Genomic DNA, 144,179 nt, shown 5'->3' with positions numbered 1-144,179 from the left:
CTCCTCCGTCCATGGGATTTTCCAGGCAAGAGTACTGGAGTGGGGTGCCATCGCCTTCTCTGCCCTTTCACCCTGCTTTTCCCTTAATAACAGAAAATGACTCCTTTTTTCAACCATCTTATCTTTTCTATTGCCTTTCCTTCTGTCAACTTCTCTGTATTGTCTCTCTCATCTCATCCTGCTTCATCCCTTTCCCTTTACTTATCTCTGCTTTCTTTCTTTAATCAATTATTGCAGTGAATTTTATTACCAAAAAAGGAAAATTTATTATGTTATCGATAAGCACAAGCTTTCAATATACTAAATTATACTTTTCCCTGGCATGGATCAGAAACTTACAGCATTGAAGAGCTTCTCCCCATGACCATAAGTAAACTTTATCCTCCTATGATCAGCTGTTATGAAGAAGTTTCCAGATTTCACTGTTTTATCTCATTGAGACTGCTAACCTTGGGTGAAAAATGTTAAAATTTCTGAAAGATGTTATAAGTTAAATAATGATACCTCCCGTTATGATCAGTGTACCACAAGCAAAATTGTGAAATTGTTAATCAGAGCACAGTAAAATTTTTTTAAACTCCACTAATTTTCAAGAAGATTCTCTAAGAAAAATAATCAAACATAAGAAGGAAAAATGTTTTGGGTATGCATAAGTTAACCAAATTGTTATTTATAATGGTAATAAAAATACATAAAAAATTCAAAATTAGAAAAGTGGAAGGATTTACCTAATTTTGTTAGATTTGGCATTCAGCATAATTCATGGTACAGAGTAAATGCTAAGTTTAAAAAATAAATTTAACTGAATGGAATGTAATTAAATTATGAAAATAAATGAGCAGAAAATTTTTTATGTATGACATATTGGGACGACCCAGAGGGATGGTATGGGGAGGGAGGAGGGAGGAGGGTTCAGGATGGGGAACACATGTATACCTGTGGCGGATTCATTTTGATATTTGGCAAAACTAATACAATTATGTAAAGTTTAAAAATAAAATAAAATTAAAAAAAATAATAATAAATAAATAAATCAACTGCCAAAAAAAATGCACTTTTATTAATTTGAACACAAACGTATTCCTAAACTATAATTACAACTGAAAATGTCATATGCTGTGCTGTGCTGTGCTTAGTCGTTCAGTTGTGTCTGACTCTTTGTGACCCTATGGACTGTAGCCCACCAGGATCCTCTGTCCATGGGGATTCTCCAGGCAAGAATACTGGAGTGGGTTGCCATTCCCTTCTCCAGGGGATCTTCCTGACCTAGGGATAGAACCAGAGTCTCCTGCATTGCAGGCAAGTTCTTTACTACCTGAGCTATCTGAAAACATCATATGCATGCAGGTAAAAAATTTTAATTTTTAGGATGGGATGATTGCAGGGAAATTTTTAAATTTTTATTATGTGTTAAAATATCATATCTAATTTGCTAATAAATAATGTGTATTAAGAAAATGTGTAGTTTACATAAGTCATATTTAAAAAACCTCTGATTTGTGAGTTTAATTGTTTGAAAATAAGATTTTATAGTTTCAATAAATTCTTATAAAGTTGAAACTGTTTCATATGACTTGTTTTGTCACCTATAAACTAAAAGTGAGTGAATACACTTGACAAGCATTTGCTACATATACATATGGGCACATTCTCCAAGACTGCATTTCTTGCTTAAATATCTCTGTAATAAGATGCTTGCTGACAGTGATGGATCTCACGTCACTTTTTTCAATAAAACCTAAGCTCATTGGATGTTGGTTTTGCCAAATTGACTTCAGTTTCTCATTGGTGAGAAGATTATTATGAAATGGGAGTTTCTAGTGCATGAGCTGTTCCCTGTGAAATTCTATACTCTGAACAGTCTCCACGTTCTTTTTCTGAACTCCTTACCTTCTCTTAGTTGTTGAAATTAATGACTAATTTATTCAGGCTTGCATGCATTCCTGTAGCCTGTAATAGTGTTAATTAGCACCTAAACTTGGTAGTGTATAATAAAAATTATGCACACCATTTTCTATTTTAAAAAAAATGGCACACATGGACTTAGTGCAAAACATTTACTCACTCCCTAAAATTTACACTAAAATATTGGTTAAAAAATGATATATTTAAGTTAACAAGGATTAGAAGTCATTTTGAAGGCAGCTTAATGCCTCATCTCAGTTTTTTTTTTTTTTTTTAACAGTTAATTAGTTTACACATTTTACAGGCATCAGAAAGGCCCCATACATAGCCATAAAATCTGTAGTGATCTATAGTGACTCAAATAAGTCAAAGTCTAGTCTGCTTGGCAGAATATTTGCCAGTTTTTATTAACCTTACAATGGCCTGCTCAACCAAAAACGTCAGGACAGCTAGTAACTATGGCAGCAGCCTTACACGCCAAAGATGCACCTTATCTTTCTACTCCGGAGTCAATTTTGTGAGCAATCATCTTCCTCCTTACAAGACCCAGAAAACCTATAATGTAGAAGCAGCACTAGGAAAAAGAGAAAGAGAAACAGCTTGAGAAGGGCAAGAAATCAGGGAGAAGTAGAATTTAAATTGGACAGTGATTGAGATAATGACTTGAATTTGAATAAAGAATCAAAGTGTACTGGATTCAACTTAATTTTTTCTCTATTTGAAAGATGGGGGCTCTAGAGCTAGCATGATCTTGGTTGTACAAAGCATTATTATTATTTTTAAATTCCTGGATTTTCAGCCTGTAGTGACAGTGAAATGTCATACTCCCTAGGCAGATATTCACATATACTTTTTGGAGTTGGCAGAAATTAACCTTGTTCTCCATCTGAAATGAAGAATTCGGCCTCAGACGGGTTCAGTTTGGTTCTTAAACCAGAGTGTTCATCTTATTCCTTCATGAGGCCATCCCAAAATTCATCAAGGATGCTGTGATTAATCATCATTTACAGAGAATGCCTATCTAAACTTCTCTAAGCCTCTCAGTAATGAATTGCTATTCTGTTGCACTTGCAATAAACTTTATAAATCAAATTCTGGCTGTGTGGTATCCAACCCAGATACCCAGAGCAGTGAACCCCTTAGAATAACAGCAAGACATGGAGTGGCAGCACCACCTCTGAGACCCCATGATTTTCCAAAGGAGGAAGCAGAAAGGAGTCATGGGCAGAAGGAGGGTATCAAATTGCACGGTTAGGGTCCTGGCAAGTGAGCAAGGAGTTGTGCAAAAGCATAGATCACCATAAGCTTTAGTTGACTCAACTTTTTAATGCCTTTGCTTCAGTGTGTATTTTGGCAATATCTCAAGTTCTGGCTCATTAAAATTCTGGAAAATAGTAAGAGAGACAAAAATGTTTCAAATAGATTAAATTGAAACATTTAAAAAGATCTTCACCTCCAATTAAAATAAATAAATTTATATTAAAAAAGGCAAAAAAAAAACTTCCAAAACATATTCATTCCAAAAAATTATATTTGCATTAGTATACACTTTCTTGGGTTTATACTGCAAGGACAAAACAAAAACATTAAACACCATCACTTTTCCATCATACTTTGCACTTAAAAATATTTATTTACTTTTCACTATATGTAGTATACGCTGTGGAGAAGTTTGCATATGGCAAAAAATTAAAATAACATTGGTTTTGTTCTCAAGGATTTATATCATGCTGAAATGATAGATAATAGCAAGTAAGTCAAATTAAATATCAGTGGAAATAAAAACAGCAAGAGTGTTTAATTGTAGATGGCATAAAGCAGGACTACTTTATTGAATTAATATTTAGGAGGTCTGGTCTTTGCCCTACTGGGGGACACTTGTTACTAGATCCTATAAGCATTTTTTGTTTATCATCTGATCTGAAGATAATGAAAACATCAATTTGAAATTTAAAAACACTAATATATGCATCCCTATGTTCATTGTGGCATTATTTACAGTAGCCAAGATATGGAAGCAACTGAAGTGCCCATTGATAGATGAATGGGTAAAGAAAATATGTACACACACACACATGCACACACTCACACATCTCCTTCTTCTTGGATAAGCCACTAGCATATTTGAGAAATTCAGATAGCTCAGTTACTTCTCACTATAGGGCATGGTATGGAAGCAAGGTCCGATGCTGTAAAGAGCAATATTGCATAGGAACCTAAAATGTTAGTTTGCATGAATCAAAACAAGTTGGAAGTGGTCAAACAGGAGATGGCAAGAGTGAACGTCAACATTCTAGGAATCAGTGAACTAAAATGGACTGGGACAGTTGAATTTAACTCAGATGACCATTATATCTACTATTGTGGGCAGGAATCCCTTAGAAGAAATGGAGTAGCCATCATAGTCAACAAAAGAGTCCGAAATGCAATACTTGGATGCAATCTCAAAACAAACAGAATGATCTCTGTTCATTTCCAAATCAATCCATTCAATATCACTGTAATTCAAGTCTATGCCCGACCAGTAATGCTGAAGAAGCTGACATTGAATGGTTCTATGAAGACCTACAAGACCTTTTAGAACTAACACCCCCCAAAAGATATCTTTTTCATTATAGGGGACTGGAATGCAAAAGTAGGAAGTCAAGAGATACCTGGAATAACAGGCAAATTTGGCCTTGGAATATGGAATGAAGCAGGGCAAAGGCTCATAGAGTTTTGCCATGAGAACGCACTGGTCATAGAAAACACCCTCTTCCAACAACACAAGAGGGGACTCTACACATGGACATCACTAGATGTCCAACACCAAAATCAGATTGATTATATTCTTTGCAGCCAAAGATAGAGAAGCTCTATACAGTCAGCAAAAACAAGACCAGGAGCTGACTGTGGCTCAGATCATGAACTCCTTATTGCCAAATTCAGACTTAAATTGAAGAATGTAGGGAAAACCACTAGACCATTCAGGTATGACCTAAATCAAATCCCTTACGATTATACAGTGGAAGTGGGAAATAGATTTATGGGACTAGATCTGATAAAAAGAGTGCCTGATGAACTATGGACGGAGGTTCATGACACTGTACAGGAGACAGGGAGCAAGACCATCCCCAAGAAAAACAAATGCAAAAAATCAAAATGGCTGTCTGATGAGGCCTTACAAATAGCTGTGAAGAGAAGCTAAAAACAAAGGGGAAAAGGAAAGATATAACCATTTGAATGCAGAGTTCCAAAGAACAGCAAGGAGAGATAAGAAAACCTTTCTCAGTGATCAGTGCAAAGAAATAGAGGAAAGCAATAAAATAGGAAAGACTAGAGATCTCTTCAAGGAAATTAGAGATACCAAGGGAACATTTCATGCAAAGATGGGCAAATAAAGGACAGAAATGGTATGGACCTAACAGAAGTAGAAGATATTAAGAAGATATGGCAAGAATACACAGAAGAATTATAAAAAAAAAAACAAACCAAAACTTAATGACTGAGATAACCACAATGGTGTGATCACCCACCTAGAGCCAGACATCCTGGAATGTGAAGTCAAGTGGGCCTTAGAAAGTATCACTACGAACAAAGCTAGTGGAGGTGATGGCATTCCAGTTGGGCGATTTCAAATCCTGAAAGATGATGCCGTGAAAGTGTTGCACTCAATATGCCAGAAAATTTGGAAAACTCAGCAGTGGCCACAGGACTGGAAAAAGTCACTTTTCATTCCAATCCCAAAGAAAGGCTATGCCAAAGAATGCTCAAACTATCACACAATTGCACTCATCTCACACGCTAGTAAAGTAATGCTCAAAATTCTCCAAGCCAGGCTTCAACAATGTGTGAACCATGAACTTCCAGATGTTCAAGCTGGTTTTAGAACAAGCATAGAAACCAGAGATCAAATTGTCAACATCTGCCGGATCACCGAAAAAGCAAGAGAGTTCCAGGAAAATATCTATTTCTTCTTTATTGACTTTGCCAAAGCCTTTGACTGTGTGGTTCACAATAAACTGTGGAAAATTCTTCAAGAGATTGGAATATCAGACCACCTCACCTGCCTCTTGAGAAATCTGTATGTAAGTCAGGAAGCAACAGTTGGAACTAGACATGGAACAACAGACTGGGTCCAAATAGGAAAAGGAATGCATCAAGGCTGTATATTGTCACCCTGCTTGTTTAACTTATATGCAGAGTACATCATGAGAAATGCCAGGCTGGATGAAGCACAAGCTGAATCAATATTGCTGGGAGAAATATCAATAACCTCAGATATGCATATGAAACCACCTTTATGGCAGAAAGTGAAGAAGAACTGAAGAGCATCTTGATGAAACTGAAAGAGGAGAGTGAAAAAGTTGGCTTAAAGCTCAACATTCAGAAAACTAAGATCATGGCATCTGGTCCCATCACTTCATGGGAAATAGATGGGGAAACAGTGGAAACAGTGGCTGACTTTATTTTGGGGGGCTCCAAAATAACTGCAGATGGTGACTGTAGTCATGAAATTAAAAGATGCTTACCCCTTGGAAGGAAAGTTATGACCAACCTAGACAGCATATTAAAAAGCAGAGCCATTACTTCACCAACAAAGGCCCATCTAGTCAAGGCTATGAGTTTTCCTGTGGTCATGTATGGATGTGAGAGTTGGACTATAAGGCAACCTGAGTGCAAAATAATTGATGCTTTTGAACTGTGGTGTTGGAGAAGACTCTTGAGAGTCCCTTAGACTGCAAGGAGGTCCAACCAATTCATCCTAAAGGAAATCAGTGCTGAATTTTCATTGGAGGGACTGATGTTGAAGCTGAAACTCCAATAGTTTGGCCACTTGATGCGAAGAGCTGACTCATTTGCAAAGACCCTGATTCTGGGAAAGATTGAGGCGGGAGGAGAAGGGGATGACAGAGGATATGATTGTTGGATAGCATCACAGACTCAATGGACATGAGTTTAGGTAAACTCCAGGACTTGATTGATGATGGACAGGGAGGCCTTGAGTGCTGCAGTCCATGGGGTCGCAAAGAGTAGGACACGACTGAGTGACTGAACTGAACTGAACTGATAGGTCATGGTTATGCTCCAGATTTTTTTCTATGATAAAATCAATATTTAATTGGCTTGTTAAATAGTGACCATTAGTAAGTGGTGGTAACTAATATTCAGTCTATGTTGCACCTAAATGCAATTTGTTAATTTCTCCACAAGACAACAATTATCACTCACCTCTAATGCACTCTTATTCAAAACAATGAGACCTGAGTGTTTACTGATGAAAATAACTTCTGTTCTAGTCCTCAATCTATTCTTTCTATGATACACCCAATAATATCACTCCCCCTCAGTAAACTTCAGTGTAGTTAGGGTTATATATGCTAGATAAACTGCTCTTTGCTAAGTCGCTTCAGTCCTGTCTGACTCTTTGAGACCCTGTGGACTGTAGCCCACCAGGTTCCTCTGTCCATTGGATTCTCCATGCAAGAATGCTGGAGTGGGTTGCCATGCTCTCCTCCAGGGAATCTTCTTGACCCAGGGATCGAACCCGTCTGTTACGCCTCCTGCACTGGCAGGCAGGTTCTTTACCATTAGCACCAGCTGGGAAAATCTCCTTTAGCTTTCCAATAGAAGCCACCAGCTGCTGCTGGCCCAGGGCGGCCTCAGGGCTTGAGGCCTAGGAGTCGCTCTCTGGCTGTGGGGTGTGATTTCAGGAGCGGTCTGGCCACTGGCAGCAGGATCCTTGCTGCAGGAGCACTCCCCCTCGCCCCGGTGCTGTTCTCACAGCACCCACTTCTCCTTCCCAGCGTCCTGGCAGCTCTCTTGTTCGTCTTACCCTCACAGTGCCCCAGCACTCCTCCTAGCTGTTTCAGCAATGCATCCTGCAGCACCAACTGTCTGGCCCCCCTCACCAAGGTCGTCCATGAATGATTTGGGATTCTGGAAGGGCTGATGGTGAGCTGAAAGGTCATTTCATGGTCACTGGTGGCTTTGCTAGCGTGAACACTCCAAGACAGTAGTGAGCTGGGGACTCCTTTTTCACTTCGTAGCTGAGCCCTCTTGGAGGGCCCTGTCCCCAGAACCTGGACAGAGTGAGGCTCCATCAAACACTGAGCACCCAAGAGACTGAGGTCCTGAAGGTCCTTCTGCAACCCATGCTTATCTTTGAAATTCTGATGCCCAGGTCGTGTCCACGACTTCCTTAGTGATATCCACTTGTCTATCTTCAATACTAAGGTCGGCATCGCGCTCAAGGACAACTTCGTGAAGTTCCTTTCAGCTGCGCCCCATGTCTCTGCGCCGGTCACAGAGGGGTCCAGTGGAGATCCAGACCCATGCCGCACGCGCTCGCTTGGTCCCAGCACCCGACCCGAGAGCCGCTCCGAGAGGCCGGGACTGCACGGGATCCGGATCCGGCTCGGTCTCCTTGCTGGCCACTCCCAGCAGATACCTGAAGATAAGCTAGCACATGTGAAAGTTTTCTGCTAGCTATGAAAACTCTTTAGCATAAATATCTAGCAGACGAATAGGGCTCTGTTTCCACTCTGTAGATGAAGGCCAAAACTCCACCCATAGAAAGTACAGTCTTGATCTTGTTTTCATATGCAGGTATTATTTATGATTAGACTTCTATTTGTATTACTAGAGATATGACTCTTTCAAGGAGAAAATCACCGGCAAATACTTAGTAGTTAACTAGAAACATTAAGTCATCATTAAGCATTTTTGTTGGTTTGTAAAGCAACTCTGTTGCCTTCTTTAGAGTTTTATTCATAAAACACTTCAGATTTGTTTTTTCCTCTTCTTTTTTCCCTTAACTTTCCTGATATATTCATTAAGGTAAGTCTTAGGGCTCTTTTCCAGTCCTGTGGACCAAGCACATTTTATTCTTCCTTCCATTGTTTGTCCCAGGATAAGCCTGAGGACTATGATATTATGTTCCGTGATGCCAGCATCTAGCCCTTCAAGATAACTTCCAAATGCTAGGGAGAGTTGGCTAGGAGGGGAAGGACATTGTACCACAGGGAGTGATCCCAGACTTGTTCAGGTAGATGGAGCTCACACATGGCCAAGTAAATGAAGCCTACCTTGCTTTTGATAAATCTAGGTAAATATGAGTGTGGGTGTGCTTTTCCTCCGGAGAAGGCACTGGCACCCCACTCCAGTACTCTTGCCTGGAGAATCCCATGGATGGAGGAGCCTGGTGGGCTGCAGTCCATGGGGTCGAGAAGAGTCGGACACGACCGAGCGACTTCACTTTCACTTTTCACTTTCCTGCATTGGAGAGGAAATGGCAACCCACTCCAGTGTTCTTGCCTGGAGAATCCTAGGGACGGGGGAGCCTGGTGGGCTGCCGTCTATGGGGTCACACAGAGTCGGACACGACTGAAGTGACTTAGCAGCAGCAGCAGCAGTGCTTTTCCTCTGAAGAAGGTGCAGGTAGCTCGGGTAGTCTCTCTGATCTTTGGCAAATCACTCAACCCTCTCCTCCCAGTTTCCCCAAGAGCAACACCAGATAATGTTTCCATAAGGATTTCATGAAGTTTGCATGCAAAACAGGGAAACATAGGAGGGACTCAACATAGCATAGCTTGAATATTATTATAGGAAACAACAATTTTTTTTTAAGAGTCAAAAACCTTGGTCTGACACTTTTAACCTGTGAAATATTCTGCAAGTTGGCATCAGACTCCCAAACACCCTAGAGGCACCTCCACCAGCCATAGTAAGCACATGGTCCAGGGAGGCTCACCTGCTTTGCTTCTCATTTTCCTGTTTTTCTCAGTGTCCATCTTTGACTTTTCTCTGCCTGCCTTCACTCCACTCTCACCGACACGTACACTGCAGTCACATTGCCCTCACTCAGCCTGGCTCGAGTCTAGAAGTAATATATCTCTTTGGGACTGCCAACACTTAATGCCTGTATGCCGTTTTGTGCAGTTCTATCTGGTCCCCCATTTCAATGATCTGTATTTGTTTATGTCCCCTCTATTAGTCTCTTATGACCTTTGTTTATCTGGGTTTGATTGACAGTAGACACTTATCAATGCTGGACTTTTTGCTGGACCACTTTGTGACCACATACAGGCAAGCTGAAAGCCAGGGAGCATGTTTTCCTGCCTCAGAAAGTGAGTGACAAGGATCAAGATTTTAAACAATGGCTACAGGCATTTGGTGGATGGCAGAGGGGCCTGGGGGAACAGAACACACACACTGGATTCTGACAGTGTTTTATGGCCACGGAAGGTTATATAATCTGATGAGATGAGAAGTGGCAGAGACACAGGGGCCATCACCCTCTCCTGGATGCATGCTCAGCTGCTCAAAGAAGGAGCAGGCTCCCAGCTCTGGTGCCCGGTGGGGAGCCCGGCTGCAAGAACAAAGGCTGGCCCAGTGCCTGGGTTTCCAGTCGAGTGGGAGGATTGTACATGGCCACTCTGGCCTGGCGAGGGGCGACTGACAGAGATCCGTGCATACAGCAACTGGACCTAATCAATTTGCTATTCTCTCCTACCTGAGCTACCTGTACCTTCTTCAGAGGAAAAACACACCCACACCCAGATTTACGAAGTGACTAATATATGCCATGCAAAGGCACATTACATTACTGTGCTTCATCTGACTCTAAAAAGTGTATATACATTGCAACAGACCAAAAAATACTATGATTTCTTATAGATGGGAAATTAAGGCACTGATTTATTAATTTGCAAAGTGATTAAATCTGTGCTTAAGAGTCCCACAGGAAATTGCAGGAATCAAAATTTGAAAACATGTTTAAAATTTATTTTTTATTGAATTGTAATTGATTTACAATGTTGTGGTAAGGTTCAGGGATACATCTAGGTGATTCAGTTATATATGCATATATATTCTTTTTCAAATTCTTTTACATTATAGGTTATAAGATATTGAAAATGTTTAGTTCCCTTGCCATAAGTAGGTACTTGTTGGTTATCTGTTTTATATGTATCAATATGTACATGATATGTTAATCTCAAACTTAATTTATTCCTTTCCTTCACCGGCTTCCCTTTTTGTAACAATAAATTTGTTTTCTATATCTGTGACTTTAGTTCCCGTTTTGTAAATAAGTTCATATGTATCATTTTTTTTAGATTCCACATATAAGTGATATATAATATTTGTCTTTCTTCTTTCTGACTTACTTTGCTTAGTATGATAATTTCTAGGTCCATCCATGTTGCTGCAAATGGCATTATTTCATTCTTTTTTTATTGTTGAATCATACTCTTTTTAGAGAAGGAAATGGCAACCCACTCCAGTATTCTTGCCTGGAGAATCCTGTGGACAGAGGAGCCTGATGGGCTGCTGTCCATAGGGTCTCACAGAGTCAGACACGACTGAAGTGACTTAGCATGCATGCATTGGAGAAGGAAATGGCAACCCATTCCAGTGTTCTTGCCTGGAGAATCCCTGGGATGGAGGAGCCTGGTGGGCTGCTGTCTATGGGGTTGCACAGAGTCGGACATGACTGAAGCAACTTAACAGCAGCAGCAGCATACTTTTTTCTAGTTGCCAAAATATAGTAGTCTTCCCTGATATTTCTTGTAAAGTTGGTTTCAGTTCAGTTCAGTTCAGTTGCTCAGTTGTGTCCGACTCTTTGCAACCCCATGAATCGCAGCACGCCAGGCCTCCCTGTCCATCACCAACTCCCAGAGTTCACCCAGACTCACGTCCATCGAGTCGGTGATGCCATCCAGCCATCTCATCCTCTGTCGTCCCCTTCTCCTCCTGCCCCCAATCCCTCTCAGCATCAGAGTCTTTTCCAATGAGTCAACTCTTCGCATGAGGTGGCCAAAGTACAGGAGTTTCAGCTTTAGAATCATTCCTTCCAAAGAAATCCCAGGGCTGATCTCCTTCAGAATGGACTTCTGAAATTGGCTTCAAGGGCATGTTAAATTACAGCTACTCACCCACTTGAAAACTGAAATGGTTTTATAAGCTCTGACGAATAGACCAAACTCCTTGATTTGATAAATAAGACTTTTGTACAATCAGGGCCCAGTTTTTCAGATAGCCCAGACCTCTGGACACCTAAACCACCCCTTTTCTAGTTTCCTGTGTTCTGTTTATTCTTCTGCAAACAGTATTTCCTATCCGTGTTTTGCAAGTGGCTTGGACCACACTTCTGCTCCAGAACTTATGGGAAAATTTAACTCTATCATATATAGTTGAAAAACGTGTAGAAACACTTCTATGCTTTATGAACACCTTCCTTCAGGCACACTTCTCATTGTATTTTGTGGTGGTTAATCATTGCATATATGTGCTCCTAGCTAAAATGAGGAAAGATTAATGACAAGAAAGTAGTTTTCTCTGTGTTAAATTTTACACTCCCTAGCACTCAGTAGTTGAGAAGAAAATGGCTACCCGCTCCACTATTCTTGCCTGGAGAATCCCCTGGACAGAGGAGCCTGGTGGGCTACAGTCAATGGGGCCAAAAGAAGTCAGACATGATTGAAGCGACTTAGCACGCACCATACAGTAGTCCATATATCTGTTGAATTAATTAATCCAGCTTATTTTTCATTATTCTCGTTCAACATAAATCAATATTAATTAAATGTAGCATTTTAATCCATCTTCAAAAAGATGATTGTTATTCAAAGGTAAACTTCCTTCTTTAAAATCTATACACAGGAACTCTTGCTGCTAAGTCGCTTCAGTCATGTCCAACTCTGAGCGACCCCATAGATGGCAGCGCACTAGGCTCCTCTGTCCCTGGGATTCTCCAGGCAAGAACACTGGAGTGGGTTGCCATTTCCTTCTCCAATGCATGAAAGTGAAAAGTGAAAGTGAAGTCACTCAGTCATGCCCAACTCTTAGCCTGCTGCTGCTGCTGCTAAGTCGCTTCAGTCATGTCCGACTCTGTGCGACACCATAGATGGCAGCCCACCAGGCTCCGCCGTCCCTGGGATTCTCCAGGCAAGAACACTGGAGTGGGTTGCCATTTCCTTCTCCAATGCATGAAGTGAAAAGTGAAAGTGAAGCCACTCAGTCGTGTCCGACTCTTCGCGACCCCATGGACTGCAGCCTACCAAGCTCCTCCGTCCGTGGGATTTTCCAGGCAAGAGTACCGGAGTGGGGTGCCATCACCTTGTCTGGACTCTTAGCCTAGTTAGAGCCAAAGTAGAAGCACCAGAAGTACAGGTATCAAATACATACACACTAAAGGCATGTAGCTAAGAGCTACAGGAACTCTTGGGAAGAGATATAAAGTTGTATTGAAGAGCAAACTCTGTAGGCTCATCTCTGCCATGGAATGAAAGTCTTGGAAATCACAGAGTCAAACGAGCCAGAGACAGTCACCCGGGAGCCAGGCTGGCCTCTAAGTCTGGCCTTAGGAATTCACTGGAAAGTATTGGTAATTCTCTCATTCTCCAGTTTATTTACACACACCTTCCACTGAGGATTCCTGCCTGAGGAAGAATCAAAGAACAGCTCTCATCCTATAAAAGTACAAAGGCAGAAGGACAAAAATTTAATTTGTTCCCTTGGGGTTTTGAAGAAGCATTTTTCTTCTGTTTCATATTTCAGGTGTATGAAAGGGCAAAAAATAGTTCAAGGTTGTTAAGGAAGAGAAACAATAAAATCCAGCTGGTTATAATGCCCCCAAACAGTATATCTTGTATGAAGGTCTTCTTCCAATGCATGCACGCATGCTAAGTCACTTCAGTCATGTCCAACTCTTTGTAACCCTATGCTTCTCTGTCCGTGGGATTCTCCAGGCAAGAACACTGGAGTCGGTTATTCACTTTTATTGTACTGATTTTCAGTTTTTCCAGTTTCTTTCTGCATGCTTACATGTATGACTCAACTTTCTTACCTTATCAATAAAGAAAATGATTCATTAGACACCTCTGATGAATTCTGGTGAGTTCTTTTTTGCAACTCCTGCTTGCTTGCTCACTTAGTAGCTCAGTTGTGTCTAACTCTCTGTGACCCTGTGGACTGTAGCCCACGAGTCTCCTCTGTCCATGGGATTTCCCAGGCAAGAATACTGGAGTGGGTTGTCATGGCCTCTTTCAGAGGATCCTCCCGACCTGTGTCTCCTGCATTGCATGCGGATTATTTACCTGCTGAGCCACAGGGAAGCTTCTGTAAATCCTGCACCCGTATCATTTAGAAGCTTCATGATGGTGTTGCTTTTTATCCACAGAATCATACACTTTTAGAGCCACAGGAAAATTTTCAACTCACAGAAAATCTGGGTCAAACACCTAATTTCACAGGTGAGGAAGCCCACAACTGGTTGGCAGATGCTCAAGGTCACAAAATTCATTAAGAAAAGCCTGAGGATGAAACCATGAATCTCCTAACTCCCAGAGTTGCTGTCAGACTATGGGGCTTTTCATGTCAGGTCACATCTTTCATTTGACTGAACCATTCTTATAACCAAAGCTCTAGAAGTTTCCCCTTGGGCTAGACCCGATGAGCTCCAGGGTATAAGGACAAGGACTCAGCATCAGAAACAGTTGGATCTGAAGCTTGACTCTGCCATGTGGGGACAGGCCTGGCCAAGTTAACTCACCTTCTCATTTGGAATCTCATTATCTGTAAAAGAGATTTGTGACACTTTCGCCACAGGCTGTCATGAGGCAAACATTAAAGAATAAATATACAATTTTAGTTCAGTTCCCAAGAAAAGGAAATAGACTTTCTCTCAGCATCTTCCCTTTGAGCTAAGGATATTTCATTTCATGCGTTTAAATGTCTATTAAGATGAGTCTAAATGATAATTTGCTTTGTCCTTAGAAATCTAGGCCATTTTTAGTAAACTAGAATAAAGCCATAATTTTCTTTACTCTAGTTTACTAAGAAATGCATTTTTTTTTTCCCAAAGTATTCTACCTGCAGAGAAATGGTAACAATTTTGTTAATTCTCTCATAAACCAGCATATCCTCCTTGGGAAGATAACATTACAGTTTATATTTATATTAAACAGTTTATATTTTATATTAAAATCTGAGAACATATATTTCTATATTGCTATCTGTTATCTATTCCTCTGTGTGTGTGTTTATGTGTGTCTATATCTAGATATTTCTCCATAAAGGAGACAGGCTATGTAATATTTTGAACCTTGCCATATTTCATTTAATAATAAATCACTGGCATTTTATCAGGCTGTGTTCCCTGAAAAACAGAATCTTAGGCAAGGGTCTTATATGTGATATTTGATTTAGAAATGTGATCCCAGGGATTAGGGCTGAAGGATGAAGAAATACAGCAGACTGTGAGGAAGACTGTGGAAATAAGCTGTAGCAAGGTGACTGCCGTGTAAGTTATCATATCCCAGAAGGTGCAGCAGGCATCGTGGGACAGATTGTCCAGGGCAGAGGAGAAAAGACCCGTGTGCTTCCTCCCACCTCCAAATGATCTCATGTCATGTTAGACATCCATAGTGTTGGCTTTTGCAGGCCTGGACCCAGGGGGAATTGCTGTGGCTTTGCATGTCATGCTATAAATAGAGAAACTCTAGAACACATATGGGCAGGACACACACATCACAGACTGAGGCTGGAGTGCAGCTGCTGATGTTCACACAGAACAAGAGGCAACAGAGTTGAGGGAACCTCAGCGCTCCTCAGTAGGACTATGTCTGTTCCAGTCAACCCCTTCACCATTCAGGTTTCCTGTGGCACCCATTGCATTCTCATCCCACAGTGATCAACCTGGACTCAGCATAGGTGGGGAGATGCTCTTCCTCTTCTCATGAGAAAGGGGGGATACAGGACCAGCCCACTGCAGAGTCCACGAAAACGTTACCACAGTTGCAGACCCTGAAGGCAAACAGCCAAAGGGATGTGGTCCTTAATGCCGCATATGGTGGTGAGTCTCTGAGGATGTTTATTACACTTTCCTCTAACACCTACTCTATTCTTCACTCACCTTCACCGGTAATTTGTCTATTTGGGGTTGCTAGTCCTCAGAGGTAGCCTTAACTTTATCCTGGGAGGAACTGAACCTGTGGTTGCTGTCCCTCTTTGAGGCTTTCTGCTCTACAAACCATTCACTGTTATTACTCAGAAGGAAATACCAAAGGGCACCCCCAGGGGATGATGCTTCAGCCTCTTGGCATCCTTCTGGATTCTGTTGTGTAATAGTAACCAAAGCTCCTTGTAATGATCAGGATGCCTTGCCCTCGCAATTCCACTGGCACGAAGAACCCAAAGTGTAACTGCAACAACCTCTCCTATATTCCTTGTTGACAGGGTACACTTCCTGGGCATCAGGACTCCTTACCTCTCTGGTCCAAGGTCTGGAGAACTGGAAACACAAATCCCTAAGGTGGGGCCCTGGAAGGGATGTGAAAGGGACGATCTTGCTTCCACTCCTTTCCCCATTCTGTTCTCTCCACTCCATTCTCCCGGCCCATGTCTTCCAGCTCCTGGGGACACCATGCCAAGTGTTGTCAATGTTTCCAGACCTGCTGGACTTTTCTTTACAGCTGCACTAAATGTGGGAATCATCCCTTTCTGTGTTAACTAAAATATCACACCAACTCACCTGTGGACCTGATCCTCATCCTTTCCTCCTTTGTCAGTTGCCACTAGGGTTAAATAGAAATTAGGGTGATACAAGCATCTGGGCACCCCATTCCTAAGTTTTCTGTGGACCCGAGGGTCCAGTTACAAATATATCATTTCATCATATGATTTGGATTGCTGGTGCTTAAACATGAACAGGTAAATTGTACAGCTTGTGTTTCAGCATATTTAAATATATGATTGGGTGAATCTGAAATAAACCAGCAGTCCTAGCGACGTAAACACAGTAGCCCAAGGTCAGGTGTTAAGTCTTGATTAGGATCCAGCAGGGGAGCAGGAATGGTTTTATAATACAGAGAGCTACTTATTCTTGCTGTTTGAGGCATGGTTTCTTCAGAAATCTAGGCATCTGCACTGATGTTCTCTCTGTTGCACAAGATGCAACTTTTCTTTGATAGAGGGGTATTCTGGCACGCCGCAGACCACTGCAGCCGCAAGCCTTCACCAGTGTGTGAGGTCAATGAATCCTTTGCTGTTTTCCCCATACTATAAGATGTTAATGGTATCAATTTTTACAAACCATATCCAATCAGTATGATGATGTTATTAGTGGAGTGCAGTCACATGGAGCTTTACAGTTGCCAAGAAAGAAAACATAGAAGGTCAAACTACTTTCTTGTTTAAATTTTTTATTTTGTGTTGGTGTATAGCCATTTAACAAAGCTGTGGTAGTTGCAAGTGAACAGCAAAGGGACTCAGCCATACATACACCTGTATCCTTTCTCCCTGAAACTCCTCTCCCATCCAGGCTGCTACATTACATTGTGCATAGCTCCATATGCTATACAGTAGATTCTTGTTGATTATCCATTTTAAATATAGCAGAGTGTACATGTCCATCCCAAACTCTCTACCTCTTCCCTTCAAACTGCTTTTGATCAACCCTCCCTGAGGTGCATCAAGAGCTGCGCTTTCCCAGATGAGTGCCGGAAGCTATATTGATCTGCTTCAGTAAAGTACCCCATCGGCACAGCAGCTGTGATTAGAAAAGGCAGTGACAGCTGGTTACATTTACAATAATCCTGCCTTGTCTGTGACAATGCCACAATTCTAGAAAGAGCCAGAAATTGGATAGGATATCATGCCAACCACCAATTTCATATCCCTTGAGTTGGGAGTTGGCAAATGTTTTGTGTAGAGGACCAGATAATAAAGATTTTAAGCTTTGCAGGTCAAAAGGTCTCTGCCACAATTACTGAACTCTGCAGCCATAAATTATCTATGGCTAAAGAGTGTGGCTGTATTTCAAAAAACCTTATTTCTAAAAATAGGCTGTAGATCAAGTTTGTCCAGTGGAACAGTTTGCACAGAGGGATCAGTGCTGGGATACGTCACTGCAACTCATCCTCTCTCTTTTTTAAACACTCTTTTCTTTTTTTTTTAACTAGGTACATTTGGTTTATTTATTTATTGGCTGCACAGCATGTGAGATCTTAGTTCCTCTACCAGGGATTGTATCTGTACTTCTGGAAATGCAAGTGAGGAGTTTTAGCCACTGGACCCACCAGGAAAGTCCCTGATTTTCTTTTTTTGCTGGAAGAAGCGGAGGGCTGAATAACATCTCCCCAAAATTCATGTCCACCAGGAAACTCAGAATATGTCTTTATTTAGAAATAGGGTCTTTGCGGGTGTAAGTAGTAAGGTTGAGATGAAGTCCTATAGATTAGGATGGGCCTTAATCCAAACCTGGTTGCTTATAAGAAGAGAAAACAGAGACAGAGCTGCATAAAGAGGAGATATTCAGGTGAGGGTGGAGGCAGAGAGATGTGGCCACAAGCCAAGGACACTGAGGGCTGCCAGCGGCACCAGAGAAACATGGAACAGCTTCTGCCCAGAGACTCCAGAAGAAACCAGCCCTGCCGTGCCTGGATCGCAAAACTTCTAGCCTCTGGAACTCTGAGAGAGCTCATCTCTGTTGTCAGTCATTCTTAATTGTAATCTGATAGGACAGCCCTGGTAAATTAATACATCTCCCTGTCTTGATAGATCTTGCTTGAGAACTCTGGGACAAAATTTGATGGTTCTTCTTGTTGTTAAGTATTTTTGTCTTAATTACATACTCAAATGCAAGATGTTTAACAGTATGGTGGACTCACAGGAATTATAAGTTGGTCACCTGGCCTTCGTGGTACCCAACCCAAGCCATGAGATTCTGATGGTTCCCTTGTATTCGAGTGAGCTCAGGTTCATACTGTCCAGCTCTGAAAAAAAAAAATCCATTCAGATTTGCTTTGTCCAGAAGTCATTGGCTTGGAAAAGAGCCACACCCCTTTGTAAAAGAACTGGGAGAATATGTACTTCAAATACTTGCAATAATTTTTTAGGATCTTTTGTCAGAGAAACATGGGCATCCTTTAATTGGATGGCCTTGGGCTCTGACTTAGATCTGAAAACTGTCATAGAGGTTATGATTTTCTATTGCAAAACATAACATAAGCTTTCTGATCACAATATTATGACTTTTTAATGCACATTTAGAGCATAGTCATTTTTCATCTAAATCACCCCTTCATTTTCCATGATCCATTAGCTATGGCTATATATCTTTGCATACTAATCATCATGGATTCTGCCTATTACAGTAATCAGGGCTGCCTTTTTGTCCAACATTGTTTTTTTTTTCCTTTTGTTGCTGAATATTAGTTCATAGAATTAATAAACCACTACTATTAATAATTAAAATTTATCCTGCTGATAACTATTTGGTTGTTTCCAATTTTTAATCATTAAAAACTAAGCTCCTATGCATTTTGGAGATAGCATATTAATCATTTGGGTATGTTACTCTGGCCAGTTCACCAGGTAACCCAAATAGCTGGTGGTTTTTAGGGGGGCCCAGAACAAGACAAGGTCATGCAGTGGGTCCAGGCTGCCAACAGTACCTGGAATGCCACAGATGATAGGGGTAGTGTTACACTGTTTTCTTATTTTAAACATAAAACATTTTCTGGATCATTTAGAGATGAAAATGAGACATCAGGTGTCCTGGCTATAAAATATCAGTGGTTAGGCATTGTTACAAGAACACTATAAATGCTCTAGATAAAATGATTTAAAATAAAAAGGTGAAGAGGAATAACTATAAGGTGTACCTAATGCAACCATTCATAATTCAGTAGACAGCAGAATATTGTAGAAAATGTGAAAGTGAGGTTTCAATATTTAGATAATTGATGGAAAAAAAAGTGCAATACAAGTTAAAGATTGGAAATAATATATAAATATTATATATATATATAATAACTCTCTGTATCTATATTACATATATATATAAAGATACATATACACCCACATACACACATATAATTCCTATTTCTAAATACAGATCATCATAGGAAGAAATTTGCAAAGATGTACATCAACATGTTAGTAATGACCATTATCAGTAAATTTGAAAACAGCAGATGATTGTTTTTCCTTTTTAAAATGGTTTATTTTTTCTTTCTAAAATGTCCTCACATGATCTATTAAACAGAAATACTCTGGAGGACATAGACAAACACTTTACTTTTTAAAACTGGGCAAATAAGAGTATGACACTGACCAACAGGAAGCCCTGTCCTGCCATATGCCTCCACCCTGATTGTTACTGTGTTTTGAATCTGTGAAGGGGGTCAAAATGCACTCCTCAGACAGCAGGTGCCTTAGGGGATGGAATGATTGGGTGGAGACTCCTGCTGCAGTCCTGGAGTTGATTAGGTCCCAAGAATTGACGGATCTACTAGAATCTGAGTTTCAGGGTCTGGTTACTCCTGGTCCTTCCCCTCCAATACAGTTGGATCCCTCAGGTCTTCCTATTTTGTCTTCTTCATTTCCTTTTCTGAATAGCACAGAATTTGTCTTATTCATCCTGCTTTTACTCCCTCTACTCTAACCCAGTTCAGTCATGATTAGTAAAGGTGTGTGGGACAGTGGGGATGGAGATCTTGGGCCCCCTACATTTCCCCTGGTGCAGCTTGGCCACTAGGACGTAACTCCCCTCCCTGGGCTTCTGTGTCACCCTGGAAGGGAAGGACATGGGTGGCTTCCATATTCCTTTCCTGAGAACATGCATCCTGTTCTCTCTGTTCCATCACCCAGCACCACAACCATCCTGTGCTCGCCTCCCAAGGCTGAAACGCTCTGTCCCTAATAGGACCCCTACATGCTTCTCCCCTGCAAAACCTTCTTAAACTACCCCAACACAAAATATCCATATTTATGATTTTCCTGAGTATTTATAATAAATGTTCCAAACTATCTTATTTGGGGAAGGAACTGAATAACAGAGACCATTGGAAAAAGAACCAACAAGCCTCACTGGGTGGTGCGTATGTGTGAGCAGGCCAGCGTTTGCCCAGCTTTGACAGCTAGTGTAGCAGGCAATGTACTGAGATATCAGTATTGCTTTTCCTAAATCTCCTTCTCTTTACCCTCAATCCAAGCAGGTTGACTCTTTCTTTAAGGAAAACATATTAGTATATTAAAAAAAAAAAAAAACATGGAAAAGACTTTTCTAGATGCAGAGTAACTTGAAACATTCAAAACGTAGCAATAGTACAGGCTAAGACCAACTCCCTGCCGAATCAGGTGTGGTCCCCAATTTGAGATTGCTAAGAAAAATGGTCCTGTGTCCTGCCCCCCCCCAGTCCTGTCCCGAGGGGAAAATGACCCACCATCAGCTAGAGCTGGGTCTTCCTACCCAATAAGAAGACAGGAATTGAAAAAATATCCAGAATATAAATGGCCACTATAGAGATGTTTTTAGGCAAATGGGCCCAATACCCTTCCTAATTTTCTGTAGCCCAGGAGCAGTGTGATAATGCTTTCTACTCGGATGGGAGGATACAGGTAATGATCAGAAACTGGCTACAATGAGGTCTTTGGGAGTAGGAATAATGCAGAGCAGGAGCTTGTGTGAACAGCTGAAAAGCAAGTGGAATTCTACAAATCTCCACACCACTGGTGTAGATAAACGATCCAGAGGGATATTTCCCCCCATGTGCTGGCACCCTGGTAGCCACCTTGAACTCAGATACATTGTAGATGGCCATTTGGTGGCAGAGCATTGAATTTTTATCACCCAAGCTGCATGGGAGTTTGAAATGAAAGTTAAGTTGATCTCTAGACAAACTGAAAGTTAAACCTAAGTAAGCCTATGGACAGACTCCTACTACACAATGTACATTGCTTGTTTAGCTTGGTACAAAAGGAGAAGGCTCCTCAGAGCTTGGTGAAAATTCATCTGTAAAGGGTCAAGTAAATACCAGATGGAAATTAGGAAATGTTCAAACATGGCCAGGCTATAAGGAGAGATACATAATAAGTTCACTTTGAATACGTATTCGGTTGGCCAAAATATAAGAGGAAAGCAAGATTCACTGACCTGAGTTTTGACTCTGCCATTAGTAACTATTTTGGTCTCACATTGTTATATTAGCTGCAGTGTTATTTTAGCTGCAAAATTAAAGATTTCAATAATAACTAAAAATTTATTAATATCTTGGAATCTAGACCAATGATTTAAAAAGTGTGATATCTGGACCAAGAGCACCATCACCAACTAGAAACTTGCTAAAATGGAACTTCAGAACAATCAAATCGAAAATTCAAAATGAGTCCCCCAAACTGTATCATTTAACAGACCCTCCAGGTAATTCAGGTAAGCATTAAATTTTACAACAATCAGTCTAGATAGTGAGAACTTAAATTCTAGCAGGTACTCTGAAGGGAGGGCTTCCCAGGTGGCGCTAGAGGTAAAGAACCCGCTTTCCAGTGCAGAAGACATGAGACTCAAATTCGATCCCTGGGTCAGGAACATCCCCTGGAGGAGGGCATGGCAACCCACCCCAGTATTCTTGCCTGGAGAATCCCATGGACAGAGAAGCCTGGCGGGTTATAGTCCATGAGGTCGCAAAGAGTTGGACACGAATGAAGTGAGTTATCATGCAAGCAGGCACCCTGAATGGAGCAGTATGATGGAGGGATATTATTTCTGCAGCCAAAGGAGATTGATTAAAAATGACTATGACATTATAAAATGTGGACATGGTTACTTGAAAATGTTCAATACCTAAATTGCTTCCAGAAAAAAAAAATGTAACTGTTAAAAAATTCCATTGTTCTCACAGATTGTGATCCTTCACTAAAGAATCTTTTGAACTGAATAGCTTTATTTGCATTAGTTTTTACTTGGTTTGCATCCACATTTGTTTTCTGTCTTTGAATGAACGTTGTGATGATGAACTCATGTGATTGATGATGAAAACTTCAACCAAGAATATACCTTATTATTTTTCTCCTTTGAATTATGTACATTTCAAATGCTGTGAAACTTCAGAGTAACCCCTGATCCTATAATAGTACTTCATCATTGACATAATATGCCATGGGCCCCAGCATTGATGAAAAATGCTACTTTAGAAAAGTTCTTCAAAAATGGACACTGAAAATTTAACAGGTTATTGCTCTGAGGACAGAATGTGCATACCAAAATTTCTGATTTTCCTGTGCATGTGAAGGTGGGATGTTGGTTTGTGGAGAGACTGAAAGATGGTTAATTTGCTCCCATAAATGCTGTTCTTAAACTGCAAATTAAACTGCAGAGGCACATGACCTGTGGTGGATTCATTTCGATATTTGGCAAAACTAATACAATATTTTAAAGTTTAAAAATAAAATAAAATAAAAAAAACCCAATAAAGTCAGTAAAGCTGATGGATACAAAATCAATAAAAAAAAGAAAGATATACTTGAATTTATTTTTTAAAATGTTTTCAGATTTTACATTTTTATTTAAAAGTTATAAATCCTTTGTCCTTGAAATAATTTCTCTTTCAGTATAAGGAACTAGACCCATCAATATCTCTTTCTTTCTTTTCTTTTTTTAATTTGAAGTATGATGATTTGCAACATTATGTTAATTTCTGCTCTTGCTGTTTAGTCACTGAGTCTGATTCTTTTGGAACCCTATGGACTGTAGCCTGCCAGTCTCCTTTATCCATTGGTAAGAGTTGGACACGATAAGAATACTGGAGCGGGTTGCCATTTCCTTCCCAATCTAGGGATGGAACCCATGTCTCCTGCATTGAAAGGCAGATTCTTAACCACTGGACCACCAGAGAAGCCCCTATTCCCATTTTAAAGGTGAGAAAACTGTGCCACCAGGACTTTGAGGCCTGTGTCCATAGTAATATAACAAATGGCAGTTCTGGGAACCAGAACCTGTGCTCTAAACCGCTGGATCAACCCCACTTCTAGGAAAATGAGAATGCCATATTGACCATTTAAAATCTACAAAAGGAAATACAAAAAAAGAGTGGTGAATTATTGTGAAATTTCAGACAAAAAGAAGTGAAAAGTCTAAATGCTTGATTGAAAGAGGATTTCACAAAAAATTAATAGGAATCAGACTAATGACAAACTTCCAAACAGCAGCACCAGATGGCAAAAGGCAATGCAGTGATATTTTTTAAAGTATTGAAGGAAAAAAAAAATGAGGCTATAATTTTAAATCTGGAGAACATATCTTTCAAACACGATGACATAATCACAATATTCTTATTCAATGAAGAAGAAAAAATAAACCCAGAATATGCTCAAAGTATGATTAATAAAATTTCATACAATTTATGGTTGTCTAAAAAATCATTAAACTTAAAACTGAAATAAAAAATATAACTAGAAATTCTATCCCTAAGTATCCAGAACCAACCTCATATGATACTTATATCATTAGGATGCTGGTTTGGGGAGAATGGCAGACATGAGGCATTTGCTCTGTTAAGGGAAGATATGGAGGGTATTGAATTTAAGAAATCAATCAGTAAATAAACACAGACATGAGTCTTGGGCAGCCACGAAAAAACCAAAAACAGAATGGACATATTGGTTAACCAATAGAAGAAAGCTGTGCTAGATTTTCACAAGCTAGCCTGGAAATAAATTTTCCTACTTGGGAAAGAGTAGTCTGTTAGATTTGATGGACAAGATAGAGGCAGCTGATGTAGCTTAACAAGTAAGTGCATTCTTCTCTTACATTGCAGTGCGCAGGTAGGCAGCCTGGTAGAGTGACTCTACTGCAGGTAACTAAGATCCCAGACTCCTTGTATCCGACTACTTTGCTCTGCACAGCCTTCATTCAAAGGATCAAATTGTGCTTCACCTAAAATAAATGCTCCAGAAGTTGCTTGTATATTTTTGAGATTAATTTCTTGTCAGTTGCTTCATTTGCTATTATTTTCTCCCATTCTGAAGACTGTCTTTTCACCTTGCTTATAGTTTCCTTTGTTGTGCAGAAGCTTTTAATTTTAATTAGGTCCCATTTGTTTACTGAGACACAGATGTATAGAACAGTCTTTTGGACTCTGTGGGAGAGGGCGAGGGTGGGATGATGTGGGAGAATGGCACTGAAACATGTATAATGTGTCATATGTGAAATGAATCGCCAGTCCAGGTTCGATGCATGATACTGGATGCTCAGGGCAGGTGCACTGGGATGACCCAGAGGGATGGTACAAGGAGGGAGGTGGGAGGGGGGTTCAGGATGGGGAACACGTGTACACCTGTGGCAGATTCATGTTGGTGTATGGCAAAACCAATACAATATTGTAAAGTAATTAGCCTCCAATTAAAATAAATAAATTTATATTAAAAATAATAAATAAATAAAATAAATGCTCCAGCTCTAGTCATCAAATTCTGCTAATCAGAAGGAAAAAACAAACAAACAAACAAACTGAAAAGATCTTTATCAGAAATCTTCTAAGGAACATTTCTAGGAACTATCATACACTAATTCCTCTGAATTTCCTGGGACAGATTTAACCCCATGGTCACACCTAGTTTTGAGGGAAATATATTCTGGTGGCCTCATCCCTATCAATGGAGAAGGCAGTGGCACCCCACTCTAGTACTTTTGCCTGGAAAATCCCATGGACGGAGGAGCCTGGTAAGCTGCAGTCCATGAGGTCGCTAAGAGTTGGACACAACTGAGAGACTTCACTTTCACTTTTCACTTTCATGCATTGGAGAGGGAAATGGCAACCCACTCCAGTGTTCTTGCCTGGAGAATCCCAGGGACCGGGGAGCCTGGTGGGCTGCCATCTATGAGGTCGCACAGGGTCGGACACGACTGACTCGACTTAGCAGCAGCAGCAGCAGCAGCATCCCTATCAAAAATCAGAGCTTCTATTATCATGGGAAAGTTTGTCTTGGAGGATAACTTGTAATTTCTGCTACAAATGTTGTGAAATATAATTATTACTCTCCCTTTATGGGAAAAAGGACCCGAACACAGTTTATAAGTAGTACACTTATAATTAAATCAGTATATGTGATGGTTAGATAGCATAACCAACTCAATGGACATGAGTTTGAGTAAACCGTGGGAGACAGTGAAGGACAAGGGAGCTTGGTGTACTGCATTCCATGGGGTCAAAGAGTTGGACATGACTTAGCAACTGAACAACAAATGTCTTATTGCTACAGTGTTCATACTCTTTCCAAAAAGCTATATAAAAGTATAGAATTTTGCCTCACATGTCATCTAGCCTCATGTGGAGCGTAAAGACTGAAGTAATATTACCTAAGAATCCAAGGCACTTTTATTTAATTTCAAAATTTTTTTAAAAGTTTTACAATGTTGTGTTGTTCATGCAGGCCACTTTAACAGCTGTGAGACCATTATTAGAAGGTCCTGTACCCTCGTGGGCCTCAGGCTCCTCTATCATAAAATGGGCTTATAAAATATTCCACTGGACCTGAGAATCAAGTGAGATGACATACATAACGGTCTTAGGCACAGAGAAAATTACATTAATATTGACTATAATTATTGTTTTCCACTTTACTTGTCAGATAATTCCAGTCCACAAAGGAGAAGGAAGATGCTTATAATCACCCAATAAGGTAACTTAGGAAGTGGGATTTGATTCTACTTGCAGTAGAAAAAGTAAGAAACAATGCATCTCTAAGCATCTCTAAACTCCCGTGTGAGAGAATTAGAGGATTCTTAAGATATTTAGAAAATATGTTTAGACAACAGACTTGAAGACTGGTGGGATGAGGAGGAGAGAGAAGTGAATCAGACAGCATCCAGGTTTGCAGCCTGGGTCAGCATGGAACACTGGATCCCATGGACAGGATGAATTGCAAGTTGCTGAGACAAAGAGTGAGTTCAGTCTGACACTTGCTGGGCTTGAGATGCCAGTCACACATCTCAAGAATTTGTGTCATGATTGCCTGCCCATGAGCCTGAGGCACAGGGTCTGTGGTGGGTTCCTAAATCTGAGAAACAACTCTGAAAAACTGGTAACTGCAGCCATGCCTGCAGAGAAGAGAGGATGCAGAGAGATGCAGGGAGCTAGACTGGAGACGGGGTAAGAACCATATCAAGAAGCGTGCTCAAGATACAAGAAGGGCATGGACATGATGGAGAAGAAGTTGCTTGTGTTAGAACACTACTTCCACCCCCAGTGTATGTCACCTGGGATGCTCTCCTGCCTCACTTTCCCAGTTGGAACAAGCAGATTGCAATTTCCTCCAAGATGCACTCAGGATTGACCAAGAGTTATATGAGTAAGGCAATCAGGGCGGGGTGAAATTTAGGAGAGACCAGCCTCCAGGAATGCAGGAAGGAGAAAAGATAAGAAGGACCAAAGATCAAGAGTCATTATACTGCAGACATGTCAACTAAGATTTATTAAATGAACTTGGTAAGAACTTTTCTGTGAATTAATAGTGTTATGAGGTGAATGGGTAATAACCCTGACACCAGAAAATGTGTTTATTTTGTTTATCATTTATGTATTTTCCCTTTACACATTTTCTAAGAAGAAAAACCCAGCTGCAGGGTGAGACTGAAGCTGATGACAAGAATGTTGATACCATGGTTAATGAGGAAGCAGATGAGTTTCTCATTGGGAGATTGATACAGATGGATTTTTACATGGTATCAGATACATTTATATGCTAGAGATATGGATATAAATATTTATCTAAATATAACATTAGATAGAATAAATTTGCAGACAGAAGGATGAATGACAAGTACTTCAGAAGTATAATTAAACCAGAAGTGTAAGAAGATTAAAGTGGCTTTGAAAAATAATGGGACAACTGCAAAGTATACTTGTTACAGTAATTAGGGATTAAAATGTAAATCTCAAATTGCCTCTGGTTTTTGAGATTTTTACCCTTAAATTCTTAATTTTACCCTTAAATTTCTTAATTTACCCTTACATTTCTTAATTCCAGAAAGCATGAGGGTTTAGAAAAAAATGGTAACTAAGTGGTTAAATTGTAAAATAACCAAACTGCAATATACAAAGAAATGTATATTGCTGTTCTGAACACAGGATGAGTTGAGTTCAAAGATTTACTTATTGTATTTCTTTGGGTAAAAACTGTACATGTTTAGGGTGCACAACATGATTTAATATACATATAAGTAGTAAAATGATTACTAATTAATTAGTAAGACTAATTAATATACTATATCTTCATATTTTTGAGGTGATAAGAGCAAGTGAAATCTACCCTTTTAGTAAATTTCCAGGATTAATAATATAGTCATCATACTGTACGTTAAGGTCTCTAGAATTATTTATCCTAAATAACTGCAACTTTTCAGCTTTTTACCACATTTCCCCACTTCTTCTTTACTGGTAACCACTGTTCTACTTTCTGCTGCTGTGTACTATGCTATTTTAGTATTACACATATAAATGAGATCATGCATATACAATTTTATTTCCTGCCTGGCTTCTTTTACTTAGTATAATGTCCTCCAGGTTCATTCAAGTTGTACAAATGGCAGGATTTCCTTTTTAAAGACATAACAATATTCCATTTTTTTATATATTGCAGTTTCTTTATCCATCCATCAATCATCCACCCATGATTTCCAGATCTTGTATATTATGATTAACAATGCACTGAACATGAAGTGCAGCTGTTTCTCCAAGGTTAAGATTTCATTTCCTTTGGGTAAATACCCACAAGACATGTTTCAAGGTCATGTGATAATCCTATTTTTAGCTTTTTTTTTTTTTTTTAAGAAAACTCCATACTGTTTTCCATAATGGATGAACCATGATGAATGAATACATGAAAAAAAGACTAAATATAAATAATAACTGTAACGGTAAATTTGGGAAAATTGAAGTAGCTCAATATTATTAGGGTGAAAATATAAGGTTTAGGGCTGTGGCAATTAAAACCTATTTCTGTAAGTACGTATACTGGCTCTTATAGGAATGAATCCTGACTCAGGAAAAGGGAATCTCAAGACTTTCTGAAAGTGTACTTATCACTTTTAATAGCTGGTGGTAGTTTACACCAATTATGGCCATATCACACACCTGTCCTTCTATCAGCCCAGGTGGGTTTCTGAGGTTTAGCAATAGTTTGATAGAAAATAAGAAGGGAAAGTGCACTGCAAAAGTTCCTGTGCATGCGTGCTAAGTCCCTCAGTCATGTCCAAGTCTTGTGAGTCTATGGACTTTAGCCCACCCTACTCCTCTGTTCATGGGATTCTGTAGGCAAAAGTACTGGAGTGGGTTGCCATACCCTCCTCCAGAGGATCTTCCTGACCCAGGGATTGAACCTGCATCTTCTGTGTTTCCTGCATTGGCAGGTGGGTTCTTTACCACTAGCGCCACCTGGAAAGACTGCAGTAGTACCTAGGAGGGAGTAAACCATAGATTGAGACAGTGATAACAATGAACACACCTAAGTCCCATTCACTCACTCAGCTATGACTATTTGTGACCCCATGGACTGCAGCACACCAGGCTTCCCTTTCCATCACCAACTCCTGGAGCTTGCTTAAACTCATGTCCTTCGAGTCAAATGCCATACAACCATCTCATCCTCTGTTGCCCCCTTCTCCTCCTGCCTTCAGTCTTTCCCAGCATCAGGGTCTTTTCCAGTGAGTCAGTTCTTTGCAACAGGTGGCCAAAATATTGGAGCTTCAGCCTCAGCATCAGACCTTCCAATGAATACTCAGGGTTGATTTTCTTTAGGATTGACTGGTTTGATCTCATTGCAGTCCAAAGAAATCTCAGGAGTCTTCTCCAACACCACAGATCAAAAGCATCAATTATTTGGGACTCAAGAGGAATTACCCCACGTCCGAGGTGAGGGGCAGCGGCCAAGAATGCCAGGCTGCAACGGTGCAGGAATGGCAGAGAAGAGCTACCCAAGTCCGAGGCCAGGGGCTGCGGCCGGGAGGATCAACCCCACGCCCAAGGCCAGGGGCGGCGGCCGGGAGGACCAACCCCACATCCAAGGAGCAGTGGCTGCCCGGGTGCAGGAGGGCCTAAAGGCGCTATCCCATGTTGAAGGTCAGGAAGGGCGGTGGTGAGGAGATACCCCTCGTCCAAGGTAAGGAGCAGCGGCTGCGCTTTGCTGGAGCAGCCGTGAAGAGCTACCCCACGCCCAAGGTAAGAGAAACCCAAGTAAGACGGTAGGTGTTGCAAGAGGGCATCAGAGGGCAGACACACAGAAAACTAGTCAATCTAATCACACTAGGACCACAACCTTGTCTAACTCAATGAAACTAAGCCATGCCCATGGGGCAAGCCAAGATGGGCGGGTCATGGTGGAGAGATCTGACAGAATGTGGTCCACTGGAGAAGGGAATGGCAAACCACTTCAGTATCCTTGCCTTGAGAACCCCATGAACAGTACGAAGAGGCAAAATGATAGGATAATGAAAAAGGAACTCCCCAGGTCAGTAGGTGCCCAATATGCTACTGGAGATCAGTGGACAAATAACTCCAGAAAGAATGAAGGGATGGATCCAAAGCAAAAACAATACCCAGCTGTGGATGTGACTGGTGATAGAAACAAGGTCTGATGCTGTAAAGAGCAATATTGCATAGGGACCTGGAATGTCAGGTCCATGAATCAAGGCAAATTGGAAGTGGTCAAACAAGAGATGGCAAGAGTGAATGTCGAGATTCTAGAAATCAGCAAACTGAAATCGACTGGAATGGGTGAATTTAACTCAGATGACCATTATATTTACTACTGCGGGCAGCAATCCCTCAGAAGAAATGGAGTAGCCATTATGGTCAACAAAAGAATCTGAAATGCAGTACTTGGATGCAATCTCAAAAACGACAGAATGATCTCTGTTCGTTTCCAAGGCAAACCATTCAATATCACAGTAATCCAAGTCTATGCCCCAACCAGTAATGCTGAAGAAGATGAAGTTGAATGGTTCTATGAAGACCTCCAAGACCTTTTAGAACTAACACCCCAAAAAGATGTCCTTTTCATTATAGGGGACTGGAATGCAAAAGTAAGAAGTCAAGAAACACCTGGAGTAACAGGCAAATTTGGCCTTCGAATACGGAATGAAGCAGGGCAAAGACTAATAGAGTTTTGCCAAGAGAATGCACTGGTCATAGCAAACACCCTCTTCCAACAACACAAGAGGAGACTCTACATATGGACATCACCAGATGGTCAACACTGAAATCAGATTGATTATGTTCTTTGCAGCCAAAGATGGAGAAGCTCTATACAGTCAACAAAAACAAGACCGGGAGCTGACTGTGGCTCAGATCATGAACTCCTTATTACCAAATTCAGACTTAAGTAGAAGAAAGTAGGGAAAACCACTAGACCATTCAGGTATGACCTAAATCAAATCCCTTATGATTATACAGTGGAAGTCAGAAATAGATTTAAGGGCCTAGATCTGATAGACAGAGTGCCTGATGAACTATTGAATGAGGTTCATGACATTGTACAGGGATCAAGACCATCCCCATGGAAAAGAAATGCAGAAAAGCAAAATGGCTATCTGGAGAGGCCTTACAAATAGCTGTGAAAAGAAGAGAAGCGAAAAGCAAAGGAGAAAAGGAAAAATATAAGCATCTGAATGCAGAGTTCCATAGAATAGCAAGAAGAGATAAGAAAGCCTTCCTCAGGGATCAATGCAAAGAAATAGAGGAAAACAACAGAATGGGAAAGACTGGAGATCTCTTCAAGAAAATTAGAGATACCAAGGGAACATTTCATGCAAAGATGGGCACAATAAAGGACAGAAATGGTATGGACCTAACAGAAGCAGAAGATATTAAGAAGAGGTGGCAAGAATACACAGAAGAACTGTACAAAAAAGATCTTCACGACCAAGATAATCACAATGGTGTGATGACTCACCTAGAGCCAGATATCCTGGAATGTGAAGTCAAGAGGGCCTTAGAAAGCATCACTACAAACAAAGCTGGTGGAGGTCATGGAATTCCAGTTGAGCTATTTTAAATCCTGAAAGATGATGCTATGAAAGTGCTGCACTCAATATGCCAGCACATTTGGAAAACTCAGCAGTGGCCACAGCACTGGAAAAGGTCAGTTTTCATTCCAATCCCAAAGAAAGGCAATGCCAAAGAATGCTCACACTACTGCACAATTGCACTCATCTCACACGCTAGCAAAGTAATGCTCAAAATTCTCCAAGCCAGGCTTCAGCAATAGGTGAACTGTGAACTTCCTGATGTTCAAGCTGGTTTTAGAAAAGGCAGAGGAACCAGAGATCAAATTGCCAACATCCGCTGGATCATGGAAAAAGCAAGAGAGTTCCAGAAAAACATCTATTTCTGCTTTATTGACTATGCCAAAGCCTTTGCCTGTGTGGATCACAATAAACTGTGGAAAATTCTGAAAGAGATGGGAATACCAGACCACCTGACCTGCCTCTTGAGAAACCTAAATGCAGGTCAGGAAGCAACAGATAGAACTGGATATGGAACAACAGACTGGTTCCAAATAGGAAAAGGAGTACGTCAAGGCTGTATATTGTCACCCTGCTTATTTAACATATATGCAGAGTACATCATGAGAAACGCTGGACTGGAAGAAGCACAAGCTGGAATCAAGATTGTCGGGAGAAATGTCAATAACCTCAGATATGCAGATGACACCACCCTTATGGCAGAAAGTGAAGAGGAACTAAAAAGCCTCTTGATGAAAGTGAAAGTGGAGAGTGAAAAAGTTGGCTTAAAGCTCAACATTCAGAAAACAAAGATCATGGCATCCGGTCCCATCACTTCATGGGAACTAGATGGAGAAACAGTGGAAACAGTGTCAGACTGTATTTTTCTGGGCTCCAAAATCACTGCAGATTGTGACTGCAGCCATGAAATTAAAAGACACTTACTCCTTTGAAGGAAAGTTATGACCAACCTAGATAGCATAGTCAAAAGCAGAGACATTACTTTGCCAACAAAGGTTCGTCTAGTCAAGGCTATAGTTTTACCTGTGGTCATGTATGGATGTGAGAGTTGGACTGTGAAGAAGGCTGAGCGCCGAAGAACTGATGCTTTTGAACTGTGGTGTTGGAGAAGACTCTTGAGAGTCCCTTGGACTGCCAGGAGATCCAACCAGTTCATTCTGAAGGAGATCAGCCCTGGGATTTCTTTGGAAGGAATGATGCTAAAGCTGAAATTCCAGTACTTTGGCCACCTTATGCAAAGAGTTGCCTCATTGGAAAAGACTCTGATGCTGGGAGGGATTGGGGGCAGGAGGAGAAGGGGACGACAGAGGATGAGATGCTGGTTGGCATCACTGACTCAATGGACGTGAGTCTGGGTGAACTCCGGGAATTGGTGATGGACAGGGAGGCCTGGCGTGCTGAGATTCATGGGGTCACAAAGAGTTGGACATGACTGAGCGACTGAACTGAACTGAACTCTCTCATCCATACATGATGATTGGAAGAACCATAGTTTTAACTAGATGGACCTTTGTCGGTAATGTCTCTGCTTTTTAATACACTGTCTAGGTTTGTCATAGATTTTATTCCAAGGAGAAATCATCTTTTAATTTCATGGCTGCAGTCACCATCTGCAGTGATTTTGGAGCCCAAGAAAATAAAGACTGTCATGGTTTCCATTGTTTCCCCATCTACTTGCCATGAAGAGATGGGATTGGATGCCATGTTCTTCATTTTTTGAATGTTTAGTTTTAAGCCAGCTTTTTCACTCTCCTCTTTCAATTTCATCAAGAGGTTCTTTAGTTCCTCTTTGCTTTCTGCCATAATAGTGGTATCATCTGCATATCTGAGGTTATTGATATTTCCCCCAGCAATCTTGATTCCAGTTTGTGCTTCATCCAGTCTGGCATTTCACATGATGTTCTCTGCATATAAGTTAAATAAGCAAGGTGACAATATACAGCCCTGATGTACTTCTTTCCCATTTGAAACCAGTCCATTGTTCTATGTCCAATTCTAACTGTTGCTTCTTGATCCTCATACAGATTTCTCAGGAGGCAGGTAACGTGGTCTGGTATTCCCATCTCTTTAAGAATTTTCCACAGTTTGTTTGATCCACACAATCAAAGGCTTTGGCATAGTCAATAAAGCAGAAATAGATGCTTTTCTGGAACTCTCTTGCTTTTTTTGATGATCCAACAAATGTTGGCAATTTGATCTCTGGTTTCTCTGCTTTTTCTAAATCCAGCTTGAACATCTGGAAGCTCTTGGTTCACATACTATTAAGCCTAGCTTGGAGACTTTTCAGTATTACTTTGCCAGGGTGTGAAATGAGTACAATCATGCAGTAGTTTGAGTGTTCTTTGGCATTGCCTTTCTTTGGGGTTGGAATGAAAGCTGACCTTTTCCAGTCCTGTGGCCACTGTTGAGTTTTCCAAATGCTGGCATATTGAGTGCAGCCCTTTAACAGCACTCAATTTGCTGGCATATTGAGTTCACACACCTAAATCTAGAATAATCCTCTTATCTCAGTTTCTCAACTCAGTCACACCAACCAAATCCCTTTGTTATATAAGATAACATGCACAGGTTTTGTGAATTAGGACCTGCACATTGTAGGAGAGAGAGGGGCCTGGTGGGCTACAGTCCAGAGGTCACAAAGACTCAGAAATGACTTAGCCACTGAGCGCACAGGCATTGTAGGAGAAGATATTTATTTTGTGTACTATAGATAATGTACTTACATTACCTCATAATCTAGACAGTTAGTCAGAATGACTATAATGAATGATCAGAAAGATCAAATCATATTTTCTCTGTATGAAATGTATGATTTGCAGAGAAGCCATATGAATCCTCTTCCATCCCCAACCCCATATCTTTTCATTAAACTATGGTACATCTGGTCATAGTCTCTAGGAGTCTATAATACTGGCATCTAATACCTGAATTGGTCAAACCAGAAATAAAAAGCCAACCAATTAGTCAACACAAAGAAGTAACAAGTGTTTTTCTGAAAATAAAATGACACAGAAGACAAGCCCAGAAAGCATGTAGGTGATTTTCATGAAAAAATGTACAGTTGTTAAGATAAAAATTTTAGTTCAAACAGGTGCATCTGTATTTCTTTTTTATATAAATTTATTTATTTTAATTGGAGGCTAATTACTTTACAATATTGTATTGGTAAGTGCATATGACACTAGCCTGAAACCATGAAGTTTCCCAATACCACTTTTCACTTTATAAAGGCATCTATCTGGGTTTACTTTATTTTAAGAGAGAGTTTTTGCAGCTTCACACTTAGTGAAATTCCTAAACACAAAAAATGCATGTGTTTAAACTGATTTTCCTCTGTTAGGTTGGACTGAATCTCATTATGGAGACACTGCCTCAGCGAGAATGGTTTCCATAGTCATGGGTAACCTGGAGCACCTCAGAGATGCCCGGACCAAATTGGCTGAAAATGAGTGCAGAAAACATTCTCACACTGTGTCTCTTCATTGGAAAATCTGCCAAAAGGTTTCCATTTGGATCCTACTCAATCAAAAGCAAATGCTACCCAGCAAAATCAATTCTAGGCTAATATAAGTGAGACAAGAATCTTTTGGAAAGAATACAGATTTCAAATATTTTGTGAATTTTATAAAATTTAATCATGTTCTTTTATCCACATAAGTGTCTTTTTACTTAAACCTTTAAGATATGTGTACCTTTCTTTTATCTCCCCTAAATATCCCCAAACTGCCTCCTCAGGACCCTGTTTGATAATAGTCATGTCTCAGCCAATCAAGAATGTGATGAGACACTGATTAATTGTAAGTGGTTAAGAAATATAATTCTGCCTTTGATAGCTTTCTAAGTGTTCTATATTCCTGACAGAAAACAGACAAAATGTACAACTCCATTTATAATAAGTTCTAGATAAAATGTAGCAGAAATGATAAAGTCAGGGACCAGGACATAACAGGGGGAAAATGACTACAAGAGGTTAGGAAGAAACTTTTGTGGGGTGAGGAAATTATTCTGTATCCTGAATATGGGGTGTTCACATCAATCTGTGTCTTTTTATTTATTTTTTTCTTTTTTTTTTCTTTTTTTAATCTGTGTCTTTTTAAAAACATATTCTATCTTAAATTTATAATTTTTATCTCGTGTAGCTGGCAAAACAGCAGAAGGATGACATAAACACCAGAGCAATCTGTGAATTTTAGAAAATTTTCATCCTCTGTCTAGAGCAGTCGGCCTAGCCTGGCAGAAAGAGTCAGAAGGGCCCACGTCTTGGGCTAGACCATCACTACAAGAGAGATTTTTTAATGCCAAAATGGCATTGAGTAGCTCCAAAGTGGGTGAGGAAACAAAATACAGTGATTTGTAAATACCATGGGCTTCCTAGCCACATGTGAGGTATCACAAATACCATACCTCCCCTGCCACCCTCCCACATCTAATCCCAAGTCAAACTAGATGCTGAGATGAAGTCTTCTGGTGTATCCTCCACCCAGAACCAAAATTAACCCAGGTCTGGGCTGTGCCCAGGTCTACAAGTGAACTGCAGACAGCCAGCAATGAAGAATTGCCCAGAAAGTTCACAACTGCCATGTATGAGTCCCCGGCTAGATGCGATCCACGTTACTCTCAAATTTTCATTACCTGGGACCTATCTTGAGCAACAGGAAAGATGTTGGATGGAGAGGAATCTGGGAAGGTGTCATCCTACACGTGTGTGATGGCTCAAGCGGTAAAGAATCCATCTGCAGGGGGTTCTTTGCAGATGGGACACAGGAAATATGAGTTTGATCCCTGGGTTGGGAAGATCCCCTGGAGGAGGGCAGGGCAACCCACTCCAGTATCCTTGCCTAGAGAATTCCATGGAAAAAGGAGCCTGGTGGGCTAAGGTCCACAGGGTTGTGAAGAGTTGGACACGACATAAGTGAGTGAGCACCACCGCCACATCCTCTGCACTGTGCGTGCTCCGTCCACCCCAGCATTCAGAGCAAGGTCTCGTGAAAGTGACAGGCTTCCTTCATATGCTAGTGATGTTGAAAACGATGTTCTTTGGAGGGGTCTCATTCAAGTCATAAATAATGGAGGATGGTGAACGAGTAGTGATTTTCATGAGTGAGGGAGGGAGTATTCAGCGAGGGCATTGGAGGGTATTGGAGAGTCTTTTTTGAGAAAACAACTGTGATCTTTATTACTGAATTATGAAGAATCCATAAGAAGAAGGTCCAGTAGGAGAACATTTTCAGCCTAAGAGAGAAGTGCACAGGTATTAAATGAGTAACAAACATTAAATATTTAATAGACACCTGTATGGCAAACATTGTCAGACTTAGTGAACCAAAGTCAGGCAGGCAGATCATAAAACTGATGGTGATCAGAGTTTATTGTAAAAAAAAAATGGGATTTTATCACATTTTGATGGGAACTCATTGAAATATTTTAAGATAGTGAGTGAATTGTTTTTTTTACATTTTAAAAATAACTTTGATTATTTGATTTGAGAAGGAAGCAATAGGTGGACTAGTAGAGAAGCAAAGGAATTGATTTGAAGGCTATGGAAGGAGTCAGATGAGAGATGATTTGGTGGGGATGAGGGTGTTAGCAGTGGACCCAGGGAAGACCCTGAGCTTTGGGGCACATAGATGTGGGACCCACTGGGACTGCTTGGATGATTGCTGTTGCTCAGTTGCTAAGTCATGTTCGATTCTTTGCAACCCCATGGACTGCAGTATGCCAACCTATCCTTCACCACCTCCTGGAGATGATGACAGGCTTCAGACACAGAGCAGGGCTTGCTCTTTCACACAATGGTTTTCCTGTTTCCAGGACCCAATGCTCTGCTTATTCTTTCAAAAATCATATTAGATCCATTTCTTCAGAACAACGTTTTTTTTTCCTTGAGAAAACCCTTGAGTCCTCTGTCTGCGCTCTCACATTGCTCTGCTTGCTACTTTAATGAAGTCTTTAAGCTTCATCTTTTAGTTATAGTCAAAGCTGTGGTTTTTCCAGTGCACATGTACTGATGTGAGGCTTGGTTCATAAAGAAGGCTAAGCATTGCAGAATTGATACTTTCTGACTATGGTGTTGGAGAAGACTCTTGAGAGTCCCTTGGATTACAAGGAGATTAAACCAGTCCATCCTAAAGGAAATCAACCCTGAATATTCATTGGAAGGACATGCTGAAGCTGAAACTCGAATATTTTGGCCACCTGATGTGAAGAGCCAACTCACTGGAAAAGACCCTGATGTTGGGAAAGATTGAGGGCAGGAGGAGAAGGGGAGCAACAGAGGATATTATTGGATGGCATCACTGACTTAATAGACATGAGTTTGAGCAAGCTCTGGGAGATAGTGAAAGACAGGGAAGCCTAGTGTACTGCAGTTCATAGGGTCACAAAGAGTGAGACACAACTGAGCAACTGAACCACAACACATGTCTACACAAACCAGTAACAAAAACGGTGTCTATGCACTACTGAAAAGCTTTCCTTTTCTCGTATTTAGGTCTGTTGTCATTGTATTTGTGTAGTGCAATATTTTGAGCCATGTAATCACACAGGCAAATACCAAATCGTGTTACAATGTAAGCTTTCAATAACATAAGCTTTCAATAATTTGCCCCAAACAATTACTCAAGATATAGTCATTGCACCACCAGGATTTCCCTGGTGGCTCAGATTCTAGAGAGTCTGGTTTCTTACAACTCTTAAGAACCCAGGTCGCTCAAGTCTCCTGTATTGGCAGGAGGCTTCTTTAAACTATAACATCACCTGGCAAGCCTTGTACCAGGTCTTACATGTGACTAATTATCTGACAGCTTTAATGCAAAGAATACAGGCTGCAACGGAAAGAATAAAATACTTAGGAATATATCTACCTAAAGAAACTAAAGACCTATATATAGAAAACTATGAAACACTGGTGAAAGAAATCAAAGAGGACACTAACAGATGGAGAAATATACCATGTTCATGGATTGGAAGAATCAATATAGTGAAAATGAGTACACTACCCAAAGCAATCTATAGATTCAATGCAATCCCTATCAAGCTACCAACAGCATTCTTCACAGAGCTAGAACAAATAATTTCACAATTTGTATGGAAAAACAAAAAACCTCGAATAGCCAAAGCGATCTTGAGAAAGAAGAATGGAACTGGAGGAATCAACCTACCTGACTTCAGGCTCTACTACAAAGCCACAGTTATCAAGACAGTATGGTACTGGCACAAAGACAGAAATATAGATCAATGGAACAAAATAGAAAGCCCAGATATAAATCCACGCACATATGGACACCTTATCTTTGACAAAGGAGGCAAGAATATACAATGGATTAAAGACAATCTCTTTAACAAGTGGTGCTGGGAAATCTGGTCAACCACTTGTAAAAGAATGAAACTAGAACACTTTCTAACACCATACACAAAAATAAACTCAAAATGGATTAAATGTCTCAGGAAACTCAAATAGGGGCTCTATATCAACCTAGAAGGGCAGGATGGGGAGGGTGCTGGGAGGGAGGTTCAAAAGGGAGGGGATATATGTACACCTACGTCTAATTCATGTTGAGGTTTGAAGGAAAACAACAAAATTCTGTAAAGCAATTATCCTTCAATTAAAAAATAAATAAAAAATAAAGAAAAAAAAATAAAGATCTCAATGTAAGACCAGAAATTATAAAACTCCTAGAGGAGAACATAGGCAAAACACTCTCTGACATACATCACAGCAGGATCCTCTATGACCCACCTCCCAAAATATTGGAAATAAAAGCAAAAATAAACAAATGGGACCTAATTAACCTTAAAAGCTTCTGCACATCAAAGGAAACTATTAGCAAGGTGAAAAGACAGCCTTCAGAATGGGAGAAGATAATAGCAAATGAAGCAACTGACAAACAACTAATCTTGAGAATATACAAGCAACTCCTACAGCTCAACTCCAGAAAAATAAATGACCCAATCAAAAAATGGGCCAAAGAACTAAATAGACATTTCTCCAAAGAAGACATCCAGATGGCTAACAAACACATGAAAAGATGCTCAACATCACTCATTATCAGAGAAATGCAAATCAAAACCACTATGAGGTACCATTTCACACCAGTCAGAATGGCTGCGATCCAAAAGTCTACAAGTAATAAATGCTGGAGAGGGTGTGGAGAAAAGGGAACCCTCTTACACTGTTGGGGGGAATGCAAACTAGTACAGCCACTATGGAGAACAGTGTGGAGATTCCTTAAAAAACTGGAAATAGACCTGCCTTATGATCCAGCAATCCCACTGCTGGACATACACACTGAGGAAACCAGAAAGGAAAGAGACACGTGTACCCCAATGTTCATCGCAGCACTGTTTATAATAGCCAGGACATGGAAGCAACCTAGATGTCCATCAGCAGATGAATGGATAAGAAAGCAGTGGTACATATACACAATGGAGTATTATTCAGCCATTAAAAAGAATACATTTGAATCAGTTCTAATGAGGTGGATGAAACTGGAGCCTATTATACAGAGTGAAGTAAGCCAGAAAGAAAAACACCAATACAGTATACTAACGCATATATATGGAATTTAGAAAGATGGTAACAATAACCCTGTGTACGAGACAGCAAAAGAGACACTGATATATAGAACAGTCTTATGGACTCTGTGAGAGAGGGAGAGGGTGGGAAGATTTGGGAGAATGGCATTGAGACATGTAAAATATCATGTATGAAACGAGTTGCCAGTCCAGGTTCGATGCACGATACTGGATGCTTGGGGCTGGTGCACTGGGACGACCCAGAGGGATGGAATGGGGAGGGAGGAGGGAGGGGGGTTCGGGATGGGGAACACATGTATACGTGTGGTGGATTCATTTTGATATTTGGCAAATCTAATACAGTTATGTAAAGTTTAAAAATAAAATAAAATAAAAAAAAAACAACAATGGAAACTATTCATCACACACACACACACACACAAAAGAATACAGGCTAAAAATCTTAAAGTTTTCACGGTTGATCTTCCCATATGTAAACTGATGTTCCTACTACCTCGCCAGAAGATTGTGATAAATACTAAGTAAGTTAATGTAAATAAAATTCTCACTGAACCCTAAAGTTACATCAATATTAAGGATTATTCCAGAAACCAATCAAAGTCTAATTGTGCCCTCATCCCTCCCATGCTTTTGTATATTCATTCACTTATTTAACAGATGTGCTTGAGTACATACCTTAGGCCAGAATCTATGTCTGGCACTATTCTTATCTCAGCTTTGATGTTGACTTTCCTGGTGGCTTTGGGAAAACTCGTCTTTCTGTGTACCTTTCCCCTGTCATCTCTAAATTGGGTATTTATTAGTACCTATTTCATTAGATTGTTGTGAGGATTAAGTTAATGATTATAAATGATCAGAACAATGCCTGGCACAAGTCTACACATTGTGTGTTCGTGATAATTACCCATATTATCATAATTAGATAGTATACTGTGGGCATAAACAGCTTACTTGAAGGACTCAGGAAATGAGAAAATGAATTTGAAACACATACCATTCTTCTTCTTGAGTTCACAACTTTCGAAAAAGTCCATTCTGAATATGTAAAAAGTCATAATTGGCTTCAAGGTGATTTCAAGGCAAAATCTAGGACTTTTCAACTTAAAACATGAAGTTACCTGAAAAGTGAGTTGCATCCATTGCTTTTTTTTTTTTTTTTAACTCTCTGGAAATGTGACATATTGTGCTAAGAAAACTTGCTGTATAGTCCAAAATGACACTGGGTCAGGTTGTATTTGAATCCCTTGTCTTAAAAATTTTGCCTTCTCAGATCAAAAATTCAAGTTATTCAATTGTTGCTATGTTGTTCATACCAAGAAGTAAGCTTTCTGCAATTGCAAATCAGCTCTCTTGGAATCTGCTTGTAATTAGGAGTTCTTAATGAAGGCGAGGGTGTTCCCTTTGGGGCTTACATTCTGGCACCACCAGATGTGTTACTTATACTGTTTATTGAATGAGTGAAATAACAGTTTATCAAAATGAGATTGAATCTTAAAAACCTGAAATATTTCACTGGTGACAAAATAATTGCAATGATTCCCACATACAGATGGGCAATTGACCTTATAAATCTCCTGAATTTCAAGAGTGCAAATTGTAGATAGACAGGTCTTCTTCAGAAAGTATCTTAACATGAGTCACATTCACATTTCTTTGTTATTAGCCAACCAGTTTGCATCATGGCATAATCTTCTTTCACTGATTAATGCAAGATAATGATTTTTTTTTTATTAGGAAAGGAAAGAATAATAGACAAAATTCCTTGTGCCTTGCTAATTAGAAACAGGCAGATAATGAGAGTCTTTTCTGTAATACTCTTCAACTACATAAAAGTGATCTGTGGAGGAACCCTGCTAGACTCAAGGGAGCCTTAGCATTCAGACTCTGTTGTTCTGGATGCTTCTTCCTCTAAATCGGAAGTTGGAGCACAGACGCCCCGTGGGGCTGGGCATCATCATCGCAGCCCGCGAAGTCCATGGAACTGAGGTTCAGGAAATTCTGAGCCAAAGTATTGTGGGCCATCAGTTCTGCATTCAACAGTTCTAGATGAAAATTCCAGCTTTTTTCCTGACTTTATTTGTAACTCCGAGAAATGCTTTCATCTTTTTGAGTTTCTATTCTTTCCACTTGCAAAGTGGGGCCTAACTTCACAGAAGGATGGTGGTAGTCATCCTGGAGGAAGTGCTGACTCAGTGGCAGTGCTGCGCTACTGAGCAGAAACGTCCCTGGAAGCGCTTGTCTCCCTGTAAAGTGTTACACTGTTTAAGGTCCACAACAACTGCTCGCAGCAAGTACTGTGTATCTCTCTAGCAAGTTCTTCTCCCTCTTTCCTTCCCCAAACAATCTGATTTGCTCCAGTCCTTCTTTGCCTGTCTCAGGGAAGTGATTCCATCTTAGTTGCAAGTGTGAAAGCTAAATCAGTTTAGACAGCCCTGTTGTCTTGCTCATGTTAGATGTTGGAAAGGGCATCTGATCCAAATCTGACCTATAGGAAGTCACGTTTCCCTGGAAGGGGACAGCTGCTGTGGTCTTCTGAGGAAGAATTCCTTGTTCTTCATGAGATGCAGGATAATGTAGTTGATTTCAATCCTCTGGGCTCTAAGGAGGCCTAGGGGTGATGCTGGGTCTCAGGATGCAGACAGCACAGAGGAAGGCAGAGATAAGAAAAGGTAAAACCCTGATCATGGTGACTAGAGGATGACTACCTCCAGGCTGTGTGTATGTAAGAGAAAGCATTTTATTGTTGACTAAGCACTGGAAAAGGTCAGTTTTCATTCCAATCCCAAAGAAAGGCAATGACAAAGAATGCTCAAACTACCACACAATTGCACTCATCTCACACACTAGTAAAGTAATGCTCAAAATTCTCCAAGCCAGGCTTCAGCAATATGTGAACCATGAACTTCCTGATGTTCAAGCTGGTTTTAGAAAAGGCAGAGGAACCAGAGATAAAACTGTCAACATCCACTGGATCATGGAAAAAGCAAGAGAGTTCCAGAAAAACATCTATTTCTGCTTTATTGAGTGTGCCAAAGCCTTTGACTGTGTGGATCACAATCAACTGTGGAAAATTCTGAAAGAGATGGGATTACTAGACCACCTGACCTGCCTCTTGAGAAATCTGTATGCAGTTCAGGAAGCAATAGTTAGAACTGGACATGGAACAACAGACTGGTTCCAAATAGGAAAAGGTATACGTCAAGGCTGTATATTGTCACCCTGCTTATTTAACTTCTATGCAGAGTACATCATGAGAAACACTGGACTGGAAGAAGCACAAGCTGGAATCAAGATTGCCAGCAGAAATATCAATAACCTCAGGTATGCAGATGACACCACCCTTATGGCAGAAAGTGAAGAGGAACTCAAAAGCCTCTTGATGAATGTAAAAGTGGAGAGTGAAAATGTTTGTTTAAAGCTCAACATTCAGAAAATGAAGATCATGGCATCTGGTCCCATCACTTCATGGGAAATAGATGGGGAAACAGTGGAAACAGTGTCAGACTTCATTTTTCTGGGCTCCAAAATCACTGCAGATGGTGACTGCAGCCATGAAATTAAAAGATGCTTACCCCTTGGAAGGAAAGTTATGACCAGCCTAGATAGCATATTCAAAAGCAGAGACATTACTTTGCCAACAAAGGTTCGTCTAGTCAAGGCTATGGTTTTTCCAGTAGTCATGTATGGATGTGAGAGTTGGACTGTGAAGAAGGCTGAGTGCCGAAGAATTGATGCTTTTGAACTGTGGTGTTGGAGAAGACTCTTGAAAGTCCCTTGGACTGCAAGGAGATCCAACCAGTCCATTCTGAAGGAGATCAGCCCTGGGTGTTCTTTGGAAGGAATGATGCTAAAGCTGAAACTCCCATACTTTGGCCACCTCAGCCACCTCATGCGAAGAGTTGCCTCATTGGAAAAGACTCTGATGCTGGGAGGGATTGAGGGCAGGAGGAGAAGGGGACGACAGAGGATGAGATATCTAGATGGCATCACTGACTCGATGGACGTGAGTCTGGGTGAACTCCAGGAGTTGGTGATGGACAGGGAGGCCTGACATGCTGGGATTCATGGGGTCGCAAAGAGTCGGACATGACTGAGTGACTGAACTGAACTGAACTAAAGCCAATCTGGGACTTCTCAGGTAGCTCAGATGTAAAGAATCCACCTGCAATGCAGGAGACCTGAGTTCCATCCCTGGGTCAGGAAGGGCATGGCAACCCACTCCACTATTCTTGCCTGGAGAATTCCATGCACAGAGGAGCCTGGAAGGCTACAGTCCATGGAATCACAAGGAGTCAGACACAACTGAGTGACTAACACTTTCACTTTGCAAGCCAATTTGGGAAATCAAAACATTCCCACTGAAAATCCTTTTTTTCCTACACAAGAAGACTGAAGTATAGATAAGTTAAATACTTAAGTCCCCACAGGTAGAAAGTTCCAGAGCCTATGTGAAAGAGACTACTTCCAAGCCCATAGTTCTTAACCCATGGGTTCCACTGCCTTCCATGTATGAGTTCAGCTATCTTCTCTGCTGTCATCAACATCTTCATCAAACGTGTTCTGCTCTGACAGGAGCATCCTCTACTCCAGTCTTCAGCTCAGCATCCCCTCTGACTCCTTGTCCCTGTAATTCATTCCTTGGTCTTATAATTAACTCCTGTCTCAGGCATTGCTAGAATTTCCTGCTTTGTTCCTATCTTCTTTTCTTTTAATCAGTTTGTAAAAGACTTACATGTCCTCCTCTGAAATCTATCCCTGGAAAATTCTCAGAAATCTAGTTGAAGTGTTGTATAATGTAGAATGTGGAGCATTTACATGTTTAAGAACATCTTTTAAAAGATCTATAATGGCCAGGAAAACAGGTCATGATCCCCACTCTATTTACCTATCTAGAGGCACTATGGCCAGCTTTTACACTCCAATCGTTATAATCACTTCACCAACCACAGTTCATGCTTTCCTTCCCAGTGTGTTGCATGCTCAGATTTGCTGTGACCAAAGATCTTGGTTAATACTCTTGCTTCTGAATTCACTGAGTAACCACTGTCAAGTCGTCAAGATTTGAGGCATGGGCTCAGTGGTAAAGAATCCGCCTGTAATGCAGGAGACACAGTTTCAATCCCTGGGTTAGGAAGATCCCCTTGGGAAGGGAATGGCAACCCACTCCAGTATTCTTGCCTGAGAAATCCCATGGACAGACGAGACTGACAGGCTACAGTCTATAGGCTCCACGGGTGGCTCAGACAGCAAAGAATCTGCCTGCAATGCAGGAAACCTGGGTTTGATCTCTGAGTAGGAAAGATTCCCTGGAGAAGGGAATGGCTTACCCACTCCAGTATTCTTGCCTGGAGAATCCAATGCACAGAGGAGACTGGTGGGCTATAGTCCATGGGGTCACAGAAAATCAGACTGAGCAACTAACAACACTTTCACACTTGTCTGGATAGCACAGGGAACTCAGTACTCTGTGGTGATCAAATAAGATGGCAATAAAAAAATGAGGGGAGATTTTATATGTGTGTGTGTGTGTGTGTGTGTGCATGTGTGTGTGTTTGTATAATCGACTTCTGTTGCTATACAGGAGAAACTAGCACAGCATTGTAAAGCAACTATATTGCAATAAAAATTAATTTAAAAGAATATATATGCATAAATATGCATAAATGTACAGTAGACATTAACACAACATTGTAAATCAACTATCCTTCAATAAAACAAATTAAAAATAAACATTGAAAATGCTAAATTCTTGTTTTGTAGACTTAAATTTCAGGAACTGAGCACTATATGTAAGCCGGCTTTGTAAATCAGCTATATGTTCTTCAAGCACTTTTCTCTCAGTGAAATGAGGAGATATCTTTATATAACCACTCAATCCTCTTTCAGATATGAAGTTCTATGATGGACACGGCAGGCTTAAACCTTCATCTATTCATTAAATTTTCATATAGCATTTACTGTGAGCCAGGTGTCAGTTTTGGTTTTGAGGTCTGAGTGTAGAAGAATGAGCAAGTGAACAAGGATTCTTGTGTCAGATCTTTCACAGTCTGTTAGAGGAGGCAGACATGCATCAGATAGTCACACCAGCTACCCTGAAGGAAACTCGGAAAGTGTTTATGGCATCTATGATGATGCCAAGGCCACTACAAAATTAATCATACACAGGAATAAGCCAGGTGAGAGGTGAGTGTAGAAGAAGCCTTTTAGAGAGAGATGATACGGTCTTATTTGAGCCAAGATTATGGAGCCATGTGACTTCAACGTTCTTGTAGAACAAAACATGCAAACGTCAGGACTTCTCTGGCCATCCAAGGATTAGGACTTCATTTTCTGATGCAACGGAGGTAAGTTTGACCCCTGGTTGGGGAACTAAGAGCCCACATGCTTTGAGGCCAAAAGCCCAAAACATAAAACAGAAGCGATATTGTAACAAACTCAAATCTTAAAACAGATCCGTGTTAAAAAATGCTTAAAAAACATGCAAATGACAATTATGCTATCTGGTTGATCTAATAGTGACACTTGAAATAAAAAGAGTGTGCCCAGAGCACAGGATAAGATAAGAAATTGGATTTTCTATTTGGACCACACAATCAGAGTCAGTGGGTCCACAAAATACCAAAATTTTTTTAACTATTTGAGAAGATATCTACTCTAGAACCATTCTAAAAGTAAAGCTATATGATCAGATATCTAACAACATAAACAAGGGCCCTCCCTGAGGAGAAAGAATTCCTAGGTGTGTGGACCTCTGTTTTCTCAATGGAGGAGAGCATGCACAAAGTGTCCAAATGAGGACAAACGCGCAGCTTTACTTGTCTTCTCTCTTGGGAAAAATTAGTTATTCAAAATTATTTAAATAATTACTTCCTGCAAAACATAGTCCATTCCTGTGCAATTTCTTTGTTAAGTTCCAGAAGGAAAGATGTGCTTGCCATCATTTATGACTTGAATGGACCGCAGAGATCTGAGGTTTCCCAGGTGGCACAGTTCAGTTCAGTTCAGTTGCTCAGTCGCCTCTGACTCTTTGCGACCTCATGAATCGCAGCACGCCGGGCCTCCCTGTCCATCACCAACTCCCGGAGTTCACCCAGACTCACGTCCATTGAGTCAGTGATGACATCCAGCCATCTCACCCTCTGTCGTCCCCTTCTCCTCCTGCCCCCAATCCCTCCCAGCATCAGAGTCTTTTCCAATGAATCAACTCTTTGCATGAGGTGGCCAAAGTACTGGAGTTTCAACTTTAGCATCATTCCTTCCAAAGAAATCCCAGGGCTGATCTCATTCAGAGGGACTGGTTGGATCTCCTTGCAGTCCAAGGGACTCTCAAGAGTCTTCTCCAACACCACAGTTCAAAACCATCAATTCTTTGGCGCTCGGCCTTCTTCACAGTCCAACTCTCGCATCCATACATGACCACTGGAAAAACCACAGCCTTGACTAGATGGGCCTTTGTTGGCAAAGTAATGTCTCTGCTTTTCAATATGCTATCTAGGTTGGTCATAACTTTCCTTCCAAGCAGTAAGCGTCTTTTAATTTCATGGCTGCAGTCACCATCTGCAGTGATTTTGGAGCCCAGAAAAATAAAGACTAACACTGTTTCCACTGTTTCCCCATCTATTTCCCATGAGGTGATGGGACCAGATGCCATGATCTTCCTTTTCTGAATGTTGAGTTTTAAGCCAACTTTTTCACTCTCCACTTTCACTTTCATCAAGAGGCTTTTGAGTTCCTCTTCACTTTCTGCCATAAGGGTGGTGTCATCTGCATACCTGAGGTTATTGATATTTCTCCCAGCAATCTTGATTCTAGCTTGTGCTTCTTCCAGTCCAGCGTTTCTCATGATGTACTCTGCATATAAGTTAAATAAACAGGGTGACAATATATAGCCTTGACGTACTCCTTTTCCTATTTGGAACCAGTCTGTTGTTCCATGTCCAGTTCTAACTATTGCTTCCTGACCTGCATACAAATTTCTCAAGAGACAGATCAGGTGGTCTGGTATTCCCATCTCTTTCAGAATTTTCCACAGTTTATTGTGATCCACATAGTCAAAGGCTTTGGCATAGTCAATAAAGCAGAAATAGATGTTTTTCTGGAACTCTCTTGCTTTTTCCATGATACAGCAGATGTTGGCAATTTGATCTCTGGTTCCTCTGCCTTTTCTAAAACCAGCTTGAACATCAGGAAGTTCATGGTTCACATATTGCTGAAGCCTGGCTTGGAGAATTTTGAGCATTACTTTACTAGTGTGTGAGATGAGTGCAATTGTGCGGTAGTTTGAGCATTCTTTGGCATTGCCTTTCTTTGGGATTGGAATGAAAACTGACCTTTTCCAGTCCTGTGGCCACTGCTGAGTTTTCCAAATTTGCTGGCATATTGAGTGCAGCACTTTCACAGCATCCTCTTTCAGGGTTTGAAATACCTCAACTGGAATTCCATCACTTCCACTAGCTTTGTTCGTAGTGATGTTTTCTAAGGCCCACTTGACTTCACATTCCAGGATGTCTGGCTCTAGATCAGTGATCACATCATTGTGATTATCTGGGTCATGAAGATATTTTTTGTACATTTCTTCTGTGCATTCTTGCCATCTCTTCTTAATATCTTCTGTTTCTGTTAGGCCCATTCCTTTTCTGTCCTTTATCGAGCCCATCTTTGCATGAAATGTTCCCTTGATATCTCTAATTTTCTTGTAGAGATCTCTAGTCCTTCCCAGGTGGCACAGTGGTAAAGAATTCACCTGTAATTCAGGAGACACAAGAGATGTGGGTTTGATCCCTGGGTCAGAAAGATCCCCTGGAGAAGGAAATGGCAACCCATTCCAGTAGTCTTGCCTGCAGAATTCCATGGACAGAGGAGCCTGGTGGGCTACAGTCCATGGGGTCGCAGAGAGTTGGACAGGACTGAATAGAGCACAGCAGAGATTTGATGTAAGAGAATGGAAGAGGACTGGAGCTGACAGGCCTGTGGGCTAACCTAATCCAAGTGTGTGATCCAAATCTATAGCTGCTTAAATATCTCAATGGTATGATCAGTTTTAAGTGGATATTTAATTAACATCAAAATATGTCCTAGCCCTTTCTTGGGTTCCACCTAATGCCTCAGTGTCTGGTGGAGGCGGGCGATCTCTCTGTCAGAACACAGGGACTTCTTCACCCAGGGTCAGAAACTCCTGATTCCTGGACCCTTCCAGGCCTTTTGCTCTATGCACCTCTTCATCTGAGTGTGCATCCGTATCCTTTATAATATCTTTTGTAAGAAACCAGTGAGCATATGTAAAGTGTTTGTCTGAGCAGTTCCAGAAAATTAGCAGTCCTGAGGCAGGGGAGTTTGTTGCCAAATCAGATAGAAGTGTGAGTGCTCTGAGGACCATTGTCGGTGATTGTCATATGAAGTGGGAGAAGTTTTTAGAGCTGAGCCCTTAAGTGGCAGAGTCCGACGATAACTGGTAATTCTGGGCAGTTGGTGTAGAACACAGCACCCAGCTGGTGTCCAGAATTGGAAAACTAGCTGGTGTGGGCAAACCCCTCATATACTTGACACTAGAAGTGTTGTGAGTGGAGAAACAGTTATCTTTTACTTACTTTTCTTTTCTCGACACCATGCTACTGTCTCTGTTAATAGAAAATAAAAAAATAACTGATTTAAAATCCTGGAAACTAAGAGTCTTTCTAAAATGAGAGCCCATTCAAAATACATGGTAAACTGGGTCCTAGGCATATTTCACCATCTGAGCTTATCAAGCTTATCAGAGTAACAGAAACTTGAAGACATAATCCTGAGTTAAAGAGAGAGAGAATTCTTCAGAACAGAAAAAAGTTTATCAGATACGGAGAAGACACTGCTGGACACTCTAATTGCCAGTAGATTTGTGGGCTATTAGGTCACTTCATAAGAAAAGCTCCTTTCCAAGACTGATTTCCTTCTCAAAGGGCATCTTTCAGAAACTATTTTACACACCTGCCACATTGGTCAGGCAGTTATCTTGGTCAACCAGAAGGAATTCTTTCCTATTCCTAAGTTAACGATAACTTTTATGATGAATATGTTTTAGCTTTTTTGTATTAGCTTTCTGCATCTACATGATTGACCACATGCTTTGTATGCATTGACCTGTTAATAAAAATTTACATTCATTTATATTCTGATACTGAGAATAAATATGCACAAATGTTTATTTGTATATATTGCTGATTAGAATTTTAAAATTATTTTATTAATAATTTTTACACATATTAATCAATGAGATTGATACTGGCTTTACTTTTTTATACTCTTCTGTTTGGTATTGGAATCAGGAATCTATTAGCTTTGTGAAATTAATTCAGCCCTCCCTCTTTTATTTGCCTTGTATGAAATGGGCTTCCCTGGTGGCTCAGGTGGTAACGAATCTGCCTGCAATGCAGGAGATTCAAGTTCAATCCCTGGGTCAGGAAGATCCTCTGAAGGAGGGAATGGCTGCCCACTGGAGTATTCTTGCCTGGAGAATCCCATGGACAGAGGAGACTGACAAATTACAGTCCATCGGGTCCCAAAGAGTTGGACATGAATGAGTGACTAGCACTTTCACCCTTCTCTTTCACTTGTATAAAACAGAAAATTTCTGGTCTCATGCAAGTTTTCTAAGGGGATTTTCTTCATGGTGTTGGAATATTCACACATCAGAAAGGGAAGGATTTATTTTGGACAATCAGTTCATTATTCTCCAGGACATGGTGTGCACACCCAGTTACTTCTGTGAGCACTTGGCTCTGAATCCAAGATGCGCTGAACAAGAGCATGGACTCCACAAAGATCTTACCTGGGGAGCAGACCTGCCTTTGCTGTTGTGTCTCATCTTACGTCCAATCACCAGAAGTCTGAGGTTGAGTGTTCTATTTCTTAGCTATTGTTACACCTGAACTTCTTTAAAGCAGTAGGACTCTAGAAAAACTCTTTAAAAAAATAACAGATATCACACAATAAATGTATACAAATAAACCTCTTCTGACTTCACTCTCTTTTCTTGCTTTTCTTCTCAAGTCGTCTACATATTTTTCTGAGGTTTATCACTTAGGATTCAAATACATAGTTTTTCTTCACTTTAAAAGATACTTACATCCAACAATGTAATTGCACTTAATATCACTGAATTGTGGGCTTAAAAATGGTCAAGATGATCAATATGTTATCCATATTTTTACATAATAATAATGCAGGACAGAAATGCACAAACATACTACAGTATTAATTTCATATACTTTGTCAACAAAGGTCCATCTAGTCAAGGCTGTGGTTTTCCAGTGGTCATGTATGGATGTGAGAGTTGGACTGTGAAGAGAGCTTAGTGCCAAAGAATTGATGCTTTTGAACTGTGGTGTTGGAGAAGGCTCTTGAGAGTCCCTTGGACTGCAAGGAGATCCAACCAGTCCATTCTAAAGGAGATCAGTCCTGGGTGTTCTTTGGAAGGAATGATGCTAAAGCTGAAACTCCAGTACTTTGGCCACCTCATGCGAAGAGTTGACTCATTGGAAAAGACTCTGATGCTGGGAGGGATTGAGGGCAGGAGGAGAAGGGGACGACAGAGGATGAGATGGCTGGATGGCATCACTGACTCGGTGGACGTGAGTCTGGGTGAACTCCTGGAGTTGGTGATGGACAGGGAGGCCTGGCTTGCTGCGATTCATGGGGTCGCAAAGAGTAAGACACGACTGAGTGACTGAACGGAACTGAATTTTCTTCATAACACTCTACTTTCTAATTATTCTATAATAAGAATGCATTATTTGTAGAATAAGAAATTAAACAGTAAACACTGTAATAATTTTATATCAGCAATGCTTTTTTAATTAAAGTTTATGTATGTGCAATTTTATATTTGTTTCATGTGTAGAATTGACACTCACAGTGATTGAATATTTATATAGATTGTGTCTCATTTAAAGGCATTATAAACTAATGGCTATATGTCCTATTTCCTGTGCTGTACCTATTCCTGTTTATCTACTTTATGCCTTGTAGTTTGTACCTGTTAACCCTCTACTCCTAACTTTCCTTCCTCCTTTCCCCTCTCCACTGGTACTCACTAATGCTTTGAGTTTTTTATTGAGTAAATTGTTTATTTCCGTTTCATTATTTTTATTGTTCTTTTTCTATTACTTTTTCCATTGAGTTCAGTTCCTCTCTTTGACTTTACTTGACTGTGGGTTTAGGTGGAACAGCTACTTATTGTGGTCTTAGAGGGGTGTCCTTATGTGAGAGCTTCACTGTACAGTGCAGCTGTGGCCCATGTCTTTGGTGGGAGAGCTGGATTTGGTGTGAGTACAAGTTACATCCTTCCTCATGATGTGCTGGCAGCTAACACCTTGGTAGGTATAGCTGGATATGGAGGCTTAGGGCTGTAGCTATGAGCTGGGGTTTCCTCTCTGCCCAGTGGCTGTCACTTTCTCTCCCGGAAGGGGTAAGATCTCAAGTTGCTGGAGCAGAAGCCCTGAGAGTCTGGTCTGAGCGGACTCTTTTCCTTTAAGTGTGTATGTTCCTGTCTCTCCACACTGGTCCCTTGCCTCAGTGCTGGGCAAAAGGGGTGCATTCGGGTTCTTGATGGGCATGGGCTCCATGGGCTGTACATAGACAAAGATGTTGAGCTGCCTCCAATGCACCGTCTCTGCAAGCATCATCAATAACAGCCCCAGCTGCATTTCCATCTCCTTTTTCCCTCTCATCTGGACCATTCACTCCAAACTTCACCACCTGACTCTGTTGGGAAGCTGTGCTTACAGTAAGGCAGGTGGGCCCATGTAGGCCGTCAGTGTGTAATGGGGTTATGGGCTGGTGGTTGGGCTGCTCTTGGAGATTGGGACCAGCCCAGTGTGCCCACCATATAAGAGCCAGCATCCCATGGCCAGGCTCTCTTCCCATTCATGGCATCCCTCACTCCCGTGCAGAAGTGCAAGGTGAAGTGAGCAGGACTTGAGCATGTGCATGGCTCAGGCTGGAGCACAGGCTAGGGCAGCTGTGGGAAACCAGGCAGCCATTGATGTGATCCTCATCCATTCCCTCCACCCTGCCTTCAGAGCAAGTCGGTAATCAGGGGGTCATATGAGTGGAGTCCAGGCTTCCCACAGCCCTCCTGCTCATTCCCATTGGAGCTCATCTTGCTTGTGCTAGACCCCAGAACTAGAATGCTCCATATCCCCCAGGGCAGAACTTTCTATAAGACCATAGAAGTGATCATACACTTTTGCTTTTAATAATATTAATTTTGTCTATTATATATTTATTGATATTTGTATACTGTGCAAACCTTGTATTCCTGGGATCAATGATACTTGCCAGGAATAAATTTCTTTTTTATGTTGTGGAATGCATTTTGCTAGTATTTTATTGTGGATTTTTTGTTTGTTCATAGCAGATATTTGTGCTATGTTGTGATTTTTTTTTTCCATTAGGTTTTGTATCAAGATAATGCTGACTTCATAGAATGAATTAGGCGGTAGTTATTCCTTTTCTATTTTTGGAAGAATTTGTAAAATACTGATAATTCTTCCTTAAAAAGCTTGCAAACTTTGCTAGTGAAACTGGACTTGAGCTTTTCTCTGGGGGAAATAAGTGTTCAGTCTCTTGTTGTTTAGTCACCAAGTCGTGTCTGACTCTCTGCGACCCCATGAACTGCAGCATGCTGGGTTTCTCTGTCCTTCACTATCTCCCAGAGTTTGCTCAAACTCGTGTCCATGGAGTCAATCTCTTAAACCTATTCAAAGTTTCGGTTTGCTCTGGATTCAGTTTCGGAATTTTGTGTCTTTCTAGGGACTGGTTAATTTTGTCCAGGTTATCTCCTTAGACCAGGTCTATTATAATAGAATGTCATAAACCAGGGAGCTTGTAAACAACATAATTTTATTTCTCACAATTCTGGAACCAAAAGGTCCAATAGTATGGTCCTGGAAGAGTTAAAATCTAAACAGTATAACATTTTTATTCATAAATGGCTGTTTTCCTTCCTTGTCCTCACATGATGGAAGGAGGCAGGGGAGCTCTCTGGGCTCTCTTTTATGAGGTCACCAATCTCATTCATGGGGGCTCTGCCTTCATGGCCTCATCACCCCTGAAAGGCCTCATATCCAATGGTCATTCAATGAGGATTAGGTTTCAACATGTGAATTTTAGAGGAACACAATTATAGCTGTTATAAGGTTTGTTGGTATACAACTGCTCATGGTATTACCCTGTAATTCATATTATTTCTCTAAGGCTAATTGTGATGGTCCATCTATCATTATTGCTTTCCACAATTTGAGTGTACTCCCCCACTCCCTGCCATTAAGCAAGCTAAAGATTTGTTCATTTCAAAAATTAAATTTGCTTGTGTTGATTTTACTTTTTTTTCTCTATTTCATTTATTGCTATTTTCCCAAAGGTAAAGAACTCCAAGATTACCAACAGATACTCTTGGAAAGCTTAATGGATCATTCTAAGAAGTGTCAGACAGTTTACAGTCTCCATTTTATAAGTGAGTTTCTGGGGACCTGAGAAATTTTTGACAGTTGGTAAAATCTATAATATTCATTTTTGGTAAGTAAATATTTGTATTCAAATTTATGCTCGTATCTGCCTCTTTTTCTAGATTTTCCTGGGATATGATTGTTTCTCTGTCTACCTTGACTATGTTGATTACCATACATATCTTTGTTCTTCTAGTGATTATAAGACAATATAGATAAATATGAAGATAATAGCAATCACAACAGTACCAATTATATTATTGAACTCTAACATGTATTAGATTTGGGGCTAGTCTTCTCTGTAAGTTATTTTCAATGCTCACTGTGTTATGGTTAGTATTATTTCCTCTAATAACTATCTGATCTCCATTTCTGCTTACCCATAAAGTGCCTCATTTCAGAGCAGCTTAACATGGTGCTGTGTAGGTGTTGACCATTTTCAATTGAGTAGAAATAACTAATTTTATTTTTTGTTGAGTGGTTTTGCTTCCTCACAAGAAATAAATCACTTCTTGAATACATATCTTTCCAACTGCTTGAAAGATAGGACAAATTGAAAACTCTCTGAGGTGTGTTAATACATTTTACTGTCTCGTTATATTGTATTTTAATGTGGGACTCTATAAAAGATTACTTAGATTTTGTTCTGGCTTTATAGAGGTGTAAGCTGTACTCAATAACCCTTGTCAGATAAAGGTAAGAAACTAATTAAGTAATAAATCCATACAAATTGTTACAGAAAAGTAATGACTTCCTTGCTTCTTTTATAATAGCAATACTGTATTAAAAAGCATTAGTTAGTATGGAAGTCCATGACTGGGTCTGAAGACAAAAAAAAATCCCTTTTCTCATTAGGATTTAGGTCATATCTGCTCAGTTTGGTTTAGAATAACTAAGCAGAAACTGTAAGACTCATCTAATTGATTTCAGATGCTTTTAAGCTCCTTTCTAATGTAATCTAAAACTTAGGTCCTACAGTTATTAGTAGTAAATATAGGAAAAAAATTTATTTTATGAGAATAAATTTCATGTTAAGATAAAATTATTGGAAATTAAAAGAAAATAAGCTTTCTTCAACAAACATTTAGTAAACAGCTGTCATTGAGATGATTTATGTGGGATAAAAGGTGTGTGTTTTAACATGCTTAAAAGAAGACAGAAGGCCAAGGCAATGCCCTCAACTAAGTTACAAGTTGGTAAATTCCCTAGTTGATTGAATTCCCTTTGAATGATTACTAATTAATGAAATTAATTTTGTATTTCTTCAGTTCATCACTTTAGAGTCCATTTTAGAACCATAAACTCTGAGGGTTTGAAGTTACCATAAACAATTCATAGATAAGGAAAGAGAAAGAGACTTTAAACTTATATAAATAAAATACATTGAAGAGACCTTCAGTTCAGTTCAGTTCAGTCTCTCAGTCATGCCCAACTCTTTGCGACCCCATGAATCGCAGCACCCCAGGCCTCCCTGTCCATCACCAACTCCCGGAGTTCACTCAGACTCAATGTCCGTCAAGTCGGTGATGCCATCCAGCCATCTCATCCTCTGTCATCCCCTTCTCCTCCTGCCCCCAATCCCTCCCAACATCAGAGTCTTTTCCAATGAGTCAACTCTTTGCATGAGGTGGCCAAAGAAGAGACCTTAAAAAGTACATAAAAGTATGTACATTTAGAAAAGTACATAAAAGTACATATATATAGGGGCAAATGACATGAAGCTCATTCAAAATCATAAAGTCAGCTGGGACAACTTATTATAAAATAAATTTAGGCTAGTACACTTAAATTTTATTTTTTTATTTTTTAAAATTAATTTTTACTGGAGTATAGATGATTTAAAATGCTGTGTTAGTTTCTGCTGTACAGCAAAGTAAATCAGTTATTCATATACACATATCCAATCTTTTTTAGAGTTTTTTCCCCAAATAGGTCATCACAAGTATTGAGTAAAGTTCCTTGTGCTATACAGCAGGTCCTTATTTTGTATCTATTTTATGTACAGTAGTGTGTACATGTCAATCCCAATCTCCCATTTTATCCCTCCCTCTCCTTTGGCAACCATTATTTTTTTTCTACATCTGTGACTCTGTATCTGTTTTGTAAATAAGTTCATTTGCACCATTTTTTTAGATTCCACATATCATACAATATTTATCTTTCTCTGAGAACATAACCATGACATGTTCTCATGTTTCACTGAGCATGACAATCTCTAGGTCCATCCCTGCTGCTACAAACTGCATTATTTCATTCATTTTATGGCTGAGTAATATTCCATTTATATATGTACTGCATCTTTTTTATCCATTTATCTGTTCATGGACATTTATGTTGCTTCTATGTCTTGGCTACTGTAAACGGTGCTGCAATGAATATTGGGTGTGTGTGTGTGCTTTCAAATTATGATTTTCTCCAGATATATGCCAAGGAGTGGGATTACTATACCTGGTGGCTCAGACAGTAAAGAAACTGCTTGTAATGCAGGAGACCCAGGTTCAATCCTGGGTCAGGAAGATCCCCTGGAGAAGGAAATGGTTGCTCACTCAAATATTCTTTCATGGAGAATTCCACCGACAGAGGAACCTAGTGGCTCCTACCGTCCATGAGGTTGCAAAGAGTCAGACAAGATTGAGCAACTAAAACTTATTTTTAGATTTTTAAGGAACTTCTATACCATTCTCCGCAGTGTCTGTACCAATTTACATTTCCACCAACAGTGTAGAAGTGTTCCCTTTTCTCCACACACTCTCTAGCATTTATTGTTTGTAGATTTTTGGATGATGGCCATTCTGATCTCTGTGAAGTATTACTTCATTTAGTTTTGATTTGCATTTCCCTGATAATCATGATTTTGAGCATCTTTTCATGTGCTTTTTGACTATTATATGTCTTCTTTGGAGAGATGTCTATTTATATCTTTTGTCCATTTTTTGATTGGGTTATTTTGTTTTTGTTCTTTGCTATTGAGTTGCTTGGTTATTTTGGAGATTAATCCCTTGTCAGTTGTTTTTTTGCAAATGTTTTCTCATGCTCTGATGGTTTTTGTTTTGTTTTGTTTGTGAGCTCCTTCGCTGTACAAAATCTTTGTGTCAGATTTCATTTTAACGTGAAAAATGTATCAAGGATCAAGGAATGTCAGTGTTTAAAAAAAGCCACTACAGACAATGTAATTTTGTGATCCACCCAAGTGCTTGAAATATTCCCCCAAACACTTACAAAAATAGCTATGCAAACACTTCCTGAAGTTATTAGTATAGTAAGTATTCCAGGTTCTACATTGGATCATAGAGAAGGAATACTAGGATAAGAAAGTGATGTTCAGGATACAACAGTGGTTTGGGCTGGGGGAGCATTGATACAGAACTGAAATATAGACAAAGTAGGCATGGATATAAGGAAACCTCAGTAAAAACAAGGAAATAGAAGTTGTGTAGGGCTAAAGCAGTTACAATGATGATGCTGTCAATGATGATGATGATAAATCTGTGTAATTCTCTAAATGGATATTGAAAATACATTTTAAAGTATGTATATGAGTAGTTGATCATATTGTTTTCTTACAAAACAGCTTGAGACAAATAAGAATCAAAATAAAAGGTCCATTGGATAAGTAGCAAAGGAAAAGAAAATTTCATACAGTAATACTGTGCCAAGAAACTGTATAACAGAGAACAATTTCCAGGAAAACTTTAAAAAGCTTCCAGTGTTTCCTTCAAAAAGTTGGAACATATTTTGCCAATGCAAAGTAACAATTTTTAAGTTCTGAATTCTAGAAACAGTTTTTGGTAATATGAAAAAATCTCAGAGCAGATTTGTGGCTTTCTATTAATCTAATAGTATGTAAGAATAAAGCTTGAAAAATCGTAAGAAATAAGTTGCTAGAATATGCAAATTTTGACTATTTTTAAGGGTAGCATTCTAAAAAAAATGAGTAACATTTTACTGGTATTTTATAAAAGATAGCTCAAATTTTAAACAATTGATGAGTACCCAAACTGTGGATTCCATATTATAGTTTTAAAAGAGATATATGACATGGCAATAAGTCATTTTTCAGTGAAAGTCAAGTGACTTGTTTTATATGTTATATTAATATCTGCCTAGTGTTGGAAAACTTAGCAAAGCAAAAATCTCTTAAAACTTAGCTCTACATCTACTAGAAAGTCCAAAGAGACTACTAAGGATCAAGAAGAGAAAAGAAAGAAAACAGATGACAGAAGAAAAGTGGTAGCTTTAGAGAGCAAATTGGGGAGATAAATAAATGATAATAGAATCTCAGTCCTTTTTAAAGAAGTGGTGGATTGAGAAAACAGTGAGAAGCAGGAGGAAAGGAAATGATGGGGTCAAGACACCTCATTGTCCCTCCTACCTGAAGTCTTACAGCCCAGCACTGAGATCAGGCCATCAGTGACCTCTGCCTTCACAGTGCTGAGAGCAGTAATACCAAATCTTCAGACCTACAAAAAGATGCAACTCTTTTCCTTTGAAAGATTTAATTTTGAGCAGGACTGCATAACATTTGTCCTGTCAGTAGTCCTGTAACCAACCACAAGTCCTCCAAGCAACTTGGCTAACTTCTTGAGTATAATTTTTGATGTTACCCATTTTAGAACGTGAAAACAAAGCACAAAAGTAAATATTTAGCTGGATAACTGTAAACTATTTTTGCTGTTCCCTAGGTCACTTGATATAGTACTTAAGTATAATCTATGCTGAAATATGGTTGATCACTGGACTATGCAGATCCATAAGGAACCATCCAAGAAGGGTTAAAAATTTTGAAACAAATTGCTAAAAATTTTAAAACAAATTTCTAAAAAATGTTAAAACAAAGTGCTAAAAATTTTAAAACAAATAAACAAACAAAACAAGCAAATTTAATAAAAACATTGGCACCTGCACATGGCTTTGTAAGCCTGGGTGTCGCTTAACTAATGATAATCAAGATCTATCAGGAAAACAGATCCAAGATGATGGTTACTGTACAGTGTTAGTCACTCAGTCATGTCCGACTCTCTGCAACTCTTTAGACAGGAGCCCACCAGGTTCCTCTGTCCATGGAATTCGCCAGGCAAGAATACTAGAGTGGATAGCCATTCCTTTCTCCAGGGGATCTTCCCAACCCAGGGTCTGAACTCGGGTCGCCTGCACTGCAGGCAGATTCTTTACCACTGAGCCATCTGGGAAGCCAAATTGCTATAATATGTTATCAGAGTCCAGTTTTCACCCAAAATGCAAGACCTGTGATGGAACAGGAAACTGTAACCCATACTCATGGGGAAAAAACTTTTAATGAAGATGATATTTGAGTTGTGTCTATGTTATATTTAAAAAAAAAAAAAAGACTTCAAGGCAGCTATTATAAATCTGTTTCAATAATGAAATACAAGTACATTTACATAATTAATTGAACATTTGTTTACAATGAGTCAGCAAGTAGGGATGGAGAGTACAAAGAATGGGAATTCCAAAATTGAAATACATAAAATCTGAGATGAAGATGTTACTATATAGCTGAAGCAATAAAATGGGATATCAGGGGGAAGAATCAGTAAAGTTGAATAAATACTGATAGAAAGTATCTAATCTGAATCAACAGAGAAAAACTTTGAAGAAAAATGTACAGAACTTTAGAGACTTGTTCCAACTTGTGAATAATGGGAAATAGAGCAGGAAGAAATATTGACAGAAAAAAGTAATGGAAAACATAAATGCTGAAAATGTCTGAAATTTGATGGCATATATTAAGTTACAGACCCAAGGAACTCAATAAATCACAAATAGGATAAATACAAAGAGAATCAAATTTGCTGAAAAGGAAGGTATGCACTCTATACACTTAGCTCTACTGCAGACAAGCATTCAGTTAATGTCTCCACAGATTACAACTAATTGTAAAACCTGTTTACAAAATATTTTGTAAGTAAATATAAAGTCAGTCGATGCCAAAGAATGTTCAAACTACCGCACAATTGCACTCATCTCACATGCTAGCAAAGTAATGCTCAAAATTTTCCAAGTTAGGCTTCAATAGTACATGAATCGTGAAATTCCAGATGTTCAAGCTGGATTTAGAAAAGGCAGAGGAACCAGAGATCAAATTGCCAACATCTGTTGGAGAATCAAAAAAGCAAGAGAGTTCCAGAAAAACATCTACTTTCACTTTATTGACTACGCCAAAGCCTTTGATTGTGTGGATCAAAACAAACTGTGGAAAATTCTTCAAGATGGGACTACCAGACCACCTGACCTGCCTCCTGAGAAATGTATATGCAGGTCAAGAAGCAACACTTAGAACTGGACATGGAACAACAAACTGGTTCTAAATCCGGAAAGGAGCATGTCAAGGCTGTATATTGTCACTCTGCTTATTTAACTTGTATGCAGAATGCATCATGCAAAATGCCGGGCTAGAGGAAGCAGAAGGTGGAATCAAGATTGCTGGGAGAAATATCAATAACCTCAGATATGCAGATGATACCACCCTTGTGGCAGAAAGTGAAGAAGAGCTAAAGAGCCTCTTGATGAAAGTGAAAGAGGAGAGTGAAAAAGTTGGCTAAAAATTCAACATTCAGAAAACTAATATCATGGCATCTGGTCCCATCTCTTCATGGCAAATAGGAAAACAATGGAAACAGTGAGAAACTTTATATGTTGTGGTCCCAAAAATCACTGCAGATGGTGAATGCAGCCATAAAATTAAAAGATGCTCCTTGGAAGAAAAGCTATAATCGACCTAGACAGCATGTTAAAAAGCAGAGCCATGACTTTGCCAACAAAGGTCTGTCTAGTCAAAGCTATGGTTTTTCCAGTAGTCATGTATGGATTTGAGAGGTGGACTATAAAGAAAGCTGAGTGCTGATGAATTGATGCTTTTGAACTGTGGTGTTAGAGAAGACTCTTGAGGATCCCTTGGACTGCAAGGAGATCCAACCAGTCCATCCTAAAGGAGATCAGTCCTGGATGTTCTTTGGAAGGACTGATGCTGAAGCTGAAACTCCAATTCTTTGGCCACCTGATGTGAAGAATTGACTCATTGAAAAAGACCCTGATGCTTGAAAATATTGAAGGCAGGAGGAGAAGGGGATGACAGAAGATGAGATAGTTGGATGGCATCACCGATCAATGGACATGAGTTTGAGCAAGCTCTGGAAGTTGGTGACGGGCTGCAGTCCATGGGGTCGCAAAGAGTCAGACAACACTGAGTGACTGAACTGAACTGAAATATAAAGTCAGTGAGCCATAAATGTGAGAAAATGACAATGTTCTGTGTAAGATCCCTGACTCCAGACCAAAGTCACATGCCCTGGGCTCATGGCCCAATCCCAGCCTCAATGCTGCCTCAAGTTCTCCATTTTAAAAGGGCTATACATTTTAAATTTATGTTTCCAATTTAAAATATTCTAAAAGTTATAATATTTCAAATGTATTTGGAATATCATAAAAGTGTATATTTTAAACATTTATTTTAAAATCTTTATAAAAGTTCTAATATTTTCCAATATTTTAAATAGGGTCTAACTCACGGGAGTGTAGATAGAGTATATGAATTAACAGGTAAAAACAATTTGAAGAACGGATGGCACATAATGACCACTAAAATCCCACCCAAAAAGCAAATAACAAAAACATGTTGTCTCTGTTACTGTACTTTGATTATTTTTGAACGGGAAATTTCTGAGTAACTTATACATCATATAGGACTTCCCTGTGGCTCACACAGTAAAGAACCTGCCTGCGATATAGGAGACCAGGGTTCGATCCCTGAGTTGGAATATTCCTCTGGAGAAGGGAATGGCAACCCACTCCAGTATTCTTGCCTGGACAATCCCATGGACAGACAAGCCTGGTGGGCTACAGTCCGTGGGGTCACAAAGAGTTGGACACGACTGAGTAACTAACATACACACACATACATCATATATTTTATTTTGCCAAGTAGAAGCACATTTTTACCTTAGAGAAATTTGCACTCTTTCTATTTATTTTTTTATTAAGGAAATCACACACATACAAGGAAATAATATTAGAAGGAGAAGATAATTGGTTTTATAATCAAAAGTGAACTTAAGTCCCAGCTACGTTAGCTATTAAACTTGAGCTAATTATCTAATGTCTCTGGGTCTGGTTTCCTTTTCATTAAATAAAACAAAGACCAAATAAAACATGTTTCAAATTTGTAGGATTACATGAGAGAAGATGGATAAGAACCCTTGTGGCATCATTTATTTATTAATGAGCTTCCTCTGCTTCCTTCTAAGGAGAATAAAAGAAGGATTACCAAACTCTTCCTTGGTTTGTTTATACTCTTGGGCATATTATTGCTTCATATAGGCAGGCAAGGAGGACTATTGACCAGCATGGATTCTCATTGAAATTTAACTGAAGATCAAAGTCAGGAAGACACTTTTTAAACAAATTTTAGAAGGGCCAAAACAAAGAAGAAATGCTTCATTTATAGCACCAATTCTAAACCAACCTTTTGACATAGAGGGCTGGGTGAGCTATCATTTTTATTGAGAAAATATAATTTAAGTTTCTCTATCATTTTAAAAGTCTGAGACAATTGGTTTGCTTGTATGGCTCAACACTAATTATCTGCATTTGAACAACCCCTTCATAGAATCAATGTCACCAGAGTAACAGGATCAATATATTTAGAATGAGGGAAAGTATTTCTGACACATGGTTCCAGATCCCTCTAGTCTCCACATATAAAAAGGACTCAATGAGATGTTTGCTTCTGTGGCAAAAGACCGAGGAATAAAAGATTTGTTTTATAGTTTTAAATGGGACAAACTTTTAAAAATTCAGCAACATATGTACTTATAAATTATGAAAATATATTTTTTCTATACACTGATTTTCTTCTTTATGAGGTGGTATCATCCACTGCATCAATGTAATTAAGAGTTGATTTATTTCTTTCTTGGGAGAGTTCATTTTAACCATATTGTACTTATGAGTAAAGCTGTGTTATTCCCACACCAAATCTTACTTAATGAAACCTTCTACATTCTACAGGCTGAATTTATGGAACTTTCCATAACAGCTTATTTTTGATGAAGAGTGGAGTCATGAGTTACTGCAGGTGTATCAGGTGTGCCATTCCATAACTTAAAGTGATGGAATACCCAGTAATGCATAATGATGGTGTTGGGAAACTCAAGTGCAAACCACTCACTATTTCTTCTGTCAGAATTTTTTCATGTTCTTAGAACAAACTTAAAATAAGTTTGAAATAAGTAATGTGAATTATCCAGTACAGCTTATTTTGAAATTGCTCTTCTCTGTGCTTCAGGGTCATTATGGGGGTTATGGATTAACAGAGCCATTATTAATTAAAGCAAGTAATATACAACCAATAATGCCTGGTATTTGATTGCTTTGTAAAATTTTGTGTCCTCCTACCATACAAATAAAGATAGTGGAGGACAAAGGAGCCTGCATGCTGCAGTCCATGGAGTCATAGCATCAGACACAACTTGGCTACAGAACAACTGTCCATTCACTCTCCATACAGTGGTGAATTCTGATGATATATTTTAATAATGAGAATGGCTGAAGCAGTAATTTTCAATCATTTCTTTGTTTCTTAAATATGCTATTGTAGAAATATTCTTCCCATGTTTGAATTTAGACATAAACGCAGAAAGATAAATCTAACATTTTGTCATAATTTTTTTTTAACCTTCATATAAAGCATGAGTAACTGTGGATAAAGAAAAATTAGACATCGACTAAGATATTCCCAAGGCCATAGTAAGTGAGTGAAAATGGAAATTGAAAGCTATCTCACTAAGCATGTGAAGCAAGACATCCCTGGAGCAAAGAACGCACAAAGCTTGAGAATCGAGTTGGGACCTAGCAGGGCTGTTCCATCAGTGTAGGGGGAACTAATAAACCATTTCTACTAGTCTAGGTACATAGCTATACACAATGTTTCTGCCCAAGATTATGAAAAGAAATAAAAAAAATCACATAGGAAATTAAAATCACTGAATTATACAGTATGCATGGTCATTGTCCAAATTTGCTCTACTCAGTTGATACCAGATGACCTAGAAAGAGCGAATGCATTTGGTACTATATGTCAGTAATGGGGAGAGACAGAACAAAACTTCTCTGAGAAGAAACTTGCGCAGGGATGCCAAAAGGTCTTGCATGACATAAACAAACAAACCAACCAAAAAATCCTCCACTGAAAATGAATTAACAAACAACAACAGTAAAATAAAAGAGGGAAATGCCAAAGTAAAGATTCATCAGGAACAAAACTCATCAAAGACAAAATAACAGGAATACGCTCATTCCAAGAATATAAGGATATAGGACAATCTATATAAAGACAATAACATAAAAGATACCATAAAATAAAGCTGCTTTAAATAACTGAAGAAATATAAGAATGACTGAGAATCAAGTGGAAAAGCGTATTCTGTGATGAAAAACATGAGAACATAAAATAAAACAAGAAAAAACTACCAGAAATGAAATATAATAGCTGGAATTAAGCATTTAATAACTGGATCAAGCAACAGATTAAATTTTGTTACAGAAAGAATTTATGAACTGAAAGCTATGAGGATAATATGCATATATAAATCTCATGTATATTAAATATATGTATGTAAAAAAATTTAAGATATGAAAGATACAGTGAGAATATCTGAAATATATCTGATTAAATTATTGTAATTTAAAAATTTAATGGTGTAAAAATAGTATTCAATAAAAATTTCTGGGAGTTTTACAAAAATAATGAAAGATTACCCTCAGATTTAAGAATTTAAGTGAATAGAATATTCAATACATAGAAAAATTTCAAAAGGACTGTTTATTATAAAAAAAATAATAAGACAAAAAAGGATAGAGTAAGGACAGACGCCAGAAAATAATTTAAGGTTTTATAGGATACAATTTACCATGATACAGGCATTAAATTTTTAAAATAACTATTCAAATGAAAGATATTTGATAGTAAACTGGGGATAGAAAAATGCATTTACCCTGAAAAGGATTCAGTACAGAATAATCTATAGTAAACACAAAATTCAGTAGAAAAGACGAATGGAATCACAGTCTTTAATAAATCTTTTTATTTGCAATATTCAATAATATTCTGGAAATATTAGCAAGTTTATTAGAAATATTTTTTAAAAAACTGTTCAAACATGAAATAAACCAGTGTTTCATCATTTTTTATGGAAAATTTTAAAAGAAAATTCAAATGGTTCTGTAGACAATCTATTAAATCGAATCAAAGATATCAGCCAGGCTTTTGGTTCTAAATGCAATCTATTTATGACCAACAGCTGTTTAAAAATATAATTAAAAATCAAACATTATGGATTTCTGTGCTTGGGATCTTCTAGATTCCTTTTGATGATTCAGCACTTTCATGGGAGAAAACTGATACCAGGAGAAGCACACACACACACACACACATTATGGGTTGAAGAAAATAGTCCTAAGCTTACACAGGACCAGAGATGGTTTGGTTCACATTCCAACCAACTTGGATGTTGTCGTTGTTCATTTGTTATTTCTGACTCTCTGCAACCCCATGGACTGCAGCATGCCAGGCCCCCCTACCCTTCACTAACTTCCAGAGTTTGTTCAAATTCATGCCCATTGAGTCGGTGATGCCATCCAGCCATCTCATCCTCTGTCACCCCCTTCTCCTTTTGCCTTCAATCTTTCTCAGCATCAGGGTCTTTTCTAATGAGTCAGCTCTTCGCATCAGGTGGCCAAAGTATTGGAGCTTCAGCTTCAGCATCAGTCCTTCCAATGACTATTCAGGGTTGAGATACTTTAGGATTGACTGGTTTGGTCTCCTTGCAATCCAAGGGACTAACTGAGGGAACATTGGGCAAGGTATAAGGAAGGGTGTTGACTTAGTGATGAGTGAAAAATAGCCCTAAGCTAAAGGCTGCTGCAATCGTACTTGACTCAAGAGACCTTACATTTCCAAATAAGATGTAAAAAGGATTATTTTGCCCTACTGCCTGAAAGTGTTTGGCAAGACGATTCAACAAAGATATATGAGAGTGTAAACTGGTAAAACCCAAAACATGTACAGCAATGTCTGTAACTGTATTGTTCATTAGAGGTGAGAACTGATACCAACACATATGCATCAACAGTAGAATGTATATATAAATTATAATGTATTAAAAAATGAAAGTGAGTGAATCATACCTACATGTACCAGAAAGTACACATACTCAAACATAATGTTGAGTTAAAACCAGGTACAAAAGACGCAGTTGCATATATTATATTTATATAATTTTAAACAAAGACAAATTTTACCTATGGTTGGTGAACATCAGGATATATTGACCAAAAAAATTCTTTGCAAAGTATACTCAGTTTAGAGTTGGGATACAATATGCAGAGGCTTCACCAGACTGATATAATTCTTGTTCTTCAACTGGGTAGAAATTCATTAGGCTGCATATTTAAGATAGTGCCTTTATCTGTGTATTTGTTGTATTTCAATAGCTGTTTTCTAAAATCATAGGAGAAAAAACAAAAGCATAATAAAAGAGAAGTAAATGCAAAGAACAAGTGTATGATGATAAAATTCCAGAGATAACAAACTTTACCATAAATTCAAATAAACAAAATTTGACAGATCAAGAATAGAGCTTGTCAGACTAAAAATAAATATAGCATGCTCTTCCTAGAAGAATAACACATTGGACGTAGAAATGCTGAAAGTACAGGTATAATAAAATTTTCCAGGAAAATAGCAGCTGAAGGCAGGAAGGAGATCAAGTGGATTTTATGACATAATGTAAGACAGATTCCTTACATATTACATAGGTTTCAATTCACCATAATGAGTGTGTTGTTTATATCTTTAGAGTGACCCTAAAATAAATAGTAAATTTAATAGAACTATGGGAAGAAGCTGGCGATTCAACATCATCTGGGAGATTTTGAAATACTCTCCATAACTGCTAGGTCAAGCATAAAAAAGTGTCTAAGACAAAATTTGAAAAACACAATTAACAAATATTCATTAAACAGGGGTTCCCTAGTGGTTCAGATGGTAAGGAATCTACCTGCAATTCAAAAGATACATTCAAGATCCCTCAGTGGGAAAGATCCCCTGGAGAAGGGAATGGCTACCCATATTCTTTCCTGCAGAATTCCACAAGGAGGGTACAGCAGGCTACAACTCATGGGGTCCCAAAAGAGTCAGACATGACTGAGCGCCTAATGCACACACACATTCATTGACCAGTAAAATGTTCTGCAGTTCAAGAATGTGAAAAGATGAAACATTCTTCTCTAACATACTTGATATATTTGTACAAATTGAAAATGTACATATAACAAATATATGTATATGTGTTCCGCTGCAGGGGTCACAGATTCTATCCCTGGCCGAGGAACTAAGATTCCATATGTTTTGTGGCATTGTTTTTCAGAAAGTTTTCACTTTGTGTCAGGTTCAAAGGATTTGTTAACAAAATAAGCCACTCATTCTATACAAATAATATAAATATTTATTAGAGAATTATCTAGCTTACTTTCAATATGTTAACATTGAAAAAAGAGAAAAATAGAAACAGCAGAGGATACATCACCAAACTGGGTTTTGACCAATATCTAGACTCAGTCAGCAGTGGTGAGTCCCGTGTCACAGCACGTCTGGATTCCCAATTGGGAAAAGGTCCCAGCAGCACATCCTCTCAGTGGGTGAGACTTCAAAAATTGCGTTTCCACTTTACAACCCCAGGAAGCAAACTGATATCATCAATCTGTGAGCAAATGGCAGCTCTCGTTTCATGTTAATGCTGTTTGTTTTGTCTTATAAAACTGGGGATGTTGTTAACTCTGGTACTTGGTTGGCCAAACTCCCTCCCAGGGCTCAACAATCTCATGATTCCCCCTTATTTTATCTTGGGTGCTGCAAGGCTTGCGCTCACAGCGGGCAGTCAGGACACTCACAGTCAGGGCAGTGTCCAGGCCGGTCAGAAGCGAGGTCAGAGACCTGCTCTGTCTCCAAAGTCTAAACAAGACTATTTAATTTCCCTAACAGGAGTGACCAAAAAATTAGAAAATAAAAGAGTAAATGAGGTCGTGAGAGTGGAGCCCTCATGAATGGAATGAGTGTGCTTGTAGCAAGAAACTGAAGAGTCACAATGCCATGTGAAGCTGTAAGACTTGCTGCTGTTGGCAAGGCAGGAAGGGGGCCCTCATTCAGCACTGGATCTTCTGGTGCCTTGACCTTGAACTTCCCAGACTGCAGAACTGTAGGAAGTAAATATTCTTTAAGCCACCTGGTGTGTTGTGTTTGAGCAGCTGAAACCAAGACACCAACCATCTTTAAACATTTCCCAGGAGGTACAATTTCCACAATCCCTCCAGTAGGCAGTAATGCCTCTGAATCACTATCTCAGTGGGCAAAGATGTACTCTTCCTGTGTGCAGTGGGACCCCATGGACTGTAGCTAGCAAGGCTCCTCTGTCCATGGAATTTTCCAGGCAAGAATACTGGAGTGGCTTGCCATTTCCTTCTCCAGGAGATCTTCCCAACCCAGAGGTCAAAGCTGCATCTGCTACACTGGCAAGAATATTCTTTACCACTAAACCACCAGGAAAGCCCCATTATGCATGCTCCAGACCATGAACATAACTATTCTCCATTGCTAAGGACATCTATCCTTATACGCCTATGAACTAGGGAGATGGCCACAGAGTAGATGATCCCATCTATTGCACATTATGGGACACATTCAAGCTAAAAAGTGATTTGTCAACTGGCTTCTTAGCTCTCAGTCTAGCCAGAGGATCAATCCAGGGTTTCAAACATTTGATATAAATTTTAGCTTCAAGCTCATAATAAACAATCTGAAAATTCAGGAGTGTGTCCATGAACCCAATACACAGTTGACAAATGGCTATAAGTCTTTTTGGAGAAAGACTAAAGGAATAATTACTGCATAATTTTGTGGTGGTGTTGCTGAATTCTTACTGAAGAAGATCTGAGCTCCCCCTTTATCAATGAATTTCATTTTCTATCAATGTTGCAATCTAAATTATGTCTGGAACTTGCATGAGGGACTGAATGCTTTTATTGTGGCAGCTAAGGTCTTTCTGACTGTCATCTCTTAAATTAAATGATTCTATAAATTGAGCAAGACCCCAGTCAGCTGCCCTCTAGCTTGAACCCATGAATATTTTGATTTGTTAATGTCTCTGCAACCTCTCAGAGGAAACAGGTTTTTAGGTAATGTCTACAAAGATCTCCAAATCTAACGCACTCACCAACTTGGACCTCTTTATTCCTTTTCAGTACTGTTTAGGGCAAGTTCATTTATGAGAGTCCACTTTCATGTACAAGCCCTAAGTGAGCCTCCCCAGAAAATTATTAGAATCAGCTCTAAGTATTTTTGTCAAAACATCAAGTTCCACAAATGGCGTGAATCATCCCATGTCAACTTTTTTTCCTATGGAACCTAGTATTTTTCAACCCTCTTCCTCCAGAACTATCTTCTCATGTAATTCCTTGTTTCCTGCTAGCACATATTAACCAGCTCCAGCAATTCTTTACTCATATAGGCTGTGTGGAGAAATGTTTACGTTTAGTTCTGCTGAATCATGGTGTGGCAATGGCCCACGAGGGGGCAGGTAGAGAACCAGTACCTTCAGCAGGTGAGGTTACTCTCCATATAAGGGGGGTTGTGTCCTTTAGGGAGGAGCAAGGGGCTCCTGCTGGTGGCCATAAAGGTCCTTCACATTTGAGAGTTCCAGATTTTCATGGCCCTTCACCATAATATCTACATCCCAAAACTTACAGCCTTGCTCATTTCTAATCACAGCACTGACTTCAGTATGGAAAACCACTTGTCTCCTGCAGTCGTGCAACATCCAAATGTTTAGTCTGAGTTCAGAAAAGCCACAAGGAACACGCCCCTTTATGCCTTTCAGAGCTTAGAACATTGATTAGATTGATTAGCTTAGAATATTGATTAGATTGATTAGCTTGTCAATTACTTGATCTGAGCCTATCATTTTGGGTGTCTAAAAATACAGCACTATCAAAACTTCTATTACACTTCACAGTTCTTAGTTTATCATCACACCCTAACCAAAAAAAAAAAATGATGTAGCCATGAATTTCTCAAATTCTTACCATCTGCTTGTACCTGTACCACATTACAATTACTCATAGATTAAAACTTGAATAATTATGGAATGTTTATGTACTCAGGTTATTACCTGCTAAGGGCTCCTGTCTACTATCAGACAGGGTTTAATTCAGCTCCAATATCCCTTCCTGATAGTCTGATTTATGACTTCTCCTATATTAGCTGGATTACCCAAGAAACTGAGCGGAAACAAGGATTGTGTGCAAATATTCCTTGGGAGAAGCCAGCTCAGGTATGAGTAGGGAGCAAAGGAATTTTTGAAAGGGCAGGTGAGAATCATGCAAGTTCATCCATCTCTAAGCTACTCTCTTTTCAGTTTTAATTTTTCCAATGTATGCAATCGTAGGTCATATGGTTTAATTCAATCTCATGGCCAATGATCAGTTCAGATCAATTGCTCAGTCATGTCTGACTGTTTGCAACCCATGGACTGCAGCATGCCAGGCTTACTTGTCCATCACCAACTCCTGGAGCTTGCTCAAACTCATGTCCATCGAGTCAGTAAAGCCATCCAACCATCTCATTGAACATTTTTACATATGCTTATTGGCCATTTTTATGTCACTTTTTATCACGGTGTCTGCAAATTTTTTGCCCATCTTTTCTAACTAGATTATTTCTCTTTTGCTATTTCATTGTAAGTTTATATCTTTTGGATGTGAGTCTTTTGTCAAATCAAAGAAACCAAAGGTGACATCAACAAATAGAAAAGTATACCATATTCTTGGATTAGAAGAATCAATATTGCAAAACAGACTATATTACCCCAAACAATCTACAGTTTCAATGTTTCTACCAAATTACCAATGACATTTTTCACAGAACTGGAACAAAAATTGTTTAAATTTGTATGGAAACATGCTATGCTATGCTATGCTAAGTCACTTCAGTCATGTCTGACTCTGTGTGACCCCATAGACAGCAGCCACCAGGCTCCCCCGTCCCTGGGATTCTCCAGGCAAGAACACTGGAGTGGGTTGCCATTTCCTTCTCCAATGAATGAAAGTGAAAAGTGAAAGCGAAGTCGTTCAGTTGTGTCTGACTCTTGGCGACCCCATGGACTGCAGCCTACCAGGCTCCTCCATCCATGGGATTTTCCAGGCAAGAGTACTGGAGTGGGGTGCCATTGCCTTCTCCATGGAAACATAAAAGATCCTAAATAATTAAATAAAAATGGAGCTGGAGGAATCTGGCTCCCTGATTTTAGACTATACTACCAAGGTACAGTCATCAAGACAGTATGACATTGGCACAAAAATAAAAAAAATATAGATCAATGGAACAGTATAGAAAGCCAGCCTAGAAATAAACCCATGGACTTTTCGTTTTCTTAATGGTGTGTTCTAGACAGCAGATGCTTTTAATTTGAATGAAATTTGATTTATCACTTTTTCTTTAGAGTTAGTGTACTTCATGTCCAAAGAAAGTGTTGCCAATCCCAAGATTTTAATTGGTTTTTAGTCTCACATAAAGATCAAAAGAGCAAGACTCAGTAAGATTCACAGTGACCCCCAATTTTATTTTGGCAGTAACTGAAAGAGTCTTGGTAGAGACTCAGAAATGCTTCAGTATTTGGACAAAGCATCATGATTCAGTTTTTATTGACATCATATTGAGTATTATAATTTATTGCAATGTAAAATAAAAACTAAAGGAAGAATTTTTAATTTTGATAATTTCTTTTGCTCTTAATAAAAGTAAAATTCAATAGGTAACTTGATTCTGCTATAACTAACAGATTGAATTACTGTTTCTGGTAGAAGTTTTCATGTTTAACTGCATGGCTTTCATTTTGAAGTTTCCTTTTCTTCATGACTTGTATTTATGTAGAGTCTCTATACTGTAGAGAACCAAGTAATCAACTCTCTGAACTGGACCTCCTAAGTTTCTGAAAAAGTATGTGGTTTTCTTAGGCTATTCTGTTTCTGTAAACATTTCTACCACTTCTCCTTTGAGACTGGAAGAATGTATGTGATAGAGTCTCTGTCTTGTGGAATTTTTCCTTAGATCCAATATCTGTTTCTTAGTGTCTGTCATATGTTTGGGATTTTTTTTTTTATAATATGTGTACATACTGTTTCTTATTATATTAAAAGACACTTGCTCCTTGAAAGAAAAGCTATGACCAACCTAGACAGCATATTAATAAGCAGAGACATTACTTTACCAACAAAGGTCTGTCTAATCAAATCTATGGTTTTTCCAGTAGTTACGTATGGGTGTGAAAGTTGGAATATAAAGAAAGCTGAGTGCTGAAGAATTAATGCTTTTGAACTGTGGTGTTGGAGAAGACTCTTGAGAGTCCCTTGGACAGCAAGGAGATCCAACTAGTCCATCCTAAAGGAAATCAGTCCTGAATGTTCATTGGAAGGACTGATGTTGAAGCTGAAACTCCAAAACTTTGACCACCTGATGCAAAGAATTGACTCATTTGGAAAAGACCCTGATGCTAGAAAAGATTGAAGGCGGGAGGAGAAGGTGACCTCAGAGGATGAGATGGTTGAATGGCATCACTGACATGATGGACATGAGTTTGAGTAGGCTCCGGGAGTTGGTGATGGACAGAGAAGCCTGGCATGCTGCAGTCCATGGGGTCACAAAGAGTTGGACATGACTGAGTGACTGAACTGATAGTTTATTTACTATATTAGTTTCAGGTATATAATCTAGTGATTCAAGATTTTTATAGATTATATTCCATTTAAAGTTATTATACAACAATGGTTGTATTTACCTTGCTGGACAATATATCTTTGTCCTCATTTATTTTATGCATAGTAGTTCACATCCCTTCATGCCAAACACCTATATTGCCCCCTTCCCTCTCACCCTTAGTAACAACTCATATCATTTTTTTAAAACTTCAGTATTAGACTAGTATGTGATATTTCAATATTTCCAAATATTGGAAAATTACAATGATATCAAACAAAATTTACCACCTTCACTCTTTCCCATTTATTCCTCAAAAAACATTTTCCCCTCGTAATACACACACACACACACACACACACGTGGGATAAGCATCACAAATAAGGACTGCATATGTTTACACAGAAATTGATTTGCAAATAAATTCAAAGTAAAAGCAATGTTCAACTAAAATATCAGTCATTCATTTTAGATAGATGTTAATTTATTTTGAAACAGATTATGGATTCATGTCTTTTCTTAAACAGAGGGAAAACACCTTTCTTCTATAAGATTACTTTCTGGTAGATTACTCAGAAACATTTTCCCTGTTATCAGTATAAAATGCTTTTTTCTGTGCTACATGCTTTCTATAATCAGAGACATGACTCCACATGTATAGAAAACCTACTGCGTGGTGAGTGGTATACTTGCCATTCCATTTAAATCATACAGTACACAGTTTTACAAAAAAGCAGGCTGATAGATTGAGGGAGTGCTATCCCGAGGTTTTCACACTCATCCAAAACTCTACAATAATTCATAATGCAATATTTACGCAGCTAAGGAACTGAAAAGAGTCAAAAGTCACAGTAAAAAAGCAATAATTTTATTAGAAAAGGCTCAGACAGTGAAAAGTCTGCCTGCAGTGTGGGAGACCCGGGTTCGATCCCTGGGTCAGGACGATCCCCTGGAGAAGGAAATGGCACCCACTCCAGTGTTCTTGCCTGGCAGGAGCACTTCCTGTGTTCCTGCCTGGCAGGCTACAGTCCAGTCCATGGTGTCACAAAGAGTTGGACATAACTGAGCGACTTCACTCACTCATTTAAGTAGGGAAGAGAGTGTTTCAAATTTGTAATAACAAAGCTAAGTTTTCTGTGTGATTTCCAAAACTGTCAATTTAAAAATTAATTGTAATATAACATCATGTCTTAATTTCAAGCTAGAGCTATGCATTTGTAAATAAAAATGATCCTCTATAGCCTTTAGATTTCCTCTAAGGTTTTATTCCTGGCCTTATAATTTGTTTAGAGGTAATTCATAGCAAACAGGCAATACAAACAACAAAAACCCAACAGCAGCTAAAAAAAAAAAAAAAAAAAAAAGCCAGCCAAATGGAAAGTCATTCACTAAAGGTAACTTGAGTATTTCTACTTAGTCTGTAAAAGCTTTCCCCTTTTCCTGGGGAGAGCAGGGTTTCTCTGAGATTGCCATAGAACTAGTAATGGCAGGACCATGGCAAATTGTGGTTCTGATTTGACCCCTTTAAAAAGATTCCTGCTTTAAGAAGAAATGCCTGCCTTTGAAAATGCAGGTTACAATGCCATTTATAATGGCTGCAATATTATTCTAAGTGCTTTCCTTCAATTTAGTCTTAAAATAGTTTTGTGGAATTATTTTTTTTCAAAGAGACATGCATATATGTGAAAAATGGCTCTTTGAATTTCTACTATATCCTTGAAATTTTCTTATATAATTTTTTTCCCCAAGGAGGCAGTCCTACCCCTCAAACTGTGTCAGAAAGAATCTCAATAAATGCTGAGGAAAACAGTCTGGGCAATGCAGTGCACCTGTGATTAATACTGTAAAAGAGCTATATGTCTCCTCCATTCTTCAAAGCCTTCTTATTGTGAAATTAAGTTCCTATCGAAATTGTTTTCCAAGACCACTTTCCCGTTACTGGTATGCTGAGATTTAATGGGAAAAGTACAATGGATATTCATATATAACTAACTGAAATCACAAGGTGTCAGATAAGCTACACTAAAGTGAATGAGAACCAATATTTTTCTTCATGGTAACATATGAACAAGTTTGGAAATGGCTTAAGTAAATTATGAAAAATAATATATATAATGAAAATGAAATGTGATACGTTAGCACAAGCTCCAGCAAACAGAAGATGCTCAAATGTTTGTTGTGAAATTAGTTTGTAACACTATCAAAATTTGCTACCTTTTTTTCTAACAATCAAAATGATAATTTAAGATTTTGGATCATGAACTTTCTATTGGATGATGGGTTGGTCCCAAAGGCTATAGAATAGCTGATGGAACTATGCAGATAATTATCCCAAAAAAAAAAAAAAATCAATCTTACAAGAACTTAACCAAAGTTGCTAGTGAGATACAATGTTGAGTAATGTCTTAAGAAACAAACTCAAACTACAACTGTATTGCTCAAAGCTTGATAAATACACATCTCCTATGCTCAAAAGCTCAGGCAGTCTATTATACAAATTTGAAAACTAGTGTTTGATACAGTTCTTGACACATAGCAGGATCCATGTTTTATTTATCTATTTGCTTCAGTGCAATTAAATTATTCAACATTTCTTCATTTATGTCCTTATGATGAATCTTTATGGATTTCTACCAAGAAATATTTTATTTTCTGTTACATATAAGATGCCTGATTCTAATTAGTTTTCAGCTAATCTTTCTGAGGTTTCTATGCTTCTGTTTAAAATTGATGGATGTAACTCTGGTTTTCTGAAAAATGTCTTTGATCTACATATTTAAGATAAAATGCTTTATTGTTAAGTACTGAGAGTGTAAAAATATTATCTTCAAAAACCCAAGCAAATTCTATTTCTTACTGGAATGCCAGACAAAAATAAATTACTTAATAATTATTTGTAATATTAATGAACAAGAAATAACCCTGCCTGATCTAAAGGAGATAAAATATTTCCTCCAACTGCTAACATCAATGTAACGCAAACATTTAAGATCATATCTTGGACTACTTTTTGAGGAAATGCAAATAAAAATAATGATAATAATAAACAACATAGAAATCATTTGTTATGTTCCTATGTTATGTGAGTCACTGACTAGGGATAATTTACAGTTGCTATTAACATTGTTTCTTAAGATAGTCTTTGTAGTATTTTCCTTAAAGGTGAGAGGATCAAGGTTATAAGCAATGGATTACTGGCAGCCAGTCACACACAGAGTGGGTGGGGAACCTAGTTTCATCCTTCAGACTCCAATAAATTCTCTGTGCTGTTTTCAACCCTTTGCCATTGAAAGGCAAGTCCATTTTATATTTAAATGTGACTCACAACAGATTATTGACAAACCACAATTCAAGGGGAGCTTATGAAAAGTAAAATTGTATTTATCTATTTATATAAGATAATTGGAGTTTGACTGATTTGTTACCAAAACTCAAAAGATAAAAAAAAAAAATTTTGAGTAAAATGTTTAAACAAGAAAGCTATTCAATTTTTCTACCTAAAACTTTTACAGATTCAAGTTCTTTGAATTCTTTTTAAACAGAACTCATTTTAACAGTGTTTTCGGGTGGATAATTAATATCCTTCAACTCTCTATCTTGTCTAATATTTTTACCTCCACTCTTTGCTACCTTCTACTTACCACAATTTAAGGATTATACATTAGAATTAGCTAATTGTAATAATGCATAGTGTTTGTTTTTGGTGTCTTTCTGTCTTCATTCTTTCTTCATGACTCCCATATGCAAATAAATTTGCCACATTTATCTTCGATTGTTCTTGACTGTATTTCACATTGTCCTTTGTTTTGTTGTCACTGATCTGTTCGCACTTTAAATTTATGCAGTTATATTCATGTCATAAATACTAATTTTTTTCAGAATAGATTGCAGCCATTTTCTAATATGTTCTGCTGCATCTAACATCTATATTTCAGGTTAAGTATCAGGTTAAGTATGTTGTGCTTCTTGTGTTGCACAAGACCTCTTTTCCAGGACCCAGTGATGGGTGCACGTTAGTGGGGTCTTTGGGTAGGTAAGTGTAGTTGCTCAGTTCAGTTCAGCCACTCAATCGTGTCCGACTCTTTGAGACCCCATGGACTGTAGCATGCCAGGCTTCCCTGTCCATCACCAACTCCCGGAGCTTACTCAAACTCATGTTTATCGAGTCAGTGATGCCATCCAACCATCTCAACCTCTGTCGTTCCCTTTTCCTCCTGCCTTCAATCTTTCCCAGCATCAGGGTCTTTTCTAGTGAGTCAGTTCTTTGCATCAGGTGGCCAAAGTATTGGAGTTTCAGCTTCATCAACAGTCCTTCCAATGAATATTCAGGACTGATTTCCTTTATGATAGACTCGTTGGATCTCCTTGCAGTCCAAGGGACTCTCAAGAGTCTTCTCCAACGCCACAGTTCAAATACATCAATCTTCAGCACTCAGCTTTCTTTATGGTCCAACTCTCACATCCATATATGACTACTTGAAAAAAACATAGTTTTGACTAGATAGACCTTTGTTGGCAAAGTCATGTCTCTTCCTTTTACTATGCTATCTAGTTTGATCATAGCTTTTCTTCCAAGGAGCATGTGTCTTTTAATTTCATGGCTACAGTCACCATCTGCAGTGATTGGGCCCCCCCCCCAAATAAAATCTCTCACTGTTTTCCATTGTTTCCCCATCTATTTGCCATGAAGTGATTGGACCAGATGTCATGATCTTAGTTTTCTGAATGTTGAGTTTTAAGTCAACTTTTTCACTTCTTTCACTTTCATCAAGAGGCTCTTCAGTTCTTCACTTTCTGCCATAAGGGTCATATGTCATCTGCGTATCTGAGGTTATTGATATTTCTCCTGGCCATCTTGATTCCAGCTTGTGCTTCATCCAGCCTGGCATTTCGCATGATGTGCTCTGAATATAAGTTAAATAAGAAGGGTGACAATATACAGCCTTGGTGTACTCCTCCCGATTTGGAACCAGTCTGTTTTTCCACATCTAGTTCTAACTGCTGCTTCTTGACCTACATACAGATTTCTCAAGAGGAAGGTCAGGTGGTCTGGTATTCCCATTTCTTGAAGAATTTTCCACAGTTTCTTGTGATCCACACATTCAAAGGCTTTGGTGTTTTCTTGAAGAATTTTCCACAGTTTCTTGTGATCCACACATTCAAAGGCTTTGGTGTAGTCAATAAAGCAGAAGTAGATGTTTTTCTGGAACTCTCTTGCTTTTTTGATGATCCAATGGACATTGGTGATTTGATCTCTGGTTCATCTGCCCTTTCTAAATCCAGCTTGAACATCTGGAAGTTCTCAGTTTACACACTGTTGAACCCTGGCCTGGAGAATTTTGAGCATTACTTTGCTAGCATGTGAGATGAGTGCAATTGTGTGGTAGTTTGCAAGTGTAGTTGCTAGTTGACCCCTTATTCAAGTGTGCTTTTTTCCCAGATATGTCAATGATTACTTTTGACAACTCATTGCCAAAGGTATGAATGTTAATACACACAAAGTTGCCTCCAAATTTGTGGTTCTCAAACTGTTTTTTGTGAGCTAGGTAGCAATCACTTTATATCACAGGGAAGGAATCAGGAGAATAAATGGTATTATCTTTCAAATCACAGGTTTCAAGGCTGAGTGTGATCTGAGCTGAGCAAAGAGGCGTAGTCATAAAATAGAGGCTTGATGTTACTTGAACTGGGATGTTTTGCTATCAGAAGGTGACACTGTTCATTAATTTTTGAAAATGTCCAAAGGGACTAAGGGATTTATCTGTTATGTAATCCAGAGTCAGAAAACTGAGAACAAGCAAGCTTGTAATAAAAAACAGTAGTTGTAAGGAAAAAAAAACAAAAACAAAGCTGTTGGATGAATCCACTGACTCGCACTCACAAATAAGCTGCTCAGACTGAGCTCCTGTTCCTCTGAGAACATGTGGACAAGTGGTAACAGATGATCTCCTCCAAAGGGGGATATCAGACCTGTGTCTTTTAAGAGTCTCCTGCATTGGCAGGCAGGTTCTTTACCTCTAGCGCCACCTGGGAAGCCTGATTCTCTCTCTCACAGTTAACAAACAGGAGGCCATTCCTCCCTCCTACTGCAGCCAGGTTTAAGCTTCAACATTAAATCAAATTCTCCCACCACTTCTTTGGAAACAGAAAAAGGCTGACAACTTTTTGGTCGTGTAATCACCCATTTAAAATTGAAGATGGCATTAAATATTTCACTTACTTTTCTATTTTTCAAAAAGCCCAAATCACTTAATCTTTGCTCATAAAATTTATTTTCATTTCCTTTGTCTTCCTCTCAAAGGAACCATCTTTCCTGATGACATGATGATCATTCATATATTGTACTGAGAAAAGCAGAAGCATATTATTAATAGCTGTGATTGAGTCAGTGGGTTTATACAAAATCTTTCAATTAAAAAAATATATAGGATACACAGGGAAGATATTCATCTTCTCACTCTTAATCTTTCCTCAGAGATGGGTCCTATTTATCTATGTTTACTTCTTTTAATTTTTTACTGAATTTTCTACACTTGAATTCTATCATCTGTTTAAACATTTAGATAGTTAAGATATTGTGAAATCCATTTGAATATCAATTTTGAAAGCATGTGTTCTGGGAAGTACAATATATATAGCTTAAGTTTATTAAGTGAGTCATATGCTTTTTTTGTGTGGATAGGGTAAATCCCATTTCTAATAAGAAATTTACTGCAATTCTAATAAAATAAAATCTCCATGAAGAGGAAAACATCTTCCATTGTAAATTTCATAGGTGTGTTATGCGCACATCAGGGTACAAATATGTATGTGTGTGTGTATACACAGTTATGTATATATGCTGTGTATACACATATATGCTGTGTGCATATATAACTGTGTATAAACATATATATAATGCACAGTTCAGTTCAGATGCTCAGTCATGTCTCTTTGCAACCCCATGGACTGCAGCATGCCAGGCCTCTCTGTCCATCACCATCTCCTAGAGCTTGCTCAAACTCATGTCCATCACATCAGTGATGCCATCCAACCATCTCATCCTCTGTCATCCCCTTCTCCTCCTGTCTTCAGTATTTCTGAGCATCAGGGTCTTTTCCATTGAATCAATTCTTTGCATCAGGTGGCCAAAGTATTGGAGCTTCAGTTTCAGCATCAGTTCTTCCAATGAATATTCAGGGCTGATTTCCTTTAGGATTGACTAATTTGATCTCCTTGCAGTCCAAGGGACTCTCAAGAGTCTTCTCCAACACCACAGTTCAAAAGTATCAATTCTTCAGTGCTCCACTTTCTTTATGGTCCAACTCTCACATGTATACATGACTACCGGAAAAACCATAGTTTTGACTAGATGGACCATTGTCAGCTTTTTAATATGCTGTCTAGATTGGTCATAGCTTTTCTTCCAACAAGCAAGTGTCTTTTAATTTCATGGCTGCAGTCATCATCTGCAGTTATTTTGGAGCCCCCCAGAATAAAGTCTGTCACTGTTTCCATTGTTTCTCTATCTATTTGCCATGAAATGATGGGACCAGATCCCATGATCTTAGCTTTTCAGTGTTGAGTTTTGAGCCAGCTTTTTTACTCTCCTCTTTCACTTTCATCAAGAGGCTCTTTAGTTCCTCTTTGCTGCCTAAGGGTGGTGTTACCTGCATATCTGAGGTTGTTGATATTTCTCCTGGCAATCTTGATTCTAGCTTGTGCTTCATCCAGCCTGGCATTTTCCATGATGTACTCTGCATAGAAGTTAAATAAGCAGGGTGACAATATACAGCCTTGACAAGCTCCTTTCCCAATTTGGAACCAGTCCATTGTTTCATGTGCAGTTCTAACTGTTTCTCCTTGACCTGCACACAGATTTCTCAGGAGGCAGGTCAGGTGTTCTGGTATTTACAACTCTTTAAGAATTTTCCACAGTTTGTTGGAAAACTAACATCCATACATGATTAATGGAAAAACCATAGCTTTGACTATATGGACCTTTGTTATCAAAGTAATGTCTCTGCTTTCCAATATGCTGTGTTGGTTTGTTATAGCTTTTCTTCCAAGCTATGTATATATAAGCTGTGTGTATATATACACACAGGTTCATAAATCAGAAACACACATATTGATGAATTTTTATAAAATGCAAATAGTCATGTGACCAATACTGGCACATAACCAAGAAACAACGTTGCTCACCTCATGAAAGCCCACTTCAGATTCCTGGAAATGTTTCCTCACCCCTCAGGCAGCCCCAATGGTGAATTCTCATTTAAGAATAAATTCTGCTTGTATGTGCACTTCCTGCAAACTGAGTCATCCTCAGGGCTCATGTCTTGTGCTTGAGATCTTTCATTTGACCCTTTGGAGATTGATCCATGTTGATAAATATAGTTACATCTTTTTCATTATCATTACTTTATAGTATTACTTCAGATAAATGTTCCACATTCTACTTATCATTTCTTGGTTAGTATCTGTGTTTCCCTCCTCTTTTACTATTTCTTCCCAATTTGGAGAATGGGTTACATTGGGCTTCTGCACTTCCTTTCTTGCATCAAGCATACTTCCTGTTTTGCCATAAAGAGTAGTCCTCCAGAAGTGACCTGGACATGTATCTGTTCCCCAGGTTGTAGAAGGACACCCACATGTACATCATTATGATTGTAAATCAATGACTATAACATTTGATGCAATCAAAGAAAGCAGACATGTAAACATTTCTAATTATTTTTTGGGAGAAAAATTACAGGCATATAAAGTATTTTTTCCCTTTCCTGGTTCATTTTGGTAATTGTGCTACTTTCATTTCATTTTCCACTCTGAATTTGCAGTCTTGAGTGCATTTCCAGCTGTTGAGAACTTGAGTGCTGGTACCTTCTGAGACCCCAGGCTCTCTCAAGCAGAAGGAGCCATTCTGTCATCTGCTCATACTATAGACTTTGCAGCTTTGAGGATGCAGTCATGTCGATGCAGTTGACGCCAGTTCTGGGCCTTTGATATTCAAAAGCAGTTGTCCCACACTATCAAACCATCTCCTGAAAGGGTGTATATGGCACCGATGCTCTCTGGCTAATGACAGTGTGCTGTGAAAATACTGCTAATTTCAAAACCTCCCGACTATCAGTTCAGTGTGGTTCAGTCACTGAGTTGTGTCCGACTCTGCGACCCCTTGAATCGCAGCAAGCCAGGCCTCCCTGTCCATCACCAACTCCTGGAGTTCACTCAAACTCACATCCATTGAGCCGGTGATGCCATCCAGCCATCTCATCCTCTGTCATCCCCTTCTCCTCCTGCCCCCAATCCCTCCCAGCATCAGAGTCTTTTCCAATGAGTCAACTCTTCGCATGAGGTGGCCAAAGTCCTGGAGTTTCAGCTTTAGCATCATTCCTTCCAAAGACATCCCAGGGCTGATCTCCTTCAGAATGGACTGGTTGGATCTCCTTGCAGTCCAAGGGACTCTCAAGAGTCTTCTCCAACACCACAGTTCAAAAGCATCAATCCTTCAGCACTCAGCTTTCTTCACAGTTCAACTCTCACATCCATACATGACCACTGGAAAACTCATAGCCTTGACTAGATGAACCTTTGTTGGCAAAGTAATGTCTCTGCTTTTCAATATGCTATCTAGGTTGGTCATAACTTTCCTTCCAAGGAGTAAGCATCTTCTAATTTCATGGCTGCAGTCACCATCTGCAGTGATTTTGGAGCCCAAAAAAATAAAGTCTGACACTGTTTCCACTGTTTCCCCATCTATTTCCCATGAAGTGATGGGACCAGATGCCATGATCTTCGTTTTCTGAATGTTGAGTTTTAAGCCAGTTTTCTCACTCTCCTCTTTCACTCTCATCAAGAGGCTTTTGAGTTCCTCTTCACTTTCTGCCATAAGGGTGGTGTCATCTGCATATCTGAGGTTATTGATATTTCTCCCGGCAATCTTGATTCCAGCTTGTGCTTCATCCAGCCCAGCATTTCACATGATGTACTCTGCATACAAATTAAAGAAGCAGGGTGACAATATACAGCCTTGATGTACTCCTTTTCCTATTTGGAACCAGTCTGTTGTTCCATGTCCAGTTCTGACTGTTGCTTCCTGACCTGCATATACGTTTCTCAAGAGGCAGGTCAGGTGGTCTAGTATTCCCATCTCTTTCAGAATTTTCCACAGTGTACTGTGATCCACACAGTCAAAGGCTTTGGCATAGTCAATAAAGCAGAAATAGATGTTTTTCTGGAACTCTCTTGCTTTTTCCATGATCCAGCAGATGTTGAGAATTTGATCTCGGGTTCCTCTCTCTTTTCTAAATCCAGCTTGAACATCTGGAAGTTCATGGTTCCCGTATTTTTGAAGCCTGGCTTGGAGAATTTTGAACAGTACTTTACTAGCGTGTGAGATGAGTGCATTTCTGTGGTAGTTTGAACATTCTTTGGCATTGCCTTTCTTTGGGATTGGAATGAAAACTGACCTTTTCCAGTCCTGTGGCCACTGCTGAGTTTTCCAAATGTGCTGGCATATTGAGTGCAGCACTTTCACAGCCTCATCTTTCAGGATTTGAAATATCTCAACTGGAATTCCATCACCTCCACTAGCTTTGCTTGTAGTGATGCTTTCTAAGGCCCTCTTGACTTCACATTCCAGGATGTCTGGAGTGATCACACCATCGTGATTATCTGGGTCATGAAGATCTTTTTTATACAGTTCTTCTGTGTATTCTTGCCATCTCTTCTTAATATCTTCTGCTTATGTTAGGTCCATACCATTTCTGTCCTTTATTGAGCCCATCTTTGCATGAAATGTTCCCTTGGTATCTCTAATTTTCTTGAAGAGATCTCCAGTCTTTCCCATTCTGTTGTTTTCCTCTATTTCTTTGGGTTGATCACTGAGGAAGGCTTTATTATCTCTCCTTGCTATTCTTTGGAACTCTGCATTCAGATGCTTATATCTTTCCTTTTCTCCTTTGGTTTTCACTTATCTTATTTTCACAGCTATTTGTAAGGGCTCCCAAGACAGCCATTTTTGCTTTTTTGCATTTCTTTTTCATGGGGATGGTCTTGATCCCTGTCTTCTGTACAATGTTATGGACCTCCATCCGTAGTTCATCAGGCACTCTATCTATCAGATCTAGGCCCTTAAATCTATTTCTCACTTCCACTGTATAATCATAAGGGGTTTGATTTAGGTCATACCTGAAGAAAGGCAATGCCAAAGAATGCTCAAACTACCACACAATTGCACTCATCTCACATGCTAGTAAAGTAATGCTCAAAATTCTCCAAGCCAGGCTTCAGCAATATGTGAACCATGAACTTCCTGATGTTCAAGCTTGTTTTAGAAAAGGCAGAGGAACCAGAGATCATATTGCCAACATCCACTGGATCATGGAAAAAGCAAGAGAGTTCCAGAAAAACATATTTTTCTGCTTTATTGACTATGCCAAATCCTTTGACTGTGTGGATCACAGTACACTGTGGAAAATTCTGAAAGAGACGGGAATACCAGAACACCTGATCTGCCTCTTGAGAAATTTGTATGCAGGTCAGGAAGCAACAGTTAGGACTGGACATGGAACAACAGACTGGTTCCAAATAGGAAAAGGAATTCGTCAAGGCTGTATATTGTCACCCTGTTTATTTAACTTATATGCAGAGTACATCATGAGAAACGCTGGACTGGAAGAAACACAAACTGGAATCAAGATTGCCGGGAGAAATATCAATAACCTCAGATATGCAGATGACACCACCCTTATGGCAGAAAGTGAAGAGGAACTCAAAAGCCTCTTGGTGAAGGTGAAAGTGGAGAGTGAAAAAGTTGGCTTAAAGCTCAACATTCAGAAAACGAAGATCATGGCATCTGGTCTCACCACTTCATGGGAAATAGATGGGGAAACAGTGGAAACAGTGTCAGACTTTATTTTTTTGGGCTCCAAAATCACTGCAGATGGTGACTGCAGCCATGAAATTAGAAGATGCTTACTCCTTGGAAGGAAAGTTATGACCAACCTAGATAGCATATTGAAAAGCAGAGACATTACTTTGCCAACAAAGGTTCATCTAGTCAAGGCTATGAGTTTTCCAGTGGTCATGTATGGATGTGAGAGTTGGACTGTGAAGAAGGCTGAGCGCCGAAGAATTGATGATTTTTTTTTTTAAACTGATGTATAGAATTGATGATTTTGAACTGTGGTGTTGGAGAAGACTCTTGAGAGTCCCTTGGACTGCAAGAAGATTCAACCAGTCCATTCTGAAGGAGATCAGCCCTGGGATTGCTTTGGAAGGAATTATGCTAAAGCTGAAACTCCAGTACTTTGGCGACCTCATGCGAAGAGTTGACTCATTGGAAAAGACTCTGATGCTGGGAGGGATTGGGGGCAGGAGGAGAAGGGGACGACAGAGGATAAGACATCTGGATGGCATCCTGACTCAATGGATGTGAGTCTGAGTGAACTCCGGGAGTTGCTGATGGACAGGGAGGCCTGGCGTGCTGTGATTCATGGGGTTGCAAAGAGTCGGACACGACTGAGCGACTGATCTAATCTGATCTGAATGGTCTAGTGGTTTTCCCTACTTTCTTCAATTTAAGTCTGAATTTGGCAATAAGGAGCTCATGATAGGAGTCACAGTCAGCTCCCGGTCTTGTTTTTGCTGACTGTATAGAGCTTCTCCATCTTTGGCTGCGAATAATATAATCAGTCTTTTTTTGCTGTTGACCATCTGGTGATGTCCATGTGTAGAGTCTTCTCCTGTGTTGTTGGAAGAGGGTGTTTTCTATGACCAGTGCGTTCTTATGGCAAAATTCTATTAGCCTTTGACCTGCTTCATTCCGTATTCAAAGGCCAAATTTGCCTGTTACTCCAGGTGTTTCTTGACTTCCTACTTTTGCATTCCAGTCCCCTATAATGAAAAGGACATCTTTTTTGTGTGTTAGTTCTAAAAGGTCTTGTAGGTCTTCATAGAACCGTTCGACTTCAGCTTCTTCAGTGTTACTGGTCGGGGCATAGACTTGGATTACTGTGGTATTGAATGGTTTGCCTTGGAAACAAACAGAGATCATTCTGTCATTTTTGAGATTGCATCCAAGTACTACATTTCAGACTCTTTTGTTGACTATGATGGCTACTCCATTTCTTCCAAGGAATTCCTGCCCACAGTAGTAGATATAATGGTCATGTGAGTTAAATTCACAGATTCCAGTCCATTTTAGTTCACTGATTCCTAGAATGTTGACATTCACTATTTTCATCTCCTGCTTGACCACTTCCAATTTGCCTTGATTTATGGACCTAACATTCTAGGTTCCTATGCAATATTGCTCTTTACAGCATCAGACCTTGCTTCTATCACCAGTCACATCCACAGCTGGGTATTCTTTTTGCTTTGGCTCCATCCCTTCATTCTTTCTGTAGTTATTTCTCCAATGATCTCCAGTAGCGTATTGGGCCCCTACTGACCTGGGGAGTTCCTCTTTAAGTATCCTATCATTTTGCCTTTTCATACTGTTCATGGGGTTCTCAAGGCAAGAATACTGAAGTGGTTTGCCATTCCCTTCTCCAGTGGACCACATTCTGTCAGACCTCTCCACCATGACCCGCCCATCGTGGGTTGCCCCATGGGCATGGCTTAGTTTCATTGAGTTAGACAAAGCTGTGGTCCTAGTGTGATTAGACTGACTAGCTTTCTATGATTGTGGTTTCAGTATGTCTGCCCTCTGATGCCCTCTTGCAACACCTACCGTCTTACTTGGGTTTCTCTTACCTTGGACGTAGGGTATCTCTTCAAGGCTGCTTCAGCAAAGCACAGCCACTGCTCCTTCCTTGGATGAGGGGTATCTCCTCACTGCCACCCCTCCTGACCTTGAACGTGGAGTAGCTCCTCTAGGCCCTTCTGTGCCCACACAGCCACCACTCCTTGGACATGGGGTTGTTCCTCTCAGCCGTGCTTGTGCGCCATTGCAGCCGCCCACGCTTGTGCGCCTTAATGCCCACTTAACCTTTATAATTTCTCCAAGTGAAATAGTCATAAAAATATCTGAAAAAACAGAGCAAGGTTTGAGGTATTTTGTTTGCATGTGTGTGTTTGCTTCTAGTTAAAGAAATTTGCCAGCGACTATAGACAGGACACTCTGAAAAAGTTACATATTATATACATACATCATATATATGTGTGTGTGTGTGTGTGTATATATATATATATATATATATATAAACAAACATCAGTTCTAATTGAATTTTCCCGGATGGGTTGCTGAGCCCAGTGACTTTCAGAGGCATTCCTCATGTCTTCTCACATCCTTCTCTTTTGACAGACTTACGAGTTGAAGACAAAAGCCAAAACAACCAACGACTCCAACAACAGAGGGTGTTTTATATTAATATCTAGCAGTACCGTTCTGCTTGACAATTTCTAAACTCTAGTACTAATAAATCCCATTTCTTGTTATTTGTTCCTACCATTAATTCCCTCCTATTGTCATCATTTTCCAGAATTAAAGATATTTTTATTATTTATGTTTCAGACTCAATTAAAAAGAGAGCTCTTTGGGGTAGAGCATTCAGGGCATTTTGTCACAAGTTTCAGGCTCTTAAAGAAGACACACAGTGGGATGGAGTGTGCACATTCTGCCAAGGAGGATGGGAAGGCTGTTCACTGAGGAGAATGTAAATCACAGAAAGAGATAAAACTTAAAAGAATGAGACATACCCTAAACCCTTTGCAAATCAGCATACAAAGTAGTGCCAAAGTATTTACATTCATTAGTGTTCCAGGAACAATGAGATAATGCTATTGTCCTTTCAGTATGTTCATGTTTAATCATTCATTAGGAGACTTTTATATAAAAATTCTGTCCAGCTCTTTGGCCAGCAACCCACCCATTGCCCTCTGCTGTGTCCCCAGATCTAGTCCATCTCTTCCTTCCCCTCAACTTGGGAGGAACCACTGCCAAGACGCAAATTTCATTTAAAGTCTACAATAACACCAACACCCTTGAGGTTGAACCTTGGATATAATAGAAAAGTTAGAGGCAAAGATTTAGTATCAGAAGAAAATTCCACCTTCTCAGCAAAGACTGATCTCCTTGGGAAGCAATGGGAAGATGTTTATGCTTTGACCAGGACACTCAAAGGGATCCAGTTTGCTTCTTGTATTGAGCCTTTGTGGGTAGGGTGAGAGGTTTTTAAGAAGTGCTAGTGTTAAGGTGCCTAGAAGACAAAGAAGTCTTACCCCCTCCCAAGGAGATAAGCATCACAGAAAGATGAGCCTGGCTGTCCAGAAATACTGTTAGGTGGGTGAGAATGGCAGACTCTGTCCTTTCTTCCCGGAGCGACCTTCAGAAGAATACAGTGCAGAAGTTTTATGGCCACTCTGACAGCCATTATCAAGGCAAACGTTGTCTGACTTGTTGCTTCAGCAAATTAGAAGACAAGTAGCTGTGTGTGGATTAATAAAAGACATGAGCTAAAAATTAAAAATCCCATTCATGTTCATAGAGTTTCTTATGAAATGGGTAGAAGAAAGTATGCATATGTGAACTCTGAACACTATAGACTCTTAGTATGAACATAATATGATATTTCTCTTATATGGAATCTAAAAAGAAGTATACGAATGAACTTATTTACAAAACAAAATAAAGTTACAGATGTAAAAAGTAAAATTATGGTTACCAGGTTTAAGGGAGGGGAGTGATAAGTTGAGAGATTGGGATTGACATGTACACATTACTAAATATAAAGTAGGTAACTAATAAAGACCCACTGTATGGCACAGGAAACTCTACTCAATGCTCTGTAATGGCTATATGAGAAAAGAATCTAAAATAGAGCAGATATATGTATGTGTATGTATGTATATGTATGTATGTATATATATATAATTGATTCATTTTGCTGTATACTCCAATAAAAAAAAAAGACGATGGGCTTTTAGTATAGCATTTGCATCCATAAGAGTCCTTGGAACTCCCCTTGTGTCTTAAGGAAAAGCTTTGTTTCAATCATCTTGGGGAGATAAACTTCCAGTCAGGGCAGGAGTGTTGCACCAGGAGTCACTGAGCTTTGCTCTGAGGAGATGCTTCTCCTGAACTTTTAACTTTTCAAACTATGATGTACCATTTTTTTCTTCCATTTTTGTTTATCTTAGCTGACCAGGGCTTAACAACTGACTCACTGTCCCCTAAAGCTTCACACCAACCAGCCCAAGAGCACTCCTGACCAGGAATCAAGACCTCAATTCTCTGCATGGTCCAAATCAGAAAAAAAAAAAAAAAAAAAATCATTGCTGCAAACCATGACCTCTGAGGGCCTTGAGGGAGGTCCCAGGTGTTTGCATGCTGCCTACAGAGATCCTTCTCCCCCTGGCCTCTCTTTGACAGGGAGAACTTTGCCCTTGAATACTTAGTAAGCCCAGAACCCTGGTCAACTCTATCAGGACACTTGGAAATGAAAGCCATCCTGTCTTAGTTCTCAAGAGTAAGTTATTTGATTCTTCTTTAGCAAAATTCTTGCCCTTTGGATAGATCATATCCCTGAGAAGAAAATGTAGATACAGTAGGTAAGTGGTGGTGAATCTTAGTAGAATTTTACTAAATTTATTTTTTTAACATATTCTAGCTCAGTTTGCTTCTACTTTTTTTGTGACTGATGTCTAAACCAAATATTAAATTGAAATGTAATGATGTTTCTATATTTTCCAGATTTTATGCACTCAACTAATAGTTCTGGAAGATTTCACAGGCATTTATAAAAAGGGTCTCTGTGGTCAGAGATGTAAAGTTAACATGCAATCAGTATATTAGGAAAGTCACAATGTGACTGTGTTAAAGATTCTGACAAATCTTGTAGATGAAAAGCATGTCTAACTTCTTTAAACCAACCAAGTTTTCTAAATTTATTTTTGCAGTAGACTAATAGTCTATAAACTATTAGGAAAAGACAGTGTTCCATAAACCATTTAGGAAGTACATTTCTAGACCACTTCTTGAAACTACTTTTGATTCTATGGAAAATTCTGATTCCCAAACAGATTTACGTTTTTTACATCCACTTCTCAGTGTCCTCATCTTCTTAGAAGTGTGTTCCCTTTTTAAGGTTGACCTGCACACTAGTATCTCTTTTTTATAGCTGTGTCACCTCTGTAGTATGGTTAGAACTTCTTCCTTGGTTTCTGACTTTCTCACCATCCTAGCCTAACAGTCACCTGAGTGTGAAAGTTGCAATGGCATTGACTTTGCCAAAGAGCATCGCCTGTGACACCCTTCCTACTGTGGGCTATAATTCTCCATGTCTGGAAGCGGTATCTTCCATTTCACTTTACTAAGAACTTCCGGGAGACCTGGCTTCAATCCCTGGGTCAAGAAGAACCCCTGGAGAAGGCAATGGCTACCCATTCCAGTAGTCTTGCCTGAACAATCCCATGGACAGGGGAGCCTGGTGGGCTACAGTCCATGGGGTTCTAAAGAGTTGGACACAACTGAGCAACTAACACTTTCACTTCACTTCCCATTTTGATAAGTTTGTAGCTTCTAATTTTGATAGTTAAATAATCCTAGAGTCACAAATTCTCCTCACAAATAAAAATAGAGAATAAAAGAGTGATCATCTCTTAACAAACTCTTTCCTGCAGGTCAAACTTCAGCTTTTGTACTATGGTCCACACGCTTCTTATCCCTGTCCCAAATAGAGAATATTATCGTTTCTGACTTGGTCTCTAAGTTCCTTTGAATGTCCTATGCAGTGAGTCGTTTTCAACTTTAAAATATGCTCAGTCGTGTCCGACTCTTAGCAACCCCATGGACTGTAACCCACCAGGCTCCTCTGTCCATGGGATTCTCCAGGCAAGAATACTGGACTGGGTTGCCATTGCCTTCTCCAGGGGATCTTCCCAACCCAGGAATCGAACTCACGTCTCCTGCATTGCAGGCAGACGCTTTAACCTCTGAGCCACCAGGGAAGCAAGGTTAAAATACTAATAAAATATTTATGGAATTTTTTTCATATTACAGAAAAATAAATACATTTTAATCTATCCAAATGCTTATTTATTTCCATCTGCTCATTTAGTTTCGAGAGTGTATCTCAACAAACACCTATCATGTTTATAAAGCAAACTACCCAGAAGCAGGGCAAAAGGCAAAGAAACAAACAGAAACAACAGAACTTTTCCAATGACTGCGAAAGAAGAAAAGGAAGTCAACAATGACTTGGTGATTTATCATCCTGTCTTTAGGGTATCCGGGCTGTTTTTAAGGACAACATTTCACTCTCTCTGATTGTATAATTTATGGTTGAAGGCAGTGTTTGTTCCTGGCAGTTGCAGCTGCATGGGCCTATGTTGAGAGAAATTTGATATAGTATTGACATTATTTTATGAAAGTTCTGTCAGGTTTTATTTGTGCAAATGAGAGCTGAGAGACCTAAGTGACTGTTACTTATTATGGAGAACATCAAAGGAAATAAGCAGATGGGAGTGAAATAGAGTAAGTATTGAGCTTGGGCCAAAAACTAAAAAAAGGGGAGGAAAAAGATAAGTTATGCTAATTTTCTGTCATGTAAAAATACTGCTTAATGAGTAGTTCATTCTCTATTCACCCTGATCAAATGTGGCTGAAGACTAGTTAGTTATAACTAGGAACATTTTCAAACTAAACTTTATGGAAACATCTGTAGAATAATCTTCAATGCATCTGATTTCTTTATAAGTTTATATTTTAAAAAACGAGCTGCTTTTCCTCCTGTTTTGAACTGGTATAACTTCTGCAGGATTCACACATGTGCCCCATGAGGGCGAAAGGCAAATATTTTGATATATGATAATTAGCACTTCTGGGCACAGTTTATTCCAGAGGTGAAGATAATCATATCACACCCTCAAAAATGTCTGAAATTGTCCTGTTGCTAACACTGCAGAATCTTCTCTTTCCAGAATATTCCAGACTATCTGACATCTGGCCCCAAACTTGACCATTTGCTATTTCTTCTCCTAAATCATAGCATTCCACCTTCACCCCATTCTTCCCAAACATCCTAGCTTCCAGTCTCCCTGATTAATTCAAATCTCTGATGAAAACATGCATTTTCAGCCCCAGGGTTTCTCTGCAATCACAGCTGAGAATAATGTTCCTATCATTTATGAGATACTTCCTGCAAAAACTTCTGTCCTTCATAAGGGGTCATGGAAGTTTCCAAAATTCTCCCCATTCCTAGTTATTGTCTTAATGGTCATGTCCACAACTTTTATCTTAATCACTAAAAACAATAACAAATGAAAGATTTTATTTTGTCTCATATTTCTACTCCACACCATGGAAAAGTCAAGGTGAAAATCCAGTTTTTGTGGGGACTGAAACTTAGGAAGTTTTGATGACTCTCTTAAGGAAAATAATACAAAATCACACATATAAAAATCTTAGGTGAAAAAAATAAATATGAATTTAGGTTAGAAAATATATCACGATGAATCACAAAATTTAAGTAGAAGACAAATAGTTCAAATATCACAAAATCTGGACAAGTAATATATTTTTATCAACAAAACTACTTGAAACACTTAAAATTTTTTCTTCATTTTAGTTGCATACTCTATTCCTTTATATGCAATTATTTGGAAGACAGTGTGTTTTTCAGATATAATAAAGTATAACTGAGGCTTTTCCAAGCATGATTGATCAAGAAATATTAATGATAGTTTGGAGTCTTCTTTTTTCAAAGTCGTATAAGTTTCAGGGTTATGTTAAGTTAGGAAGCTTGTCCATCAACTTTCTTCTGTATACAACTTCTAAGACATGGAAAAATTCTAATGTATAAGAATCTATATCTGTATTTTGCAAACTTTACATCACATTCTTTACCACCCACTTGCAGTGCCAGGCTGTGGGTATATAAATGGCCCTGCTCCCCACCCCTGCCACAATGTCAGGGAAATCCACAGAGAGAAGACCTTGCTGGAATTTACTCCTCTTCCTGCCAGGTAGCAGAGATCTAGGTATTCAAGAATATCATTCAAAAATGGTCAATCACAGAAGCAATACACCTGGGCTGCATACATCTTGCTGTGTCCTTTAGCAGACCTCCAAATCTACTGTAATACCATTCTACATCTACAGAAATGTAAGGGGCAGCAATCTTAAGGAATTGCAGTTAAAATATCTTGTACAAATATATGTATAAACTTGTGAGCAAGTGCTGTGGGCATTCAAGGATCTTGAAAGGAGCAGATGAAATGAGGAGGCTGTCGATTGAGCTTCATTGGCAGCCCGGTAACCCCGCCCATGGATGGAGTGGCTTTCCCCCTCATCTGTGCGGGAGACTGATGCAAGAATTTTGCATATCCCCGAGCGCACCTTGCTGGCTCCACTGCCCAGAGTCTGAAGACCCACTGCGCCCTCCCTTCCCAGGTGCAGGACTGTAATGCCACTCCTGGTCTGCAGCCATCCTGACCTCCTGAACTCCTTCACTTCCCTCTTCTATGAGCTGTGGGTAGTGAGAGTGTCTCCTCCGTACTATGGGCCAGCCAGCTTCTCCCAGTGACATGATAAAGGAATCAGCTATAGAGCCATTGTCTATTCAATGAGGGCTCCAGATCTAGCCTTGTCTACCCTGCCTTATCCAGCCATATTTATTTATTTATTTTAAATTTTATTTTATTTTTAGACTTTACATAACTGTATTAGTTTTGCCAAATATCAAAATGAATCCGCCACAGGTATACATGTGTTCCCTATCCCGAAACCCTCTCCCTCCTCCCTCCCCATTCCATCCCTCTGGGTCGTCCCAGTGCACCAGCCCCAAGCATCCAGTATCGTGCATTGAACCTGGACTGGCAACTCGTTTCATACATGATATTTTACATGTTTCAATGCCATTCTCCCAAATCTTCCCACCCTCTCCCTCTCTCACAGAGTCCATAAGACTGTTCTATATATCAGTGTCTCTTTTGCTGTCTCGTACACAGGGTTATTGTTACCATCTTTCTAAATTCCATATATATGCGTTAGTACACTGTATTGGTGTTTTTCTTTCTGGCTTACTTCACTCTGTATAATAGGCTCCAGTTTCATCCACCTCATTAGAACTGATTCAAATGTATTCTTTTTAATGGCTGAATAATACTCCATAGTGTATATGTACCACAGCTTTCTTATCCATTCATCTGCTGATGGACATCTAGGTTGCTTCCATGTCCTGGCTATTATAAACAGTGCTGTGATGAACACTGGGGTACACGTGTCTCTTTCCCTTCTGGTTTCCTCAGTGTGTATGCCCAGCAGTGGGATTGCTGGATCATAAGGCAGGTCTATTTCCAGTTTTTTAAGGAATCTCCACACTGTTCTCCATAGTGGCTGTACTAGTTTGCATTCCCACCAACAGTGGAAGAGGGTTCCCTTTTCTCCACACCCTCTCCAGCATTTATTACTTGTAGACTTTTGGATCGCAGCCATTCTGACTGGTGTGAAATGGTACCTCATAGTGGTTTTGATTTGCATTTCTCTGATAATGAGTGATGTTGAGCATCTTTTCATGTGTTTGTTAGCCATATTTATTTTATACCTGCCTATTGATAACTGTGTGTATGTGTGTGTGGCTTACTTTTAGCAAAGATCTTTAAAAGAAAATAAAATTTGCTGGTGGTGTAGTTTGACCAAGAATACCTCCCTTACCCCCACCTATCAGTGTAAACACAATTCTCAAGTGATGGGAAATGTCAGTGTCCCTGAGGGGACCTTATTAATCCTTTACTAATGATTTAAGTGTCTGGAAACACATTAGAGAGTAACTGCTTGAAATTATACAAATATGTTGGCTTATTCTACATTTCAAATCCTGCTTCAGTAAAATCCAAATGCTGCTAAACCTGCAGGGTCTCCTTGGGTTTTCTGACTATCCATAAATGAGTGTTCTTGTTTAATTGTTCCAATTGTTATACATTTTCTACTTTTTTTTGGCTGTACCACATGCCATGTGGGATCGTAGTTCCCAGAACAGGGATCAAACCCACCCCCCACCTACAGTGGAAGCTCAGAGTCTTAACCACTGGCCGCTGCTGCTGCTGCATCGCTTCAGTCGTGTCCAACTCTGTGTGACCCCATAGACGGCAGCCCACCAGGCTCCTCCATCCCTGGGAATCTCCAGGCAAGAATACTGGAGTGGGTTGCCATTTCCTTCTCCAATGCATGCAAGCATGCTAAGTCGCTTCAGTCCGACTCTGCGACCCTATGGACTGTAGCCCACCAGGCTCCTCTGTCCATGGGATTCTCTAGGCAAGAATACTGGAGTGGGTTGCCATTTTCTTCTCCACTTACTCACTGGACCACCAGGGAAATTCCTCTAGTTTATTTTGGTAAAGCATTCCTTTTATTTTTTCAAAACCATAGCAGTTTTATGTAAGATTGGCAGGCTGCAAAATTAACTCCTTTGCACAGGAGAATTTATTAGTTGACAAAGAAAACATGGAATTCGTTGCTATTTGCATGTCCTTGAAATGAATTGACACAAAGCTCAATCTTTCTCATGTTTCTTTGTAATGATAAAGCAATTTAAAATGTGATTATTATAAGTCATCAAGAAATACTTGATTGAGTGAATATCTATACTATTGATAATGTTTCTAATTAATAATAGTGGGTTGCCATGACCTGGGCGTGGAAGCTACCCTGGTTCAATATGACATTTAAATTACATATGACTTAAATCATATAGGTAGACAATAAGAGAAACTATACTGTTTTGTCAAATGATCTAAGATTTTTTTAAAAAAATTATAGTTAATAACTTTCTGACTTTGAGGTAATAATTATAGGACAAGAAATTAAGTTTATAAATGCTGCTGTTTTCAGAGAAGTGGTTAGTTTCAATAGCAGGAAGAAGTTAACTCTAAAAACAAGAAAATCCAGCTAATTTAGCAACATCTTGTTGAAGCAAATATATAAAATGCAGATTTTAGTGGGAGGAGTTGAAAAGAATGAGAGGAGATAGTTGCCCCCCAAATTAGTATTTGAACATTATATAATGCATGTGAGATTGAGATTCAAACCTGTATTTTCAATGTTTCCTAGTTCAATTCTGCATGTCTTATCCTAAGATATTATATTAATATATAGGACAGATGGGCTACTAATACATTCACAAATATGTGGTCAAGCTTATTCAAGGATATGAGAAAGAATTTCATGAGAATATAGCAAATTCTTGACATTAAGTGTCTACACTCTGGTCCATAAAATAACAAAGGTATGACTCTCTGCATTGCAAAGCAAATGTTTTATTTTCTGGAAACATGTAAGAAGCTGAGTGCAACAATGGTGCAGAGTGGAGTAGATGTCATCCACTTGGAGAAATAAAAAAGATCTCAAATATCAAAGAGTGTTCTGCCCCCTTTCCTCTAGGAGATTCTTGGATCTGTCTACTGAAGCAAAGGAAATAAAAGCAAAAATAAACAAATGGGGCCTAATTAAACCTACCAGATTTTGCATAACAAGGGGAACTATCAACAAAACCAAAAGACAGACTACTAAATTGGAGAAAATACTTACAAATGATATCACCTGACTAATAAGGAGTTAATATCTAAAATACATAGAAAGCTCATATACGTCACTGTCAAGAAAACAACCCAATTAAATACTGAGAGGATCTGAATAGATATTTTTCAAAGAAGATGTAGAGATAGCCAACAGGCACATGACAAGCTGCTCAACATCACTGGTCATCAGGGAAATGCAAATCAAAACCATCACTGCACACCTGTCAGGGTGGCGGTCATCAACAAGAACACAAATACTGAGTACAGTGAGGATGTGAAGAAAAGGGAACCCTCCTGCACTGTTGGTGGGAATGTAGATGGGTACAGTGACTGCAGAAAACAATATGAAGGTTTCTCAAAGACGGTGGGACCCAGGAACTCCACACCTAGATATGTACCCAAAAGAAACATGAACACTGATTTGAAAAAATACATGCATCTCAATGTTTGTAGCAGCACTATTTACAATAGTCAAGATATGGAAGCAACTTAAATGTCCATCAACAGATGAGTGGGTAAAGATTGTATATAAAAATTGTGTACATATATATATACACACATACAAGAATAATAAAAATTGTGTATATAAAAAGTATATAGAATTGTATATATATATACACACACATATATATACACACACACATATAGATATACATATACAATAGATACTATTCGGTCATAGGAAAGAATGAAATTTTGCCATTTTCAGTAACATGGATGGACTTGGAGGGTTTTATGCTAAGTGAAATAAGTCAGACAGAGAAAGACATACTTTATCATATTACTTATATGTGGGATATAATAAATATACAACAAAATAGTGAATATAACAAAACAGAAGCAGACACAGCTTTAGAGAACAAAGTAAGCTTGTGTTTACTAGTGGGGAGAGGGAAGGAGGAGGGGCAAAACAAGGGTAAGGGAGTAAGAGATACAAACTGTTGTGTATAAAGTAAGCTACAAGGATATACCGTATAATCTCGGGAATATAGCCACATTTTTATAATGACTCTAAATGGAGTATACCCTTTAAAAATTATAGCTCACAGTATTGTGCACCTGTAACCTATATAATATTATACATCAACTAAACTTCACTAATGGAGAAGGCAATGGCACCCCACTCCAGTACTCTTGCCTGGAAAATCCCATGGATGGAGGAGCCTGGTAGGCTGCAGTCTGTGGGGTTGCTGAGAGTCGGGCACGACTGAGCGACTTCACTTTCACTTTTCACTTTCATGCATTGGAGAAGGAAATGGCAACCCACTCCAGTGTTCTTGCCTGGAGAATCCCAGGGACGGGGGAGCCTGGTGGGCTGCCGTCTATGGGGTCACACAGAGTCAGATACTACTGAAGCAACTTAGTAGCAGCAGCAGCAGCAAACTTCACTAAAAAATGACCTCATAGTCAGCTGGGTCTTGAAATTTTGGAATTAAGGGAAGACATAAAGTCAGCCTAAAGAGGCAAAGATGAGGTGGTACCGGGGGTAAAGGGAAGCCCCATGACTGCATGACTGCCTGAGCTATGAAAGCCAGTCTTTCTGGAATAAAATAGAGGATGAGAATGAAGTACCCTGAAGGTTAGGGTGAAATAGCTAAGAAAGTCATCGAATGTAAATGACTAGATTACATGGTAATTTAAAGATAATTAAACTTAATCCCACCTAAAATGTCATCCCTACATTCTATTTATTCTCATCTAAAAATCAACTATTCCATACTGTGATGTTCCTTCTATTCTATCCAATACTGGGTTTCAAGGAATTTTACTTTCTTCAATTTCTTGTAGTAATTTATTCATGTCACTATTATTTTATCCCCCACAATATGGTCTTCTGCACATTCTAGGACATATAGCCAGATAGTCTTGGACAAATAGTCTAGGACAGTCTTCTTTAACATATATGACCTGGTTTTGTTTTTTCTTTATTCACTACTTAGGAGGGGTCTGTGGGGTTCAGAGTGTGCTATAAACAGGCAGATGGACGGTCCACTGGTGCAGATGCAGCAGCAGCGATTGCCCTGGGCAGGGTGACTTTCCGTCAAGAAGCTAGTAAATTATTGTTTGTTGCTGTCTTCTCTGGAAGGTGAGCTCTGCTCTAGCAGGTCGGTGCCTAGTTCCCACTGGTTGGGAAGCTTGTGAATATCTTGAGTTTATCTAATACTTATTTGTATTCCCAGATCTTAACATGAAGTGTTGGATGTTGCACCTGCTTTTCATTCCTGCTGTTTGGAAACCTTTTTATTATGTGCAGTTGCATCTGCTTGAGGAAAGATACCTCCAGAAAAGTGAGAATCAGTAACAAAAGACGTCGTTGGGAGAAACAAAATAAAGCTGTTGGTGATTCTACTGATTTACACTCGCTAAACAGCCAGAGAAAGCTGGACTCCTGCTGCTGGTAAGGGGTGAGGCAACCTCTGTGTTTCACTGCGGGAGACAGTGGTGCCTTGTTCTGTCTTCACTCACTGGACCTCCCTTTTTAGTAAAAGCATCAGTGGGTCTTGGCTGGTAGACATTCCTCCAGCTGACTGTCAGTTGTGCCACTAAAGCTTGCTGTGCTCCGTTCTTCAGAGGATGTTTCTATGTGGTTGAGAGACAGGGTGTGGAGAATCTCTGTTCAGAACTCCAAGTTCTTTGACTAATGCAAACATGCAGCAAATAACTCATCAAATTGTCTCTTCCGGCTAAAGCCCTATTTCAATAACAGAAACAATTTGAAATATTCAGAGTATTTTCTTATCCTGCTTTCTAGAGGTCCAAATTCCATTCTCAGCACAAATGTCACGAGGAACAAAATGGATGGCCAGCATATTTCTCTTGGTAAATTACTTAATGGTGCATTCTCTTCAGCGCTAGCCACAGAGGGGATCTCTTAACCTTGAAGCAGTAACAAATGGGACTTTTTCCCTCTCAGCTTGGCAATGACATCGTGATTTCTCTAAGTCTGGAAAGTAAGTTGATATATTTTGAAAAATCAAGTAAATCTTATATTCCTTTACCTGTGTACTTTTATTTACGTTTAATTTTTCCATTTTTTCCTGTTTTTTGTTTTTAGTTTTTATTTCTTTACCTGTGCCCTTTTATAAAGAACTGTCCTCGGTTTTCTCGGAGAACACAATATTCTAGTGAAAGAGGGTCCAATAGACATGTATGAAGGAGCAGGATTGACAGTTGAAGGCCATTGTTTCAAAATATTTGAGGAGAAAAAGGGAGGGTGATATGTCTTCTCAAATAGGACACACATCGGGTAGCACTTAGGGAACTTTTTCAACTATCAGCCAAAAAAAGTGTCTCTTTGTGTTGTTTCCTGACTGCTGTAATTTATAGAGGCTTGTTTATCTCTGTTATTTTGCAGCTGTGGACACTATTAACTTAGCAATTTAAAAATAACATACTCAAGAGTGACAGGCATGAACTATGAGAACAAAGTGAAATTTTCTATTTGGACAATGATTTTTAAAAATACTTTCAGTGTGGTAGCTCTTTCCAATGCATGTTTCAGAGACTTTCAGAGCTTGCAGAAGGGTGGAGTTCAAGACACCTGGAGGAGATGTCCGAGGAGCTCAGAGCATCCTGTAATCTGTGTGGCCCAAGAGATGCAGGTGCTCACCTTCAGCAAAGGGGCAACTAGCTTCTCCCCACTCCTTCCTTTCCTTTCTTTTATTTCTTTTTTTCCTTTTGTGTGGTCTCTCTCTGTCTCTGCTTCTTTTTTCCTTCTTTTTCTTTTCTTCTTTATTCCCCCTTCCCCCATAGTTGTTTTCTTTAGTTAAATTCTATCTTTAGATCCCAGCAAAAAATTCAAGTGATCACTTGCCCTTCCTTAAAGTCATAAGTGAAGGGAGAACTAATTAATGAGCTTCTTCTTAAGAAACTGTAAAGAAAGAACCCACAAGAATTGTTATTACAGATACCAAGAGAAGCCTTCTCATGAAACACCACTTTAGAAAGTTTTGACAATGAGGATCTGAAATCCAATCCAAAAAAGACTCTGAATCTAATTTTGATGATTCACCACTTACAGGCGCTACTGCCTCTCCCTCTGCCAACACCTAAGCAAAGTGATGGGAAAGCCAGAGGGACTTTCCCCCAATGCTCAAGCCTTTATTCACAAGCAGGAACCTTCATCCCAGTGCCATCCCCAACCTCCATGAAACCCCAAAGCCAGTCTCTTTTCCCTACTCTTTTAAACCATGTTCAGTTCAGTTCAGTTCAGTCACTCAGTCATGTCTGACTCTTTGTGACCCCATGAATCTCAGCACGCCAGGCCTCCCTGTCCATCACAACTCCCGGAGCTCACCCAGACCCACGTCCATCGAGTCAGTGATGCCATCCAGCCATCTCATCCTCTCTCATCCCCTTCTCCTCCTGCCCCCAATCCCTCCCAGCATCAGAGTCTTTTCCAATGAGTCAATTCTTCGCATGAGATGGCTGAAGTACTGGAGTTTCAGCTTTAGCATCATTCCTTCCAAAGAAATCCCAGGGCTGATATCCTTTAGAATGGACTGGTTGGATCTCCTTGCAGTCCAAGGGACTCTCAGGAGTCTTCTCTAACACCACAGTTCAAAAGCATCAATTCTTCGGCACTCAGCCTTCTTCACAGTCCAACTCTCACATCCATACATGACCACTGGAAAAACCATAGCCTTGACTAGATGAACCTTTGTTGGCAAAGTAATGTCTCTGCTTTTGAATAGGCTATCTAGGTTGGGCATAACTTTCCTTCCAAAGAGTAAGCGTCTTTTTAATGTCATGGCTGCAGTCACCATCTGCAGTGATTTTGGAGCCCCAAAAACAAAGTCTGCCACTGTTTCCACTGTTTCCCCATCTATTTCCCAAGAAGTGATGGGACCGGATACCATGATCTTCATCTTCTGAATGTTGAGTTTTAAGCCAACTTTTTCACTCTCCTCTTTCACTCTCATCAAGAGGCTTTTGAGTTCCACTTCACTTTCTGCCATAAGGGTGGTGTCATCTGCATATCTGAGGTTATTGATATTTCTCCTGGCAATCTTGATTCCAGCTTGTGTTTCTTCCAGTCCAGCGTTTCTCATGAGGTACTCTGCATATAAGTTAAATAAACAGGGTGACAATATACAGCCTTGATGTACTCTTTTCCTATTTGGAACCAGTCTGTTGTTCCATATCCAGTTCTAACTGTTGCTTCCTGACCTGCATACAAATTTCTCAAGAGGCAGATCAGGTGGTCTGGTATTCCCATCTCTTTCAGAATTTTCCACAGTTGATTGTGATCCACACAGTCAAAGGCTTTGGCATAGTACATAAAGCAGAAATAGGTGTTTCTCTGGAACTCTCTTGCTTTTTCAATGATCCAGTGGATGTGGGCAATTTGATCTCTGGTTCCTCTGCCTTTTCTAAAACCATGTTAGGAGCTGCTTAAAAGCCTGCCTTAGTCTCTCCAAAAGCCTCAACTTGTGGGTAATAAATGTTTTCAGTCCACAGAGCTCATTCACGGTTTATTGATTTCTACATACACTTGTGTGCATGCGCGATGACTGTGTGTGTGTGTGTGTGTGTGTGTGTGTGTGGTTCTATGCAGATCTATTGTGTGTAGGTTAGTCTAACCAATCAGCATGCAGAACTGTCCTGTCACCACAAGTCCCTCTCAGGCTGTTCATTTGTCAACAGACTTGCTTCTCTTGCAGGCTCCATCCTAAGCCTTGACAACCACTAATAGGCTTCTGATCTCTTTATGGATCAAACTATGGAAGTAGCTAGAAGTGCTATCTGTAATTGTTCTCTTTTTTTTGTGGCGGATTCATTTTGATATTTGTCAAAACTAATACAATTATGTAAAGTTTAAAAATAAAATAAAATTTAAAAAAAAAGTTAATTTTAGGGTTTGATTTGCCCAGTATGGTCTTACACCAACAGCTTACATTAATTAATTAATTAATCTTATACATCCTGAAATTCTTATAACTACATTTAAAATAGTAATTATAATAGAGTAGGCTGCCTTTAAAAAACAACTGCCTGCTTTCCTGTGCAGCTTTAAGAATGACCACACAGGGACATTCATTTCCATTCTTCCTCGTTTTTCTCCTTTGTAGACCCAGAAACTCTGAACCATTTACCTGAAATCTCCATATATGACTGGCATGAAGTTTACACTATGAGTTTGGGTCTATAAGGCTTTTGTTAATTTTAAGGTAATGAATTTCTTCTGTTTCATTTAGGGTTTGGCTCAGCTGTGGCTTCAATACTTACTGTTGGTCCCTTACTTTTCTTACAGACACATAAGAAACTAGTAAAACAGAGGAAGAAATCCTGAACTTCAGTATATTATGGGTGTCACTAACACCCAACTCAATATTTTGTTTGAATGTCAATATTGATTACACCACACATATTGTGAGGATATGAAATGTTCTTTTTTAAAGAACAAAGCTGGTGGCATAACTCTCCCAGACTTCAGACAATACTACAAAGATATAGTAATCAAAATAGTGTGATATTGGCACAGACACAGACATAGGGATCAATAGAACTGAACAGAGGGTGCAAAAACAAACCCACATACCTAGACAGACAATTAATCTTCAACAAAGGAGACAAGACTACACAATGGAGAAAACCTAGTCTCTTGAGCAAGTGGTGTTGGGAAAACTGGATAGTTACATGTAAATTAATGAAGTTAGAACTCCCCCTCACACTATACACACAAAAAAATAAACTAAAAATAGCTTAAAGACTTGAATGTAAGACAAGACACCATAAATCTCCTGGAAGAGAATATAGGCAAAACATAAATCACAGCAAAACTTTCTTAGATCAGTCTCCTGATCTATTGCTTTGGGAGACTGATCATAGCATTTTTAATCATAGTAGGTTAAAAAAAACAAACAAACTGGAGCAACTTAAATGTCTTTTACTTTGACAAGTGGTTAAACAAACTGTGGAACATCCAAGCCGTGGAATATGACTCGACACTGAAAAGCAATGAGCCGGTGATCCACACAGCAGCTTGAATGGATCTCAAAAGGTTTATTCAGTCTCAAAGGCTGCTTATTGCTTAATTTCATTTATATAATCCCCATAAAGAACATCAGGCTATTATATGATGAACCAGATTCTGATGTCAAAAAGTAAAGGACTGTGATATGATTTGGGAGACTGGGATTGACATACATACACTATTTATACTATGTATATAATAGATAACTAATGAAAACATGCTATATAGTGCAGGGAACTTTCAGTGCTCTGTGGTGAGCAAAATGGGAAGAAAATCTAAAAAAGACAGGATATAAGTATATGCATAGCTGATTCACTTTGCTTTCTAGTAGAAACCAATGCACCATTCCAATAGTTGCTTTGAAACTATACTCCAATAAAATTTTAAAAGAACCATAAAGTATAAGGGCGATGGACTCCAAAGGAAAACAATTTTGAAAATAAAAAAATAAATGACTGAGGAGAAGATCACATAGACTTTGAGAATCTCCTGAATCTAAGATTTGTAATATTTCAAATACTGAGCCTCCCTCTTCTGGTCTCCATATATGTATAATAAATAATTAATCTTTTCTAAAGATATTTAAAATGTAAAAGGAGAACTTGTGTTTAGAAATGGTTAGCAACATTTAATATGCAAAAATAGTACTCTATGTGCTAAATATGATTGTATATATACCAGTAATATTTTCTTAAGGGTAAGAGCTTGCTTTGTTTCCCTTGCCTTGACTTAACCTTAGACTTTGAATGGTTTTAGTGGTCGATTTTAGAAATGAAAAGGTAGTATCATAAAGGGAAATAATTTATTAGACTTTAAAGGATATAGTGTGTATCAAAAGCAACCCGATAGGTTTGTTACAAATAAAATTTCTAAATATGTCACATAATTATTGATCTTAGCCAAAAGTCTGTGTGATGTCAGATAATTCTTAATGAAAAATTAGCATCATTTTCACTTGAAAATGAATGAAGTTAAGAATATAATAAATAAATAAATACACACATGCATACATACATAAATAAAATAAAATGAAAATAAAACAAACCAAACCAAGATGAACATATAGAAAGAGCAGAGTAGTGGTCACCAGAGGGGAAGGAGGGTGGAGGAGGGTGAAATGGGTACAGGGGTTAACTGTACACTGATGGATAGAAACCCAATTTTTGGTAAACAGAACCAGAAATAATGTTGTGCACATGAGACTCATATAATGTTATTACTCAATAAAAACATTATTACACTAACCTTGCACATTACTGATAGAAATAATTTGTTCTATTCATGTTATAAATAACATACTTACGTATTTTATGTTTCCAGTGAATGTTTCTATAGCTGAAGAACAGAGAGAGCTCAAGTTTAGGAGGATATCTTGTTCCAGAACCATAAATACCCTTACAACTTACTTGTGATACACTTTGATATTTATCTAATAGAAAATATATAATTTAACCATTTCATTTGATTAGACAAAAGTTATTTCTTGATTCAAACTAATATGATCTATTGACTGAGTGCATATTGCATGAATCACTGAAATATCAATCTCAGATACACGTTTGGGAACAGACCAATCTTACTGCAAACAATCCTCATCCTTAAAGAATTATAACTGCTTTGACAAGGATGGGGACAAGTTAATATTTACCAAACAAGCACAACCACCATCACTGACAAAAACGAAATGATTCTTTCAAAATTGAAACATTGAACTATATGCTCTTTGATATTTCTGTGGTTTGAATGTGTCATGAAAAACAAGATGTTATATGGTATGTTTTAGCTAGGGTATGCCAAGAAGCTGGAGAAGACACCTGAGAGTTCCTTGGACAGCAAGGAGATCAAACCAATCTTATGGGAAATCAGCCCTGAATACTCATTGGAAGGACTGATGCTGAAGCTGAGGCTCCATTACTTTGATCCCCTTATGTGAACAGTCAACTTACTGGAAAAGTCCCTGATGCTGGGAAAGATTGAGGGCAGAAGGGGGAGAGGGCATCAGTGGATGCCATGGCTGGATGACATCAACGATGCTATGGACATAAACTTGGGCAAACTTCCAGAGATGGTGAGGGACAGGAAAGCATGGCATGCTGCAGTCCATGGGATCACAAAGAGTCAGACATGAGTGGGTGATTAAACAACATGCCAAGAAGCCCAACTATAAAAGCCTCTATAAACTAGGATCTTTACAACTCTGGCAAAAACGATGAACATTTCCTAGCTAATTTACATGTAATCTATCAATCAATGAGATGAATCTATGGGATTTCTAATTATTCTGGATACAAGAAGACATAGAGAGTTGAGAATTTTGAAGCCTAGATATCACTTACCCAACCTTACTTTAGCAATCTACTAATTTATGTCTTTCAATTTCAGATATATAAAGTGACTTGAATGTTTCAGTTAAGTGGGGTGTTGACCACATTTTTAGTTCAGCTTTCAACTTCATTTGTCAAAGTTGACACTCATGATACATTATATAGCCTGAGTTCTACCTATGGTAATTTTATGTCTGTATCTGTATGGTATTCCTTTTTATGGCTGAATAATATTCCATTGTTTGCATCACCATATTTGTTTATCCATTTCATCAAATGATGAATATCTAGGTTGTTTATGAGTATTTCTGATATGGACAGCAATGTACACATCTTTATATAAAGGATATGTTTATATTTGGGGTATATAGCTAGTAATAAAATTTCTGAGTCATATTTCTGGGTAACTGTTTTACTTTTTGAGTTCTATCAAAAGATTTTCAAAAAGGCTAATACATTTTACATATCCCCCAGAAAGAATGAGGGCTCCAACTTTTCCACATCCTCAGCTATAACTTGTTATTCTCTATTACTTTTATTATAGTCATCCTAGGGTATGTGATTTGGGTCACACCTGAATGGCCTAGTGGTTTTTCCACTTTCTTCAATTTCAGTCTGAATTTGGCAATAAGGAGTTCATGATCTGAGCCACAGTCAGCTCCCAGTCTTGTTTTTGCTGCTTGCATAGAGCTTCTCTATCTTTGGATGCAAAGAATATAATCAATCTGATTTCAGTGTCCACCATCTGGTGATGTCCATGTGTAGAGTCTTTTGTGTTGTTGGAAGAGGGTGTTTGCTATGATCAGTGAGTTCTCTTGGCAGAACTCTATTAGCCTTTTCCCTGCTTTATTCTGTACTCCAAGGCCAAATTTGCCTGTTACTCTAGGTATTTCTTGACTTTCTACTTTTGCATTCCAGTCCCCTAAAATGAAAAGGACATCTTTTTTTCAGTGTTAGTTCTAGAAGGTCTAGTAGGTCTTCATAGAACTGTTCAACTTCAGCTTCTTCAGTGTTACTGGTCGGGGCATAGACTTGGTTTACCATGGTATTGAATGGTTTGCCTTGGAAATGAACAGAGATCATTCTGTCGTTTTTGAGATTGCATCCAAGTACTGCATTTTGGACTCTTTTGTTGACTATGATGGCTACTCCATTTCTTCTAAGGGATTCCTGCCCACAGTAGTAGATATAATGGTCATCTGAGTTAAATTCACCCATTCCAGTCCATCTTAGTTTGCTGATTCCTAGAATGTTGATGTTCACTCTTGTCATCTCCTGTTTGACCGCTTCCAATTTGCCTTGATTCATGGACCTAACATTCCAGGTTCCTATGCAATATTGCTCTTTGCAGCATTGGACCTTGCTTATATCTCCAGTCCCATCCACAACTGGTTGTTGTTTTTGTTTTGGATCCATCCCTTCATTCTTTCTGGAGTTATTTCTCCACTGATCTCCAGTAACATATTGGGCACCTACTGGCCTGGGGAGTTCATCTTTCAGTGTCCTATCTTTTTTCCTTTTCATACTGTTCATGGCTATGGGATTTTCCAGTGGTCATGTATGGATGTGAGACTTGGACTATAAAGAAGACTCATGAGAGTCCCTTAGACTGCAAGGAGATCCAACCAGTCCATCCTAAAGATCAGTCCTGGGTGTTCACTAGTAGGACTGATGTTGAAGCTGAAACTCCAATACTTTGGCCACCTGATGCGAAGAGCTGACTCATTAGAAAAGACCTTGATGCTGGGAAAGATTGAGGGCAGGAGGAGAAGGGGATGACAGAGGATGAGATGGTTGGATGGCATCACCGACTTGATGGACATGGGTTTGGGTGGACTCTGGGAGTTGGTGATGGACAGGGAGGCCTGGCGTGCTGCAGTTCATGGGGTCACAAAGAGTCGGACATGACTGAGCGACTGAACTGAACTGAGGGTATGTGATGTGTTATTTCATTGTAATCTTGATTTGTATTTCTCTTGCCTGGAAAATCCCATGGATGGAGGAACCTGGTAGGCTGCAGTCCATGGGGTCGCTAAGAGTCGGAAACGACTGAGCGACTTCACTTTCACTTTTCACTTTCATGCATTGGAGAAGGAGATGGAAACCCACTCCAGTATTCTTGCCTGAAGAATCCCAGGGACCGGGAGCCTGGTGGGCTGCCGTCTATGGGGTTGCACAGAGTCGGACACGACTGACGCGACTTAGCAGCAGCAGTAGCAGCAGTGACTAAAGACGGAAAAGGCAATGGCAACCCACTCCAGTACTCTTGCCTGGAAAAATCCCATGGATGGAGGAGCCTGGTAGGCTGCAGTCCATGGGGTCGCTAAGAGTTGGACATGACTGAATGACTTCACTGTCACTTTTCACTTTCATGCACTGGAGAAGGAAATGGCAACCCACTCCAGTGTTCTTGCCTGGAGAATCCCAGGGCCGGGGGAGCCTGGTGGGCTGCCGTCTATGGGGTCGCACAGGGTTGGACACAACTGACGCGACTTAGCAGCAGCAGCAGTGACTGTGCTTAGTAGTAATTTGTGTATTTTTTTGGAGAAATATCTATTCAAATTATTTGACCTTTTTAGTTTTACATTAGGTTATTTATTGATATGTAAGAATTTTAAAATATATTCTGGATACTAGACATTTCCAATATGTGACTTGCAAATATTTCCTCTCAATATTTTTTTAAATTAATTAATTTTAATTGGAAGCTAATTACTTTACAATATTGTAGTGGTTTTTGCCATACATTGACATGAATCAGCCATGACCAATTAATTCCTCTCAATCTTTAGGCTAACTTCCCCTTTCATTACAGCGTCCTTTAATGCACAGATGTCTTAAACGTGGATGATGTTATCTATTTGTTTTCCTTTAGTTGCTGTGCTTTTGGTGTCGTAGCTGAGAACCTGTCACCTAATCCAAGGCAATGCAGATTTATTTATATCTATTTTTTTCTAGTCACTTTATAGGATTAGCTCTTATAAAGTTTTAGGCCTTTTACATTTTAAGTTAATTTTTTAAATTAATTAATTATTTTAATTGGAGGTAATTACAATATTGTAGTGGTTTTTACCATACATTGACATGAATCAGCCATGGGTGTACATGTGTCCCCCATTCTGAACCCCTTCTCATCTCCCTCCCAATCCCATCCCTCAGGGTCGTCCCAGTGCACTGGCTTTGAGTGCTGTGTTTCATGCATCGAACTTGGATTGGTGATCTATTTAACATATGGTAATATACATGTTTCAATGCTATTCTCTCAAATCACCCAACCCTCGCCTTATCCCACAGAGTCCAACATTCTGTTCTTAATATCTGTGTCTCTTTTGCTGTCTCACATAAAGGGTCATCATTACCATCTTTCTAAATTCCATATATATGCGTTAATATACTGTATTGATATTTTACTTTCTGACCTACTTCACTATGTATAATAGGCTCCAGTTTTATCCACCTCATTAGAACTGATTCAAATATGCTCTTTTTAATAACTGAGTAATATTCCATTGTGTATATATACCACAGCTTTCTTATCCATTCATCTGCTGATGGACATCTAGGTTGCTTCCATGTCCTGGCTATTATAAACAGTGCTGCGATGAACATTGGGGTACACGTGTCTCTTTCAATTCTGGTTTCCTCAGTGTGTATGCCCAGCAGTGGGATTGCTGGATCATAAGGCAGTTCTATTTCCAGTTTTTTAAGGAATCTCCACACTTTTCTCCATAGTGGCTGTCCTAGTTTGCATTCCCACCAACAGGGTAAGAGGGTTCCCTTTTCTCCACACCCTCTCATGTATGATGTAAGGTAGAGGTTCAAACTCATTGTTTTGGAAGTAGACACCCATTGCCTAGCATCAGTTACATTTTGTGATTCTATTTGATGCCATACTGAATTGAGATAAACCTCAGTGGGGGAGCAAGAAATACCCACTTTTTCAAGGATACTCATGTATGCATGCACACAAGCATGCATACACACATATAGTTAATTCCATGAATTGTTGTTATTCTGAAATGCAAGCAATACTAAGTTGCATGCCATATTTATTTGCATGCATATGAAAAAACACACAAATATTAAACGCCTAGTAGACATATTAATGGGAAAAATGTTGTATACTGCATTGTACAAAGTCACAGTTGCTCTGTGATTGGCCTATTCCTGATCTTATCAGGCAGTGGCAAAGGAAGATTTTCATAAGTTCTGTAGGTTACAACTGACCCTTTATTGACTGCATTAGCAAGAAATTATTTTTTAGTTTAAATGAATAGAATAAAACATTTTAAGATGTTTTCAATTATTATATAATGTTCATTTCAGAAATATATAATGTGAAAAAATGTGTATTATAAAACTGGCAGAAAAGTCTGAGCATTACCAAAATATAAATTTACATTACCACCATTGGTGCATGACCAGATCTATTTTTTCCTAAGCTCACCAAAACTAGCTATTAGATCATACTATAATTTTCCTTCTGTTTGATCAAATCCTATAATTCATTTATATCCATATTTCTGTGATTTATATCCATATTTCTGTGATTTATATCATTAATCTCATTTTTCTGAAATTGTGATATAGTTTAAGCAGAAAAATGAAAAAAAAAACACACAAAAAAGAAGAAGATATCAGCAGTTTAAAATGTAATAGTGTATCTAACATTCTTAAGGAAATAATTAAAAGAAAATCATAAATAATGAGAGTTAATATTTTGGCCCAATTAAATAACTTAAATTATTATACTAGTTATAGTTAAATAACTAGTTATTTAACTATAACTTATATATAGTTAATATATAACTCATATAACTAGTTATTTAACTATACTTAAATAACTAGTTCAAAAGTGTAATGAAAAAAAGATTCGATGTTTCATAGACATACAAGCATATGGTGATTAAAATTATATTTTAAAACACAAAGTACTTGCAATATATAATCAGGTATATGAATTATGACCACTGTATTGAGAGATATCATTTTCTTATATAAAAGGACTCAAAATCTATTAATTTAATGCATAGTATGAAAGTTTTTTTATTGAATTTATCCAGCATTACTGAAGATCTTATTAACATTTGCATAAACATTCTAAAGGAGATTAGTCCTGGGTATTCTTTGGAAGGAATGATGCTAAAGCTGAAACTTCAGTACTTTGGCCACCTCATGCGAAGAGTTGACTCATTGGAAAAAACTCTGATGCTGGGAGGGATTGGGGGCAGGAGGAGAAGGGGACAACAGAGGATGAGATGGCTGGATGGCATCACCGACTCGATGGACGTGAGTTTGAGTGAACTCTGGGAGTTGGTGATGGACAGGGAGGCCTGGCGTGCTGCAATTCATGGGGTCACAGAGTCGGACATGACTGAGCAACTGAACTGAACTGAACTGAAACATTGTATGGATGTAAGAGTTGGACCACAAAGAAAGCTGAGTGCCAAAGAATTGATGCTTTTGAACTGTAGTGTTGAAGATTCTTGAGAGTCCCTTGGATCAAACAAGCAAGGAGATCAAACCAATCTATCCTAAAGGAAATCAGTCCTGAATATTCAATGGAAGAACAGATGCTGAAGCTAAAGCTCTGATACTTTGGCCATCTGATGTGAAGAACTGATTCATTGGAAAAGACCCTGATACTGGGAAAGATTTAAGGCAGGAGGAGAAGGGATGACAGAGGATAAGATGGTTGGATGGTATCACCAACTTGATGGACATCAGATCAAATCAGATCAGTTCAGTCGCTCAGTCGTGTCCGACTCTTTGCGACCCCATGAACTGCAGCACGCCAGGCCTCCCTGTCCATCACCAACTCCCAGAGTTCACTCAGACTCACGTCCATCCAGTCAGTGATGCCATCCAGCCATCTCATCCTCTGTCGTCCCTTTCTCCTCCTGCCCCCAATCCCTCCGAGCATCAGAGTCTTTTCCAATGAGTCAACTCTTCACTTGAGGTGGCCAAAGTACTGGACTTTCAGCTATAGCTTCATTCCTTCCAAAGAAATCCCAGGGCTGATCTCCTTCAGAATGGACTGGTTGGATCTCCTTGCAGTCCAAGGGACTCTCAAGAGTCTTCTCCAACACCACAGTTCAAAAGCATCAATTCTTTGGCGCTCAGCCTTCTTCACAGTCCAACTCTCACATCCATACATGACCACAGGAAAAACCATAGCCTTGACTAGACTTGATGGGCATGAGTTTGAGCAAACTCCCGGAGATGGTGAAGGACAGGAAAGCCTGACATGCTGCAGTCCATGGTGTTGCAAACAGTCAGACACAACTGAGTGACTGAAGTGACTGATAAGCATTAAATTATTTAATTTTGCAGCATCTCTAAGGCATTATTTTTTCTTCTCATTGTTGCTCCTATTTAAGATAGCAAATGGCAGAGGAGCAATACATTATGGTTCTCAGTCTAAAACCATGTGAGAGATAGCCCCATAATACTTATAATAAATTCAAACAAAATGATTTTGTGGTTTAACTGGTTAAATAAATATGAAACATACCTTGGAAGCTTCAGAAGTAAACATTTTCCAAAGAAACTGTTTTAACTGGTGTTAGGCACGATTAAAGTTCAATCACCAAAATATCTTTTGTTGCTTCCAAAATAGACAAATAGATGGAGTCAAATATTTACTCCAGGAACAGACATAAGCTGTGTATGCAAAAACTACCCATATAATCATCATTACATTCCAAACAAACCAAAAGCTAATGAATTATTCTGAAATGCTGTGGGAACAATTAGAACATGAAGCTCATCACACAGTTCAGCACAGACAGCACCAGGTTAAACTTAAGACTGACTGATTTAAAAACAATTGGAAATTCATGACCACTAGACACAAGCAAGATTTCTGAAAGCATATTACCAACACTGAATTTCAAAACTTGTAGATTGGACTAAATATATATATATATTGTTTTAAAATTTCTCTATGGGACATGAAAGAAAGCACCAACAAAACCATCTTTAGAAAGGATGAAAATGGCAAACAGAAACAAAACAAATATAAGACAAATAACTATAATCTTGATTATATTGATTCCCATGAATCTGGAAAACAACAGAACAGTAGAAAGACATCAAGAAAAATACATGAACAATGCATTCACAAAAAATTTTATTTGAAAGATTAATATTATATAACAATACAGTGATCACTTTTAACTGAAATATCTAGCATTCTTCAATTATATCTGATATTACTCTACTAATGCCATCAATATAATTATATTATAAATTCATACTATAGTTTTATATCCTAGATCATTCAGTAGTTTGGCTAAAATTAAATAGAATTTATATATAAATTTTAGACATTAAAATTTTACCATATATATAAATAATTCTAAGGTATTGTTCTAAGTAATTCTAAACATTGGGCCCCAAAATAGAATTTCTAGCAATAGTTGAATGCATTTCTCAATTACTTATCACATTATTTTATAATCTTAAAAATTAAAAATATATATTTTCCATAAGAGTTAAATAAAAATATTCTTGGCCATTCACAAATTTTATCAATGTATCTCAAAACAGAAGAATATTCCATAAATGAAAACAAATTATAAAGTACGTTCCAATTGTATACAGTAAAGTAAGAGATGCCCCTTTAGTTAAGTAGTTATAATAACCTAAGTATAAGTATGCATGATAAAACATGAAATTATATACATATCTTTGCTTCTGGAATATTGGATTCAGTTATATTTTCCTGTTATATTAATACCTGCTTTTCTGTATAATGTTATATCTCTATAATGATTGTATTTTGAGATAATTAAAAATCAATGCCATAAATAAATGATTAACTTAAAATAAACTACTTTTAACACCAGCAACTATCTCAACTTTCCCCTGTTCCCCAAAAGCTAACAAGAGAAAACATACCAAACAAAGCGTCAGAGGAAGCTTTGGCCTGCAGGGCAAGCACTCCTCTCAGTTATTATAGTCATCAATCAGGTAAGGCTTCTTGTTATAATATTGTGATTTTGCTCTAAATACATTGGATATTTTATTATAAATGAACCCCATGTGTATATATCCCTAAATTTAAAATAGAGAAGTTTAGACGTTCTGCATGGGTTTTCAAAGTACTGAAAAGCAACCCAGAAGAGGCACTGTGGTGTGGCAGTCCTGCATCCCTCGGGGAAGGACCCAGCCCCGGGGGTGGCCCTGTTTCTGCATCCTTTCCCGGGCAGTTGGTCCAAGACAGCATCCTGAGGAGACTCCAGTGAGAGGGCCCCTCTGAGCCTAATGGAATTTGGCTTAGCTACTCTTCTCTGATTCAAAATCGGCTTTTTCCTGAAGTAACTCAGGCTTCCCTCATGGCTCAGATAGTAAGGAATCTGCCCACAATGTGGAAGACCCAGGTTCAATCCCTGGGTAGGAAGGATTCCCCTGGAGAAGGGGATGGATACCTACTCCAGGATTCTTGTCTGGGGAATTCCACGGACACAGGAGCCTGACAGGCTAAGACAGTTGGACATGACTAAATGAATTAACACTTGAACTTTGGGGTAACTCAGGCCACCACCACCAGAATCGGTTTCTCTGTTGGGAGCACAGCTACTGTCCTTTTTTTTTTTTTCTTTTTTTGGTGGGCTGAGTTCCCTGAAAGCAAAAGGTCATGTGTTCTAGAAGGCTGCCAGCCATCAGGTCAGGCACCTGCTTTAGGAAATGACCACTCACATCCCTTCAGCAGACGCAAAGACCATTTCTCTTCAGAAGACAACCAGTATTATACCTGTCAGTCTCTAGCAAGAAAACAGGAAGTTATGTATCTAATGTGAAAATAAAGCATAACGTTTAGATTGGGAGTGAAATACTCATAACTGCTCAGCATCTGGCAGGTAGCATTTTTGGTGTCCTGGCTTGACACAGTCTACCCTTTCCATCTGTCTCAGTTGAACTTCTCCCAGCCACTGCAAATACTCATTTTGAGGCTTATCTCATTAGACTAATATTAGCTCTTTCGTTGGTTGCCTCCGATGAAAATTTTTTTTGCAATGAATTGTTGTCATTTCATATTAGCTCCCCATCATAATACAAAGATTAAAAACAAAAGTAACCTTTTCTGCTGTCAACAAACTCTTTATCATAAATTACAAAATGTCTTGATAGCTTGAGAAGAAAAGCTAAAGACAGAGTCTATTAAATGAGTGTTAACTTGTTAACAAGTATTAACTTGTGCTGTGCTAAGTCGCTTCAGTCATGTCCAACTCTTCATGACCCCATGGTCCAGAGCCCACCAGGCTCCTCTGTCCATGAGATTCTCTAGGGAAGAATACTGGAGTGGGTTTTCACACCCTTCTCCAGGGGATCATCCCCACCCAGGGGTGGAACCCTCATTTCTTACTTCTCCTACATTGACAGGTGGGTTCTTTACCACTAGTGCCATTTGGGAAGCCCACTTATTAATTTACTCATGTTTTAAATAAAGGATCTCCACATATTTGCATTAATAAAAAAAATGACTTACACTCACAGATAATTGAAAAACATTCAAGAATATATGCTGAAACCCAGATAAAAGAAAATGGAAAATCAAGTCAAACCTTCCTTGTAAGACTAACATTAGCCAAATGTAAAACCTTTTAATACAAGGTAGCCAAGTATATCTTAAGTGCCAGATGGCATGATTTAAAATCTGATATAGTGTAATCAGATTAAATAGGGAGTGAAGCTCCTTTATTAAATTTCTGGGCAGACATTTTAAAAAGTAGCTTTGTTTTCTCACCAGGGAGTTTGTTTAATGTAAAATTATTTAAACTCTGTGAACATTTTGATGTTTCCCTCTCATAAACAAGTTCCTACTTGTCCCAGGCAGGACCCCTTAGATGATTGGCAGCTGGTGAAAAAGGAGCCTGGTGCTGCCTTGACTAATGGAGTCATTGAAGACAGAAATAGCCCTGGCCTCTCACAAGGCAAAACCAAAGCTTTTCTCAACCTTCCCACCCTGTTTAACTAAAATTTGTAGACTGAAGCTAAATCAGTGCTGAGGGGGAATTTTACAGCAGTACACGCATACCCTGGAAAAGAAGAAAAGTCCCAAATCAATACCATAAACTCCCACATTAGAAATTAGAAAAAGCAACGCAAAATAAATGCAAAGTAAATAGAAGGAAGGACATAAAGAGATGTGCAGAAATTATTAAAACTGAAAAATAGGAAAGCAAGAAAATCAATGAAACAAAGTTGGTTTTTAAGCAATAAAATGATGAAGGCTCTAGTAAGACTGACTTTTTTTTTTTTTTCCTTTTTGGCCTCATTGCACAGCATGCAGGATCTTAGTTCCCAGACCAGGGATCACAAACCTGTGCCCCCTGTAGTGGAAGCACGGAGTTTCTACCACTGGACTACCAGGGAAGTCCCACAGTCATTTATAAAAAGACAAATTACCAACTGTAAGAATGGAACAGGTACAACACTACAAAGCCTGCAGGTGTCAAAATGATAATAAGGGAAGACTACGGACAACCATGGGCTTCCCCAGTGGCTCAGTGGCAAAGAATCCACCTGCAGTGCAGGAGATGTGTGTTTGACCCCTGGATCAGGAAGATCCCCTGGAGGACAGCACGCAACCCACTCCAGCATTCTTGCCTGGAGAATCCCATGGGCAGAGGAGCCTAGCGGGCTACAGTCCATAGTGTCACAAAGAGTTGGACACAACTAAGCGACTGAGCACACACGCATGCAATGAGCAACCATACACACATAAATGTTACAATCAGTGGATCAATTCCTCTAAAAGAACAAGCATAACACAATAAATAGGAAGCAGGTCATTCACGTAGCCTGTAACTATTAAGGAAACTCAATTCATAATTATAAGAAAAATGCATAAAAGAAAGACATTTCCATGTCCACTGGAATCTACTGGAGAATTTTACCAAACATTCAAAGAAGTAGTACTGATTTTACACAATTTCTTCAAGAAAATACACGAGGTGGTAACACTTCCCAATTCATTTTAAGAGACTAGTATGACTTTGATACCAAAACCTGATATGAAAAGAGCACATTATCATACAAAATGAACAAACCAGTATCGCTCATGAACTTAGAGGAAAGAGTTCTGTACAAGTTTAGCAAACTAAACCCAACCATGTATAAAAAGAAAATAACACATGACTAAGTGGGATTTATTTCAAGTATGCATCACTGTAATACATACTATCAATAGAATAAAGAACATTTTGTTATTATGTAATTTGAAGCAATGAAAGCATTTTTTTAAAAAATTCACCCGTTAGTGTTAAACACTTTTTGCTAAAAGGTAAACTGAGGCACGATTCTTCACAAGTTTATTTGAATCAGGCAGCACCAAACTGAAAGTGTTTGAGAACACTCCACCCACAGGAAGCAGGGAAAGGGGTTCATACTGCAGATGCGTAAGCAACACAAGGACATCATTTGAATGGCCAGAGATGAAATGATTACCTTATTTGGAAAAGCCTAGTAAGTCATTTGTTCTTAGGTTCAGATGCCTTAATCTTTTTTTTTTTTTTTTTTTTTTTTTTTTTTAATTTTATTTTATTTTTAAACTTTACATAACTGTATTAGATTTGCCAAATATCAAAATGACTTTTCTAAGAAATTAGTCTAAGTTCGGGCTTTCTTTGAGCCACCTCAGTCTAAGGGCTGCTTGTTTGATTAACAATTAGGAATAGTGGGAAACTTCCTCAATCTCATTTTTTTTTAAATTTTATTTTATTTTTAAACTTTACATAACTGTATTAGTTTTGCCAAATATCAAAATGAATCCGCCACAGGTATACATGTGTTCCCCATCCTGAACCCTCCTCCCTCCTCCCTCAATCTCATTTTTAAAAAATATATTAAAAATCTTACAGCTAACATCATACTTTCTGGAGAAAGACTAAGTACTTCCCTCACAGATCAGAAACAAGGCAGTTACATTTGCTCTCTCTGCCCATGTCCAAGAGTACTGAAATACTAGCCACTGCAGTAAGTCAAAAGAATAAATAAATAAAAGTAATATTGTCTGGAAAAGAAATAAAATTGTCTCTAGTCTGACCAGATGATGATCAGATTGTCTTCATAGACATTTCTACATGATAACAATGAATGAGTGTAAGCAGAAATTATAAACACACAGTACCATTTACAACTGCTTTAATGAAAATGAAATACCTAGGTATAAATTTAAGAAAATATGTCCAAGATCTGCACATTAAAAATTAGAAAATTAAACAGAAAAGAAAGAAGACTTGCATGTATGGAAAGATATACTGCTTTCATGAATTAGAGACACATATTGGAATTCTCCCTAAATTGAATGCAATTCCTACAAAAATCTCAACCAACATTTTTTTTAAAATTTAAATTTATTTATTTTAATTGGAGGCTAATTATTTTACAATATTGTATTGGTTTTGCCATACATCAACATGAATCCACCACGGGTGTACATGTGTTCCCCATCCTGAACCCCTCTCCCTCCTCCCTCCCAGTACCATCCCTCTGGGTCATCCCAGTGCACCAGCCCCAAGCATCTTGTATCCTGTCTTGAACCTGGACTGGCGATTTGTTTCTTATATGATATTATATATGTTTCAATGCCATTCTCCCAAATCATCCCACCCTCTCCCTCTCCCACAGAGGCCAAAAGACTGTTCTATACATCTGTGTCTCTTTTGTGTCTCGCATACAGGGTTATCGTTACCATCTTTCTAAATTCCATATATATGCGTTAGTATACTGTATTGGTGCTTTTCTTTCTGGCTTACTTCACTCTGTATAATAGGCTCCAGTTTCATACACCTCATTAGAACTGATTCAAATGTATTCTTTTTAATGGCTGAGTAATATTCCATTGTGTATATGTACCACAGCTTTCTTATCCATTTATCTGCTGATGGACATCTAGGTTGCTTCCATGTCCTGGCTATTATAAACAGTGCTGCAATGAACATTGGGGTACACGTGTCTCTTTCAATTCTGTCAACCAACATTTTTATAGACAAACAAATTCGTTCTAAAATTTAAATATACAGGGGAATGCCTAGAATAGCCGAAACCAAAAAGGAAGTGGAAGGAATCAGCCATCCCAATGTTAAGGCTTGTAATGACAGTCTTGCACATTCAGAGGCACTGTGATGGATCATGTATGTTTTCAAATTCCCCCCTCTCCTCTCTTTACACATACACACACACCTTTTATTTATAAACCATTTGAAAGCAAGATGTGAATACATTGCCACTTTACTCCTAGTGCTTAAATTTGTTTCCTGAATAAAACTACACTCTCCTACATAACTACAAAGCAAACTCAAAATTGAGAAATTAATATTACAGGCCCTGTTATTTCAATTTCACAAACTAGCTTAGTAATTTTCTCTATAGATTCACAATCCTTCTTTGATAATATATTTTATTTAGTTGTTATATCCCTATTCTCCTTCAATCTGAAACAATTCCTTTTACCTTTTGCTTTTTATTACTTGGATATTTTGATAACTATGACAGTCTGGAGCAGAAGTTCTATAGAAATAATTGCCTGTTCTCTTGCATTGGGAGAGCATGATGTTGAGTTGTTATGTTTCTGGTGATATTAAATTTTTCACTTTGTTACAATGATCCTGGGCTTTTCTGTACTGGTAAGTTAATTAATAATTATATTTTACTTATTCATAATAATTACATAGAATTAAATAGAAGATATTTTGCCACTATGTAAATATCCTATTCCGCATCAAACTTTGATCTATTGATTTTAGCCATCACTGCCAGTTATTTGTCTGAATCCATTATCACTATAAAAACCAGCCAAATGGTGGTTTTCTATTTCTATCATCCTATTTATATTTATTAGTGGGTACTCAGCTGTAAGAAAGAGCTCACCTCTCTTATGTATTGATTTATATCAATGTGGACTCATAAATTCCTGTTTAACTCAATATGTCACAATTCATTATTATCATTATTTATTTTTAAGCTTAGTATTTGCCAGACTTAGTCAGTGGGAAATCCTTCAAGCTATCTCCTATGCCATTTTGACAATTCTCATTATCTTTAAAGTACTTTCTCACATTCTGGCACAGCAGAATGTGCAAGGTTCATCTTGAACTTTCTCTGCTTCAACTCTAGTTCAAGGATCATTAATTCTTGGCTCTTGGGGTAGCATTATTCTAATTTCTTTCATCAGACAGAGCTGGAAAACAAATTCATGTACACATGCATTTATATCTATTTTCATATTTGTCTTCTATATAGATGTTAACAACCTTGGGATCACAGTTTGACCTTGGGGTCTAATCCAGTGCCATGGTTAATCCTAACCTTATTCATTTTTATATTTGTAACTGTCTTTTGTAACCTGACTCCCATCATACTTGATATATTTACTCATATACTTTTCTCCCTGTGCACACTTCTTTGCCACCAGAACCATTTCCACAGCCCAAGACAAGCTACTGACATGGTTTATCCCAGGGGTGTTGCCCTATTCTCTGTTCTGGATAAGTCTCCAACTACACTAGACAGTTTGGAAAATTGCTTAGATTCAAGCAAGGGAAAATGTTAGGAAATTGTATTTATTAAGCTATTTATTTTAAATTTTATTGGAGTATAGTTGAGTTACAAATTTGTATCAGTTTCTGCATACAGCAAAGTGAATCAGCTATGCATATACATATATCTCCTCTTCTTGCATTTCCTTCCCATTTAGATCACCACAGAGTATTGAGTGGAGTTCCCTGTGCTATACAGCAGGTTCTTATTAGTTATCTATTTTATATATATTAGTGTGTATATGTCAATCCAATCTCCCAGTTCATCCTCTATTTTTCTCCCTGGTGTCCATATGTTTGTTCTCTACATCTGTGTTTCTATTTCTGCTTTGCCAATAGGTTCATATGTATCATTTTTCTAGATTTCACATATATACATTAATGTATTAATGTTTGTTTTTCTTTCTGACTCACTTCACTCTGAATGACATCTGTCCATCCACATCTCTACAAATGGCACGATTTCATTCTTTTTAATTGCTGAGTAATGTTCCTTTGTAATTTTGTGCCACATCTTCTTTATCCATTTCTCTGTTGATGGACATTTAGGTTGTTTTCCTGTCCTGGTTGGAGAAGGAAATGGCGACCCACTCCAGTATTCTTCCCTAGAGAATCCTGTGGATGGAGGAGCCTGGTGGGCTGCTGTCCATAGGGTCGCAGAGTCAGACATGACTGAAGCGACTTAGCATGCATGCATGCATTAGAGAAGGAAATGGCAACCCACTCCAGTGTTCTTGCCTGGAGAATCCCAGAGACAGAGGAGCCTGGTGGGCTGCCATCTATGGGGTAGCACAGAGTCAGACATGCCTGAATTGACTTAGCAGCATGTCCTGGTTATTGTAAATAGTGTTATACTGAACAATGGGGTATATGTGAAAGTACTTAACAGGGACAGTTTAAATTTTCTTCCCAACTTTGTTTCTTATTTCTTTTTGTTGTCTAATTGCTGTGGATAGAACCTCACTACTATGCTGAAAAGAAGTGGTGGGGAGAGTGGGCAAACATGCCTTATTTCTGATCTCAGAGGAAAAGCTTTCAGATTTTTACTATTATATTTGATATTTACTGTTACGTATGATAAATGTGAATTTGCCACATATGGCCTAAGTTGAGGCTCATTGCCTCTATTCCTATTCTGTTGAGAGTTATCAAAAGTGGATGTTGAATTCTGTGAAATGCTTTTCCTGCATCTATTGATCATATGGTTTTTATCTTTCATTTTGTTAATGTGATGGCTCATGTTGATTGACTTGTTAATGTTGAACTATCCTTGCATCACTGGAATAAATATCACTTGATCATGATGTGTGAGCCTTTTAATCTATTGTTAAATTCAGCTTGATAATATTTTGTTGAGAATTTCTGCATTAGGAATATAGCTATTTTCTTTTTTTGTGATGTCCTTTTCTGGTTTTAGTATCAAAGTAATGCTGGCCACATAAAATGAGTTTAAAAGCCTTCCTTCTTCCTCAGATTTTTGGAAGAGTTTGAGAAAGATAGATATTAAAATTCCTTTAGTGTTTTGTAGGTTTCTCAAGTAAAGCCATTTGGTCCTGTATTTTTGTTTGTTGAAGGGTTTTGAGTACTGATTAAATCTTCTTACTAGTAATCAGTCTATTGAGATTTTCTTTCTTTATTATTCAATCTTGAAAGATTGTATGTTTCTAGGAATTTATTCCTTTCTTTCAGGTTGTCCAATTTGTTGATATTTAATCATCCATTGTCTTTCATTATTCTTTATGTTTCTGTGATATTATTTGTAACTTCTCTTTGCTGATTTTATTTATTTGAGTAGTCTGTTTTTATTTCTTGATGAATCTAGATAAAATTATTATCAATTTTGTTTATTTTTTTTCAAAGAACCAGTTCTTAGTTTTATTTATTTTTCTATTGCCTGTTTAGTCTCAATTAAATTTCATCTATTTCTGCTGTGATTTTTATTATTTACTTTTTTCTACTACTTGCAATCTTTGTTTCTTCTAGTACCATTAAGTGTAAAGTTAGATTACAGACCAATGTCTCTGATAAATATAGATGCAAAAATCCTTAACAAAATGTTAGGAAATTTAATCTAACAACACATAAAAATGATCACACACCATGATCAAGTTGGAATCATCCCAGGGTCACAGGGATGGTTCAACAAAACAGATCAATCAGTTTGATATAACACATCAACAAAAGAAAAAACAGACACCACATTGTCATCTCAATTGATACCAGAAAAACATTTGGTAAAATGCAGTGTCCATTCTTTATAAAAATTCTAACCAAGGGTTTTGCCATACATCAACAGTAAATAAATAAATAAAAAGAAAAAAGAAAAGAAACCTAAAAAAAAAAATTCTAACCAAGGGGAGTGTAAATGGAACATATCTCAAGATAATGAAACCTATTTAAGACAAACCCACAGTCAACATAACACCCAATGGTGAAAAGCAGAAAGCATTCCCATAAAATCTGGAAAAAGACAAGATGACTGCTCTCACTACTATTCAACATAGTGTTATAAGTCCTAGCCACAGCAATCAGACTAAAAACGAAATAAAAGACATCAAAACAAAAAGGGAAGAAGTAAAACTATTGTTATTAGTATATGCAGATGACATGATACCCTATATAACAAAAACTATTAGGACTAATACACAAATTCAACAAGGCAGCAGGGTACAATATTAACATACAGAAATCTGTTGCACTCCTTTACACTAACAATGAAATATCAGAAAGTGAATGTTAAAAAGAATTCTTTTAAAATTGCATCAGATCAGATCAGATCAGATCAGTCACTCAGTCGTGTCCGACTCTTTGTGACCCCATGAATCGCAGCACGTCAGGCCTCCCTGTCACTCACCAACTCCCAGAGTTCACTCAGACTCACGTCCATCGATACAATGATGCCATCCAGCCATCTCATCCTCTGTCGTCCCCTTCTCCTCCTGCCCCCAATCCCTCCCAGCATCAGAGTCTTTTCCAATGAATCAATTCTTCGCATGAGGTGGCCAAAGTACTGGAGTTTCAGATTTAGCATCATTCCTTCCAAAGAAATCCCAGGGCTGATCTCCTTCAGAATGGACTGGTTGGATCTCCTTGCAGTCCAAGGGACTCTCAAGAGTCTTCTCCAACACCACAGTTCAAATTGCAGCAATGTATAGCAAAACCAATACAATATTATAAAGTAATTAGCCTCCAATTAAAATAAATAAATTCATATAAAAAAATAAAAGCAAGTAAAAAAAATTGCATAAAAACAAATCACCTGGTAATTAACATTTCACCAAGGTGGTGAAAGACTTATACAGTGAAAGTTATAAAACATTCATAAAGGAAATCAAAGATGGCTTTAAGAAATACAGTTAAAAGGGCCAAACTATCCAAAGCAATCTACAGATATAATGCAATCTCTATCAAGTTACCCATGGCATTTTTCACAGAACTGGAACAAATAGTTCTAATATATATATATATGGAGCCAAAAATGACCCTGAATTTCCAATACAATCTTCAGGAGAAAGAACAAAGCTAAAGGCATAACCCTCCCAGACTTCAGACAATACTACAAGGCTACAGTAATCAAAGCAATCTGGTATTGGCACAAAAACAGATATATAGATCAGTGAAACAGAATAAAAGGCCCAGAGATAAACCCACACAGCTCTAGTCAATTAGTCTTTGACAAAGGAGACAAGAATATGTAATAGAGAAAAGGCTTCTCTTCAGCAAGCAGTGCTGGGAAATTTGGGCAGTCATGCCTAAATCAAAGAAGTTAGGACACTCCTTCAAATCATGTGAAAGTCAGTCAGTCATGTCAAACTCTATGTGACATCATGGACTGTAGTCCATGGAATTCTCTAGGCCAGAACACTGGAGTGGGTAACCTTTCCCTTCTCCAGGGGATTTTCCCAGCCCAGGAATCAAACTGTGGTCTCCTGCATTGCAGGCAGATTCTTTAACAACTGAGCTCTCAGGGAAGCCCAACCATACAGAAAAATAACTTAAAATGGCTAAAGACTTAAATATAAGACATTATACCATAAAACTTTTAGAAGAAAGCATAGGGAAAATATCCTCTGATATAAATTATAGGAATACTTCCTTAGATCAGTCTCTCAAGGCAAATGGAATAAAAACAAAAATAAACAAACAGCACTCAAACAGACTTATAAGCTTTTGCACAGCAAAGGAAATCATAAACTAAATGAAAAGACAATCTTTAGAATCAGAGAAACTATGCAAATACTTATACAGCTTAATATATTAATAATATAAAAATAATAATATATTAATATATCATATTATATATAACATGGTATATTAATACTAATATATACAGTTTAATATATAATAATATATTTCTAAAAATCAAAAAATGGGCAGAAGATCTAACTATTCCTTTCTCCAGATATACAGATGGCCTATAAGCACATGAAAGATGCTTAACATCTTAACATCTCTGATTATTAAAGAAATACAAATCAAAACTACAATGAGGTATCACCTCATATGAGTCAGAATGGCCATCATCAAACATCTGGAAATAATGCTGGACTGAGTGTGGAGAAGGAGGAACTCTCTTATTCTGTTGGTGGGAATGTAAATTGGTGCAGCCACTATGGAGAACAGTATGGAAGTTCCTTAAAAAACTGAAATAGAACTACCATTGATATAGCAATCCTACTCCTGGGCGTATCTGGAGAAAACTCTAATTCAGAAACACACACACTCTTATGTTCATTGCAGCACTATTTATAATAGTCAAGATATGGAAGCTACCTAAGTGTACATCAACAAAGCAATGAATAAAGAAAATGTGGTACATATAAACAATGAAACATTACTCAGCCATAAAAATGAATGAAATAATGCCACTTGCAAAACTACACGAAGGGGCCTGGAAATTATCATACTAAGTGAAGTGAGTCAGAGGAAGAAAAATATATGGTATCATTCATTACGTGGAATCTTTAAAAAGTGGTACAAAAGAACATACTTAAAAAACAGAAACAGACTCACAAAGAAAAATATCTTGCAGTTATCAAAAGAGAAAGGTGGTTCAGTTCAGATCAGTTGCTCAGCCATGTCCGGCTCTTTGCAACCCCATGAATCGCAGCACACCAGACCTCCTTGTCCATCACCTACTCCCGGAGTTTACCCAAACTCATGTCCATCGAGTCGGTGATGCCATCCAGCCATCTCATCCTCTGTCGTCCCCTTCTCCTCCTGCCCCCAATCCCTCCCAGCATCAGGGTCTTTTCAAATGAGTCAACTCTTCGCATGAGGTGGCCAAAGTATTGGAGTTTCAGCTTCAGCATCACTCCTTCCAATGAACACCCAGGACTGATCTCCTTTAGGATGAACTGGTTGGATCTCCTTGCAGTCCAAGGGACTCTCAAGAGTCTTCTCCAACACCACAGTTCAAAAGCATCAAATCTTCGGTGCTGAGCTTTCTTCACAGTCCAACTCTCACATCCATACATGACCAGTGGAAAAAACCATAGCCTTGACTAGACGGACCTTTGTTGGCAAAGTAATGTCTCTGCTCTAGGTTGGTCATAACTTTCCTTCCAAGGAGTAAGCATCTTTTAATTTCATGGTTGCAGTCATCATCTGCAGTGATTTTGGAGCCCAGAAAAATTAAGTCTGACACTGTTTCCTCATCTATTTGCCATGAAGACATGGGACTGGATGCCATGATCTTAGTTTTCTAAATGTTGACCTTTAAGCCAACTTTTTCACTCTCCTCTTTCACTTTCATCAAGAGGCTTTTTAGTTCCTCTTCAAAGGTGTGGAGAGGGACAAATTAGGAGTTCGGGATTGATATATACCCACTACTATATATAAAATAGATAATCAACAAGGGTCTACTGTATAGCACAGGGGATTATGTAACAGAAAAGAATCTGGACATTGGAAAAGGTATATAATACATATATATAATATATATTATATATTTAACTGAATCACTTTGCTGTACACCTGAAACTGATAAAACATTGTAAATTGATTAGACCTCATTTGAAAAAAAAAAAAAAGAATACAAGAAATAACAAATGTTGGTAAGGATGTGGAGAAAGTATAAACCTTCTGCACCATTGATGGGACTGTAAATTGATGTGGCCATTATGGAGAACAATCCATATTCCTTTGAAAATTAAATATAAAACTTCAATATGATCCGGCAATTTTACCTCTGAATATTTACCCAAAGAAACTAAATATATTAACTCAAAAAAATATATGCCCTCCAATGTTCATTATGGCATTGTTCAATAGCCAAAATATGAAAGTAACCTAATAGAAGAATAGAGATATTATCTATATCTATATCTATCTATCTATCTATCTATGTATGAAAGTGAAGTTGCTCAGTCATGTCCAACTCTTAGCGACCCCATGGACTGCAGCCTACCAGGCTCCTCCATCCATGGGATTTTCCAGGCAAGAGTACTGGAGTGGGGTGCCATCGCCTTCTCTCTCTCTCTCTCTCTCTCTATATATATATATATATATATATATATATATAATGTAATATTGTTGTTTTTCAGTCATCCAGTCACGTCTGACTCTTTGCAACCTCTTGGATGACAGCACACCAGTCCTCCCTGTCCCTCACCATCTCTCAAAATTCATGTCCAGTGCATTGGTGATGCCATCCAGCCATCTAATCCTTTGACACCCTCTTTTCCTTCTGCCCTCAATCTTTCCCAACATCAGGGAATTTTCCAATAAATCAGCTGTTCACATCAGATGACCAAAACAATGGAACTTCAACTTCAGCATTAGTCCTTCCAATGAGTATTCAGGGTTGATTTCCCTTAAGATTGACTGGTTTGATCTTCTTGATGTCCAAGGGACTTTCAGAAGTACAGCACCACATTCTGAAAGCATCAATTCTTTGGCATTCTGCCTTATTTTTGGCCCAGCTCTCACAACTGCATGTGACCACTGGGAAGACCATAGCCTTGACTATATGGACCTTTGTCAGCAGAGTAATGCCTCTGCTTTTCAACATGCTGTCTAGGTTTGTCATAGCTTTCCTGCCAAGAGGCAATTTTATTCTGATTTCATGGCTGCAGTCATCATCTGCAGTGATTTTAGAGCCCAAGAGGAAATCTGTCACATTTCCACCTTTGGAATCTGGCCCCATTAGTTCATGGCAAATAGAAGGAGAAATGGTAGAAGTAATGTAATATTATACAGATATAAAAAATATTAGCACTTAGGTCAACATGAACAAATCTAGATGGTACTATGCTAAGTGAAGTGAGTCAAGTAGAGAAAGATAAATACCACTAGTCTCACTCATATGTAGAATCTAAGAAACAAAACAAGCAAAATGAAAACAGACTCATAGATACAGAGAAAAAACAGGCTGTTGTCAGAAAACAGGGGCTGGGGGACAGGCAAAGTAGGCAAAGGGGGCAAAGAGGTACAAACATCTCATTGTATAATAATAAATAAATCAGGCATGGAATATACAGCATAGAGAATATGGTTGAATAATATTGCAATAATATTTTATGGAAACAGATGTTTAATAGACTTATGATCATTTCATTCCATATGCAAATCATCATGCAGTACACCTGAAGCTAACAACATTTTCAGTTCAAAAAATAAAAATATAAACAAATCCTGAAGCTAACATCAATGTTTTCAATTCAATTAAAAAAATAAAAATAGAATCAAAACCACGTTTTTATCTCACTGTCAAGGCTTGTTTTTTTTTTTTTCCTTCAATATAGTAATTATATTTACAGTGGTTAATTATCTCACTGTAACTCACTTTCAGACATATTCCATTTTCTGATTTTGATTCATTAGTCAATTACATGACTAACTGAAGAAAAAATAATGTCTTTCAGTGGCATTTATGTTATTCATTTAAAAAGTCTCCTTCAAAGAGTCTTTGGATTATGTCTCTAGAATTAGAGAATAAACAAAAATTAATTTTCAAAAAACAGCACTAGTGATTAAGTTTTGTCATTTTTTTCTGCAGATTATTACCTCACATCAATGGAATTATTAAAGCAATTCAGCAAGGTTAAGGTAGATGATGCTTTATCTGCTTAGCATTTTCTGTCACAGAACTCTCCCTGAAAACATAGTGGAAGGAAATTAGTTCCGAAGATAAAAGCAAACTGTGGTGTTTAGCTATTAGGGATGATTTAGTGTTTAGCAACTTAATATTCCTCCCACAGCCAGCCACTGAGTAATGGTATATATCTTGTGATTAAAATGTTTACAAATAGGTATTTTTGAAGGTTGTTTGCATGAAGATCTCAAATAGCAAAAGTCAATAAATCTTTTCACAGTTCTAAGAGTGTTATTTAGCTAATTGGATAAATTGCCAAGTTTTACAAAGCTATTTTAGATTGTAGATTTATAATGCACCAGAAGTGATCTCTATTTAAATTTTCCATTACAAGATAATGGGCTTCCCTGGTGGCTCACAGGGTAAAGAATCCGCCTGCAATGCGGAAGACCTGGGTTCCATCCCTGGGTTGGGAAGCTCCCCTGGAGGAGGGCATGGCAACCCACTCCAATATTCTTGCCTGGAGAATCCCCATGAACAGGGGAGCCTGGTGGGCTACGGTCCATGGGGTCACAAAGAGTCAGACACAACTGCGCAACTAAGCATAGCATATTACAAGATAAATTTTCATAAACAAATACTGAGACTTGAAATAATGCGGATAATACATCTGGCAGAACAAGAAGAAGTACTTAGGAAAAGAAATTAAATTTCATTTGAAATTGTTCTCAGAGTTGCAACTTTGGGTCATGTACTGTGATATATGTAAACAATAGTTTGTGGGGCTTCCCTGATGGCTCAGTGATAAAGCATCCACCTGCCAATGCAGGAGACATAGATTTGATCTCTGATCTGGGAAGATCCCACATGCCATGCAGCAACTAAGCCTATGCATCACAACTACAGAGCTTGTGCATGGAAGCCTGGGAGCTGCAAGCGCGGCAGCACTGAAGCCCAGGTGCCCTAAAGCCCGTGCCCCACAGCAAGAGGAGCCGCCACAGTGAGAAGCCCCTGCTCACCCTCAACCAGAGAAAAGCCTGTGTAGCAACAGAAATCCAGCACAGCCAAAAATAAAATAAATAAAAAATATTTTTTAAATGGAAGAGGAAATTTAATAAAAAACAAAAAACAATAGCTTGTGCATTGTGTTAATTATTTGTTTGCTTTTCTTTCTCCCCTTCCAAGGTTAAAGTGACTTGCTGCTGCTGCTAAGTCACTTCAGTCGTGTCCGACTCTGTGCGACCCCAGAGATGGCAGCCCACCAGGCTCCCCCGTCCCTGGGATTCTCCAGGCAAGAACACTGGAGTGGGTTGCCATTTCCTTCTCCAATGCATGAAAGTGAAAAGTGAGAGTGAAGTCACTCAGTCATGCCCGACTCCCAGTGACTCCATGGACTGCAGCCTACCAGGCTCCTCCGTCCATCGGATTTTCCTCGCAAGAGTACTGGATTGGGATGCCATTGCCTTCTCTGAAAATGACTTGAGTATTTTTAAAAATAATATTTTTATATAAGCTTTAGAAAGAATGTCAATAATATTAAAGTACATTGTAGAAAAAGAACTAAAAATATGTGAATAATCTGGCAAATTAATCCACTAGCCAAAAGTGATTATATGGATATGTTGATCATCATGGAATAAGACATAAATGATTGTTTATGATGTTTGCCATGAGGATGGTCACTATATTTGAGGAAGTTAGTTCTGGTGCTGGACTTCTTTGGTTGGAATCTCAATATTATCACTTCCTGGCCATGTGAACCTTTAACATTTCTGAAACTCAGCCTTCTGATAAGTATAAATGGGAAAAATAAAAACAACAACTTCAATAAATTATCACATATAAAGCATTTAGAACAGTAACAATCATCATTATCATTGTTTTTGAAAGACATGAGTCATGTTATTTTAATCAGCAGAACTAAGAGATATTAGCCAATATTAGAGAATTTGAGGAGTCCCCCACTTAAGAAACAGAGCTTTGTAGAGAAGTCTATTTTAGCTGATGGTAATTCCCCCACTTTCCCCACTATTTAGTACTGTTCTGCTAAGTCGCGTCAGTCATATCTGACCCTGTGTGACCCCATAGACGGCAGCCCAACAGGCTTCTCTGTCCCTGGGATTCTCCAGGCAAGAACACTGGAGTGGGTTGCCATTTCCTTCTCCATTGCATGAAAGTGAAAAGTGAAAGTGCAGTCACTCAGTCGTGTCCAACTCTTAGCGACCCCATGGGCTGTAGCCTACCAGGCTCCTCTGTCCATGGGATTCTCCAGGCAAGAGTACTGGAGTGGGGTGCCATTGCCTTCTCCGTTAGTACTGTTCTAGCCCTCTCTAATCCTGAATTTGTATCTAGTGATGATGTCGACTCTTTTATATTAGAATGGTTTCTGTATAATCTGCTCTTTCGCCTTCTTTAGTGGTTCTTTTAATTTCGGTTTTAGACAGGACTTGGAATGAGGACTCTAACGTTGACTGTTTATGCTGAGATATTGCACATCTCTTTTTGGAAGATTTTAGAGTTTATACTGGAACATTGTAAGGCACAGAATGATGAACTCACCTGTCCATTCACTCATTCCTGCACTGGATAAACATGTATTCATCAACTGTTACCTACTAAACATGGGTAAGTATTGGGGCTGGAACAGCGAATGATGCAGATAGGAAATGTGCTTATGAAGCTTCCACAGGTGTTTAAAGACAGGGACAGAGGAGCCTTCATCACATTACTGACAACCTGTGACAGAGGCCTCAGCTCTTCTCTCCAGGGATGTGGTGGCTTAGATGGTGGAGCATGAGGAACATTGGGTTAAAAGTTAATTGTTTTGGCTTGTTTAAATCTTAGTCAAAATGTTTTCCTTTGAGTTTACTATGAGGTGTAAGTAGGACACAATGCTTCAAACCACACTAGTTCTTCCCTTCTCTATGTTAACAAGAACACCCTGCTCAAGGGGAAAGGTCTAATAGAATCTATATTCTTGAAATAATAATGAGGTAATGAAATGACATGTGATCAATTGAACTGTGCCTTGAGAATACCTATATTATAGAACTTATACTGTATAGGGCTTTACCAGTTCACCACTGGAGTGAAGTCAAATAAAACACATTATTCATCTTTGAATTCACCGCTGCATCAGAGTGACTGCCAAATAATGAGTTCCCCAAATAAGTTGAAAAATGGGAAAATACCTTCACTTATGGCTTAACATTAAAAACTCATCACATACTAGAGTGAAAGAAACATACACTGAAGAAAGGAATTTTATCTGTGCCTTTAAAACGAAGCAAGCGAAATATAATCACACTAAAATTTAATTTTGTGAGTGAATACTACATGCTAGAGGTATGGTGACAGCAAGGTCTTCCTGCAGATATTTAAAAAATCTTGTGTGTCAAAGTATGAATATACTTCTGGGCTAATTGTATACACACCACAGTGGAGGAAAATTATAAATGACAAAGACTTTCAAGTTATTGTTATAGACTGAATTGTGTTCTCCTAAATTTCATATCTTGAAGCCTTAACCTCCTTGGGATGGAATTTGGAGATGCGATCTTTAGAGTGGTAATAGGTAATGAGGTAAAATCAAGTCACAGGGGCCATAATCTAACAGAACTTGTGTCCTTACAAGAACAGGAAGAGATATCACAGAGTTGTTTTTTTTTTTCTCCCTGTATGCACTAAGGAAAGGTCGTGTGGGGACATAGCAAGAAGGCCTGCAAGTCAGGAACAGAGTTCTCACCAGAAACCAACTCTATATGTTCCTCGATCTTGGATTTGTAGTCTTCAGAACCTTGAGAAAGTAAATTTCTGCTGTTTAAGCCACTTGATCTGTGGTAGTTCATGTCTTTGTGTTCATGAAAGCTATGGCAGTATAACTCATAAAATAATCTCAGATGAAAACATTTAATGTATATCATCTAATGTCACATAAAACCTTTGGACAGAGTTTTCCAAACTGGCAGTCTCACCTACATAAAATACCTAGTCATCTCTTAATGAAGACAGGAGATGAGGATTTAAAGCATTTTAGGATAATAATTACTCTTTAAAGGTGGAGAAACTACAGCAAAGATGAGACTTATGCTTTGCTTTCGAAAGAAAAGAAGTGAAGAAGAGGAGGGAGAGAGGTAGAGGGAGAAGTTGAGGAGGGGGAGAGACGGAGAAGTGGGAGGAAGAAGGGGACCACTGCTCACCACCAGCCCATCTGTGCTCTGTCCCTCGCGTGTCATCCTTGTTTCCAGTCTTTATCACCTTTGCTCTAAGCTCTGTCTTTATAGTCATTCCCTCGCTTACATCATCCACCAATTAATCCCTTCTTTCCTTTATTATATTCACTGACAAAAAATCATGTTATTATGTCCCAGAGTCACTCAACTCTAGGACACTAGAGTTTTAAAGTCACTTCCCTCTTACTTTGTGGGTAGTGATCTCATTTTTCCCTCTGGGTACTGATTAATCTGATCTTCAGTGATATGGATAAGAAAGTAACACCATCCTGTGGGAAGCAAGGTGACACCTGTCTGGAAGGTCTACCACAGCCATGACTGCCATCAGAGGTGAGACAGGAAGGATGAGATGAAGCAACAGAGTTGTCTGGCCTACTTCACTCTTGCATTATCAAGATCCTCATGATCTAAGTCAATTCTATTGATTAGACTTCAGACACTGGCCAGTTGCAATCTCTTAAAAGTACTAAATATCAAGGGTTCAAACATGTAAATGACACTCTCCTTTGGGGCAACTGATAATATTCATTATTTACCTCCTCCACCAGTCATTCTAGATTTCCTTCATCTTTAATCAGCATATCAGCATTTCCACTGGTCTAGGATGCTTTTCTGATGTGGCCACAGAGACCTTCCCAGAAAGTCTGAGCCCTTGGCCGGCTTGGGTAACTGCAGTTATTTATTCCAATTACCACCAGTGAAAACCTATTATGTAGGAACCTCTGATGGTCCACTGGTTAAGACCTCACCTTCAAATGTAGGGACAGGAGAGTGGCAGTTTTGATCCCTGGTCTGGGAGCTAAGCCCTTACATACCTCATGTCCAAAAAACCAAAACATGAAACAGAAACAATATTGCAACAAATTCAATAAAGATTTTAAAAATGTTTTGCATAAAAAAAATCTTAAAAAAAAACTATTTAAAAACAAATAAACAAAAAATATTTAACAAGCCTCTGACAATAATCCTGGTCAACTACTCCTGCCAGTGGGTGTTTTCTATCTTTGTCTACTAGTTCATCACCTTGAGGAGCTCAAAATGATTTGGTGGGAGTTACAGCTGAAGCTCAGTAGAAAAGTAATGGAGATTCCTGGTGGAAATATCCTCCTAATGGGAAAAAAAGATCTCTTAACCAGCAGATTCTAAGGATGGAGTCGCTGATTACAAACCATGGCAGAGACACGTAGGGCAAGAGTGGTTAGTTCCGCTTGCATTCCAGTTTCTAGATGCATGTCTCTAGCTCTAGAGGTCACAGTGGCACTCACTGCTGTTACCCCAGTGCCTGTTCACACCTCAGATGACAGGGCCATCCATCCTCACTGCGTTGTCCCCAGGTGGGCGCATTAACTGAATAGTTGGTGCTATTGTTCTGAGACCAGATGCCTTCAGGTGAGGTCGTGTATGGTACAAACTGGTCCCTTTGAGTAGGCACCTGGTTGGCTGGTAGTTTTCTTAGGGTGAGGGATTCATGAGACCACCCTAAGATTCCATTATTTGCTAGAAAGATCCACAGGATTCAGAAAGAGCTGTTACAGTTTATGACACTGGAAGATTGTGAATTAAAATCAGCAAAGGGAAAAGGAGAAACCAGGTGTGGGCAACCAGGTGTCCCTTCCCTGCAGAGCTGCATAGGGTGTGATGAATTCTCCCAGTGATGATGTGTAACCGCACAGGCACCATGTCATTAACCAAGGATTCTCATCTAAGCGCAGGTGCTCAGGGCGTTCATAGTCAATCGTCCCAACACTGCTGTTGGCAGCAGCTGTATGACTGATCAGCTATTCAGAGTCACTCTGCGGGGCAGAAACATTCACCATAAATCCCACTGTTAGGGTAAACTTCTCTGGTCTTACTCGTCTCTCCTGTGAGTCAGACAAGGGTCAGTGCCAAGGACAAGCCTTTCTTTTGAACATGTGGGGTTTGTGCAACCCACGTCTGCTGAGTTCATTCTTGCATAATCTCTTTAGGTACAAAATGGGCCTCTTGGTCTAAAATGAGATTATGTAAGTGACACCGTCATTCTGTGATTCTGATTTTGGTAAGACAGGCATTTTGTAAGCCGTCTGAGGGTGACACCAGCAGCGGAGGCAGAGGTGCTCAATGACAGAAATCACGCGATGCACCCTTGAAACAAGGTACGTCAGGATGAATGAGGTCCCCTGCCCCCCCAGAACTGCTCACCCCGCCACCGCTGAACGCAGAAACAGAGCAAGAGGGTCCGAGTCAGAGAGGGGACAGGGAGGGTGGAGAAGCGCCCACACAACAGCCTCCAGGTTTCTTCCCCTTTCCTCTAGTGGGGGGACCAGACACTGGGTCTGACACAGTGAGGAGAGACCAAGCGTAAGACTCCACACTCATCCTGCTCATGCTCCCACAGTCCAGGAGAGCTTGACTAAGGCTCCAGCCACTGGACCCTCATGGGGCTGCTCAAGCAGAAGGCAGGCAGGAGTGGTACAGTTCAGCACATAGATCAGAACCAGAAGTGAACTCACCAGCCCTAGCTTTAACCAGGTGATAATACGAACTATAGTGTTATGTGCTGCCTTGACTTGATAACAAATACACAGTTCTTTCAAAAGATACATGTCATAAGCAGGAGTGGAATATTTCTGTCCTAAAATAACTGAGAGAATAAACAGGGAATCTTGGAGTCAGAAGGGATAGTTGCAACCAATTGCCAATCTTGGATACTCTTGATGCAAAAAGTAGAACAAGGATTCAAAATCACAGATACCAGCGATGATTGGTCTCCAGAGGAAGCCAGCTACAGGCCGTGTTTTCCTTCCCCATGGAAGATGGGTTTCCTTTCAGGGCCTAAAAGTTGCAGTTTGCAAATCTTTTTTTAGTGACCTCATAGGGAACCCGGTGTATCTTGGCCATGAAACACTCTGTTAAACTACCCAGATGTTGCCATGGAAAAGAGGTCCCGAATTATAAAATGTTTATGTCTGCACCACACTTTATTTGTACTTTTGTGGTACAATGAGCATAAGTTCTCAGGAGAGTTCCTTCCTAAGGCTGCTGTTCGGAAGTTATTTTCACTTACACACATGCACTTACAGCTACCTGGTATGAAGTAACTTACATTTTTCACATAGTGTTAAAGTTCTGAAGAATCTTTAGGTATTTGCTACAATTCTGCATGTAATTTACATTGTGTGCTAAGCTGCTATTCCATTTTTAAGTTTATAGTATCTAAAACAAATGAATCTTCTTATTCTATGTTAAATTACACTTTTATTCACTTTGGAGTGGTGCATATCTCTACATGGTCTTCCCTGGTGGCTTGGACAGTAAAGAATCTGCCTGCACTCCAGAAGACCCAGATTCAATCCCTGCATCAGGAAGATCCCCTAGAGAAGGAAATGGCAACCCACTCCAGTGTTCTTGCCTGGTGAATTCCATGGACAGAAATGCCTGATGCCTGGCAGGCTACAGTTCATGGGGTCACAAAGAGTTGGACATGAATGAGTGACTAACATACACACACACACACACACACACACACACACACCCCTAAATATCAGCCTAGTGTGTCAATTGTTTTGTATCTGCCATGGCCCTGGTTTATCCTGTGCCAGATTGTGGCTCAGTTCAGTTCAGTTCAGTCGCTCAGTCGTGTCCGACTCTTTGCGACCCCATGAATCACAGTTCGCCAGGCCTTCCTGTCCATCACCAACTCCCGGAGTTCACTCAGACTCACGTCCATCAAGTCAGTGATGCCATCCAGCCATCTCATCCTCTGCCGTCCCCTTCTCCTCCTGCCCCCAATCCCTCCCAGCATCAGAGTCTTTTCCAATGAGTCAACTCTTCGCATGAGGTGGCCAAAGTGCTGGAGTTTCAGCTTTAGCATCATTCCTTCCAAAGAAATCCCAGGGCTGATCTCCTTCAGAATGGACTGGTTGGATCTCCTTGCAGTCCAAGGGACTCTCAAGAGTCTTCTCCAACACCACAGTTCAAAAGCATCAATTCTTCGGTGCTCAGCTTTCTTCACAGTCCAACTCTCACATCCATACATGACCATAGGAAAAACCATAGCCTTGACTAGATGGACCTTTGTTGGCAAAGTAATGTCTCTGCTTTTGAATATGTTATCTAGGTTGGTCATAACTTTCCTTCCAAGTAGTAAGGGTCTTTTAATTTCATGGCTGCAGTCACCATATGCAGTGATTTTGGAGCCCAGAAAAATAAAGTCGGACACTGTTTCCACTGTTTCCCCATCTATTTCCCATGAAGTGATGGGACCGGATGCCATGATCTTCATTTTCTGAATGTTGAAGTTTAAGCCAACTTTTTCACTCTCCACTTTCACTTTCATCAAGAGGCTTTTGAGGTCCTCTTCACTTTCTGCCATAAGGGTGGTGTCATCTGCATATCTGAGGTTATTGATATTTCTCCTGGCAATCTTGATTCCAGCTTGTACTTCTTCCAGCTAACAGAAGCAGAAGATATTAAGAAGAGATGGCAAGAATACACAGAAGAACTGTACAAAAAGATCTTCACGACCCAGATAATTATGATGATGTGATCACTGACCTAGAGCCAGACATCCCGGAATGTGAAGTCAAGTGGGCCTTAGAAAGCATCACTAGTGGAGGTGATGGAATTCCAGTTGAGCTATTTCCAATCCTGAAAGATGATGCCATGAAAGTGCTGCACTCAATATGCCAGCAAATTTGGAAAACTCAGCAGTGGCCACGGGACTGGAAAAGGTCAGTTTTCATGCCAATCCCAAAGAAAGACAATGCCAAAGAATGCTCAAACTACCACACAATTGCACTCATCTCACATGCTAGTAAAGTAATGCTCAAAATTCTCCAACCCAGGCTTCAGCAATACGTGAACCGTGAACTTCCAGATGTTCAAGCTGGTTTTAGAAAAGGCAGAGGAACCAGAGATCAAATTACCAACATCTGCTGAACCATGGAAAAAGCAAGAGAGTTCCAGAAAAGCATCTACTTCTGCTTTATTGACTATGCCAAAGCCTTTGACTGTGTGGATTACAAGAAACTGTGGAAAATTCTGAAAGAGATGGGAATACCAGACCACCTGACCTGCCTCTTGAGAAATCTGTACACAGGTCAGGAAGCAACAGTTAGAACTGGACGTGGAACAACAGACTGGTTCCAAATAGGAAAAGGAGTACGTCAAGGCTGTATATTGTCAAGATTGTGGCTACAGGTGCATAATTTACCACCTGCCTCCTTGCTGGGGTCCCTGGTCTAATAGCTGTGTAACATGGTTTCTAATCACATATAGTCTAAATCTTGAAGCTATTGTACCCTCAAACTAGCCCACCTTTAAGCAGAATGTTCTCTTAACTACCCTGTTATAATGCTCACAACCCACTCCCAGAGCAAGAGTTCTTTGTACAACTTAGAACATCTCTTCATATCAGCTCCAGGCTTTATCTTTTAAAACATAACCCAAACATCAGGTCATCAACGTCCCCTTCCTTTATTCTTCAGACAAGTTTCTGGTCCCTTCATGTGCTGTTCCTTTGCTTACTTTGATATCTGGTAAAACAACTGTCTGATACCAGGATTACTTACGCTGGGTTTTTCCACAAGGTCACAGATTCCTAGAGTAGAAGGCCGCACCTCAGTCTTCATTTAGAATCTTCGCAACTTGCTAGCATGTCTGACTCCATCAGTTTATGAAAAATTACTCATCATGGGCTTTGGTTCACATCATGATTAAGGAGACAACAGAGGAAAAGTCTTACGATTTTTGAGCAATTCTATGAAATTTTCAGAAAGGAAGACCAGTGTTAGGCTCTAGTGAATTTGCATGTTTGCAATGCATATTCTCAGAACAATTTAAACCCAGAATCTCCCTGCCTCATCTCAATAGGGGTTATTATCACAGATTTCAGGAAGAAGACACTGAGACATGAAGAGGAAAATGTTAAATAATATGACCTTTGAGATGCAGTTATAAGTTAGTTTTGCTCATGTCAGCATCTGGATCCTTAATGTAGTCAAAATAAGTTTGGGAAAATTACCATAAGCTGTTATTTTATATTGTGTAAGCAATTTTCTAGAGTATTGTATTATGTTATTAGCTCATATTGTATTCATCCTTGTTACTCTATAAACATATGGTTATTAGATTTAGAATATTATTAGCATAAATGCAATCTCAAGTAACATGAAAATTAACGCGAGAAACTCAGAATCAGCCAAGAAACACTGCTTGCATGGGCTCAGTGAAATCTCACCTATTAGCATTAAGGAACAAGTAAGTTATTGGTGTTTTAAAATTAATAGGGCAGCCACACTGTTTATGTATTCAATGATAAGAAGCAAGTCATACTTTGACAGCCATTAAAAATGCCCTCTTCTTCTGCTTCTTCAAAGTTCTTAAGCTAAATGTGTTATATTTGGGGCAGCCGTTATTATTATTATGTTTTACTATTCTGACCCTCTTATGAAGTGAAGTGAAGTCGCTCAGTCGTGTCCGACTCTTTGCGACCCTGTGGACTGTAGCCCACCAGGCTCCTCCGTCCATGGGATTCTCCAGGCAAGAATACTGGAGTGGGTTGCCATTTCCTTCTCCAGGGGATCTTCCCGACCCAGGGATCAAACCCGGGTCTCCCGCATTGCAGGCAGATGCTTTAACCTCTGAGCCACAAGGGACCCTCTTATATGTCCTTGCAAAGAGTGATTGCTCAAAAGTAAGAATTTAGAGAGGATATTTTATCTTCTATACCACAACTCAAAAATCATCCTGGTACCCACTGACCTTTTTCAACATTTTGCAGACTTTTCAGAAATAACATTTTATTACATTGCCCTGCACCAGAAGACCAGTTCTTTCCTTCCACTGTGAAAACAATTTGCAAGAATCCTAAGTGGGTAAACTGAAACTGGAAGCAGACTGGCATAAGTATTGTCCCAGTGAAGGAACTGGATTATTTTTGAGAAAATAAATATTATGACCATCTTGATATCATTTTTATTCAACAAGAGAGAATACATGCAGAGACGTCTGAAAGTAAGTGAGGATGTCTTGAAATTACTGAAAAATCATGCTTGGCTGAGTTAGTCTCTGAGGTACTCACAGCAAGAGGCTGGATGCCAAAAAGTAGCATGAAAAGTAAGGGAAATGAACAACTTTTCAGAATGCTTTTAGAAAAATGGTATTTAAGTTCAGAGAAACTTGACCTTCTGAAAGTATAGGCATAAGCAATTACTGGAAGCATAGGCACCGATAATGAACAATATTAGAGTTAGGTACTTTTAAATTTGAAGTGTTTTAAACCAACTTTTCAAAAAGAAGTGATTTTTTGGACACATGCCATTGAATCTTTATTCACATAGAGACAAAAAGCCTTGAAGCCACTGAAAAAGACACACTCCTTAGATTCTGAACTCTTAAATATATGTATGGAGCCCTGCTGTTCTCTTAAAACATCAAATAACCAAAGAAGGTATCATACCATGTATAAAATTTTCCATAACTAAAAAAGGAAAAAAAATTCTCTTAAGTCCTTGAGCTTCTTTTACAAAGTTTTTGTTTTTCTAAAATGATGGAATTTTTAAAATAAGTTGAAGATGTTTAAACTGGAATGTTAAAAGTGATAATGCTAATAGATATTATTTATTCAGTGCTTTCTATGTAGTAGAAACTATGTTTGGGGCTTAAGATCATGACAAAATTTGCATTTTACCTGCCATGATTATCCTCAGATGAAAGATACCACGGCAGGGGTGGTGATGGTGGGAAAAGAGATGATGTTGGGGACCAGGGGATGTCTGAATGTCATCGTTTCTCTTCACTGTCCTAAATCCCCTGTCACTAACTCTGGAGCCTTGGGGATGAGGTTTTACTCTCAATCTCATCAGTTGTGAGTCAGAGATTGAATTAACCAAATATTTCTATTACCAAAACGTTTTAAGTGATGGTATTCAGTTTAAATGAATTTTTTTTTTTTAAGCTTTATTTTGCAAATGGCAGTAGTGGTCTTATGAGGTTTTAGCCTTTGTCTGTGAACATCCCTTCTAATTTATATTTGCTCTCATTCTCCTTTTGTATTATTTGTTTCATCCAGCTGTATTATTACATTCTTTCTGCTGTAAGGCAAAAGAATCATTTTCGGAAGGAAATGATATAGACAAATATACATAACCATGTGTACATATGCTATAAATAAAACTGTAAACTTTACAGCAGGGAAATGAAAGCTGTTGCTATTTTATTTTATTTTTCTTTTGATAGCGGTTGTTGTTACATAAATGATCCAGAGATGGGCTCTGAAGATTGGCCCTATGCTGTGTACTTTTTCACAGCAGGCGGCTGCCTATTAGCTCAAAAGTGCCTGTTGGCACCAAAGGCAAATTTTTACACATCCAATTGTTTTAAATATAGTAAAAAATAATGATATTTTCAGGCTTTTAGAGCCCACTTGCTTCTCATACCCCAGGGCACTGCACTCAACATCTACCAGTGTAGATGAAATAAACCCCCAAAACCCCAAGGCCCCCCTCCCCCGTGCTGACCTATGACCCAGAGACTCCTGCTGAGCTGTTTGCAGAGAGAGAGAGAGAGAGATTGCCTGGACATGGAAGCACCTCTAGGATCCCCAACACCCTCCTCCAAGAATTCCCTTCACTCCTCCCATTCTAGCTATCACCCTAATAGGGCCTCTTGATGCTAGAGACCTTCTCAGGGTACACGCTCATCAGAGCATTCCCCCAATAACCTTGCTGTGTGCTACTGCCCCCTCGTGGTCATGTACATCTTTCCCTTTGTCAGACCCTGCCTCCCTCACACCAGGATGGGGGAAAAAAAATAAGCTGGGACCAAATATACACGTTTTGCATCCTAATGGGACTGGAATGCAAAAGTTGGAAGTCAAGAAAAACCTGGAGTAACAGGCAAATTTAGCCTTGGAGTACGGAATGAAGCAGGGCAAAGGTTAATAGAGTTTTGCCAAGAGAACGCATTGGTCATAGCAAATACCCTCTTCCAACAACACAAGAGAAGACTCTACACGTGGACATCACCAGATGGTCAACACCAAAATGAGATTGATTATGTTCTTTGCAGCCAAAGATGGAGAAGCTCTATACAGTCAGCAAAAACAAGACCGGGAGCTGACTGTGGCTCAGATCATAAACTCCTTATTGCTAAATTCAGACTAAAATTGAAGAAAGTAGGGAAAACCACTAGACCATTCACGTATGACCTAAATCAAATCCCTTATGATTATACAGTGGAAGTGAGAAATAGATTTAAGGGACTAGATCTGATAGACAGAGTGCCTGATGAACTATGGATGGAGGTTTGTGTACAGGCGATAGGGATCAAGACTATCCCCATGGAAAAGAAATGCAAAAAAAGCAAAATGGCTATCTGAGGAGGCCTTACAAATAGCTGTGAAAGAAGAGAAGTGAAAAGCAAAGGAGAAAAGAAAAGATATAAGCATCTGAATGCAGAGTTCCAAAGAATAGCAAGGAGAGATAATAAAGCATTCCTCAGCAATCAATGCAAAGAAATAGAGGAAAACAACAGAATGGGAAAGACTAGAGATCTCTTCAAGAAAATTAGAGATACCAAGGGAACATTTCATGCAAAGATTGGGCTCGATAAAGGACAGAAATGGTATGGCCCTCACAGAAGCAGACGATATTAAGAAGAGGTGGCAAGAATACACAGAAGAACTGTACAAAAAATATTTTCACAACCCAGATAATCACGATGGTGTGATCATTCACCTAGAGCCAGACGTCCTGGAATGTGAAGTCAAGTGGGCCTTAGAAAGCATCACTATGAACAAAGCTAGTGGAGGTGATGGAATTCCAGTTGAGTTACTTCAAATCCTGAAAGATGATGCTGTGAAAGTGCTGCGCTGAATATGCCAGCAAATTTGGAAAACTCAGCAGTGGCCACAGGACTGGAAAAGGTCAGTTTTCATTCCAATCCCAAAGAAAGGCAATGCCAAAGAATGCTCAAACTACTGCACAGTTACACTCATCTCACATGCTAGTAAAGTAATGCTCAAAATTCTCCAAGCCAGGCTTCAGCAATACGTGAACCATGAACTTCCAGATGTTCAAGTTGGTTTTAGAAAAGGCAGAAGAACCAGAGATCAAATTACCAACATCCACTGGATCATGGAAAAAGCAAGAGAGTTCCAGAAAAACATCTATTTCTGCTTTATTGACTATGCCAAAGCCTTTGACTGTGTGGATCACAATAAACTGTGGCAAATTCTGAAAGAGATGGGAATACCAGACCACCTGACCTGCCTCTTGAGAAATTTGTATGCAGGTCAGGAAGCAACAGTTAGAACTGAACATGGAAGAATAGACTGGTTCCAAATAGGAAAAGGAGTTCGTCAAGGCTGTATATTGTCACCCTGTTTATTTAACTTATATGCAGAGTACATCATGAGAAACGCTGGGCTGGATGAAGCACAAGCTGGAATCAAGATTGCCAGGAGAAATATCAATAACCTCAGATATGCAATGACACCACCTTTATGGCAGAAAGTGAAGAGGAACTCAAAAGCCTCTTGATGAAAGTGAAAGTGGAGAGTGAAAAAGTTGGCTTGAAGTTCAACATTCAGAAAACGAAGATCATGGCATCCGGTCCCATCACTTCATGGGAAATAGATGGGGAAACAGTGGAAACAGTGGCTGACTTTATTTTGGGGGGCTCCAAAATCACTGCAGATGGTGACTGCAGCCATGAAGTTAAAAGACGCTTAATCCTTGGAAGGAAAGTTATGACCAACCTAGATAGCATATGCAAAAGCAGAGACATTACTTTGCCGACTAAAGTCTGTCTAGTCAAGGCTGTGGTTTTTCCAGTAGTCATGTATGGATGTGAGAGTTGGACTGTAAAGAAGGCTGAGTGCCAAAGAATCGATGCTTTTGAACTGTGGTGTTGGAGAAGACTCTCCAGAGTCCCTTGGACTGCAAGGAAATCCAACCAGTCCATCCTAAAGGAGGTAAGTCCTGGGTGCCCATTGGAAGGACTGATGCTAAAGCTGAACGTAAAAAGAAAGTGAAGTCACTCAGTCGTGC

The sequence above is a fragment of the Bubalus kerabau genome, chromosome 8, assembly GCF_029407905.1.
Source record: "Bubalus kerabau isolate K-KA32 ecotype Philippines breed swamp buffalo chromosome 8, PCC_UOA_SB_1v2, whole genome shotgun sequence".
Taxonomy (NCBI): domain Eukaryota; kingdom Metazoa; phylum Chordata; class Mammalia; order Artiodactyla; family Bovidae; genus Bubalus; species Bubalus kerabau.
Note: the sequence above shows the minus strand (reverse complement) of the source record.